Genomic DNA, 144,179 nt, shown 5'->3' with positions numbered 1-144,179 from the left:
CACTGCACGCTATTCCAGACCGGAATGGCGTCTGCAGTGCAGTCACCGTTAGTTTAAATCCCCCTCCTTGGCTGTGATTGGTCCGTCGGTCCGACGGACCAATCACGGCCTTTGGGGGCGGGCGGGGTGAGGTGGGGTGACACCAGTGTCACCCTTACACCCCGCGGTGATTGGTGCTGTACTTTACAGCACCAATCACCTCTGATCCCGTGTCACCGGCGAACGTTATTCGCCGGTGACACAGGAAAACGCTGTGAATGGCTGTTCACACTGAACAGCCAATCACAGCGATCGCCGACGGGGGGGCGGCATCGCAGCCCCCCCTGGGCATGCACGGACATGTCTGCTGTCAGGGACAGCAGACATGTTGAAACTGTCACCGCGTCTATAGACGCGGTGACAGTTTAAATCCATGACGTACATTTACGCCATGTGTCGGGAAGTGCTTCCCGACCATGACGTAAATGTACGTCAAATGTCGGGAAGGGGTTAAAGGACCTGCTACATGAACGCGAGACTGAACCATTAAGTAAGTGTCAGCGTTCCCCTTACACTTGTATGCAGTAGAAGCCGGTAAAAGATACCTTTATGTGCACGCGGGTCAGAACTTATAAGTAAGTGTCTGTCCGCCTGCGAGTTTTGAGAATCACCTTCATTTGATTGATTGCTGACCGACACCCAAGTAGAAAGTCAGAGAACTCCTACATATTTCAGTGTCAAACACAGCGCCAGTGTTTTCCTAATGTTTTGAATTCTTATTCCTGATGGTCTCCCAAATTCATCTATTTTCCTCAGGATTATCGGGATCTCAATTTGGTGATTCGCAAGGTACACCAGCATATCGTCCGCGTAAAGTGATATTAGCTGTTTGTTACTAGCTCCTCCCTCACATAGGCTCTTCAACTCTGCGGTCTGTCTTAGATTCCATGCCAGGGGTTCCATTGCCAGGTTGAAGAGCACCGGGGACAGTGGGCACCCCTGTCTCGTCCCCCTTTCCAACTGGAATACATCCGTGATATATCCATTAGTCTGGACCCTTGCTCTAGGTGAATGGTATAATAACTTTATCCAATCAGTAAATTTATCCCCCACGCCAACTTTTTTAAGGACTCCCCATAAGTATTCCCATTCCAAGCTATCGTATGCTTTAGCAGCGTCCAGGGACAGAATAGCCGACATCTCCCCCCCCCCCCCTGTTGCTCAACCTGGACATTTACCTGGAACCGCCTGATATTCACTGCCGTGCTTTTATTTTTCCGGAATCCAGTCTGGTCCGTGTGGATGATACTTTGAGAGACCCCTTCCAGCCTATTTGCAAGTATCCTAGCTAGGATTTTGGCATCCGTATTCATGAGCGAGATTGGTCTATATGACTCGGGTTTACTGGGGTCTTTCCCCTCCTTTGGGATTACCACTATTATTGCCTCATTCATTGAATCCGGAAGACTGCCTTCCTGTATGCTCCTATTAAAAGTTTCCGTCAGAATTGGGGCAATCATATCAATGAATTTTGTATACAATTCTAGAAGTAATCCATCTCCTCATGGTGCTTTTCCATTTGGGGATAATTTTACAGCTTGTTTTACTTCTTCCAATTTTATAGGTCCTTCCAGGTTCTCTCTTTGCACCTTATTTAATGAGGGCATGTCTATTCCCTTTAAATACTCATTTATTTCTGTGTGTTCTCTCTCTAGTGTAGTAGAGTATAGTTTCTTAAAGTATTGTACAAACACCTGAGCAATTTCTGGCATTGTCCCCACCATGTTTCCCTGTCCATCTTCTATTTGTATTATGTTGTTTGCTTCTCTATCCCCTCTGGCTAAGTTTGCCAGGAAGCTACCTGGTCTATCATACAGTATGTACTTGTTGTGGGACATAAATTCTTCCTGTCTGATGGCATACTTCTGCAGTTCTTCTACCCATGCTTCATTACTTTTTAACCAATCTACCTTGGTTTGCTCAGTTCTTTCTTGCCAGTATTTGGTTTCCAGTTTTTTATTCTCTCTTTCTAACTCCACTTTTCTTCTTCTGGCATACATTTTTATCTGGGCAATTATTTTGATTATCGACCCCCTAATATTTGCTTTTCCTGCGTCCCACACTATATCCTGCGGGGCCAAACCCATATTGTTTTCAAAATATATCTCCCACTCTTTTTGTACATCTAGACCATCCCCCATCTGCTCCAACCACGACGGGTGGCATTTCCACAGCCTACATCCTTTCTCTATATTCTGTCTAATGGATATCATTATGGGGGCATGGTCAGAGATCCCCCGGGGGAGATACTCTACCCCTTCCACATGGAGTACTAGCTTTTCATCCAATAGGGCCATATCAATACGTGACAGGGACTGGTGGTAATGTGAGTAGCACGAATATGTTTGAATCCCAGGGTGGCTATCCCTCCACCAATCCTTCCATCCTATGTCACAAATAAATTTGTCAAATCCTCTATTTTCCACTGGTCTTATATTCTCCCCTCTGGTCCATCTGTCTATACCGGGGTCAAGGACATTGTTGAAATCTCCCATAAACAATACTGCCGCCCTATTAGATCCTGCTACAAACTCAACCGCCTTTTGTAGAACCTCATATTGGAAAGGCGGGGGAATGTACACTGCCATCAGACACATCTGGACATTTTGTATTTGGCAGTGCAAAAAGATATATCTGCCCTTCTCATCTATTTCCTGTCGAGTACAAACAAACGCTAAGCTCTTATGTATTAGTATTGACACACCTCTAGATGAATTTGTGAAACTAGAGTGGAACATCTTCCCGACCCACGCCCTTTTTAGGGCCATCATCCTATCCCCTACCAAATGGGTTTCCCCCAAACACACCACCTGTGCCCCATAGTGCTTGACCTGATTCATTACGGTAGCCCTTTTTATTTTGTCATTTAATCCTCGTGTATTCCAGTATAGTATTTTTACCATGTCTACGTGACTTTAACTTTGCTCTGAGCACTTTCTTCCACTTGTCTACAGAGATAGTACATCCCCATGTTTTACTAGACGATACCCACTTGTTCCCTTCCCTCCCCCTCCCTGTATACCACCCCCATTGTAGCATACCTTGTTCCCCTAAAGTTCCTTACCAGCCTATACCCTTCACCCTGTTCCTACCCAACCCTATCCTCCTACTCCTCCGTGCTTGCTTTTCTAGGGGTGAAAAGACAACAAAACCAAGATTATGCAAAGATCACTTCTCACATTTGATCTCCCTGACTCATTCATGCAGTTATATTTACGTATGATATGCATAGTTTCACAAATAATAAAAAATAATAATAATAATAATAATAAAGTTGACCATATTTAAATTTCTTAAATACTTAAATCACACCGTCCAGACACACTCTCCTCCTTTTCACTGGCCGTACTCCTTTTGGGGCCATGGCAAGCTCTTTTGGCCACATTTAGCTTCTTCACATACATATATACCATGCCCATTTCACGTGTGATCTAGAAAGATGTGTGACATGTGAACCAAAAATGAGAAAAGAAAAAAAAAAAAGAAAAGAAAAGAAAAGAGAAGTTTGAGCGGTACAGTTTGTTAACTGCTTTTAAGTCTCGGGCATCCTTCATTTTCCTGAGTCTCTATATCCATCTAGCCATGCCGACGCTTCCTCAGGGTTGGTAAAGAACTTTGTCTGGCCACTGTCAATGACTTAATTTAGCCGGGAACATCATCGAGTACTGTATGTTTTTTCCCTTAGCCTTTTTTTTTACATTGACAAATTTCAGCCTCTCTCTTTGGACATCCCTAGCATAATCTGGGAATATCATTATGCTTGTCCCATCTTCATCTTCATTTGGCTCTGGCTTCTGGATATCCGAATTATAGTGTCCCGGTCCCTGTAATTTAATATTTTAGCTATCATAGTCCTTGGTGGGGTACCTGGGGCCTGTGGTCTTGCTGGTACTCTATGGGCTCTTTCGACACTAAATTGTGCTGTCAGTGACTCCTTTCCGACCTGATTTATCAGCCATTTCTCTAGCCATGCTTCAGGGTGCTCTCCCTCTGTCTTTTCGGGTATACCTATTAGCCTGATATTATTTCGGCGAAGACGCCCTTCCATTTCTGCAAGCTGGTTTTTAACACTCGTGACAGTTTCAGTTAGCTCTTTAAATCGCTTTACCAGCCGAGTTTGCTCATCCTCTAGTTGCGAGATTCTAGTCTCGGCTTCTGTAACTCTGTCTTGTATATTTTGAACTGCTTGCCTCATTAGCACAATCTCAGTTTGCGTTTGCTCGATTTTTTTCCCCAAGCCTTGCTTCACTGCCACTTATTGCTTCCAAAAGTTTCTGGAGTGTTGCCTCAGGCACTGGGTCGGGTGGCGCATTTTTTGTGCTGATTGACTTGTTTGGTGACATAGATTCACGGGGCTCATCACTTGCAGACCTTGTCTGGCCGGTTGTCCTTGCAAATTTTTCCAGCTTTGCAGCCGTAGCTGCTTGCCCTGTTTTTCCCATCCTGCTTGTGCCTTAGTTTACCCAGTGCACTATCTTAGCCACTATTTCCTTGGCTTTTTATAGGGGGGTTTGGGAAGGTCAAGTACACCCGGTTTATATATCCTTATTTACAGTTTCTAGTGTCATTATACAGTTGTTTGGCTATGTTATGCCCCCTTTGTCCAGCCCCAGGCCCCAGTACCTGTATTCCTCACTGTTTTTCCACCGGCTCCAGCTGTCCTGTCTGGGGGGTCACTGGCTCACAGCACTTTCTTCAGTCTGCCTCCTCACTTTCCTGTTAAGGGTCACGCTGTGCCGCCAGTCTCCTGTGCTTTAGCACCACAAGGCAGCCTCCTCCACCTGGCGCAGTTTAAAGTGACCCTGTCGCTTATGTCCAGTCAGCTGCAAGGGAGGATGGGAAGCCTCAGTACACTGCCTCCAACCTCCAGGCACTGGGCTTTGTCACCGCCGGGCAGCCGCCTCCGCCTAGCACATCATGGGGTGTCCTGCTGCTCCGTCCAGCCTGTGCCCAGTCAGCTGTAGTGGAGATGGGACACCACAGTACACGGCCTCACACACCATGTCTCCGGCGTTCTCTGGCTCCCCGCTTCCGCCCACGTCACAGGGGCACATGCACGCGTCACCAGCACAGGCGCCATCAGTGCCGCTGCGTCTCCTCCGGCTTCCGACCTCTAGCCAGTGGACACTTCCTGGTCTCAGCCCCGTTGCCACCTCCGCACACGGTCCCTGGACCTTGTCACCTCAGGTCTGTTTCTCAGTCTCTTTTCACGGGGGAGTTCAGCAGGGATTCAGCAGGGAAGATGGACTCTTTGCCTTCACCCGTACCGCTTTACATTCATACGCTGTGTTCTCCTGGGTGACTACATGTCAGGGAGATCTCAGACTCCTGGCCTACGTGGAGACGTCCGTGATCCCGCCCCCCCTCTTCATAGCTTACTTACGTTCACAATCAAAATCAGCGATTCTTTAATTGATAACCTGAAAGCTTATCCTTTACTGTATAATCAGTGATTGTCTCCTCACTAGGATTACTGTTGATTAGCTTGGATAGATTATTGTATTAGACTTAAACATATAGGGTGACATTCTATGGAATGAGAGTTGTGTTTTTTTGCGAATTTTACTCCAAAAAACGTCTAATTCGCATTTTTCCGTGAAATTGAATATTTAATCTGATGCGAAAAGGTCCCTTAATCGCATATTTTTTGCGATAAGTCATGCGTACTGAAAGTGCGGTAAAAATTCTCAATTTTAACGCATCCAGATGTTTTCCAATAGAAAAGTATACAATTCGCTTATTTAATGGAATGGGATTTCGCAAATCGCACTCTTAAGGTGTCTAATAATCGACATTTTTTCAGACCAGGTTCTGTTGGGCGATTTGGCCCAGAACTCAATTTGGTCAAGTGCACACATGGTTAATGTCATCACAGGTGTCCTTAATTTCACTCACAAACACCCCTACATAAAACCCAACATCATTAAGGACACCTGTGAGGGTTTGAGACATGGAGATTGTGAGTGGATTTGAGTTGCTCATTTTGGATTTGGCCCATTTGGAGGAGCTGGCCAGGAGGGAGGAAGCTGCGCACCAGAACCAGGTACCACCCCAAATAGTGCATACCCCACGTATGTATCGTGCTAGGCTGTACCTGGACTCCCTCTCGGATCAACAGGTTGTGGGGATGTTTAGGCTAAACCGCAATAACTTGTTGAACTTAAATGAGCAGGTGAGAGATGATTTGGACCCTTTGGGGGGGGGGGGGGGGGGCAACTATGCAGTGTCTGGGCTGCAGAAATTAATGTGTACCCTCTACTATTTGGCCACTGGCTCCACTCAGTCCGTGAACTCATGGTCCTTGGGGGTATCACAAGCCACTTTCTCAAAGCATTTTACTCAAGTGTTACTTGCTTTTAAGAAGTTGTGGTGGACATACATCAGATTCCCCAGTTCAGAGTCAGAGTGGCAGGACCACAAGGTAGCTTTCTATAGACTCTCAGCATTCCCTCACGTGCTGGGGGCTATAGACTGCACACACATTGGGGATACGTCTATGTCAATAGGCGTGGGTGGCACTCCCTGAACGTGCAGGTTGTATGTGATGCTCATCTCAAAATCACCTTGCACCTATGACACCTGACACCTCCATTTGATGGATTTGTGCCTGCATAGCGATCAACGCATTGGTCTGCGCAGTACACGATTGGCTAATTGAATGAATACTTTGTGCAAGGCTGCCAATATGGATATTCTGCTCCCTTACAGCAGAACTAAGTTCAGCAAGACGGGTGTCTATGCTATTTGCCATCCGCACCTGAGTGCCTACACCAACCCGTACACTCCTAGACAATTTTCTCAACTGTAGAAAGGTGTCACGCATGTACCCCTTAATGTTGCCCATTTCCAGACTTTGGGAAGCCATAAATTCTAGTTGTTTGTCCTTGAAATGTACCAAGGAGGTAGCTACTTGGGCAGCAGAAGCAGCTGTAGGGGGAGTATTTCTGGGTGGGGGTGGGTTTGGAGTCACCCCACTTGGTGGAAGATCACTCTGTGATGATGTGTTTATTTCCTCCTCAGCCGCAAACGTGTCCACTGGTTCCAGAATTATCTCTATGTCATTCACCGGCATATCAGAGGATTCTGTAGATTGTTGTCCTAGTTGTACAGTACCTGTGGATACAGAGGAAGAGGTAAGTACAGATGCATATATTGTCCTTTCTGTCGTCAGTAGTGTTTTGGAAAGGGTCTGAGATGGTAGACTCCAATACCTAGGGGTACTATGTACTTACAAATGGACCCCGATCCTGCATGAAACATCGACAATAATCTTCATTGACATGGTTTGGCCACATTCCATTCATGTCTGTTGCAATGTAGCAGCTGGAGATGACTGTAATGTGATTCATTATTTGATGTGACATGGGTGTGTGTACTGTATGTGTAATGGCCTGTGGTTTGAACATTTACCTGCTTCCACAGATGCGGCACCATCGGAGCTTCTTTTCTTGGATGCTTGATTACTTTGGGACGGACAATCTTTGAAAGGAAAGATCAGCAGACTTTATATACCGAGCAATGGAGATGCTTTTGTGCAAAATCATCAAATAAATTACAATAATGGACAAATTTACCTTTGGTTTAGGGCTATATTATTTACTATTCATATTTTTACATTGATGTTTTGCACCTGTAGTCAGGCAAAAAAAATACACCAATGTTTTTGGGCCACATACATATGAAGCTGCTAGAAAAAATGTTACAGTGTGGAACAATAGATGTGCAGTTGTGGAACTACAAGGCCCAGCATTCTGATCATTTTTAAACTAAGTGTAAACTATTGCCATTGACATACCTTGCTGGGCTATGTAGTTCCACAGCAACACTTTAATTAGTATAACAATACAAAATAACTTTGCAGTTTAAATACATTGGCATGTATGTTTCATATTGCATGTGGTGACACTTACCAGCTCGGGGTGGGCTTGCCGGCCTATCGGTATCCGCAATGTGCATCCCAGGCAGGACCTCAGGGGGGATATTTCTTTGAAGCTTCACCTCATATGATGTGTAGGATATTGTGGTGGGGCTTCCTCCGCCAGTCTTGGTGGCCTCCTCCATCTCCAAGGCCATTTTCTTTTTCAGCTGCCGCTTGATGTCGTTAAACCGCTTTTTAACGTTTATGATTAGCCTCTTGCGGTGACTGACAGCGTTGACCGCCTCGGTGATGTCCTTCCACATACCACGTTTACGATGTGAGGTGGTCTTGTGCTGGTTTATCCCCAGTAAGCGGTCATACAGGGGTATGATGGCCCGGACAAGCGCCACATTCTACTCATAACTGAATCGGACCTTTCTCCCACTTTTGGTGCGGCCAGCTTCACCCTCCTCCTCATCCTCTATATCTTCCACATGCATGTCAAAATCCTCCTCCATGCCAGTGTCTACCTCCTCCTCCTCCTCCTCACCTCCATCTTCCTCCATCTCGGACATGTGGCCCTCCTGCAGCTGCTGTGGGGTATGGGCAAGGTCCTGGCTACAGGATGGGGATGCCAGCGGATCCTCCACCTCCTCCTGCTGGGCCTGGTCCGCCAGGGCCTGGTCTGGGGCTGGCCTTGCAGTGGCCATGGTGGCTGCCACACTGTTGCCACTCCCTGTAATGGAGGTCGACCTCACCAGTCCTCTGCTGCCTCTCCCACTGGCTCCTCTTGCCTGGCTGCTGCCACTGCTCCCTCTGCCACTGACCCCTCTTCCTCTGGTCACACTGCCACTGCTCCCTCTGCCACTGGCCCCTCTGCCACTCCTCACTTTCGCCACCAACACCTCTTCCTCTTCTCACACTGCCACTGCTCCTCTCCATGCTCCTTACTTCCTATCAAAGAGTGAAATGGTGCCAATGCCCCTTTATATAGGGGGTGTGATGCATAATGGAGGGGACCTAGGTGGCCCAATAGGTTAGGGGGTTATTTGTCATGTGGAGACAGTCTTGTAAATCGCACTCTGGTTGGTCTAAAATGCGCACATGACCGGCGGAAGAAATCGCACTTTTTAGTGACATAATTTCGCATCAATTCGCCGCAAATCGCACTACATCGCACTTTTTAGCCTCTAATGCGCATCCCATTAAATATGCGAATTATGACTAAAACATGTGATTTCTGAAAGTGCGAAGAGCGGCGATGTGGAGTGCGAAAAATATATGCGCTTTTCTCTCAGCCCATAGAATGTCACCCCTTGAGTTTCTGTTGCAGTGCTCCTTTGTTAAGTTTATACTGCCTATACTTATAAGGATCCCACTTGGGAGCTCCTATTCCCCCCCCCCCTTCCCCGTTCGTCTATTGGTTGTAACCTAACCTGCCGTCCCTTTTACCCGTCATCAAACCCCAGCTGACAACATCAGCTGGAAAATCCCTGGAAGCGATGTCTTCCTCGAGCCACGTCTCCTCGGACTGTCCTATGCAGCCCAATATACTATTTGTTACCCTATTCCTTAATTTGTTAATTTACCCACTCCAGACACCAGATTGGCATCTACATCCCCTCCATAAAACTCCTCCCACATACTCAATTCTGAATCTACGGTACTTCATATGGCCTTATAATAGGTTGGTATATTCTGATCATACTATTTTTGACCCACACTTAGTATGGCCCCCTTAGTTCACCGAAAAGGTTCTCTTAATGTTGGTGGGTTCCACTCACCAACAAAACGACGTAAAGTTCTGCAATACCTACAGGAGCAGAGAATGGACATAGTCTGCCTCCAGGAAACTCACCTAACCCAAACAGAGGTGCTAAAACTAAATATGTTTGGCTGGACTCTCCTTGCTGCCTCACCTTACAATTCCAAATCTAGAGGTGTGGCTATCATAGCGAGGAAATCGCTACAACTGAGGGCCTCTGATATCCAAACAGATCCAGAAGGGAGATATATATTGATATTGATAAAATTATCAGGCCAGGATTTTAAAATTTGCAACGTTTACGCCCCAAACGCATATAAAAAATAATTTTTTAGACAGTTACTTTGCTTACTATTACCCCACGTTATGGATAATCTTATTTTATGTGGGGATTTTAATCTGATTTCCTCTATATTTCTAGACCGATCACAACCTCCTGCAAGGTCTATAACCCTTCCCTCATTCGGTATACCCGCATTATCATCTCAACTCCAGATGATCATTATATGGATAACTCTACACCCCACAGATAGGGAATATACCTGTCTTTCAGCGGCACACTCCACATTATCCAGAATCAATTATATTTTAGTATCTAATCAACTCCTCACAAGAGTTGAGGACGCAGATATTGAAACCATAGCAATATCTGACCACGCATTGATTTGGTTCTCCATTAACACACAATTGACCAACCCAAATTCCACTAAATTGTGGTGTTTTCCCGCCCATTTAGCCTCATCCTCTCATTTTTGCACTCAATTAACTGCGGCTTGGCAAAAATATGAATTAGACAACCAGCACCACACACATTCAGACCCGGTACTATTCTGGCAGGCTACTAAAGCAGTCCTGAGAGGGTTTATAATCTCCTACACATCTTCTTCAAAACGATCTCATGCCCAGTCTTATGTCACTTTACAAAAAGCATTGACTGAAGCATTCATAACCTTTAAACAAGTCCCCTCACCCAATAACAAGACGCAATACCTAGCGGCCAAAACTAAATTTGACGACCTAGTTCAAACGTTAAGCGACAAGCATTTATTTTCAGTGGATTATCGATTTCACAAATTCGGTAATAAAACGGGGAAATTATTGACAATGTTGGTCCACCCTTTAAAATCTTTAGATGGCTCTCTCACAATCGACTCTAAACAAATAGCTAAAATAATGTCATCATTTTATGAGACTTTGTACTCAGTACCGACTCCAAATCTCCGAGAGGATGCTCAATCCCCCACTCTTCCAAATGATTCCTCAACTAGTCCCACATTTACGGAGATCTCCGCCGACCTACCCTACACGCAGATCCCCCAAACATATGCGACCTCCTTACTAGCTCCAATATCACCAGAATAAATCACTTTGGCTATTAGCCATATGCTATCTCTCAAAGCCCCCAGTCCAGATGGATACACAATTGAATGTTTTAAAATTCTACTCCCCCAAATATCCAAGTATTTGGCAGCTACATTTAATCATATGTTAAAGCATAACACAATAGCTCTTTACTTTAACTTGGCTATTATCAAGTTATTCCCCAAACCCGGCAGAGATCTCTCATCCCCTAGCTCATATCGCCCAATTTCTTTACTTAATTTAGACTATAAGATCTTAACTAAAATTCTATCAGAACGTATTAAGAATATCCTCCCAATAATCATCCACTCTGATCAAACAGGTTTTATTTCAGGCCGACACTCAGTAATTAATGTGCGCAGAGTTCTCTCTGTAATTCAACATGTCTCCGCCTCTGCCCCTACAGTTAGCAAGGTTATCTTAGCCTTAGATGCCGAAAAGGCATTTGATATGATATTATGGCCCCATCTTTACCACACTCTGCAACAGTTTGGATTTCCCCCTCAATCATCAAAGCCCTTTACACAGGCTCCGCATCACAGGTTTACTGTAATGGTCATTTATCGGAACCCTTTCCAATTGCAAGAGGCACGAGGCAGGGATGCCCACTCTCCCTGCTTCTGTTTGCCATAGCTATTGAACCCTTGGCCATGGCGATAAGACACCACCCTTCCATCCAGGATATCGCTATTAGAGACACTGTCCTTAAAGTATCTCTCTTCGCGGATGATATGCTGCTCTTTATTTCAGACCCGACCACCAGTGTTCCTGTGATCATGGACCTGATTCATATGTTTGGTAAATTATCAGGCTACAAAATAAATGTTGATAAATCAGAATTATTACCTATGACTCCACTCCCCAACTCCCTTCTCAATTCTCCTATATTATCCTCTTTTAAAATAGTGTTAGATAAAATCGAATACTTAGGCATATATATACCATCCAGCAATGTTCCCTCTAATTTTACGAAGGCTGTGTGCGGCAAAAGTTTTTGGCTGTGCAACTTTGGAAGGAAATTTAAATTTTTGTGCGTCACTTATATATAACTGGAAAATGACGTTCAGCATTTGTGTTAACTTTACTTCAAAATTATATTAAACATTTAAACATTCAAAACACAGCACACAATGTAGTTAATGGGTGAAACACACATTAATTGAGTCCACAACTGCAAAAAGGGACCACTGCTGCTTTGTGCGCTCTGTTGTAATGTCTGTGCGCACGCTCGTCGAGTTGTGTGCGCGCGCACGTGCGCACAGCTTAGAGGGAACACTGCCATCCAGCCTTTCGGACCTTTTTAAGGTCAATTTCTCTCCTGTACTGGCAAAGATAGCTTCATCAGTCAACAATTGGATTAATCTCCCACTCTCTATATTAGGGCGCATAGCCGTAGTTAAGAACATTTTATTTCCCAAAATATTCTACTACATACAAATGCTCACTATTTCCATTTCTAAATCTGATTTTATGCAATTTGATAAAATCATATCCAAATTTATCTGGTCAGGGAAAAAAGCAAGATTTTCTATAGCAAAATTACAACTCCCCAGATCCGTTGGAGGTATGCAGCTACCAAACCATAGAACTTTATTCTACTGTATATCAGTTTTCTTTCACTATATAAATGACTGGCTCTTAGGCTCCACCAAATACACTTGCCCTCAAATTGATCAAGCCCTTCTACATCCTTTTTCCCCAGCTGGCCTTCTTCACTCTAAAATTAAAGATATTCCTCCAGACGTATTTCATAACATCATATTTCATGATACATACATGGCGTGGTTAGCTTTGAATAAAAGATTACATAGAGACCACCAAAGTTCCCCTTACGCTCCGACCTGGGGAAACCCGGCATTCCCTCCCTCTCTAGAAAACTCCCTCTACTCTAACTGGAAAGAAAAAAGCCTTTCATCCATTTTCAAAGTTTTTGACCCTGGTGGTCACCTATGTCCGTTCTCTGCTCAACAGGAAAGATATGTTATACCTTCTTAGCAATTTTTCATGTATTTGCAACTTCGACATTATATTCTATCTTTAAAGAAATCTTACTATACCCCAAACTCACCAGACACTCTTAATACACTACTCCGGCAACTTCTAAATAGGCCTTATCATACTAAGGACTTGTACTGTCAACTGCTTACTTTGAACACCTCAGCCAACTGGTCCTCAATCATTGCTCCATGGAATCCTTTTATACCTACTATTGTCGAAACTACAAATCTACACAAATCCTACTCCGCAGCATTTAAACATCTGAAATCCGCTTATCTCCAGGAGGTTCATTTCCGCTACCTCCACAGAGCGTATATCTCACCTGCGCAAAGAAAACATTGGGTGAGAGAGGAGACCGGCTCTTGTCAAAAATGCCACCATTCCTCAGCTTCGTTCCAACACTGTATCTGGGATTGCGGCAAAATAAAGCGGTTTTGGTACAAGGTTTGCTCGTATATCAACAAACTCTTTTGTATTCATCAAACACCAGACCTTCTAGCGTTTATATTCCTTCATTTCGACTCCTGGACCTCATTACAACATCTCTCGACTTCTATCCCTCTCCTGGTCAAAATCCTAACTGTTTCTAAAAAACTCATCCTCATCCATTGGACTTCCAAAACACCCCCCAACCTAAATGAACTCCAACAAAAACTCCTCCACTTTATATTTCTGGAAAGATCTATTATGGATGCCCACAATGAAGAGAGGTCTCGAAAAAAATTTTGTCATATGGCAACCGTTTATCTCCACTCCCCCCCCCCCAATACTAAAGCGGAGCTTTTAAAACCGTTCATGAACACCACCTGGATAACATCTTCCATCAATTGAATTTCACACATGTTGAATTGTGTACTCCTGTCCACAGCATTGGATACTACATTATATATATATGTATTATTTCATTTATGAAAGGGTGTCTGGAATGAGTTGGGCTATGTCTTATCTTTCCCCTCTGAAAATTCTATATAATACTGGTAGACTATTTTACTATTTTTCACTGTACTCTTCCCTATTTAATAATAAGCAGATATGCCCAGCCTAATTTCTTCGCCTAGTCTTCCTTTCGGTCTTCCTCAGTTAACTTATTTCCTTTACATTGATGCCAATCTCTTCCTCTTCTCCCCCCCCCCCTCTCTCTCTCCCAATAACATTCGACTCCTCCCCCCCCCCTTCCCTGCTTCTTTCCCCTTTATCCTCATGAAATTTTAGAGTAGTTTTAATTACATTACTTGTTATATGCATGTTTCCATTCACTCTGTGTAACATTCCCAGTGTTACTATCTTAATGGGTACTCATAGATTTCAGTTCTTACATTGTATAATCCTGATATATATATATATATATATATATATATATATATATATATATATATATATATATGACTATCTTATGTCAAATGTGAATGGCAATTGTATGTGATCCCATTTATTAAAAATTGTTATGCCTATTGGAAAAACTCAATAAAAATTGTAAAAAAAAAAAAAGCTTGAGGTGACATAAACTACCGAAGGATTCTGAGCTGCCTGCACTTTAGGTTGTGTGTTTTGCTAGGGGCTATGATGATCAGTATTAGCCAATTAGGGAGCAGGGGAGGAGTTCCTATAGTTAGGAAAAGTCAGGAAGTCAGATGATCTTCCTCTCTGGTCCGGATTTCAGCAGGAGAAGGTTGGTCATACACCCCTCCTGCAAAAAATTCCTTGTAGCAACTTCTTCATCGCCATTTCTCTATATTTCTCTGTTTTATAATCTTTCCCTTTCTTCACTTTTCCTCTCTCTCCCTTCTCTCTCTTTTCTGGGGACTGTCAGCCTTTTATTAGTGAGCCTACCTTGCTACTGGACGGCCTAGCCATGCTGCGCCCGTGCAGAGTATCCCACCCCCCAGCCTGTTTTCAACAGCTCTCTCCCGCTACTCCGTCCCCGCCTGTCGCAGTGACTGGCGGTAGGGCGGCGGAGAGAGTGAGCTCACGGCTGCGAGGTGCAAGTGGTGGCGCATCGTCTACTGATGACGCGGCCACCCACGGCCCTAGGCCGCGACTCCCTAGCGAGCGCTCCTGCCGGGGAAGCTGCAGCTTCCCCCGGCACGCACATTCCCTATGGAACGAGTAGCAGGGCGAGAGTAGCACATAGCGTAGGTTTGATGGCACGGCGGGGAGGAAGGGGCACGCGGGGTGGGAGCCTGATAAGGCAAGATGGCCACCGGGTGCCTGCACCGGGTGTCATCCCTCAGGTGCCCGGGGCCACAGGCCGGCGCGGTGCCCACCCTCTTCTATCCCCATTTTGGCCAGTAGGCTGGCCCCAGTGCAGTCAGCGCAGAATGTGCATGCACCTGCTCCTGCATTACAGGTGAAGGGTGGGGGAAGGGGCTCTTTACCCTCAACTCCTCAGTGCTCCTCAGTGGGGTCCACTATGTCTCCCCTGCATAGAGCCAGGCGGAGATGGCTTTTAGCCCAGCGCGTCAGGCCCATCTCAGCTGTGCAGGCATCCATAACCTCGGCTGGGGAACTTGGGTTACCCCCTGCGGCCACTCAGGCAGCAGGCACTGGTATAGACATGGCAGTAGTGCAGCAGTTGGTGGCAATGTTGACACCGCTGGCGGGTTGACCTTTGCCACAGGGCTCTGGGGCAGGGCTAGTGGATCAGTCTTCTGTGGTCCCATCTTCTGTGGCCCCCACTGTCCGGGGTGCCTCATCTCATGTCCTGGCGGCTCTGGGGCTGCCGTACTCCACATCAAGTTCTGCACCAGGTGCCGATGCAGTCCAGGCGATGCCACCGCAGCAAGCCCCACTGGTCACTGGGCCTGTGGCCATGCCGGTGGAGGTGGCCGGTCCTTCCGAGTCCGCAGGAGCTGCAACAGCAGGAGCTGTTTCAGGTGGGTCTACCAATGCACGCAAGAAGCGCAGGCGCAGGTATTCCCGTACCTCTTCTTCAGAGTGACCTTAGTGACCTCCGGGGAGGAGGGGGAACGTAGGTACAGACACAGGCACAGGCGCTCTAGGAGACACCGCAGGCGCTCCCAGTCTTCCAGTGGTGAATCTGGCTCTCCGTTGTTTCCTAGGGGTGAGGTATTTCACTGCGAGAATACGGCGGTGCTGCGGGGCCTTCGGCGTAGCGTTAGGGATAGGATACGGGATGGAAAGTATGTCAGCTTTTTCACTATGACATATATATGTCACTCTGATTATGAGGTCCAACTGTTTCGACTGGCATATGCCATGGCATTCCATGGAGCTTTCAGGGTCGGTGAGCTGGTAGCCTCATCGAGACATCGACCTTCACCTCTGTTGTTGGAGGATGTATTGATACAGGTCAATTTGGTTTGGTGCCGGGTGCGGCGTTCCAAGACAGATCAGGTAGGGAAAGGTCAATGGCTGTCGTTGCAGCCGTGCCCGGTGGAAGGGATTTGCCCAGTGGTGATGGCAAGCGCCTACGCTCTGGTGTGACCCGACCGCCCTGGGGCATGGTTGATGCACTCGGTTGGTTCTTCATTGACAGAATACCAGTTCTGCCATGTTTTGGGACGTGCCTTGGGCTCCCTTGGCCTGGATCTAAAGGAGTTTGGCACAAACTCCTTTCGGATCGGGACGGCCACATCTGCTGCTTCTGCTGAGGGCCACTCCAACGCAGAGATACAGTCTCTGAGTCGATGCCGTTCAGCAGCGTTCCGCAGATACATTCGGCCTGATTTATCTGTCCATCTGTCCATCTGCCTGACCGTAGCTGACTGGACGCATAATACTCGTCTCACTATAGCGGGAGTCTTGAGGTGGTCCACTTTCTCCCAGGGGGCACAATTCGGCTTAATTTCAATGTGACATGGCATCCTGGCTAGTTTACTCTGGGGGTTTTCTGTGCAGTGTGCCTCAAGGTCTGGTCGGCTAAGGTTCCTTCTTCTTCTCCCCTTCTCTAGTGTGCCTGAATTTGAGAGTGGTGAGATGATGGTGTCATGTGTCCTAACCTGTTTGACATCTTGCAGGTCGCCGAGACGCCAAGACGTGTGGGTGATGGGACACTCGTTTGTCCACTGGGCGTCAAAATCATGTGGGAGTTTGGATGTGAGTGTGCGTGCAAAAGCCCAGAGGGTCCAGTTGATTGGAGTGCGCGGCATGGGAAAGTTGCAGGGCCTGTTGCTGAAGTCGGTGCGGGACTTTGGGGTCCCTGAGGTGCTAATTTTGCACCTCGGCGGCAACAATCTAGGCCGGTGCACTGCTTTGGAGCTGAGGTCTATTATTATCAGAGACCTGCACATTGTGGCTCAGACGCTCCCTTCCTGCCAGATGGTTTGGTCCTCGATGATTCCCAGGCGGGTCTGGAGGAATACTAGGTCATGGCCCTTCTTGGATAGCGCATGGAGGAAGGTGAATGCTGCGGTGCAGCTTTACCTGTTGGCGAATGGTAGAGGGGTCATCAGGCATGACTCCATCGTCTATAAGCGGAGCTCCCTGTTTAGGCCCGACAGTGTCCATCTGAGTCCAGAAGGAATGGCCATCTTTCTGGACGACTTGTTTAGTTGGTTTAGTTAGAAGTGCTGAGTATTGTTAGTGGTGGCGGTGCTGCAGCCTAAGGCCTGGCTTGTGGCGGTAAAGAACGGTCCTTGTTCAAATAGAAGTCGTATGAGGATAGTGAGGTGCGCTCTCCTGACATTGATATGTCGCTAGCCCATGCCCCTTGGACAGGGGATGGGCTACACCATCCGCATGGGTGGGTTGCGAGGGAAGAGCTGAACACCAACGATGTAAGAACGGTGTGATGTGATCTTACCCCTCTTTTTCTCTATGACCGTTCTTTAGGGCCGCCACCCTTTTATAGATTAATATATATATAGTTGTCAATCAATAAATTTGACATTCATATTGAAACGCCAGCACTTGTGTCTGTCTCGTTATTGTGTTAAGTTATATAAGTTTAGATACGTTTATTAAAGTGTGGGGCATAAAGATTGCCGATGGTAAGTTTATGCCTCTGGTGATACATAGAGTACTATAGATCAATTTTAATTCCTCAGTGGCACAAACCCAAGTGTGTCTCAGGTGTCTGTATGATATATTTAAACACACAGTACCCAGCCACACAGGGGTGTGTAAAAGAGCAGCCAAAAAATCAGGCGCACTGCAAACCTAGCTGCTATAACCATATATTTTTAAAATACATACATTTATAAATATCCCTCCAATTATCACTTGCTGCTCTCAATTGGGGACTTCTGTGAACCCCCCAAAAAACCAAAGATACTACAAATTATCAGAGAGATAATAAGAGATAATAAAGTCTTTAAAAGGTTACATAAAACCAATAGACAGGTCAATGATATTCTCTCTGGGACAATAATGATTTATAAATTAGCACAAGAGCCTTTTCCTTATATTACTGCTTGCGTTAATTAGCCAGCTCCATGGAGGTTATTCTGGTTGGTGCGGATATGTCCGCGTGCGTTCGTTCCGCCGATGTTTTGTGTCTGCGCATGTGCAGAGGCATATCTGCGCATGTGCGAATGGAACGCACGTCCAAATTCCGCATGAAATGTGTACACTACGAACAGGGGGAGGAGAGGGGCGTGAAGGGCTGTTTGGGCTCATTACCATATGTTTCTACCCCGCGTTTCATGGGCGTTCCCATGAAAACGCTGGGCGTACGTATGGTAATGCCGTCGTGACGCACGTGTAGGGGGCGGACATATGACATTGCCGGATGTCAGCTGCCCGCCCAGATCCCTGCTTTTGCACGGAGAAATGCCCATGTGGTCTGAGGTTGCGGGAGCTGCCTGACCACTCGGTCCTGCATTCGATGGTCTGCGACCATCGAATGATGGGGGAAGTTCCCTGAGATGGAGGAGGTGTATTCATGAGAAATACACGTGCGGTCCGTTCGGACAGCTTCTTACCGCATTGGGACGGAGTGAGCGATCCGTACGGAAGGCGGGGTTTAGGACGCACGGTCCTGGCCGCATTTTCGGCTCCGTCCGCACAGACCAGAATAAGGCCTCATGTGTCCACAACTTTTTATCAGCACAGTTAGATAGTGACACTCCACAAGAAGGTATAAGCCGACTATTCAAGTGTCTTATTTGTAGTGATTACCCGGTTCAGTGTAGCCGGAGGTTCCGCCTGTATGTGTCTAGATGTTAGCGCTTCACATAGAGGGAAAAGCCGTCTGTTTTAACTCCTTACCTAACCTCAGTCGGGAGCTGCGGCATATGAAGTTTGCCGTTTAGATCACAGCTCACAGATGGAAGAAGGCTTATTGCATCCTCAAGCCACTCGCACACACACGGCTGGGGGTTGACTCCTCGCTGGCAGGGAGTTCCATCTGTTTTAGCTGCTTTGGATTAGCCCCCACCATGTCAGCTCCGTGCTGGGTTGCCGTATCACAGGCAAAAACAGGTGGCGTTTATTGTGTCCTTAGAAGCCGTTTTTGTAAAGAAGGCAACTTGTGGATATCAAGATCTAATGTCCCATGGGTGTCAAGAACTGATACCTAGAGTAAACAAAGAGGGGGTATGCAGCGCTCTTTTAATGATACCAACAATATATTGTACAATACATATTTATTAATAATAATGAGTAAAAAAAATAAAAATAAATAAAAGACATTAAATGGCAATTTTGATTAAGAACAATATATGGACCTGCCAATAAAGAAATGATTGTATAACCTGCTCTGGTCACTCAAAAGTCCCAGCACGATTGGAGAGAGATAAAGTGGGAGTCCGGTAGGTATAATCCTTGTGTGCTGCTGGAGGTGTCCCGGTCCTTTGGGAAAGACTGAATTGGCTTGTGGGGATCCTCTCTAAAGTGCGGCTGTGCTTGTTAGGAAATGGTACTCCAATCTGCAATCTCCATAGGATTTCTGGAGGTGTCCCAGTCCGTCAGGACTTCCTTGGTATGGGGATCCTCTCTAAAGTGCATATGTGCTTGGGGTAGAAATTTGTCCCAAATGGAGGTAATAAAGTGCCAGTCCAGATGATTGGGCAGGAAAAAGAGTTTGGCAGGTCTCAGTCAGGTCCCTGGAAAACACCTTACATAGAGTAGCCTGCCTATGAATGGGCTGGTGATGCTTGCTAGATCCTACTGCTGCTGCTGAAGTTGAGTCAACCACCCAGTGGGCTGTCACAGTCATATAATCCTTGGTCTGTCCACTGCCCCTTGTCCACATATCCGTGCTTAAGTAGACACTGGCTACAATGCCACTTTTCAGGCCATGGGTTACTTTTCACCCAATGTCCTGGGTACTTGTTTCCTAGCACAGCGCCCAAATTCCGTACGTACGGTACCGTAGTGAGATCGCATCGCATGTCACGTTATAGTGGCATGCGATGCGTGTGCTGCGATGCGATTTCAGTACCGCCCCCTGTCAGGAGTAGAAGCGTCCCTCAGAGCGGCTGGTGAAGTGTTGCAAGTTTCACAAATGGCTGCATCTATGAATATGTTCAGCTTGCCTCAGACAGAGGAGGAGGCTATCCACTTCTTCTAGCAGCATGATCTCCTTCCGCTGACACAGAATTGTGCTAATGGGTATGCTATGCGCCTATCATGGAAGGAGAGTATGTGGCGGTGCCATGTGAAAGCATGCCGGCTCAAGGTGAGCCTCAGAGAAGCCCACTGGTTTCCAGGGGTCCTTTCTTATCTTGGTACGCTTCATATATTCCTGGGCCCAGGAGCTCACATCCATCGACTACTGTCAGCAACAGCTGGAGATATCGAAGAAGACAGCGGTGCTGTATACCAGGTGGATGCGGTAGGCTTGCACCATGGACCTCATGGAGCAGCCACATCGGCGTATCGGCGGTCCAGCATACATCGTGGAGTTTGATGAAAGCTTGTTTGTCAAGCGTAAAAGTAATGTCGGCCAAATGTTACCAAAGCAGAGAATTTTGGGGGGAATTTGTCACCAAACTGGACAGTGTTTCCTCACCATGGTGCCCAGACGGGATGCCACCACTTTGATGGCGGCTTTAATGAAAATATTGAGCCCGGCACTACCATTTTTTCGGACTGCTGGCGGGCATACAGCACTAAACAGCTGCAAGTGGTTGGTTATCAGCATGCACAGCAGTGGCAGTTTTTACCTATGGGCTGCAGGGCTGCAGCCCCCCCAGGAAAAATCTGCCACTGTATTGAACCCAGATGCAGTCTGTGACTGGCAGTGACTTCCAATTGGAGGTGTTCCCTCCCTCCGGGATGCCTTTGTGCGGGCTGCCATGCAAAAACAGCAGATGTGCATGCGCAGTACCTATATAGGTACTGCGCACGCGTTGGTCCCAGTGCCTGTAACTTACATTGTATAGGCGCCGGGACCAAGATTGCTTCTATGGGCTGTTGCCCACACAGCCCATAGAAGTTGGCTGCATGCGGGGTACACGTGTGTACTGCGCATGCGCCAGTTCCGGCGCCTGTCACTCATTACAGCACAGGCACCAGGACTGGGACGGAAGAGGAGGCAGCAGCAGTGGCGGCGACAGGGGGAGGAGGGTGCCTGAATCGCGGCACCCCTGCTGCGGCCACAGGCAGCCCCCCTTCCCCCAATAAGGTACGAGCCGCTGCTGATGCCCAGGTAAACCACAGATTTCATTTTATTGACCCGGACACAGGGGTTCAAACTCAGAATGTGGAGTGTCTTTGGGGCGCATGCAAATGGCGCAATAAGCGCCAAAGAGGCACAGCACGCCACCATCTACAGTCATATTTAGAAGAGTTTATGTGGCGAAAAACTTTGGGTGGTGATAACCCTTTTGAACGCATCCTTACAGCACTTAAGCTCCTTCCTAAGGCTGATTGACTGGTTTTTCACATCTTTTCTTTCATTGTTTTTCTTCATTAATATTGTGATTTTTTGTTATTGTTATTATTTATTCAATTTCATGTGATTAATTATTAATGCTTTTTTAATCTAATTTATTAAGTAAATGACAGTTATTCGTGAACATGTCGTCATTACTGTGTCAGATGCATGATATTGCAGGTGTGAATGTGTTCCTAATACACCACCACTATCCATGCCACCCCAAAGCGTGGCGAGCGCGAGCCCCGCGAGGGGCGGCGGAATGCGTCCTCCGACCTTTTCATACCTCCCACTATCCACTTAGGCGTGGAGTTGATTCTATAAAGTGTGGCGAGCTCAGCGAGCCACCAAGCCCGAAGCATGGCGAGCGCACGCATATTACTTTACAGTGTGGATAGTGGGGGTAGGAAAAGGTTGGAGTATGTGTTCCGCCACCCCTCGCGGGGCTCGCTGCGCTCACCATGCTTTGGGGTGGCGTGGATAGTGGTGGTGACACAAAATAATGGCATAGCTATTTAAAATAGTAAGCACCCATGACATGTCATAGCATGGGTGCTTCTACAATGAAATATCGAATTGCATCGGATTGCATCCACTGTATGTGCCATGCGATGCGATGCGATATTTCATTGTATAAGTTCTCTTGTGCACTAAATTATCACATAGGATCATATCTCATAGCATGGGTGCTTATACAATGAAATATCACATCGGATCGCACCCTGTCTATGGTGCCGTCCGACCCCATGCGATATTTCCTTCTGTGCACATATTTCATTAAGTGCACTCCTGTGCACTTAATATGGACATCGCATCGCATCACATGCGATGCGATTTCACTACGGAAAATAGCCCAGTAGGCTAAAAGCGTACTGGGCACCGTTCTAGGAAACAAGTACCATGTGATGGTACAGCTCAGGAATGACTTTTCGGCTGAAATGGAACTGATATGGAATCTGGTACCTGGGACATGCAGCCTACATTAACTGTAAAACCCACAGAATTGATGGCAGATATTGGACGCACATCCAACACTATCATGGCTTCATTGATCTGCTGTGCCACTGGGTAAGAACTGATATACTTGTTTTTCTTCGCTAAGCACTGCTGAAAAGTCAGTTGTCTTTTCAGAGTAGTATAATGGGTTTTCTTGGGCCACTTCTGGGTTGAAGAACTACCCCCAGCAGCAGCAGTAACAGAAGACATTGTGATCAAGGATTCTTCTGCAGAATCCTGAAAAGGGGAGGATTCATCTAGCACAATAGTAGTATCAGAAGAACCATCCCTGGTCATTACTGAGGATCCCAAGGTTGAGGGTGAGGGTGTTGGTGGAGGAGATCGCTGGTGCTGGGGTCCACTAACGAGAAGGGACATATTTGATGCTGGACTGCTTCTTGATGTTAATTTTCTAGCACCAATTTTGGAACCCTCCCTATACTTCCCATGCTTTTGCTGCAGATGACATAATAGGGTAGATGGTCTGAGATGCTTAATGTCCGTACCTTGACTTATTTTGTTTCCACAAAGGCTACAGATGGCTTGGCAAATGTTTTCTGAATTAGTGTGAAAATAATTCCACACATAAGACATGCATTTGTTGGTCCTATGACCAGGCCTGACAATGGCAGTCTTATCATGCCCAACAGATGGTTTCACTTGTGCCTCACTTACACACACAACATCCTCATCCTCATCCCCAATATCCAATTCCTCAGTCTGCTACACAAGTATCCCCCTCAACCTCTTGCTGTAACTCGATGGGAGCATCTTCAATGCCTATGTTACCAGCTAATGCTGATCATCCCCAAATATCCCTGCTAAGTCATCAAGAACCGCAAAAAGCTTCTTCCCGATAGCTATTCAACTATTGAACAATGTACTCTAAGATACTGCTAATCTAAACACCTATCTGTTCTTAATTTTAGACAAAAGAGAGCGCAGTTGTCACACTGTAAAAATCAAATATAAAATTTATTAATAACACATAGATATAATCTCTATAAAATGTAGCATATTATTCAACACTGACATCTGTTGGGCACATTGGTTAAAAGACCATTGGATATATTTCATATATATTGCTTTTAGAAGCTTAGTGTCACTAATAGAGCCAATTCTCACCAGCAATGATCAAGGTTTCAGATGTCTCTTGTAAATTTAATGTCCCATTCGAATTGGTGCAAAGCAACACAAATAATCCGATTTGAAATGAATTTGCCTCCAAGGTCTGATGTGCACACACACCAGGAGATTTTCCAATTTGTATATCCACAGTATTATTATACAATGCCGCTGGTGTAATTATAATTCCCCAAGTGTCTTTGAGGCGGCAATGGCCGGGAGGGGATAAAGAGACGGTTGGTGAGGGAGAGGGGCTGTGCAGGGGCCAGAGGCTGGGACCTGCCGTCTGCAGGTAGCCTTACCGCAGCTGGTGTTCCTGGAGCTCCGGCTCGGAATGGTGTAGAGCAGAGCTTGGTGTGCCTCAGCACCCGCTCACATCACCCGGCAGTCTGGAGCAGATGGCTTGCAATCCTGTATGGGCAGCCGACATGAGCCAAGTTATAAGGCGCTATATCACCAGGCTTTTGCTGCGAGCACAAGGAAACTTGTAGCATGTACTCACAGCACCTATGTCGTGCTGCTCACAGACACCTCCGACATCCGACGTTAGATGACCATGCTCGCAGTCTCTGTGTTTCCCGCAGGAGCAATGAGCGTTCGGGGGGGGGTGTCGTGGCATTGGTTTAGACACGGTCAGACCAAGGAGTAGCTGGTGGTGGCTTTAATAGCAATTAGAGAGGTGCCCCATACCTAACTGCTCTGTCTAACCTTGCAAATCATAACATGTTAATTGTAATTTGTATGCGCAACTGATGCAATGTATGTATGTATGTATGTATGTCCTGTCATCCCTCTTGTACCGTGCTTGGAGCTGCACTGTATCCACAAAAAAAATCCTAGTATACGAGAGTATACATGGCCAATAAAGTCCTTCTGATTCTTATTCTGATATGCAGAGTGAGCAGTAACAGTGGAAGGCGGCTTCTTTGAGAAATTAGGCTCACACGTAGGACTCAAGGACACACTTGGACTCCTCTCAGTGGTTTGTGACATTTCTGTTCCTAGACGCACAGTTTGTTTTTCAGACTTAGGCCCTTATTCTAATCTAAGCGGTACGGCCCGCGTGCGGCCGTACCGCCGATGTTTTTAAACTGCACATGCGCAGAGGTCATTCTGCGCATGTGCAGCCCCCTTCGCCGCAGACGGATTTCGTCCGCCGCAAAGGGGGCGTATAGGGGCGTGAGGGGCTTCAGCCCCTCATTTCCCTATGTGTACGCCCCGCGTTTCATGGGCGTTCCCATGCAAACGCGGGGCGTGTGCATGGTAATGAGGGCATGACGCCCTCATTACCATGACATGGGGGCGGAAAGCTGACGTCGCCGGATGTCAGCTTTCAGCCCCCTTTCAAGCTCCCACACGGACGATTGTCCGTGTGGTCTGAGCTTGCGGGAGCTGCCGCGGCGTGCGGTCCTGCCTTCGATGGTCGTCGACCATCGAAGGCAGGGGGCAGCTCCCACCATGGTGGAGGCGTACGCCTCCACCATTTTTGTACGGATCGCCAGCCGTCCGTGTACGGACGGCCGTGGCGATCCGTCGGGTGGGCGGGGACTGGTTTGTGCGGTCAGAGCCCCGTGTGCGGCTCTGACCGCACCAACCAGAATAAGGGCCTTAGTGTTTTGAGCTGCTTTCTCACTAAGGAAACACAATTGACAAGGTCTTTCATTGTCAGACTCATGAGACACATGAGATGCCTCACTGACTGATTCCCAAGTCTGATAGGGCAAGGCTGGAGTCTTTCCTTGCCACTGCATAATGTGAATGGTATTCTGGCAATTTTAAGTCCAGCACTGTGTGGAGGCAGAACAATCACACATGGAACTTCTGACAGTACCTCAATGTGGTGTATTAGGGTGCAGTGCACACAAACAATAAACAAGAGCAAAATATATATTTTTTTTTTTTTTGTGGACGCAGTTTGTCCAACACTTTGTGGAGGCAGAACAATCAAACAAGGAACTTTAATATTATGCGCAATTTTGAGCATTGCTTCTTTTATTGTGGGGGCCCAAACGAACTAGTCATTTCAGTCCCAAACGAACCAGTCATTTCAGTTATGGGACAATTCCATCTTGCATCACCATTCATTATTGCCACTGCTGGGAAGCAGATATGTAACAAACTACCATCTGTTTGTGCCGAGGCTCTGTCACCTAGTATATAATATTAATAACCAGCCAGCTTGCTGCAGACCTTGGCCTAAATTGAATGAAAACATTGCGAGCTGTAAAGTGGTCCGGAAAGAGCTGGAAATTAATGTTATTGGGGTAAATATTACTCTAGGGATAAAAAAAATGCAAAAATTACATGATTTGGGCGTTTTTTGACCATTATTTAAAAAAAAAAATCCAAATCCAAAGCTTTTTACCGCTGCTCCACAAAGACAAATCCAAATCCAGGCAACAAATCCAAATCCAAAACTTCAGATCCGGCGCTCATCTCTACATGCAATAGGTTAACGTGGTCAAAATGTCATAATGGAAAAGGTTGGATTTGGCCTTTCTATTCTCTGTATACACAATGTAAAACTATCAACTGGAACCACTACTAGCATAAAAAATAAACATACTGTACTGTATGTACTAACATGTTTGCTATGTTCATAGAAGAAATGCTTAGATTCTTTACTATTTTAAGAAAGCTGCTGTATTGCATATTTCCAAATACAAATTATTTCTCGTTAAGTCAGTTCTGCGACTTCCCATCAGCAGATCTCCGCCTCAGGCTTGTTATTATATCATACAGTATATAAGGAGGGGACTTTTAGACATTACCTCTATCTCCTATAGAACAGTCACAGCAGCAGCTAATAATGGCGTCCCTGCTGTTACACCTGCTCGTTCTCTCTGCTCTATCAGCGACAGGTAAGCGACATTCTCCACCATTATTATTATTATTATTATTATTATTATTATTATTATTATTATTATTATTATTATTATTATATCAATGCACATTTTGCATGCATATGCTTTATACTACAATGTTACGGGATATGGTCGTTACGACCCCATTTAGGTGCACATACAGTACATTGGGTCAACACCTGATATAGATCAACATGGCTAAGGTCGACAGGGTTGGAATGTCAACACAAGCATTCAGTCGACAATGGGAAGTTTGACAGTGAAAAGATCAACATGTTTTCACTTTTGTTTCTGTCCTGAATGTCAACAGTCGACATGGACACTATGCAAGTCACCTAAACTTGGTCAACCCAATGACCCATAACCAATGTTACAGTATATAATTTAACATCTTCCACTGTTGATGATTTCCACAATTGTGGATTACAAAGTCCCTCGATATCACTGTATATCGCCCGTAGTGGTGCATGAAGCCGCTGTGACTCTGCAGACCACACTTTGGACCACATTTTGGATCAGTGTGATAGAGTGGTGGCAACATGTATTTTTGTAATATTTAGATTTAGATTCATCCGATCCCTGCTCCAATTATTTCCTATTATCAGTCTGTAATTTCTGGTCTTGATTCAGAGATGGACGTGATGGTAATTTTGTATGCATTGGAGCATTTTCCCCACTGATCATGAATTTAGTATCACACCGTTGGGGTCATTCTTATCTGCTCGGTCTCTGGTGAATTTGCACCAGGAACCCATGTTTAGCCTCTGCGCACGCGTAAAGTCGGACAGGACTATGCAAATGAAAGTCAGCCCAGAATGACTTAAATTTGCAAAGATGGTAAAAAACATTCAATGGTCAGCGACCATCAAATGCTTTTGGTGTTGTACGCAACCATGCATGCATGGATGTTTTTTCAAAAACTACGGTGGGGGACAGATATTCATGTGTCAGCTGATCGGTGTGAGACGAGCCCAGCAGCCAGCAACACATTTCCCGGAGCAACTTACCGCAGGTCTCTCAGGCATGGTCCCAGCTGCCAGGTAGTGCTTGACCTAACCAGAGAGAGTGCCCACAGAGGATCGCACCCCGGCAGCCTACAGGACCATTTAAAGAAAAAGTGAAAGCATGTGAAAAGTGGAACAGAGGGGATAGCGCACAAAGAAGGAGAGTATAACTCAATTTTTGAAATATTTCATTTATTACCCTATTCTATTGTCCGTGAAAGGGGCGCCAAGTTTTGAGTAAAACAAACCCTTTTTTCTGTATCTTGTACTGGGAATGTAGGGGAAATATCCCTTTTGTTCCAAATAGGCGACCCATAAACCGTATTAGCCAAGAGATTCATCAATACCTTGTCAGATATTCTACTGTTGAATAGGGCCTGTACTGTATTGTAATTTTACCTTTTGTACTAATACAGTATTTTGGTTAGTATTTACTAGGCCGTTCTTGCTAGCCGTTAAAATCCGGAGGTTTTGTTTTTGCTTTTTTACCTCTGTACTAATTATTACTTACAGTATAATGTATTTTCTATTGTAGGTTCTTCCCTCTCATGTTACAGTTACTATAATTTTTATGGTATTCCCAGCTCCCAAGCTACAGTGACCTGCTCCTCTGGTGATGTCTGTCTGGCTGCATACACTACAGTATCAATCACAGGTATGGCACTAACCAGACTGCATTCCTTCCAACTGTCCTGAATACAGCACAGTCCAAAATTCAAATAGGAGAGCCCCACCCGCTGCCAGTGAGTCAGTTTGGAATGGCAGTTGGTTGCAGTTGCTGTGCCTTCCCTATTATAATGTTGAGCCCCCTGGATATAATATATACATATGGGAGCGAACCGCTTAGGTGAGATTCACACTTCAGGAGTGGCTGGCAGTGGGCTGGGGTAGGGATATGCCCAGAGATTTTTGTATTTGCATACTTAAGCCCTCGCATGTTAGAGGCGGGGGGCGTTCGGGCAGGTGGTGGGCAGATTATACCTGTTTGCTAGTCTGCAAACATACGCAGCCTAGTGAATAGGTCAGAATAAAACCTCTTATCTACACAGACAAAAGGTCGACACAAAAAAATTTCAACATGGTGATAGTCAAGAAAAGATCGACATGTGTTTTTCCACACTGATTCATACTTCACCATCCATGTGGACTACAATTGTGAATGTTAAAGTGAGCCAGCAAGGGTAAGCATAGGCATGCGCACGGGGGGTGCCGGGGGTGCACAGGCACCTCCTAATGACCGGCATCCCCCACATGTTTGCAGCACCTCATTTTCACCGGCAGCAGCAATGACAATGCTGCTCGGCCGGGCTGGCTGCTGATCAGTGCTGCTGCGGCCGCATATTGTAGTAGTCCCCGCTGAAGCCTGCCCACCCATGTCCAGCAGCCTCCTTCATGTCTGCCACGGCCCCCTGTTGATTGGCGTCCCGCCAGAGGCAGAACTCTGGGAGGCAATGGAGTCATCTGCCGCCGGGCTCCTACTCCCAAGAGGGCACCTCTCCTCCCCCTGGAAGTTTAAATCAGTTATTTAAAAGCCAACGATATTTGCTTCTGTGGCTGAGTTCTGAAATATTTGTTCTCTATCTATCTATCTATCTATCTATCTATCTATCTATCTACATTTCTGAACAGAAATATATATTTTCTATAAGGTTATATAGGGTTGTGTGTGTGTGTGGAGGGGGCACCAATATACATCTTGCATCTGGGCAACTGGAACGAACTTACGCCACTGCGTCCCACTACTGTTGATCTGCAGGAAATCAACACCAGCTGGACACCAATCAACAGGGGGCCATGTGCGGACACATGCACTCTGTTCTTATGGGCGTCAGACTCGTCTGCTATGCTGTCCCTCTCCGTGGAGGTGTGCGGAATGCTCCTGTGGCTGCTGGAGGGTGAGTGTGCCGTGGATGGTCACCAGGGAGCCGTCGTGTTTATTAAAGCTGAGTACACTGGAGGTCAGGAGGTGGGGGGAGGGGGTCTCACCCAGATAAAGCTGGCACTAGGCATTAGCAACTGCCTAGGGCTGATTCAGCTCAGGTTTGGATTGTGCCAATAGCAAAAATCTTTCTCAGATATAATCCCTTCACGTCCCGTTTAAATTATCCCCATCTCTTACATATTTCCATGGCTGTGATTGTGTCTGCGAGTACATCTCCCACGTAATCTCCTGCTGGGCAATAAGCATGTAACCCCCCCTGAGCAACAAGCATGTAATCCCCCTTTAGCAACGAGCATTAATTCTCTGGTATCAAGCATGTAACTCCTAGCAATGAACATGTAGGTAAGCTGTACTTATAGGGCATTATATGTGGTGGGCATTACGGTGTGTGGCATAATGTGTAATGGTTATCACGGGTATCAAATTATGTGTAATGGGCATCACAGTGTGTGGCATAATATGTAATGGGCTTCACGGTGTGAGGCGTAATGGGCATCATGGTCTGAGGCATAATGTGTAAGGGCATCAAGGTGTGAGGCGTAATGTGCATCAAAGTGTGATGCGAAATGTGTAATGGGCAACACGTTGTGAGGTGTAATGTGTAATGGTCATTATGGTGTGTGGCATAACGTGTAGTGGGCATTATGGCATGTGGTATACTAGAAATGGGTGTGTGACATGTATTATGCATTACGGTATAAATTTTTGGCGTGGGGGAATGATTCATTCTGAAGCGCATATACATTAGTATGTCACCTTCTATTTAGTTTGCATTGATGCACAATAGGTGTTGATAGAGAAACCCAGTAGGCGTTAATGGACATGCCCAGTAGGTGGTGATAGCTTCCCCCCCCCCCCCCACAATGGTGCACCCCCTAAGAAAATGGGCTGCACACACCAATGAGGGTAAGCATTACACTAATTGGCAGTCCATATTGACAGGTTTTGACATTAACATTTAATCTGATTGGTTGCTCTGGGCAATATCACCTTTTTCATGTTTAAAAGTGTTAGTAAATTTCTGAATCTGAATGATAAATATAAATATACTTTCTGTGCTGTTTTTAAGAATCTGTTAGTTGAGTATATGTAATATGAGTTGAATGTAATATTAATAACCCTGCTCTTATAAATGTATACAGGATCTGCTGCACCCCAGACACAGTACTATAAATGTATATAACAATCTGCATGCTGTGTAGTATAACCGTACATTATATACCTTCTATATGTCATGTATTACATTATGTCTTCTCCCGTATGCTGTATACAGGATCTGCACCCCAGACACAGTACTATAAATTTATATAACAATCTGCATGCCGTGTAGTATAACCGTACATTAATATACCTTCTATATGTCATGTATTACATTATGTCTTCTCCCGTATGCTGTATACAGGATCTGCTGCACCCCAGACACAGTACTATAAATGTATATAACAATCTGCATGCCACGTAGTATAACCGTACATTAATATACCTTCTATATGTCATGTATTACATTATGTCTTCTCTCGTATGCTGTATACAGGATCTGCTGCACCCCAGACACAGTACTACAAATGTATATAACAATCTGCATGCTGTGTAGTATAACCGTACATTATATACCTTCTATATGTCATGTATTACATTATGTCTTCTCCTATATGCTGTATACAGGATCTGCTGCACCCAGACACAGTACTATAAATGTATATAACACTCTGCATGCCGTGTAGTATAACCGTACATTATATACCTTCTATATGTCATGTATTACATTACTAGGTGATTCATCGCGGCCTACGGGCGCTCTTCACACCGTCGTAAGGGGCTGCGCCCCCTTAATTTGTGAACGTTTGTATATGAGAAATATGGTTAGAATTGTATGAAAGATGCCCTGTATTGCAACTTAGGTGTCCGCGAATCGCGGGAGGGGGGGTCGCGGAGGGTGCCGCGAATTGCAGGAGGGGGGGTCGCGGGGGGTGCCGCGAATTGCAGGAGGGGGGGTTGTGGGGGGGTGGATGCTGCGAATCGCGGGAGGGGAGGGATTGCAGAGAATCGCGGGAGGGGGGTCGCGGGGTGGGTTGCCGCAAATCGCGGGACGGGGGTTACGGGGGCGGGGGTTGCGGCGAATCATGGTAGGGGTGGTCGCGGGGGGTGTGCCGTGAATCACGGGAGGGGGGGTCACGGGGTGGGGTGCCGAGAATCGCGGGGGGGTGTGTGTGTGCCGTGAATCGCGGGAGTGGGGGTTGCGGGGGGGGGGTGGGGGTGTGTGACGCGAATCGCCACAAGAAAAAATCAACACAGAAAGGTCAACACATGTAAATGTTGACATAAGTGTGGTACTTCATTGGTGTCCATGTCGACACATGAGAATGAATATGAAAACATTCAAAAAATGAAAAAAAAAACTTCAAAAACTCATGTCAACCTTTTTCATTGTCGACCATAGCCATGTCAGTGTTTTCCATGTGCAATTTAATTCTGGAGCTGCCGCGAATCGCGGGGGGGTGCCGCGAATTGCGGGAGGGGGGGTCGCGGGGGTGGGTGCCGCGAATCGCGGGAGGGGGGGTTACGGGGCGGGGGTTGCGGCGAATCATGGGAGGGGGGGTCGCGGGGGTGTGCCGTGAATCACGGGAGGGGGGGTCATGGGATGGGGTGCCGAGAATCGCGGGGGAGGTGTGTGTGTGTGTGCCGTGAATCGCGGGAGTGGGGGTTGTGGGGGGGGGTGGGGGGGTGTGACGCAAATCGCCACAAGAAAAAATCAACACAGAAAGGTCAACACATGTAAATGTTGACATAAGTGTGGCACTTCATTGGTGTCCATGTCGACACATGAGAATGAATATGAAAATATTCAAAAAATGAAAAAAAACTTCAAAAACTCATGTCAACCTTTTTCATTGTCGACCATAGCCATGTCAGTGTTTTCCATGTGCAATTTAATTCTGGAGCTGCCGCGAATCAGGGGGGGTGCCGCCAATTGCGGGAGGGGGGGGTCGCGGGGTTGGGTGGCGCGAATCGCGGGAGGGCGGGGTTCACAGGGGTTCTGGTGGGGGGTTCCCGCGAATTGCGGGAGGTGGGGGGTCACGGGGGGTGCCGCAAATCGCGGGGGGGAGGGTTGCGGGGGGGTGTGACGCGAATCGCCACAAGAAAAAATCAACACAGAAAGGTCAACACATGTAGATGTTGACATAAGTGTGCCACTTCATTGGTGTCCATGTTGACACATGACAATGAATATGAAAACATTCAAAAAATGAAATAAATCTTCAAAAACTCATGTCAACCTTTTTCATTGTCGACCATAGCCGTGCCAGTGTTTTGCATGTGACATTTAATCCTGGGGCTGCCGCGAATCGCGGGGGGTGCCGCGATTTGCGGGAGGGGGGGGTTGCGGGGGGTGGGTGCCGCGAATCGCGGGAGAGCGGGGTTCATGGGGGTTCCGGTGGGGGGTTGCCGCGAATTGCGGGAGGGGGGTTGCGGGGGGTGTAACGCGAATCGCCACAAGAAAAAAATCAACACAGAAAGGTCAACACATGTAAATGTTGACATAAGTGTGCCACTTCATTGGTGTCCATGTCGACACATGAGAATGAATATGAAAATATTCAAAAAATGACAAAAAAACTTCAAAAACTCATGTCAACCTTTTTCATTGTCGACCATAGCCATGTCAGTGTTTTCCATGTGCAATTTAATTCTGGAGCTGCCGCGAATCACGGGGGGGTGCCGCGAATTGCGGGAGGGGGGGGTCGCGGGGGTGGGTGCCGCGAATCGCGGGAGGGCGGGGTTCACAGGGATTCCGGTGGGGGGTTGCCGCGAATTGCGGGAGGTGGGGGGTCATGGGGGGTGCCGCGAATCGCGGCAGGGGGGGTTGCGGGGGGGTGTGACGCGAATCGCCACAAGAAAAAATCAACACAGAAAGGTCAACACATGTAAATGTTGACATAAGTGTGCCACTTCATTGGTGTCCATGTCGACACATGAAAATGAATATGAAAAAAATAAAAAAATTAAAAATAAATCTTCAAAAACTCATGTCAACCTTTTTCATTGTCGACCATAGCCATGTCAGTGTTTTGCATGTGCCATTTATTCCTGGGGCTGCTGCGAATTGCGGGGGGGGGGTGCCGCGAATCGAGGGAGGGGGGTCGCAGGGGGGGTGCCGCTAATCGTGCAAGGGGGGGTCGCGGGGGGGTCCTTTTTGCCGCGAATCGCGGGAGGGAGGTTGCGAGGGGGGGTGTTTTTTCCGCGAATCGGGGGGGGGGGGGTCACGGGGGAAGGGTTTGGCGCGATTCGCGGGAGGGGGGGGTCGCGGGGTGGTGGTTATGCCGCGAATTGCGGGAGGGGTCGTGGGGGGGTTCTTTTTGCAGCGAATCGCGGGGGTGTTTTTGCTGCGAATCGCGGTAGGGGGGGTCGCGGGGGAGCGGGTGTTTTTGCCGCGAATCGCGGGAGGGGGGGGCGCTCGGGGGGGGGAGGTTTTGCCGCAAATCGCGGGAGGAGGGCGCTCACCTGGTGGCTGTGGAGTAGCAGTGCTGGGCAACATGGGAAGGCAGTGGGTGTCTGGCACTGTCTGTGGGCTCACTGGGCTGGTTTTCTTTCACATACCTCCCAACATGACCCTCTCCAGGAGGGACACAATGCTCTGTTTCTAGACTTCCCCTTAATGTATGATTGCCATCACCTGTTTTAAACAGGTTAATTTCTCAGAAAGGTGTTCAGCACAGATGAAGGCAATCACACATTAAGAGGAAAGTCCAGGAACAGAGCGTTATAGACACAGACACCCACTTTGAGTGACAGATGTAGCCAAATATATAGGAGATGTCTTCTCCCGTATGCTGTATACAGGATCTGCACCCCAGACACAGTACTATAAATTTATATAACAATCTGCATGCCGTGTAGTATAACCGTACATTAATATACCTTCTATATGTCATGTATTATATTATGTCTTCTCCCGTATGCTGTATACAGGATCTGCTGCACCCCAGACACAGTACTATAAATGTATATAACAATCTGCATGCCGTGTAGTATAACCGTACATAAATATACCTTCTATATGTCATGTATTACATTATGTCTTCTCCCGTATGCTGTATACAGGATCTGCTGCACCCCAGACACAGTACTATAAATGTATATAACAATCTGCATGCCGTGTAGTATAACCGTACATTATATACCTTCTATATGTCATGTATTACATTATGTCTTCTCCCGTATGCTGTATACAGGATCTGCTGCACCCCAGACACAGTACTATAAATGTATATAACAATCTGCATGTCGTGTAGTATAACCGTACATTAATATACCTTCTATATGTCATGTATTACATTATGTCTTCTCTCGTATGCTGTATACAGGATCTGCTGCACCCCAGACACAGTACTATAAATGTATATAACACTCTGCATGCCGTGTAGTATAACCGTACATTAATATACCTTCTATATGTCATGTATTACATTATGTCTTCTCCTGTATGCTGTATACAGGATCTGCACCCCAGACACAGTACTATAAATGTATATAACACTCTGCATGCTGTGTAGTATAACCGTACATTATATACCTTCTATATGTCATGTATTACATTATGTCTTCTCCCGTATACTGTATACAGGATCTGCTGCACCCCAGACACAGTACTATAAATGTATAACAATCTACATGTCGTGTAGTATAACCGTACATTATATACCTTCTATATGTCATGTATTACATTATGTCTTCTCCCGTATGCTGTATACAGGATCTGCTGCACCCCAGACACAGTACTATAAATGTATATAACAATCTACATGTCGTGTAGTATAACCGTACATTATATACCTTCTATATGTCATGTATTACATTATGTCTTCTCCCGTATGCTGTATACAGGATCTGCTGCACCCCAGACACAGTACTATAAATGTATATAACACTCTGCATGCCGTGTAGTATAACCGTACACTATATACCTTCTATATGTCATGTATTACATTATGTCTTCTCTCGTATGCTGTATACAGGATCTGATGCACCCCAGACACAGTACTATATATGTATATAACACTCTGCATGCCGTGTAGTATAACCGTACATCATATACCTTCTATATGTCATGTATTACATTATGTCTTCTCCCGTATGCTGTATACAGGATCTGCTGCACCACAGACACAGTACTATAAATGTATATAACAATCTGCATGCCGTGTAGTATAACCGTACATTATATACCTTCTATATGTCATGTATTACATTATGTCTTCTCTCGTATGCTGTATACAGGATCTGCTGTACCCCAGACACAGTACTATAAATGTATATAACACTCTGCATGCCGTGTAGTATAACCGTACATTATATACCTTCTATATGTCATGTATTATATTATGTCTTCTCCCGTATGCTGTATACAGGATCTGCTGCACCCCAGACACAGTACTATAAATGTATATAACGATCTGCATGCCATGTAGTATAACCGTACATTATATACCTTCTATATGTCATGTATTACATTATGTCTTCTCCCGTATGCTGTATACAGGATCTGCTGCACCCAGACACAGTATTATAAATGTATATAACAATCTGCATGCCGTGTAGTATAACCGTACATTAATATACCTTCTATATGTCATGTATTACATTATGGGCCTTATTCTGATCGGTGCGGCCAAACGTGCGTACGTTCACTATTAACGTACGCTAGCCGTACGCGGCCGTTGGGGTTAAGTCCACCCACAAATCAGCCGCATACGTACGGGCATAAACAACGTAGAAGGGGAGTGGCGTACAAATGAGCGTACGCCAACGTACACGGACGGGCCAGCCATTACACTCCGACAACTGGCGTACAACTGAGCGTATGCCGCCGTTTACGGACGTCTCGTCCGTCTTCCCACCGACTTCTTGCGGAGATCTGAGCGTACGCCAGCTTGCACGGACAGGTCCCTATTGTTTTCAATGGAAAACTCAGCTTATGTCACCGCTCGTGAGAGTGAGCGTACGTCCGTGTACGCTGGCATACCCTTCACATATATGGACCTGCAAATCTTGCCTTTCAACTAGAATTCTGACAATTAATTAATTATTCTATTTGTTATTCAATTATTGTTTTCTATTAACTCAATTGTCTACCTTAATAATGACCCTAATAAAACAACATTTTAACCCTCATTACATGTATATTTGTTATGTTCTAACAGAGGCAGAACTCTGGGAGGCAATGGAGTCATCTGCCGCCGGGCTCCTGCTCCCAAGGGGGCACCTCTCCATCCCCTGGAAGTTTAAATTAGTTATTTAAAAGCCAACGATATTGCTTCTGTGGCTGAGTTCTGAAATATATATGTGTTCTCTATCTATCTATCTATCTATCTATCTATCTATCTATCTATCTATCTAAACAGAAATATTTATTTTATATAGGGTTGTGTGTGTGTGTGTGTGTGTGTGTGGGGGGGGGGGGGGCACCAATATATATCTTGCCTCCGGGCAACTGGAATGAACTTACGCCACTGTGTTCTAATGTGGCATTTTAATCACTATCTATGTGTCCCCATATTGCTGTTACTTTTAAATCAAGTTATGTTGGTGTTTCTGTATATGTACTAAATTATGTCCATAATTACTTTGTCCAAAATGTGTAACATGTATACCTACCCTGATGTTATGTGTGATGTTTTAATCGAACAACATTAAACATTCATGCATTTTCACTATGTGTTATTTTACTCAAAAACACACACATTCACACATCAATCATTACCCCTCACCTCAAATTACTTATAACTACATTACACATCTGTATGTACCTACCCTTACAAGCCCTCTAACATATTTATTATTAAAAACACAGGCAATTTATAACACAATATAAACTTTTATTTATAACAAACATAATAAGGGGGGGGGGGATAAAAATAAATTAAATGCGGGCCTCCAGTAGGCCAAAAAGAATTTGCAAATAAAAAAGGGTCAGGAAGATCTCCCGAATAAGGGCTGCCACCTCCTCCTGCTGCTGTTCAGTGTCTGTAGTGAAGGGATAAAAAAAAAAATTAATATATAACATACAGAAATGTTTGTTGTATTTGTACATAATAAAAAGTTGTGAGTTATGTGTGAAGGCCACATACATTTTTAAACTACATTGAAGATGGGTCTGCTGTAAACACAGTACTAAAAAATAATATGTTAACACACACATACTGTACATAGTAAATAACATTAATTCAATTACTCCTTCTTGGATGAATGTATGCTGTATCCCAATTGCTAGTTTGGTTTTGGGGGACTCTCCTCTAACGTCACAATTCGGCTGTGCTATTTAAGGGTTATGACATTGTGGCGGCTTAAGCACTCCTTACTATTTTAAATTTAGGACATTGCTGTACAAATTATAGGCCTACAGCTATGTTTGTAAAGCATGCATCCGCATGGCCTCACACACTATTAACAAAACAATCTCTACATTTATGTTGCACATCATGCTGGGAACTGGAGTTACCCAACACCTGGAGCCACATAACTACAACACCACTAATGTCGGATATCTCATTGGATGTACTGTTATGTCAATTATTCAAGGGGTGAGGCATGGCCACACTCCAAAAAACCACCAAGGGGACCCTTGTTCCTGGAGAAGGACAGGCCACACCTCATGGTCGCCCTGCAGTGATATGTTGCAACTAATGTTGATGTTGGATACACATATGTGGTTGTTGTGATTGTTTATGTGTAGAAATGTGTAGGTAAACATTAGACACATTATTTACTTACGGCTACTTGAGCCATCCTGGTCGCCGCTGGTTGGCTGTGCGGTGGTTGGGGGGGTCAGGAGCAAGGGGGATGGGATTGGAGTTTGGATGCTGGTAGTGGGTGTGAGTGGGGATTGGAGAGGTTTGGGGGTGGGTGGTGGAGAGGTGTAGGGGGGTTGGAAATGGGGTGGGGAGGGGGTGGGGGGAGGGTTGTGGGTGGGGGTAGGGGTGTGGGTGGGGGTAGGGGAGGGGGTGGGGGTGGGTGTTGGGGTGGGGGTTGGGGAGGGGGTGGGGGAAGGGGATGGCGAAATTGTGTGGGCCCCAGCTTGACCCATTGTCTCCTCCTCTTCCTCCTCCTCTTCTTCCTCCTCCTCTTCTTCCTCCTCCTCTTCCTCCTCCTCCTCTTCCTCCTCCTCCTCTTCCTCCTCCTCTTCTTCCTCCTCCTCCTCTTCCTCCTCCTCTTCCTCCTCCTCTTCCGGCTGCTCCTGGGCTGCCTGGTCCCGGGCTGCCTGCTCCCGGGCTTCTATGCGGGCTCTTGCCCGTGCTGAAATGTTCATGTTGATGGCATAGAAATCGAAGATTGGGTTTCATAAAAAAGGGGGAAAGAAAAATTCACATTAGTCATGCTCATAACCTTCCAAATTATCATTGCTGTTATATTTCAGACATTTATCATGCAAACTAATTGATATGCTACAACCAAAAACTGAGCAACTACTTAAACCCCCCCCCCTATACACCCCCTATACACCCCAAATACACCCCCTATACACCCCCTATACACCCCATATACACCCCCTATACACCCCATATACACCCATATACACCCCATATACACCCCCTATACACCCCATATACACCCCATATACACCCCCTATACACCCCATTTACACCCATATACACCCATATACACCCCATATACACCCCCTATACACCCCATATACACCCATATACACCCATATACACCCCATATACACCCCATATACACCCCCTATACACCCCCTATACACCCATATACACCCCATATACACCCCCTATACACCCCATATACACCCATATACACCCATATACACCCATATACACCCCATATACACCCCATATACACCCCCTATACACCCCATATACACCTAATATGCACCCCATATACACCCCCTATACACCCCATATACACCCATATACACCCCATATACACCCCATATACACCCATATACACCCCATATACACCCATATACACCCATATACACCCATATACACCCCATATACACCCATATACACCCCATATACACCCCCTATACACCCCATATACACCCATATACACCCCATATACACCCCATATACACCCATATACACCCCCTATACACCCCATATACACCCCATATACACCCCTATACACCCCATATACACCCCCTATACACCCCATATACACCCATATACACCCCTATACACCCCCATACTCAGGAACATATTTATAAAAAGTACAGAAAACATTGCAAAAAAACGCAGGCATACTAGTAAATAAAAACTTACATCGGGCAATATGGCGGCGAAGTGATGATAGCAACACTGGCTGCCGCCGGCGCAGGTCAGACCAGCGCCGCTCAACTTGGCCCAGGCTCCTGTGAACGCCGGTCCGGGCGAAGATTAGCCGGCGGGCAGCATTATATGCCCGCCGCTTGTCAAGATTTGACACATAAGGGCCCCTGGGCCCCAGGCGGCGGTCCATGACCTCAACCAAGGCCAATAGCTCCTGGGTAGAAAACGCCCTAGCCCTGGTTGAAGTCATGGTGGCAATGGCGCAGTTATTAATTGCAGGTACATATATCACTTTTGGTGCTTGCTGATTGGTGTAAAAAATTGTTTGTTTAGTATTAACTTTATTAATCCTTCTTACATGAACAAACTGGATGCGAATAGAAACTTACGCGGACCGTTCCGATATACACACACCATAACCAACAGCATGCATTCAATGTATAGAGAGGAACTGTATATACAGTGTGCGAAAAAGAATACACACAAGCGTCTACTAATAAATACGCTGCTAAAAGGGGCCCAATGCAACATGTTGGTGTATGACAATTTCAGACTCATTACATATGTAAGGAAAGCATTATAACGTGATGTTTTGAAATGTGACTCACAAAGCATACACAAACTCAAACAGATACCAGCTGACAACACTCATCATTGGAATGACAGGTGCACACATTTCACGATGTAGTACACAATGCTCCACAACCTGTGTATGTGCATATACAGGTGATTGATCAGGTGCGTGGAGACCCGCGTAATTTAAGCGGCAATTATCGGCGGGAAATATCGGCGTAAATTAGCAAGTACATTGCGGGGAAAAATATACGCCCCCTTGTTCATGGCGGGAGATTAACATATAAATATTCAGTCAGATGCAGGCCAGAATTGCTGCAAACATGTCTAACTCAGACGATTCCGCAGCTGAGGACGCTCTGCAGAGAGCACAAGCAGAATCCCTGCTTGAAGCTTTACAGAAGAGGGAACAGGAGCTGAGAAGGAGGGCTCAAGAGAGAGGTAGCCTGCAAGACCAAGCGGGCCCCTCACTAACAGGCCCTGTTCAACCTCCACCAGCTCCACAAGGGCCAAGCAACCAGCCAGAACAAGAGGTTGCATCTCTCCAAACAGGTGTGACCCAGCAGGTGCATGGTGAGAGAACTGGGGCCACCAGAAAACGAGCTGCAACATCTAGGGTGAGGACTGAGCAGGATACCACTACCAAAAAGAGAAACCCTGCATTTGTAGAGGCCGAATTAAGAATTTTAGTGCCCAGAGCACGTGAATGGATAGAATTGCCAACCAGGAAGCCGGGTGCCAGTGCAAGGAGAAACCTTTGGGACAAGATAACAGAGGAAGTGAACCAGGTGTCACCAGTGGTCAGAGATTGGCTATCGGTGAAGAAAAGGCAAGTGTGTTTGTCCCCCTGATAATGTCATATGTGTGTACATATGTTACATGTATGTTTTGAGAATAATAGAAAGGTGTGTTTGTAGATAGTGCTACACTTCAATGTCACATGTGAACACAACCATGTCTAATAACCCACATTGATATATGAAACATGCACCATTGGTGTGATGTGAGGTTATGGGCACAGTTCTGCTCATGTGAAGTATGTGAAGTATGTGATGGGACAAGAGAAAGTGTGTTTTGGAAAGAGTTGTTGTAAAGGTGCCTATACACGTTACAATTATTGTATACAATATTGTATACAATATCGCATCTCATAGCATATCGGTTTAGCGATGAGTACAAAAAGTATGTGCAGCACATACTTTTTGTACTAGATCTCATCTAATCTGATCTCATCGCAAAACCGATATGCTATGAGATGCAATATTGTATACAATAATTGTAACGTGTATGGCCACCTTTACATGTTCCATATGATGCAACTGAAACAAGAATGAGCAAACTGTGCACATGTAGCTGGTGAGAAACTACACATCCCAGTATGCCATCCCATAGTTAAATGACTCCATAATAACCACACTGTCAAGCTATGGTGGAATGTGTAGTTTCACAACAGGTGGAGGTGCCTAATTTGGCCAGGGATGATGTCATTTCTGCATAGTGATCTATGTATGTGCATTTAGTGGCCTAATAAATGAGATGAGACACTGAAATGCCTCCTAATGGAGACATTAATGTGTGTGTGGGAAACATATGGCTAAAAAACATAAGATCACCCACACTAGGAAATGTCACGTAGTCATGATGTTCACTAGCACAGTGGTGCACATATCTCATGGTGATATTTGTATTTTTAAACTTGTAGGTGGACCGACTTTAAAAGTACACTGAAGAGGAAGATGACTGACCGGTACAACCACAGCATGTCCACCGGGAGAGGTCCTATGCCCGATCATTTGGAGTATACCCCCCTGGAGCAGGACGCCTTGGACGTCATTGATGTGGCCGAGGTCAGGGGGATCTCCAATATGGACAGTGAGCTCCCGGCGGAGGTCTTTGATGCTGCTTTTGATGGTAAGTCACAGTAATGCATTGTATTTTGAAAGAGATTTTTTAGTGCGTATGTGATGGTGACATTGTTTTCAATTATTATCCTAGCAGAAGCAGAAACCCAGGATGTACCGGCAGCATCTTCCTCTGCAGAGCCACAGGTGGAGCAAGTGGTCCAGCCTCCACCAAGAAGACACCCCCAGCCCCAGCCACAGGAGACATGGGATGGGAGCATGATGGTGATGCTGGAGAGGATCGAGCAGCAAGGGGTGGATGCTGCGCTCCGTCAGCAGCAGATTGGGGAATTTTTGGATGAGTGGAAGGCCACAAACAGGCAGCAGTGTGAGGCCTTGAACCGCATTAATGACACTCTGGCGGCTGGCATGCAAAGCATTGGCCAACACCTCAGCCGCCTGAATGTCATTCTTGCGGAGCTGCTGCCCACCGCCAGGTCCCTAAGGGACAATCCCCCATCTGCTGGCCCACCCCAAGCTGCTCCCCAACCTTCCACCTCTGCTGACCCTCCTGTGTCCACTAGGGGAAGACGCTGCAAGCCATCTGACCCAAAGGCCCCTGTCCCCAAGGCCCCATCTAAAAGGGGGAAAAAAGGGCCCAAATAATGAGACCTGGTTCACTTCCTCTGTGGTTGGACCCCAAATGTTTAAATTGCACTGGACATCCACTTCCTGAGTTGGCCATCGATCCATTTTCGTGCCATGGGCATTAAAGTTCTTATTTTGACCTCTACAAATGCAGGATAAATTTTTGGTGGTGTGTATCTTGCTTAGTATTCACCCTGGTTGTTGCAGTACGTATTCTGGTGTCCCCATTTCTTTCACCATTGCATTTGCAGGGTAACACATGTTTGGAGATATGCAACCTCTTGTTCTGGCTGGTTTTTTTTTTTTTGTGTCTATTTTATTTGTTTATTTGATTTATGACATTAAAGTGTCAAGGTGTGATGCTGAACAGCAAATAAATTTATTTTACCAATTAAAACAAAATTGTTGTATGTGTAATTTCTTGTGTGAAACAAATACTAGATTTAGGTGTACTTACTGACCAGGGTATTTTTGAACATTTGTTGAAGTGTGGTCGAAGTTTCCCATGTGTAACCCTCTCCATGGCCATTCCCATGTTCCTATCCAACTTTTCCCTGCTAATTAGTTTGTGTCAGCACATGTGCAGAGCAACTTAATAGGTGAGAAAGCAGTTTGTGTGCAGGTGAGGTAGCTCCTACAGTAGTAGGTAAAAGCAGGTCCAGAACAATGCTTTCCTCATGGAGTGGGTGAGGCAGCCAAACAAGGGTCAAAAGGTACATTTGTGTAGGAATGCATATGTGTCCTCCCTAAAAAAAAGATGTGTGAATCGGCCAAACATGATAAAATTGCTTGTGAACAAACATGTATAAGTTTTTAAATATATATGATTTTACAGTGTCATAAGCAGATGTAGGAATCCTTTGTTAGAGAGATGTGAGTGCAATAATGTGATTGGTGGCATCTTACATCCAGAGTGTAGTAAAATCCAATTCCTAGCAGATCAGATAGTGGTACAGTTCTGTATTTTGGGTACTATACAAAGATTGTGTGCAAAATAGTGGGCATGGGCTTAAAACATTGCTGAAACATCCTTTGTAGGTGTTAGATGTGGTTTATGTTATTGTATCATAAATACAAAACCTATGTTTGTATTAGAGTGAAGACGTTGACACATGTCGACTTGTGTAGATTGAGTGTGCTACTGTGTAAAGTGTATGAAAGCACGTAGTGAATGTGTGTAACTGTTTAGCAAATAGCTACCTTAGCATATATAAGCAGGTCTTAAAAAGATTCTTACCTTAAATTAAACAAACCTTTAAATGTCGAGAAGTATAGAAAGATAAGCTTCCAATGTGTTTGAGTGCTGTGTGTGGCTTGCAGGTAGTGAAATCATGGTTTGGACTGAATAGACTGCAGCATTGCTTATTACATTCAGGTGTATGTGTTTGAGTAGTAATCAGCGTTAATTAGCAAACCTAGGCGCACGCTGGAATGCGGTATCTGTAGGGGTGGTTTGAGCTGGCGGCTGGCGGCCGCCTGTTTTGTGTCCGAAATGAACGGTGCCTTAGTCGATCGTGCGGTAGTAGCACCGCTCATTTTTGGTGCACACCCCCGTGTACGCCCATATGTACGCCCATTTTCCCTCATTATTTCGGCCGCTCCCCTCATCACGCCCCTATGCCGCCCCAATGGCCGTACACTCGCGTATAGGTTTTTTCGCACTTAGAGACCCCGTCCGTAAGCGTTGTGGAGTGGTCGCGCCTGCGCATTAGCCAATGTACGCATGCGCAGATCATGAAAAACCCTGGGACGTACGCGTACGGCCCGGTCGCTCCAACCAGAATAATCCCCTATGTCTTCTCCCGTATGCTGTATACAGGATCTGCTGCACCCCAGACACAGTACTATAAATGTATATAACAATCTGCATGCCGTGTAGTATAACCGTACATTATATACCTTCTATATGTCATGTATTACATTATGTCTTCTCTCGTATGCTGCATAGAGGATCTGCAGCCCAGACGCAGTACTATAAATGTATATAACACTCTGCATGCTGTGTAGTATAACCGTACATTAATATACCTTCTATATGTCATGTATTACATTATGTCTTCTCCCGTATGCTGTATACAGGATCTGCACCCCAGACACAGTACTATAAATATATATATAACAATCTGCATGCCGTGTAGTATAACCGTACATTATGAACAACGCAGTGGCTGCATAGACAGGGAGTAGTTTAAACATGATAGGCTGGGTGTGCAGCTCATGGGTCATGTGACTCGGGGATCCTATCAGATCCTAGGTTTGGCTGGTGAGCTGGGAATATTACCTCAGGAATGGGAGGAGTCTGCTACTTTTTCCTGTGAATTCTGAGTGAGTAAGACGTGTCACCGTGCCTGTAGAGGTTTACTGTGGCAAGTTAGTGTAATTTACCTGTGTATTAGAAGAACAAGAGTGCTTGTGTGACTATGCCTAGGGCCAAGCAGTCACCCGCTGTATGCCCCAAGCGTACCATCCGTCCCCCTGCCCGTTTTGACCAGGGCTCTGGTTCGGGCCTAACGGAGGGTGCCTCACCTACTGCCTTGGCTGGCTCTCCGGCCCCCTCCGCGGGCTCCGGTGGTGACCGCGCTGATGCTGCTGCCCCTGACAGGGCTGCAGCGTCGGTGCGCACTGCGGTGACGCGCGAGGCAGGGCGCGGGCGACGGCATGCCCGCGGCGGACGTGCGGCCTCAGGCCGCGGACGTCGCATTGGCGGTGTGGGGACCTCTGCCGGGGCTCCGGTACCCGGTACGCGGACTGGCAGGGGTATGGTAACTGCAGCGGCGGTGCGCGCTGCGCCCGATTCCCCAGACGAAATGGCGGCCGCGAGTGTAATGGTGGCGCCGTCTGGGGGGCGGGGCGGCTCGAGGCTCGCGGCAGCAGGGGCGCAGGAGCATCAGGGGGATGAGGCTGTTTGGTCTGTGGCTCCCTGGAGGGCGCGAGGCGCTGGCAGGCCAGGCACTAGTGTGAGCCCGCAGTACAGGCCATCATGGGAGCGCGCTGATCCTGGGCCTTCACGGAGACAGCCCTCAGGCAGCGAGGGAGGCAGTGTGCGCAGCGGGGGGCGATCCTCTAGGCGCTCACGGTCTGGTGCTGAGGCACACGGGCGCAGCAGCAGGGGGAGATCTCTTCCCCCTGATTTTGACCCTGCCTTCCTCTCTGCAGCACTGTCTTCTGTGGCCGGGGCACTGGCACCCTTGGTGGATGGGGCTACTGGAGAGCCTAGAGCTTCAGGCCATAGCCGGCGCAGGTCCTCTGGGAGAGAGACTATACCTGGGTGCGCCGCATTTGTGCAGGCTTTCAGGGGTTTGGGTGCCTCTGCGGCCAGAGGGGACCGTGCCCACTCTAGCGGCTCGGCATCATGTGTGCTCCCGTACAGACAGGGGGGTAGGCGCAAAGGGCGTAGGACCTCCCCTGGGTCCCCTTCTTATTCCCCTGCAGTTGCTGATGAGGAAGGCGACGGTACAGAGGAGGATAACCGCGGCGATGAGGAAGATGATGACGGGAACGACGACACATGGGCGGCCCAGCCCGATTCGTCTGATGAGGAGGGGAGCAAGGTCTCTGGATCCTCCTCCGGGGGCTCCCATTCTACGCATTACTCTTCTTCCTCCTCGTCCTCTTCTGCGGCAGGCTCAGAGGTGGGCAGCACTGCTAAGGCTCGGAAGCAGGCTGCGAAATATGCTAAAAAGGAGGCCAGCCGGCATGCCCGGCTGGGTAAACGCAAGCGGGTAGCACGTATTTCACGCAGAGAAAGGAAGCGTAGGAATCTCCCGCCGGTAGTGCACTGCGATTACACCGCGGTGCTGCGGGGGCTCAGGGACAGCTGCAGAAAGAAGATTGACAAAGGTGATTTTGTGGATTTGTTCAGTCTGACTGACGAATCTAAAAAAGCGTACAAGGCAGCAAAGTCGAAATCTGGGATTGGGGCGGAGGCTTTTCGCTCATACGATAACTGGCTGGCAGGTTTTTGCGTCTTTGCAGCTTGCTACCTTGAGGACCGCCCGGATGAACACATGAATGTCATTAGGTACATTCATATGATTCATGACATGCACATGCGCTACGGCGGGGTGGCATGGAGGACATACGATGAGCGCTTCAGGCGCAAGCAGGATTGCCTGCACATAATGGACTTCGGTTGCAAGGACGTGGAGGTCTGGATGGAGATAGCCAGAGTTCATTCAGAGGTCGGGGCGGAGGCTCACCCTCTCCCCGCGGTGCCGGCGCAGGGTCATGTGCAACAGCGGGCTGCTGGCGATCCGCCAGCAGCAAAACGTTTTACCCCGGGGGGTAGGTCATTCACCCCCGGGTCCGCAAAGGGCAAATGCTATGCCTTTAACAATTCATTTTGTCAGCAAGGCCAGCGATGCAAATATAAGCACATATGCATTAACTGTGCTGGCAATCACCCGGCATCTACTTGCTTTCGCGGGAGCCGCCCCTCAAGAGGGGCGGGGGCTCAGGCCGGACCAAAGCAGACTACATCTGGCCCCGCTCGCTAGGGCCCCCACTCCGGTTAGGATTGAGCCCATGTTCGCATGGCTCCAGCAGTATCCTGATAAGGCAATAGCAGATTTCTTGTTTAAAGGTTTTTCAGTTGGTTTTGAGTTACCCGTAAAAGGGGATGTTAGAGGCGGGTCATTTAGGAACCTGCAATCCGTACGTGCTCTTTCTGCTATTCTCAGAGAGAAGGTTGATAAGGAAATTTCCTTGGGTCGCATGGCCGGACCTTTTCTGGGCCCCCCGTTGGACAATTTGATTATTTCACCAGTAGGTGTGGTCCCAAAAAAGGTTCCCGGTAAATACAGGCTGATTCAACACCTGTCCTATCCAGATGGTTCATCTGTTAACGATGCCATTCCTCAGGAGTGCTGCACAGTTGTTTATCAGTCCTTCGAAGATGCTCTTGAGATGGTTAGATCCTATGGCCAGGGGGCTCTCATGGCTAAAATCGACATAGAGTCAGCCTTTCGGCTGCTTCCACTACACCCAAATGCATTCAGGTACATGGGCTTCCGCATAGGGGCCGAGTTTTTTGTCGACAAGTGCTTGCCGATGGGATGCTCTGTCTCGTGTGCGTATTTTGAGAGGTTCAGTACCTTTTTGCATTGGTGCGTGGAAAAGTCGGCAGGGGTGAGCGGGATCGCACATATCCTGGATGATTTTTTATGTGTGGGTCCATCACATTCCGTTCAATGCATAGAGCTCCTGCATACCGTCCGTTCTCTCTTTGGCGAGTTTGGCGTGCCAATTGCCGAGGAGAAAACCGAGGGGCCTGTGACTTGTTTGTCTTTTCTGGGCATACAGATTGACACAGAGCGGGGCCTGTGCCTCCTGCCTCTGGATAAGATAGCCAAACTCAAGAGCATAATCGATCTATTTAGCGCATCGCGAAAGGTGACGCTGAAGCAGGCGCAATCCCTGTTGGGGCAGCTCAACTTCGCATGCCAGGTCATCCCGATGGGGAGGCTTTTTGGCCGCAGGTTAGAGTGAGCCACAGCAGGGGTTGCCAGGCGACACCATTTGATACGCCTCTCAGCTGAGATTAAGCGCGACCTCGCAGTTTGGTCCTCCTTCCTGGAGGATTTTAACGGCGTTCGCATATGGTTGTCCCCGGCTGTGGACAATGCTAGGATTCAGCTTTTTACTGATGCAGCTGGCTCTTCAGGCTTCGGCTGCTTCCTCGAGGGTAGCTGGTGCGCACAATCTTGGCCTGCATCCTGGTTAGCGGCTGGCTTGATCAGGGACATGCTGCTTCTCGAGCTCTTCCCCATCATGGTTGCGATGGAATTGTGGGCCCCCCGGTTGGCTAACCGTAGTGTCATCTTCTGGTGCGACAACTTCAGCGCGGTACACGCGATTAATAATCAGAAGGCAAAGTCGCTCCAGGTGCTTAGGGTCCTAGCGCAGCTGTCCTTGCAATGCCTCCGTTTCAACATCCTTTTCAAGGCTAAGCATGTTCCGGGCATCCATAACGAGGTTGTGGACGCGCTGTCGCGATTTCAATGGGAGCGCTTTAGGCAGTTGGCTCCCGATGCTGATTCTGTTGGGGTCTCTTGCCCGCTTTATGTTTGGCAGGTCATCAAGCCGGACTGGAGGGGCTAGCTGAGCTGTCGGTAGCGCCCGCTACCCTTAGGACTTATCGCCAGGCATGGTCTGAATGGGAGTCCTTTGCTGGAGGGTCCGCTCTCCCAGGTAGGCGCGGGCAAAAGCTCCTGCTTTCTTTCGTTTGGAAATTGTACAACGCAGGCAAGTCCAGGGCGGCAGTGTCGCGTCACCTAGCGGGTATATCCTTCTTCGCGCAGCTGAAAGGCTTTCCTGATTTCACAAAATGTTTTTTAGTAAGGAAAGCTATGAAGGGGTGGTCTCGCGCAGCTCCCGTGGCACCAGATAAAAGGCGTCCCATTGATTTCGCCATGCTTAACGCGCTATCTGAGAAAGTGATCATTATTGCGGATTCAGCTTTTGAATGCTTATTATTTCGTTTAGCCTTCTCAATGGCTTTTCATGGGGCTCTTAGAATTATGGAGCTAGTTGCTCCATCTAAGAACAAAGAATCCACTCTCCTGCTGTCGGACATACGCATAGACAAACAGGCTCTCTGGTGTAGGATTAGGCGCTCTAAAACAGACCAGGCCGCCAGAGGGGTTTGGGTGCCAATGCATCCGGTGGTGCCGGCATTAGTTTGCCCCGTGACTTTGGCCAGCCAGTATGCAATGGTAAGGCCTGACGCGGCGGGATCTTGGCTCCTGCACTATGATTGTTCCCCCTTGACGAGGTACCAGTTTAGCTGGATGATGCGTCGCTGTCTGAGCGAGCTGGGTTATCCACCTGGAGACTTTGGCACCCACTCCTTCCGCATAGGTGCGGCCACATCAGCGGCTAGGGCCGGCTGGCAGGTTAGGGACATCAAGAGCCTAGGTAGATGGCGCTCAGCGACCTATAAGAAATACATCAGGCCACACCTCCTGCCCTGATGACTGTGCGTGTTTGGTTTCCGTCTGGAGTGGATGTTCTCCTGTGTTACCCTTCCCTTAGGCCTTCCTACTCGGGGATTAGCTACGCTCTGTTGTTGAGCCAGCGTCCGGAGTTTTCACGCTTTTTTACCTGACTGACGGACTGAATTCGGCATCACTAATTCGGCTAATCAGGCACCAATTAAGAGTCCCTCAGCAGGTCCAGACGTTTTTTCTCCGGCCGAGTAATCCCCCTTTTTTCCTAACCCTATCCAAATCCTTACCCTCCCATGTCTCGTCCTATCCTTTTGTGTCTGGAGTGGCTTCACAGAGTAGTGAAGCAGTGTTACCGCACCAAATTTGTGCACAACCAAATTTTTTCTTTTGGCAGATCCTCCTAATAATTACGTTTACCTGTCCTTGATCAAACAATTCTAACCGCTATTTACATATTTCTCTCCATATAGGTGTGGGCTACGATAACCGCAGGGTTTGGGTGGTAGGTCACTCTTATGTGCATTGGGCTTCTAGGCTTATGGCTTCTGGTGATGGGCCTGTGTTGGAGTGTAGGCATTTGGTGCGCTGGTTGGGAGTGAGGGGGATGTCCTGGCGTGAGCTAAGGGCTTTCCTCCTGCTGAAGGTGAAGCTATTTGGGTTGCCTGAAGTCTTGGTGATCCACCTCGGTGGGAATGACCTCGGGAAAATGTCCCAATTGAGGCTGAGGTCCATGATATTGGATGATCTGGAAGCAATCAGGAATGCCTGGCCCAGGTGCACCCTGATTTGGTCATTTATTGTGCCCCGACTGTGTTGGAGAGGGGCGTTAGATTGCCGAGCAATTGATGAGTCTAGAAAAAAGCTGAATGCAGCTGTGGCTCGGCGGGTGCTGGAGTTTGGTGGTGTTGCGGTCCAGCACGAGAGGATCAGGTTTGGTTATCAACATCTGTATAGGCCTGATGGGATTCACTTAACCAAGGAAGGTCTCTGGATATTTGTGGAGGATCTGTTATTGGCAGTGGTGTCGGTGCTCTAGTTCGGTGGCGGGCGGGGTCTCGGGATCGAGATCCTCGCTTTGGCGGGAAAGAACGGCTTGTTGATAGGTTGTAAGATTTTCATTAAGTTATGTTTGCTGAGTATTGGTTGGTTTCGGTGCGCTCGCCTCTCATTGGCTTAGGCCTTACGCTGTATCACCCGCCCGGGGACAGCGTCCCCATCCGGCTGGGTGGGGTAGTCATGGTAGTAGGAAGAGTGGATACCGTGTTGAGTTAGGCCAACCTACGTATGCTAGTTTGGGGTGGAGTTTAGTTTAGTTTAGTTAAATAGCCGTTCTTTTCTGGGCCACCATAAAATTAATTAAATTAATTAAATTAATTAATTAAATAAAATAAACATCAAAATTAGCTTAAAGATTTACAAATAAATACAGCTAACAGCTTCTGCCAACCTACGTCTCCGAGTCTTTATTTCTATTAGAGTGTTTAAGTTGATTGTCTCAAGGTATGCATGCCAATGAAGGCACACATCTGCCATTACAATGTTTAGAACAACGCAGTGGCTGCATAGACAGGAAGTAGTTTAAACATGATAGGCTGGGTGTGCAGCTCATGGGTCATGTGACTCGGGGATCCTATCAGATCCTAGGTTTGGCTGGTTAGCTGGGAATATTACCTCAGGAATGGGAGGAGTCTGCCTCTTTTTCCTGTGAAATCTCCCGCCCTCCCTCCCTATTTAATTAGGACCTATGGGGTGGGCTTAGAGTTTTCTTTTCTTAATCGCGTTAGCTGTAGGCGGGAAAGAACGGCTTGTTGATAGGTTGTAAGATTTTCATTAAGTTATGTTTGCTGCGTATTGGTTGGTTTCGGTGCGCTCGCCTCTCATTGGCTTAGGCCTTACGCTGTATCACCCGCCCGGGGACAGCGTCCCCATCCGGCTGGGTGGGGTAGTCATGGTAGTAGGAAGAGTGGATACCGTGTTGAGTTAGGCCAACCTACGTATGCTAGTTTGGGGTGGAGTTTAGTTTAGTTTAGTTAAATAGCCGTTCTTTTCTGGGCCACCATAAAATTAATTAAATTAATTAATTAATTAAATAAAATAAACATCAAAATTAGCTTAAAGATTTACAAATAAATACAGCTAACAGCTTCTGCCAACCTACGTCTCCGAGTCTTTATTTCTATTAGAGTGTTTAAGTTGATTGTCTCAAGGTATGCATGCCAATGAAGGCACACATCTGCCATTACAATGTTTAATACCTTCTATATGTCATGTATTACATTATGTCTTCTCCCGTATTCTGTATACAGGATCTGCACCCCAGACACAGTACTATAAATGTATATAACACTCTGCATGCCGTGTAGTATAACCGTACATTATATACCTTCTATATGTCATGTATTACATTATGTCTTCTCCCGTATGCTGTATACAGGATCTGCTGCACCCCAGACACAGTACTATAAATGTATATAACACTCTGCATGCCGTGTAGTATAACCGTACATTATATACCTTCTATATGTCATGTATTACATTATGTCTTCTCCCGTATGCTGTATACAGGATCTGCTGCACCCCAGACACAGTACTATAAATGTATATAACAATCTGCATGCCGTGTAGTATAACCGTACATTATATACCTTCTATATGTCATGTATTACATTATGTCTTCTCCCATATGTTGTATACAGGATCTGCTGCACCCCAGACACAGTACTATAAATGTATATAACACTCTGCATGCCGTGTAGTATAACCGTACATTAATATACCTTCTATATGTCATGTATTACATTCAGGGCCGCCGAGAGGCAGGGGGGGGGGGGCGGTTACATTTTACCTGGGCCCGCGCCTGCCAGGGGGGCCCGGGTCCGGACACACACTTTAAAAAAAATATTTATTGGGCTGCGGGTGCGTCGGGATGACAAGGACCCGCCCGCCCATGTGTCCGGCCACCCGCCCGCCCATGTGTCTGGCCACCAGCCCGTCAGCTGCGGCTACCCCTGTCTGTCCTTCCCCTGCACACTGAGAGACAGACGCTAGAAGTCATAGTTCACCTCTAGCGTCTGACAGGAAGCACAGCTCTGCACTTCCTGGTAACGCTGCCGGGCTGTGCTCCCTGTCAGAGACACTGGAAGTGAAAAATGACTTCTAGCATCTGTCTCTCTGTGCACAGGGGAAGGCAGGATAAGGCAGGGGCAGCAGCAGCTGATGGGTGGGTGGCAGGACACACGGGCACATATTAACCCCTTGGCAACCAGCTAGAACCCCTGGCAACGGAAATCCCCCTTGGCAACGAGAATTAACCCCTGGCAAAAAATATTAACCCCCTGGCAACATCCAATAACCCCTGGCAACGCATATTAACCCCTTGGCAATGAGCAAGAACCCCTGGCAATGGACAATAAACCCCCCTTGGCAACGAGCAAGAACCCCTGGAAACGGACATTAACCCCCCCTTGGTAATGAGCATTAACCCCTGGGAACAAATATAAACCCATTGGCAACAAGCAATAACCCCTGGCAATGCATATTAATCCCTTGGCAACGAGCAAGAACCCCTGGCAACGCACATTAATCCCCCCTTGGCAACAAGCAAGAACCCCTGGCAACGGACATTAACCCCCCTTGGCAACGGACATTAACCACCTTGGCAATGGACATTAACCCCCTTGGCAACAAGCAGGTAATTTATAATTTATTAGAAGCCTTACTGTGGGGGGCATTGTGGTGTGGCATAGTCAGTGTGTATCGACTTTTGTGTCGATTAGACACTGCATGCATCTAATTAGGCAGACATGGAGGCTGAGGGCATGGCCAGCAGTTCACACAGCACTGGCCATGCCCTCACAGCGACAAAACGGCACCCGAAAATTTTTGACGCGTGCCTCTGGCACGCATATATTCCTCTCTCTGCAGCCAAAGTTGGGAGGTATGCATTTGGTATGAGGGGCATTGCAATGTGTGGCATAATGTGTCAGGGGCATTACAGTGTGCAGCATAGTATCATAGGCATTGTGGTGAGCTGCATCTTGTTTCAGAGAAATGGCGGTGTGTGGCATTCCCGACCCGGCGTGCGGCCTGCGTTGCGTGTCTCGATCATAGGTCACGCTGCGCCGGCCGCAGCGCTGACCACCAGCGCCGGAACCTGCTTGCCGCCTGGCCTCCCACATCATACCCGACGCCGGAACCTGCTCGCCGCCGGGCCTCCCACATCCTCCCACATCATACCCTACGCCAGAACCTGCTCGCCGCCGGGCCTCCCACGCGGCACATGTCTACCCGACGCCTGCCTCTGCACTGCGGCCGCCTGCCCCCCTCCACAGCTCAGAAAAAGTAAGTCAGTGTTGGGGCACAGGGGGCAATTTTCTTTTAGGGATGCCAATCCCGGGATCCCGGGATTGAGCATTTTTCAGTCCCAGTGATATTGATGTACCGGCCCCAAGATTTCTGTTGCCATCCCTTACATAGAAATGACCTTCTAGACCTAATTTGTCTCTGTCTCTGTCCCTGCGTCCCCACCATCTCTGTCCCCACCCTCTGACCCTTCGTCACCACCGTCTCTGTCCCTGCATCCCGCCATCCCGCTCTATGCACCTTTGTCCCCGCCATCTCTCTCCCTGCATCCCCACCATTCCTCTCACTGTCCCTGAGTTTTGCCTCAATCTGTGTGGCATAATGTGAATTTTGGCACAATCCATGTGGAATAATTTGAATTTTGTGTCATTCCATGTGGCATAATGTGAATTTTATGACATTCCATGTGAATTTTGGCTCATTCTGTATATGCTGTATACAGGAGCTGCTGCACCCCAGGCACAGTACTATAAATGTATATAACAATCTGCATGCTGTGCAGTATAACCGTACATTATATACCTTCTATATGTCATGTATTACATTATGTCTTCTCTCGTATGCTGTATACAGGATTTGTACCCCAGACACAGTACTATAAATGTATATAACACTCTGCATGCCGTGTAGTATAACCGTACATTATATACCTTCTATATGTCATGTATTACATTAGGTCTTCTCCTGTATGCTGTATACAGGATCTGCTGCACCCCAGACACAGTACTATAAATGTATATAACACTCTGCATGCCGTGTAGTATAACCGTACATTATATACCTTCTATATGTCATGTATTACATTATGTCTTCTCCCGTATGCTGTATACAGGATCTGCTGCACCCCAGACACAGTACTATAAATGTATATAACACTCTGCATGCCGTGTAGTATAACCGTACATTATATACCTTCTATATGTCATGCATTACATTATGTCTTCTCCCGTATGCTGTATACAGGATCTGTACCCCAGACACAGTACTATAAATGTATATAACACTCTGCATGCCGTGTAGTATAACCGTACATTATATACCTTCTATATGTCATGTATTACATTATGTCTTCTCCCGTATGCTGTATACAGGATCTGCTGCACCCCAGACACAGTACTATAAATGTATATAACAATCTGCATGCCGTGTAGTATAACCGTACATAAATATACCTTCTATATGTCATGTATTACATTATGTCTTCTCCCGTATGCTGTATACAGGATCTGCTGCACCCCAGACACAGTACTATAAATGTATATAACAATCTGCATGCCGTGTAGTATAACCGTACATTATATACCTTCTATATGTCATGTATTACATTATGTCTTCTCCCATATGCTGTATACAGGATCTGCTGCACCCCAGACACAGTACTATAAATGTATATAACAATCTGCATGCCGTGTAGTATAACCGTACATTATATACCTTCTATATGTCATATATTACATTATGTCTTCTCCCGTATGCTGTATACAGGATCTGTACCCCAGACACAGTACTATAAATGTATATAACACTCTGCATGCCGTGTAGTATAACCGTACATTATATACCTTCTATATGTCATGTATTACATTATGTCTTCTCCCATATGCTGTATACAGGATCTGCTGCACCCCAGACACAGTACTATAAATGTATATAACAATCTGCATGCCGTGTAGTATAACCGTACATTATATACCTTCTATATGTCATGTATTACATTATGTCTTCTCCCGTATGCTGTATACAGGATCTGTACCCCAGACATAGTACTATAAATGTATATAACAATCTGCATGCTGTGTAGTATAACCGTACATTATATACCTTCTATATGTCATGTATTACATTATGTCTTCTCCCGTATGCTGTATACAGGAGCTGCTGCACCCCAGTCACAGTACTATAAATGTATATAACAATCTGCATGCCGTGTAGTATAACCGTACATTATATACCTTCTATATGTCATGTATTACATTATGTCTTCTCCCGTATGCTGTATACAGGATCTGTACCCCAGACATAGTACTATAAATGTATATAACAATCTGCATGCTGTGTAGTATAACCGTACATTATATACCTTCTATATGTCATGTATTACATTATGTCTTCTCCCGTATGCTGTATACAGGAGCTGCTGCACCCCAGTCACAGTACTATAAATGTATATAACAATCTGCATGCAGTGTAGTATAACTGTACATTATATACCTTCTATATGTCATGTATTACATTATGTCTTCTCCCGTATGCTGTATACAGGATCTGCTGCACCCCAGACACAGTACTATAAATGTATAAAACACTCTGCATGCCGTGTAGTATAACCGTACATTATATACCTTCTATATGTCATGTATTACATTATGTCTTCTCCCGTATGCTGTATACAGGATCTGCTGCACCCCAGACACAGTACTATAAATGTATATAACAATCTGCATGCCGTGTAGTATAACCGTACATTATATACCTTCTATATGTCATGTATTACATTATGTCTTCTCCCGTATGCTGTATACAGGATCTGCTGCACCCCAGACACAGTACTATAAATGTATATAACAATCTGCATGCCGTGTAGTATAACCGTACATTATATACCTTCTATATGTCATGTATTACATTATGTCTTCTCCCGTATGCTGTATACAGGATCTGCTGCACCCCAGACACAGTACTATAAATGTATATAACATTCTGCATGCCGTGTAGTATAACCGTACATTATATACCTTCTATATGTCATGTATTACATTATGTCTTCTCCCGTATGCTGTATACAGGATCTGCTGCACCACAGACACATTTCTATAAATGTATATATCAATCTGCATGCTGTGTAGTATAACCGTACATTATATACCTTCTATATGTCATGTATTACATTATGTCTTCTCCCGTATGCTGTATACAGGATCTGCTGCACCCCAGACACAGTACTATAAATGTATATAACACTCTGCATGCCATGTAGTATAACCGTACATTAATATACCTTCTATATGTCATGTATTACATTATGTCTTCTCCCGTATGCTGTATACAGGAGCTGCTGCACCCCAGACACAGTACTATAAATGTATATAACACTCTGCATGCCGTGTAGTATAACCATACATTAATATACCTTCTATATGTCATGTATTACATTATGTCTTCTCCCGTATGCTGTATACAGGATCTGTACCCCAGACACAGTACTTTCAAACCTGCAAACCAGCAAATCTGTGTAATGTAACTGGAAGTTGGACCTTTGAGAGTGGCACAATCCTAACGGGGACATCATGTTGTAACACCAGTTACTGCTTCCCACCTACTCCTACATGTAAGTGTCTACAGCAGGGGTGGGCAACTATTTTGGCTGGAGGGCAGCTTAACACTTCCAGTAAATATTCGAGGGCCACACTCAAAATATCTTGAATATACAATACAAATCACGAAAAAAAATACTGTCATATTTTTATCAGGCACTCACGGGACTTCACTCTTTAAAAGAAAACGCAGACCATTCCTACTATTGTTGGTATTTTCTGCATTTAAAAAAAAATAAGCCCCGTGAGTACCGCCGCAGTACTTCGTATATATAAATGAATGAAGGTACCGGGGTTGGAGACCCGACAGGGAGAGTGCCAGGCCGCAAGAATATATATATATATATATATATATATATATATATATATACTGTGTGGTGCACGAACAGCGCTATCCCTCACTTAGTGATTAATATAAGTGACAAATTTAACAATAATATATACAAGTGGTATTATCAACACTCCAGAATATATACTGTGTCAGCAAAAGTTTTCAAAATGGCCTAATTCCCTTAGGACCAGAAAAAACGTCTATTTGGTGGTAAAACTTCTGCGCCTTCAGTGTTGACAAGGAATAAAACTGTGACAATCCTTAATAAATTTTATATGTGCGTACCGCAACAAATAAGCAAATTCACGTGTAGTGGTGTCTTTCACTCCCAGATATTCATCCCTTTCTCCTTCCAGAATCCGCTGGAGGCGTAGAGATGTTCATGAGCTTATCTGATTGTTTCCTATGTGCTGGGACTTCCTCAGGGGATCTCTAACCCCTGAGGAAGTCCCAGCACATAGGAAAGGGACGAAACCGGTCGGGCTATACATACCTCTCCACTTCCAATGACTACAATCAGATAAGCTTATGATTTTATGTCAAATGTACGGGTCCATCTACTGTTTCTGTTTTTATTTATTATGCGTATTGTTTTGAAATAAATGTGTTTTATAAAAACAATATTACGCTATCAGCTTTCCCCTTTGTTGGGAGTTTTTTGGTTTTAAGGGCCTTTATACCAAGCCTGATGGGAACTACACCTGGACAAAGCTAACCCCAGTGTGAGTCCATCTCTTTTTAAAAAACCTTTTTTTATCACAGGGTGATTACACGTGTGATAACAATAACAGCCACAAGGTGGCGTTGCTTCACCTTTTTAAGTATTTCTCATGCACTAAGCACTTTAGAGAAAAACAGCACTTTTTTGCACAGTTTTATATATATTCTTTCACTGAAACCCTGATATCATCCTTTTATACAAACGCATGAACATCTCTACGCCTCCAGCGGATTCTGGAAGGAGAAAGGGATGAATATCTGAGAGTGAAAGACACCACTACACGTGAATTTGCTTATTTGTTGCGGTACGCACATATAAAATTTATTAAGGATTGTCACAGTTTTATTCCTTGTCAACACTGAAGGCGCAGAAGTTTTACCACCAAATAGATATATATATATATATATATATATTTACATATATATATATATAGATATATATATATATATATATATATATATAGATATATATATATATATATATATATATATATATATATATATATATATATCGGAAGTGAAAAGGGGCACTCACCATTTTAAAAGCAATTTTTAGAATTTATTCTATCACAATAGTAAAAGCTGACGTACCATCGACGTAACGTGACGTTTCGGTCTTGCAAAAGACCATCATCAGGATTCCATACAGCTTATATACAGCAACTGTCAGACAAGCAACCTGGCATCCATCCCTGGGGAGGACATACAGGGATGGATGCCAGGTTGCTAGTCTGACAGTTGCTGTATATAAGCTGTATGGAATCCTGATGATGGTCTTTTGCAAGTCCGAAACGTCACGTCACGTCGATGGTACATCAGCTTTTGCTATTGTGATGGAATAAATTCTAAAAATTGCTTTTAAAATGGTGAGTGCCCTTTTTCACTTCTGATATGCCTTGATGTTCAGTCATCTGTAGGAGCACCCCCCTCATCTTTGATGAAATATACGAGTGCGGACTTTACCGAAAATTATATATATATTTATATATATATATATATTTCTAAAAGAAAAAGGGTGAGAAGGGTGCCTACTAGTGTAGTATTTTAGTGTAATGTGGCTCCCACCACCACTATAGGACGGAACGGCACCCCACAGATATAGTAGTACCGTATGCAGTGGTATCCCACCACTGTTATTTCAGCTTGTCACAGCATATGTTCCAAAAGACCAGGTTTAACATATATTCCTTCTCCTCACGTGTATTGACACAATGTTTTTAAAAAAATCAGTGCTTATCCTATACTGGCTCTACATCCGCTCAGTCAGGTAAGTATCCCCATATGGCATAGGAGAGTCCCTCAACGCGTTTCGTCCTCGTTTTCTCAACCTGGACTTCTTCAGGAGTGTGTCTACTATAGGCTTCCTATCCCCTATATATAGTAATGACAATTAATGCTAATCTGACATGGTTTCCTGCTTTTCGTGGTCACCATTTCCTGAAAACGGCACTTGGAACGCATCCAGTTTCACTTCCGGTGCCCCGTGATACGCACGGGGCTTCCGGTTTTCCTACAGAGATAGGACCAACAGTACTTTAACTACAAATATTCTATCTAACAAACATACTAAAGCTTCCGGAGCCCCGTGGCCAATGTGGGGCTAACGCTGATCCTCAATACAGCATGACAGAGATATTTCCTCTCTCCGGGAGTCCGTGAACCGCACGGAACTTCCGGTGAGGCTCAAATCCGTCAGTATTACTACTGCGTCTCTTCCGGAGTCACGTGTTCATCACGTGATGTCCTCCGGCTTCTGCTCTCTGCCGTACATCGTGTACTGGTGTAACTATGGTTACCGCTCTCACCGGTTCCCATATCCACGCAAAATAGCAAGGATTTGCATCCAGTGTTGGGTTACCCCATCTGTAGATATGTCGGTCACAATGCCACTCCACAGAAGGGGATTCCCCCACCACCTGTCTGCCCCTCCCCACTTTGAACAGTATTATTTTGGGGATTGTATTCCCATATTTAAAGTGCTATGTGCTGTTTAATATACCCAAAAATTTTGCAGCAAGAAATATTCATAAATAAGGAAAACAGTAAGTGCAGAGAAAGTGACTAATTTTAAAGTGCTAATGCTAAATGTATAAAACCACATAACTGCTAAAATACATAGTAAAAACCAGTAAAAACCAGTAATACACAGTAAAAAATAACTCTCATAGAAATGGGGCTAATTCATAATTATCATTCAGCCCATTTGGCGTCAATGTACTCAGTTCATGTATCCAAAACATTTCACGTCTTGACAACAGGTTCTCTCTGTCGCCTCCTCTCGGGCCCAGGACTACATGCTCTAATACTTTAAATTTTAAACCCCCTATATTGCTCTCATGGCATCTTTTAAAATGTCTGGGGATTGTATGGCTTTCTACTTTGTTCTTGATACCTCGGATATGTTCCTGAATTCTTATAGGTTTTCCCTATATATTTCAAATGGCAGGGACACTCTAACATATAGATCACCCAGGGCATATTACAATTCACCAGACTCTTCAGTTTATATTCCTTTGAACCATCCGAGTTGGTGAAGGTTCTAAACTCCATATGCGAGAACCTACAAATATTACACTTGTTGCACTTGTAGAAGCCCTTTGCCTTGTCCCAAGGGGTTTTACTTTTCATTTTTATTCTTTGTGGTAGCATGCTTGGCGCTAAAGAGTCTTAAAGATTCTTTCTTAAAATCGGGTCTGTTTGGAGTATATCCCAGTGCTTTGTTAAAATTCTACTAATACCTGATTCCTGAGAGCTAAAAGTTGTTATAAAATTGATCCGATCTTTATTTTCATTTTTCTTCTTGTACTGTAAAAGATCTTTTCGTTCCAGATTCTTAGTTTTCTCTATCGCTGTTCTTAGAATCTCCTCTGGATATTTTCTCTCTAGGAATCTGTTCTTATATACCTCCATTTGTTATTCACAGTCCATAGTTTTAGAGCAATTCCTTTTAATCCTTAGGAATTGGGACAAGGGGGCATTCTCTTTCCACTGTTTTTTATGGTTGCTCCGGAAATGTAGTTCTCATCCACTGTCTTCATGAAATTCTTGGTGACTACCTTCTCACCATTATTCGTTATTACCAAATCCAAATATTCCACCTCTTTCTTGCTGGTTTTGTACGTAAAAGATAGATTATATTCGTTACTTTCCAAGGTTTCCATAAAAAGTTTAAAATCTTCCTCCGAACCATCCCATACTATTAAAATATCATCTATGTATCTTTTAAAAAGTTCGATTTTATCTAAAAAGGGGTTGTTTCCATAAATTACTTTCTTTTCCCAGCTTTCCATATGCAGATTGGCGAAGCTGGGTGCAAACACTGTCCCCATTGCTGTTCCACAGATCTGCAAGTAGAACAGCTCTAAAAATGTAAAATAGTTATGTGTTAAAATAAACTCTATTAACGTGCAGATGAATTCTCTGTGTCCACTTTCCAAATCTTGGTCAGCACCCAAGAACTCCATACATGACTCTATTCCTTTTTTGTGGTCAATGGACGTGTATAGGGCCTGGATGTCTATAGTTGCCCATAAATAATTCTCTTTCCACGCCATGCCATCCAGGGTCTGTAGGATTAATGTTGTATCTTTCATTTATGATGTTAATTCAGGTACATATTTCTTTAGGAAGATTTCTACATATTCCGATAACCCAGATGTTAATGATTCTATCCCCGAGACTATTGGTCGTCCCGGGGGGGGGGTTCCAACCGCTTGTGAATCTTCCGAAGCTGCTGCCCTGAAGAAGAGGGCCTGTGTTAATAAGAACCTAGGAACACAAAAACGGTGTTTATGTGGACAGTAGTGTGGGACTACTAATATCAGGGCTTTCAGCGCTAGTACCACCCCCTGTATTTGTATATATATATATATATATATATATATATATATATATATATATATGTTTCATTCCCACGAGAAGTAGAAAAGTGGTCTACACACCAGTTTAGTAAAGATGAAAAAAGCTTTTATAAGCATAAAAAGTCAATGGCACATGGCAACATACTAAGAAAAACAAGTTTTGTAACAAGTGGGAAGGTTACTTATCATCGGTCCAATGCATCAGTGTACTGCATACTCTATAGGACACCCATCACCACTTCCAAGCAGGATACCCGACAGCCTGTTTCGGTGGTGCTACCACCTTCTTCAAGTTTTCATCCTCCCTCGCTTAAAAGAGGGATGCCGTATTCTCAGCTTTTACGTGTTTTCAGAATCACCTCCAATGCAGTAGAACTGCCCAAGGCCTTACAAGCTATGGGCAAGGACTTTATTGACAGAGGCTATGATAAAAAGGAGGTAGAAGAGGCCATCCAGAGACGCTCTACTTTCCCAACCCGCACGAGACAAAACAGTACAACGTATGATTTTTCCCACCACTTTTTCTATAGCTTCGGCTAAATTGAGGGAAGTGATAAACTGGTGTGCAGACCACTTTTCTACTTCTCGTGAGAATGAAACATATGTTATTGAATACGTGATCTGGCACCCACCATTGGAATTGAGATTCTTTGTGTGTGGTTCTTCTACCTGTATATATGCAATTACCTTATGTGGAGCCAGCACCGATCCTTGTATATAATTTTTTTTTGATTGATATTTTTTCAAATTGTTTTGAGTTTTTCAGGTTTTTTTTCATTTGGCCTTTTTTAGGTTAATTTGAAAAAAGAATTTTGGGGGGGTAACACTGTGGAATATTATTTACAACATGGATCTTGATGCAAGTGATCTAGCTGGCACTAAACAGTTCTTGGAGGCACCCTTAAATTTGATGTTGATAGTCCTCAAGAAGTATACAATGATCTATTTAAGATGAAGAAGAGATTAGTTGAATTGAACCTTCATGGACTGACCTTATCTCAATATCACCGGGAAAAACTGATCCCTAGGGGATTTAGGATCAGAAATCAACCTACCCTAGGCAGAAATAACAAAGAATTTTGTAAACAATGGTGCCATATATTGAATCAGGGCAGTTTGGACCTCATGGTACTGGTGATCCAACAGGTGAATAGTGATATAGCCACGCTTGAGCATGAGATCAGTGAATGCGAGAGTCATGGTCTTGATATACTTAAAACAGATAGTGGGACAGACTGGCTGAGCAAAATTGAGGAGGGTATCAATACCTTCAGAGATGAATTGTTGGCTTTTAAAAAAAATAAATACAAAAAAGTCAGAGAAGATTACAAAGAGGTAAGAGTTTACCCTTGGATCTTCTCGCAGAACAATGCAAGAACTTGGAAACCCCACATGGGGGGGGAGGAAAAGGTTCAATAAACTTTATACTGACATAGAGTCTCAAACATCAGATTCTGACCAATCCAGCACTAACCCTGGTAGCCTTTTTTAAAAGAGGGTGGCAACCCCCGAGGGCGGAACCGAGGAAGAAATGCCGGCGGAGCAAACGCAGGGGCAGGAAAAAGGGAGCAGCCACCAAGGGGTACCAAAAGATGACAGTCTACAATATCTCTGACTATAATTTGACCCCTGTTGAGCAACAGGTATTGGAGAAGGGGCTTTTGTTTGTCCAAACCTTTAAACAGAAGGTATTCGATTGTGAGGTGGAGCTTCATAAGTTCCACCGACAACACAAACTTAAGGATTATTTTTCCAAACAGCCCGCCTCTAATACCCCAGCTCAACAATTTAAAAAGAAAAGTTCCTTCGACCCCCCTTGTCTTAATGCTTCCATTGCCACGTTCATTAGGTTGGTCCGTCGAGATCTGATACCCTTTATAAAAAAACAACGAGTATCGTACTCGAATGTCTCTCCCGATGAAAAACAGGCCATCTTGAATCTAAACTCCAACAAAAACATTGTAATACGGGCCGCCGATAAAGGCGGTGGCGTGGTTGTCAAGAACGACCTGCGATTATGTCGCTGAAATCAGACGACAACTGGCCAATACGCAATGCTACAAAGCATTGCGTTATGACCCCACGTCTATGTACTCGAAGGAATTGGACAGTATATTATCAATGGAGGTGACCAATGGTTGGATTAATGATGCCACTTGTTAGTTTTTGACTCAGCCGTATCCAGTCACCCCATTGATATATGTACTGCCCAAAATTCATAAGAGCCTCCATAGACCACCAGGGAGGCCAATTATATCCTCAAAAAACTCATTGTGCCAGAATCTGTCCCAGTTTGTCGACTTTTTTCTTCAAGCTGTGGTATTAGAAGTTGACATTATTTTGAAGGATACTACAGACTTTTTGACCCGCATTGATAAAATCAGTTTAGTACCGCCTAACAGCCTGCTAGTTACTTGTGACATTATAAGTTTATATATGAATATAAGTCACATATCAGGGATAGATGCCATTAAGCGCATCATTACACAGAGTCCAGCCTATAAGGGTCCTCCGGTCGACTACTTCATGTTATTGATTGATTTCATACTGCACAAAAATTATTTTCTGTTCGATAATTCTTTTTTTCTGCAACTACAGGGCACGGCCATGGGCTCTAACATGGCCCCGGCCTACGTCAACCTTTTTATGCATGATTACGAGACAACTCATGTTTTAAATAATGGTATTTTTTCAAGATTTATATCATCTTATGTTAGGTTTATCGACGACATTTTATTTTTGTGGACCTGGGGCCCCGATAGGCTGGAGCTCTTTATTCAGCACCTTAATGGATTACCAGGTACCATTCGGTTCTCACATGTGAGTAGTCCCACCAAAATAAGTTTTCTTGATGTAGAAGTGAGGATTGAGGGCAATAAGTTGGGCACTTCGATTTATAAGAAAACCACGGATACCAACTCTGTTCTTCGAGCAGATAGTTTTCATCCTCCCTCGCTTAAAAGAGGGATGCCGTATTCTCAGCTTTTACGTGTTGTCAGAATCACCTCCGATGCAGTAGAACTGCCCAAGGCCTTACAAGCTATGGGCAAGGACTTTATTGACAGAGGCTATGATAAAAAGGAGGTAGAAGAGGCCATCCAGAGATGTCTACAATTGGACAAAAACGCTCTACTTTCCCAACCCGCACGAGACAAAACAGTACAACGTATGATTTTTCCCACCACTTTTTCTATAGCTTCGGCTAAATTGAGGGAAGTCATATTCGAGCACTGGCACATACTTGAGTCAGACCCTACCATGGGCCCTTTTTGCATGGAGAAGCCGTTATTTGCTTATAAACGGAGTAGTAATTTTAAAGATCAAATTACCTCCTCAGATGTGGGACCGGCAGTCAACAGAAGCACCTGGTTGGGTGGCAAAAATGGGGCCTACAAATGTAGCGGATGTATCAACTGTCAATTTATGATCACTGGTGACACTTTTCACAACATAAAAGATGGTACTGACTACAAGCTCAAACACCGCATGAACTGCGATAGCAAATTTATTGTCTACGCCGTTGTTTGCCCATGTCATTATATCTACGTGGGCAAAAGGATTCGAATGCTTAAAGAGCGGATTGCGATGCATCGCTCTTCAATTAAAAAAGCAATGCTGGTGCGCGACAACACCACCCCACCGGTGGCCAAACATTACTTCGAGGCTGGACATACGTTGCGGGACTTTAAATTTATGCCTCTTTTACAAATTAAGCCCCCTAAAAGGGGTGGTGACAGGCATCTTTCCCTTCTACGAAAGGAGTGTGAATATAATTTTAACTCCCTAGCCCCAAATGGATTGAATGAGGAGTTAAATTTGAATGTCTTTATATAGTGGGACTACTCACGTGTTAATGATTTTGTATCTGTGTATATTCATATGTACTCCCCCTTTTTTTATAGTGGGGTTATTATTAGTATATATTGTTTTATTGACTTGTATATATGACACTTGGTGTCACCTGGTGTTTGTGATATACACCTTTCTTATTTATTCATGGCATACATTGGTTGTCCGAGCCGGGTAGGACATACATGCTGTTACATGCTGTGTATAAGTTCACATGGTGTTGATCCCTTCCTAGGGGCAGTACTGTGGTGGCCATCATCTTTTATAGACAGTAAACCCTCACTGTAATTCACACCTGCTGTATAGTTGGGATATACCTTTAAATACCTGCCGTTATGTCATGGCTGTGCGTTTCACAGCCGCTGTTTATGTGCCTGAAAAAAGAGGTTAATGACAGCGGTGGAGCCAGAGCAATGGCCGTGCGTTCCATAGCCTTGCTTTGTGCGTTCCACTTAACAGGAAGTAACGCTGCGCTCGCCGTTCTACCTGCTTGATGGTGAGAGGCATACCGAAGGTGTGCTGAACATCACATAGTGGTAGTGGGTGATGTAAGCAGCACTACCCTGCAGCTATGTTTATACCAGACTCCGGGCATTGTGAAGTTATATTTACTTTTTCTTGGTGCTATTAGTGAATGGAACCGGAAGCGGATATGCGTTCCATAGCATGCTTCCTGCGTTCCAGGGCCTTGGTAACGCTTCCCAGCACAGGTGTTTGAACGAACAGGTGAGGTTTGTTTGTATGATTTTGGCACCACTACCTGTCCTATTTAATGGCAACAGTCTCAGTATGCTTTGTACCCTTGAAGAAGGTGGTAGCACCACCGAAACAGGCTGTCGGGTATCCTGCTTGGAAGTGGTGATGGGTGTCCTATAGAGTATGCAGTACACTGATGCATTGGACCGATGATAAGTAACCTTCCCACTTGTTACAAAACTTGTTTTTCTCAGTATGTTGCCATGTGCCATTGACTTTTTATGCTTATAAAAGCTTTTTTCATCTTTACTAAACTGGTGTGCAGACCACTTTTCTACTTCTCGTGGGAATGAAACATATGTTATTGAATACGTGATCTGGCACCTACCATTGGAATTGAGATTCTTTGTGTGCGGTTCTTCTACCCGTATATATATATATATATATATATATATATATATATATATATATATATATAGAATACAAGCAAACCCAAACCGCGCACACGAAGTGGAAAGCAGCACCTCTGGGGATCCCCTGTTAGGCGGGACCCAAATGTGTTTAGGAATGAGAATAGGGGGTTCAGAGTGCGCTAACAATGATTTTACACAATTAAAAGTAAAAAATACATTTAATAAAAAGATGCCACATGGGCAACATATGAATTACAATAATACATTGGTTACAATAACAATGAAAGATTTTCCAGCAGAACGGTTGGCCCAACGCGTTTCATCAAAACGTTGACTTCCTCAGGGGCTGAGAATGTATTGAGTATAGCAAACCAATTTGGCACTTCATACATTAAAAATATTAACACTGCACTAGTAAGATCACAGTTCTTAGGAAGTATGAAGCAGAATTGATCGCCATCAAATTTGGGCTTAAAAAATGGACCACTGCCCGAATAAACACACTCTGTCTCTGGGGTATGGAGAATAGGGGAGAAATTCGCCCCCGCAAGCAGTATACCGTCAGCAATTAGAACAACTGCCCATATATAGCTGGGCCAACGGATGTAGACTCCTGGGGATCCACAAAGTTTGTGTCGGGTGGCGGGGGATGGCGGCTGGCGTCGCCATCACCATCCCCTGCAAGGAAGAGACCCGCTCAATCTGTGTATATATATATATATATATATATATATATATATATATATATACACATACACAGTTACATGTGTGTGTATATATAATATATATAAAACTAATGCACATAAATTGCCCTGCTCCTTACTTTGCTTTACTATTATTTTTCAGGGCTGTGTGGCGCCTGAAAGAGGAGGGAAGCCAGGAGAGACATAGAAACATAGAAACATAGAATTTGAAGGCAGATAAGAACCACTTGGCCCATCTAGTCTGCCCCTTTTTTTAAACATGTTACCTCAAACCATATTTGATCCTTATTTTTTTGTAAGGATAGCAATATGCTTATCCCAAGCATGTTTAAATTGTACTACTGTATTTGTGTCTACCACCTCTGATGGTAGGCTATTCCACTTATCTACTACTCTTTCTGTGAAAAAAATCTTCCTCACATTTCCCCTGAATCTTCCTCCCTAGTTTCAGTGCATGTCCTTGTGTTCTGTTGCTCCTCTTCCTGGGCCTTATTTTGGTTCATTCTTTCTGACAAAATCCTTCTTAGATGGACAAAACCATGTGCACTGCAGGGGGGGCAGATGTAACATGTGCAGAGAGAAATAGATTTGGGTGAGTAATTTTGTTTCTGTGCAGGAAAAATACTGACTGCTTTATTTTTACACTGCAATATAGATCTCACTTTGAAATAAAACCCCACCCAAATCTAATTCTCTCTGCACAAGTTACACCTGCCCCACCTGCAGTGCACATGGTTTTGCCCATCTAAGAAGGATTTTGTCAGAAAGAATGAACCAAAATAAGGCCCCCTGTGAAGAATGTCTCCCACCTGTACCTTGTTAAAACCCTTGATATATTTGAAAGTTTCTATCATGTCCCCCCTTTCCCTTCTCTGCTCTAAAGTATACATATTAAGATCTTTTAGTCTTTCCTGCAGTGGCAAACGCAGGATTTTCAGAAGGGGGTTTCCAGAGGGGCGGAGCAAAGCACGGAGATGGACCACTTAGGTGACCCAGTATATGCCGGGTCAGTTAAAGTAGTATTATAGATAGACCAAATGTATATAAATAATAATAATAATAATAATAATAATAATAATAATAATAATAAAAAATATATATACACACACACACATATATATATATATACATACAGGGGCGTCAACAGCAGTGTAGACCCCTGGGTATAGCATTGTATTGGGGCACCTACCGATCCTCCAGTGGTAGGGCTGGGGGAAGCTTTGATGTCCCCCGGGTGGTAGGGGTATCATATCAACCGCTCAGCACGTAGGGCCTGGATCAGTAATTTCCACTAATTACCCCTTTACTGCACAGATGGTGGGAGATGGGGTGGGAGAAGGGGGCATTGAGCTGAATGAAGGGGCCCTGATACATAACTTCCAGGGTGGTAGAGGATGTTTAATATGCAGAGGAGGGGTGTATAGTGGAGTGGGCTTATTATTCATAATTTTCTGGTGGGAGGACAGCTTGCTTGACTGCAGATATCTCCTGTTCCCAGAAATAGATTTCTTAGATTTTAATGGAATTAAACACTAGTGGATCCCACCTACCAAATGGTATTGGGGACTAGGGTATCAGAGTGCAGGAGGCAGAGCAATCTGCCAACGAGGATATAAAACTACATACCAGGTGTGAGGAGCTGGAGCAGTAACCAGCTGCTGGAAGGCTGATATCTCTGGTTCTGGGAACAGAAGAGACAAGCTTATAATGACCATTAAAGGGGGAGAGTCCCAGCTTTTGGAATATACCCTCAGAAAAACTCTAAGTCAGACAGAACCTGTAATATCTGACTGGGAAGAGCAATTAACAGACTTGGATGGGGACCACTGCTTTGAAGTCCGATATCTCCGGTTCCCAAGGGCCGATTTGAAAAATTCTTGTACCCATGGAAAGAGGGGACCCTCAGCTTTCAGCCTAGGGCCCTTAGACTCCTGGGGGGGTTTCTGGGTACTCAGAAACCCCCCCTGCGTGCGCTACTGTCCTGGTACGTTTTGTGATGTAGGTCATGCACCATTTTAGTTGCTCTTCTTTGTACAGTCTCTAATGTATTTATATCCTTCTGGAGATATGGCCTCCAGAACTGAACACAATACTCTAGGTGAGGTCGTACCAATGACCTATACAGTGGCATTATTACTTCTTTCTTTCTACTGCTGATCCCTCTCCCTATGCAACCAAGCATCTGACTTGCCTTCTTCATTGCTTTGTTGCATTGCCTACCTGCATTTAAGTCCCCTGAAATAGTGACACCTAGATCCCTCTCTTCCTCAGTAGTTTCCATTATAGTGCCATTTATACTATATTGAGTCTTTGGATTTCTGAGACCCAAGTGCATGATTTTGCATTTTTTGGCATTAAACTGTAGTTGCCATTCTCTTGACCATTTCTCTAATCTACATAGATCCTCAATCATTTGTTGGGTAGACACACCCTCCTGGTGTGTCTACCCTGTTGCATAAAGGCACATTTTACCCCCAATTCCATTTGCAATATCACCAATAAAGATATTAAAAAGCACCGGTCCAAGTACAGGTCCCTGGGGTACTCCACTTGTAACCTTTCCCTCCTTTGACTGTACTCCGTTTACTACAACTCTCTGTTTTCTGTCCTACAACCACGCTCTTATCCATTCAACTATCTTAGAATCCAATCCCAAGCTTTCAAGTTTATTTAACAGTCTGCGATGTGGGACAGTGTCAAAAGCTTTACTAAAGTCTAGATAAGCTACATCTATAGCCCCACCTTGATCTATTACTTTAGTCACCCAGTCAAAAAAGTCAATAAGATTTGTTTGACATGATCTTCCCCCAGTAAACCCATGCTGTTTTGGATCCTGTAAATTACTGGTTTTGAGATATTCTACAACTCTTTGTTTTAAGAGTGTTTCCATCAATTTCCCTACTACTGATGTAAGGCTCACTGGTCGATAGTTGCTTACCTCTTCCTTGCTTCCACTTTTGTGCAGTGGGACTACATTCGCTGTTTTCCAGTCCTCTGGGATTACTCCAGTAGCTAGTGACTGGTTGAATAATTATGTTATTGGTTTTACCAGCTCCCCTTTAAGCTCTTTTAGTATCCTGCGATGTATCCCATCTGGCCCCATTGATTTATCCTTAAAGACAACTGCAGAGTAGCTGACTTTGCTGCCTCAGATGTGCAGCCCGACATCATTACTGGGGTGTGGGAGGGGACGCGGTCACACGAAGGCTGCACCAACACCAACCAATGTCGCCAAAGCTGCTGCCGCATCACCGTGTCCCCTCCCACGCTCCCAGTAATGCTGTGCGCGGCAGGCACAGTCGGGCATCGACGCTGGCGGCATCTTGTGGTCATCTCTGCAAGTGACAAGCGGCTATTGATAGTCGGGCCGCTTGTCATAATGCTGGGGGTCAGTGCGGTGGGCCAGACCTAAGCGTCTCGCGGGCCGCATCCGGCTCGCAGGCCATCTGTTGCCCACCTCTGATCTACAGGGTATTCTGGGGTACATGTAGTAGCCTGCCACCTAAGGGCATCAATAAACCCCGCCCCTCGCATGGTACAAGGGGATTCGGGTGTTGCGGTAGGGCGGGTCATTCGGCGGGGCGTGGGGGGCATTTACCCACTCGTTAAGCAGTCTGAATCAGGCTCTACATGCATTGGATTATAAGCATGGGATACACATGGATGACCAGCAGCCAGGATGCCAGCAGTCAGAATACCAGTGCTGCAATCCCGAAGGAGGGAAACCCGACAAGTCTACTTACTTCCTTAAAACAATCACATACAGTAAACAGACTGAGCAGGGGCACAATAATAGAGGTGGGGACCCACGTGCAGTCTCTGTATGGGACCAGAGGTGTAATTCTCAGAGACAATGGAGGTTCCAGCCTCCGGGCTCCAAGAACTGAAGGGGCACCTGCATTTACAGCAGCATCTGTGTGGTTTACAGCAGTATCCAACTGTGACCACTGCTCTTACATTACAGCTCTGTGGAGCACCTAAGGCTGTTGCAGAGTTGGTTGGCTCTGTTCCAGGAGCCCTGCTAACACCTGGAACAAGGGAAAGGATGGCTCCTGCCTACTACCACTCAGCCTGTGCTGCCACAAGTGGCGGTGCCTGCACCACTGTTGGTGGACTGTGAGATGGGACACACAGGGGAACACTGATTCTGCACAATGCAGACAGCTGGGTCTCTGTAAGTGTTATATACAGTACTTGTTTGTTTTCCATTTAATGGGGGGCACCAAACTTCAACTTGTCCCCAGGCAATAAGAATGAACTTACGCCTCTGCAGGTCCCCTCCTCAAAAGCCACAAGCTCAGTAGACCCTGAGCACTAGGGTCATTAGGAGGCCCTATCGCTGTTCTAGAGTCTAGTGTGCATGGGACGGTCTCTGGGGACTGACCATTATCCCAGTGATCTGTGCAACTGGATTTAATGAACACACAATGATCTATTATAGCTATAGAACAAGATGAGACCATGTATATAATATACTGTATGTGTGCTCTTATGTGCCTCAAGTTGGAAAAGGTTGAAACTTACTGCTCTAGTGGATACACTATAACAATGCTTATTGTAAGGGGATACAGTCACTAGGTCTATAGCATGATGTCGACATGCATTTAGGTTGACATGCAGGAATGTTGACATGACTGTAGGTTGAAATGAGTTGGGTCGACAGGGTCATTAGGTTGACACAAGTAGTCATGTCGACCTTAATGCATGTAGACCTAAATGCATGTCGACCTACTGGTGTCAACCTAATGCTTGTCGACCACCCAATGATCCATACTCATTGTTAGGTAATATTTTAATGATAACAATGTACATTTATTTATTACAACTTATAATATTTTTTTAAAGTGCCAACACAGAGCTCACAGCCGAATAACGTGACATGCAGCACTTGTTCATCATACACGTCCTCTTGCTCCGCCACACAAACTATTGCATGTACCGGAGCAGAGACTCGGTGCGGTATTGTGACACAAGTAATAACAGGTAAGATTGCTAGTACCCTATTGAGTATTTTTGCTGCATATTAAGTTGAGAACCTGGAAGACCACTATCATCAGCAGTATCTTGCTTCCAGAGGTCATCATTCCTACTCTACTATTGGTCAATTCCACACACAACAGCCATCCAATCACCTTTTATTAAGACACTTAACTGAGTGGTCTTTAGTCACTTTTCCAGTGTCAGTCATGGGACTGTGACAGGTTCTGGTAGAACTGATATCTCTGGGACTATGGTTTTTTCTATTCTGGCACCTTGTTTAGCAGTAAAAATGGAAGAACTGGGGTTGGATGTAATGATGTCCGAGCTTACCAGCCGTGCGGGGAGCAAGATGAACCAAACGTTTTTTTAACTGAACACTCATCTGCAAGGCATGGTTTTGTCCAGTAAGTGATTGCCCTGTTAAAATAAATGTCTGAGTTCTGCCTGCATCTCACACGGCCCACGAACTCGAGCGTCATTACATCCGGCCCCTGGTCTCATTTAATTAGCAACAGTGTAAAACCTGAAAAGTCTTAATTTGTTTAAATATTTTGTGGGATGGAGAGACAATTAATAAATTATTAAATACAATTATTCAGAGTTGTTTCTTTACTGAGATCAAATGACAGGAGCTGTGGAAATAACAGCGCTCTCTCTTCCCCACAGGAGCAGTAATACAAACTACTACCACCCGCGGCTGCACCACCCCAAGCTTCTGCAACTCAATTGGGAGCATAAGTACTTCTGTAAGTGGACTGAATACTGCTATGACCACTTACTGCACTGGGACCGGAGTTCTTTCTACAAGTGGACTACATATTCTGACCACACTGGCTTTGCTGTTGACCAAATTACTAGTTTAGATGAATGGCAAGAAGAAGACACTAACACAAAATGCCATCATACAAAAACACACAATGTGCCCCAGTATATCATGTATGTACATGTTAGTGCTTATAACACAATGTTACAGTTGAGTCCTCCATAACCATCATCATCATTCTGGGTATTGTAATGGTCGCCCCAAAACAGCTATTGTCAGAACTAAATTATAACAGGCTGGATGGATAATTCTGCAGCAATGAAACCCACAACATGGGATCAACCTTCCGTTGTATCCACCAGCCCCAGCCTGTTTTCTACTGGGAGGAGTTTCCTAGGAAAATAGGGCATTAAAAAAATAGTGGAGGCCAAAGCAGAAGCACTTGGTCTGCCCTTAACTGGAGCAACTGTTCTCCTCCATACAGCACTTAGGATCCCCTGAGCAGGAGCACTTGGTCTTCCTCAAACAGGAGCACTTGGTCTTCCTGAGCAGAAGCACATTGTTGCCTCCAAGAAGGATCACTCGGTCACCCCCCCCCCCCCCCCCCCCAGCAAGAGCGCTTGGTCTCCCCCATGCAGGAGCACTTAGTCTGCCCTGAGCAGGAGCACTTTGTCTCCTACGTACAGCACTTAGCTCCTAGCTCCTTCGTAGCGTCTTAGCTCCTCTTTGCAGAAGCACTTGGTCTTCCTGAGCAGGAGGACATGGTCTTCCCAGCAGGTGCACTTGGTCGCCCCCAAGCAAGAGCACTTGGTCTCCCTCAAGGAGGATCTCTTGGTCAACCCCCAGCAAGGGCACTTGGATTTCTCCAAGCAAGAGCAGGACATCCTCATCCCCAGTAATACATATCCAGTGAAATCCAAGGGAAACGGTAACTAGATAGATTGACACCATTAAGATTGACATACATTGGGTTGACCACTGACATGTCAAAAGGTTTACACAAGTATTAGGTCAACATTGGGAAGGTCGACAGTGAAAAGGTCAACATGGGTTTTTCAAAAAAATTTGAACCGACATGTGCCGACAGGCGGAATTTTATACCATATCATCCATTAGGGCATGGAGGGAGAATATAATAGTGTGCTGAGTGCAGCGAGACACCGTACCCGAGGCATGGTGAGTGCAGCGAGCCATGCGAGGGGACACGGTGCACCGGTATAGTGTCCATGTCAACTATGTCAACATTTGGGACAAATGACTGAAAAACCCATGATTACCTTTTCACTGTCAACCTTCCTAATGTCGACCTAATGCTTGAGTCAATTTTTTGACCCTTCGACCTTAGGCATGTCGAGCATTTGTTGGTCGACCCAATGACCCATGACCATACCTGAAATCCAGCCCCTCATACCTTACTATAAGACGCACACAGTCATACCCAGTTTATTTCCCATCATGCTACTTCGAGCCCTTGTGTACCTAAATACTGTAGAATAGAACCATAAATCAGAAAGGGCGGGATGTATTAACATACATCACCGCCCTTCGCCGGCTGTCTGCCGCGATGCCAGCGCATATGTACTAACATATGCGGCTGGCATCGTGATGCGGTCACCTCCCTGCCCCCTCCCGCATCCCTCACGCCGGGGACAGCTAAGCAGGCTGTCCCCGGCGCCTCCTCCTCCCCCCTGCAGCCGGAAGGACGTCCGGCTGCGTCACTAGGGGGAGGAAGGTGTTATCTTCCGGGTCCAGGAGGACCTGGACCAGGTAAGCCAGACGGAGGGGGAGAGGGGGGTCGGCGGGTTTTTCGGCGGAGGCGTCGGGCGGCGAAAAGAAGCCCATAGGCTTCTATAGGGTATCGCCACCCAAAGGTGACGTGGCGGCCGGGTAATAGTACATACAGTAGTAAAGTGAGGTAAAACAGGGGTTTTACCGCATTTTCCTGTTAGTACATCTCGCCCAAAGTAATCACAGGACCTCCCTGACCTGGTTTATCCACAAATACAGCTTGTTGGAAAGTGGGGGTCACCTCTTCTCCTATTTTTCAATTTCAATTCACCCCCAAATCCCTTTTTCCTGATCGCAATTTGAAGATTGTGTTTTTGCTACATATTAATACAACATAATCATTATGTGATTTACACTTAAAATATAATGACATGAATATGACAAAATTGAAATTATAAATATAATAAAATGAATAATCAATAAAGAATGATAAAGAATATATATAGATAGATAGATAGATAGATAGATAGATAGATAGCGAGAGAGAGAGAGAGAGAGAGAGAGAGAGAGAGAGAGAGAGAGAGAGAGAGAGAGAGAGAGATAATATGGCAAGCTAGAAAAAATTCTAATGAGATGCAATGTCATACAGCCAGTAGTATAAAGCCAGATAGATGAAGTACTGAATGTCAGGCAGGGCAGACTTGCCTACCCTCCCTGAATGTCTGGGAGGGTCCCGCAAATCTGGTCCCCCTCCCGGCCCCCCAGTAAGGTGAGAAAGTCTCCCGCATTTTACCTGCAGCCCCGGCTTGGGCTCCTCCCTTTAAAGCGTTTAAAGCTCCGCATTTTGCGGGGAGGGTGCGGGGCTAAAATGACGCGATTTGCGTCATTTCACATCATTTTAGCCCCATCCACCATCCACGGACCTGCAAATTAATGCTGTTGCCAGTCATGGGGGCGGGACTTAGTGACATCAGCCTCGCCCCGCCCCCACAACGTAGCCTCTTCCCGCCCCCCTTTCATTCCTTTCCGGGCTTCTCCTGGAGAGGAGTTTTAATAAATCGGCAAGTATGGGCAGGGGGCGTTCCAACAGGCCCATCTAGCCTTTCATAAATATGCCCATAAAAACAGTGGACTCGGCCATACATACGCTGGATGGGCCTGTCGTAACACAGGCGTTCCCCTGCCTGCTCTGGGTAGCCGGCTGATGTCACATGACGCCCCCAATTCGAAAAGTAAGTCCTGGCTCACTACGAACATAGGAAAAATCATTTGATGTTGAGCAACCATCAAATGATCTTTCATCTGTGCGTCCACATGCGCTCACATGGTAGCGCAGGGATTCAGCGGGGGGCGTGCGTTTGGCAGGGTAAAGTACTAATATACCCAGCCTAGCAAGCAGGTCCGAACTTCACCCTTCATGCATGTCTATGGTAGCGAAGGCACAAATGCACTCAAGTACTTGAATTATTACATGCTAACTATCTATCTGTGTATATATATATATATATATATATATATATATATATATATATATATATATATATAGAGAGAGAGAGAGAGAGAGAGAGAGAGAGACAGACAGAGAGAACGCAAATGAGATCTGTTATGGATGTGGGACCATTTGTAGACAACAAGTAGATAGACAGCCATTAGGTCGACACCATTAGTTCGACAACTCAATAGGTCGACATGCTTTTAGGTCGACATACCATTAGGTCGGCATGTCATTAGGTCGACATACCATTAGGTCGGCATGTCATTAGGTCGACATGTCATTAGGTCGACACTGCCATTAGGTCGACAGTGTCTAGGTCGACAGTGTCTAGGTCGACATGTTTTTTTTTCACTGTTTTTTTTTTGGCCGAAATGTCGACACAGTCGACATGGACACAGTTTGAAGTGAACCGCAGCCCCTCGCATCGCTCGCTTCGCTCGCAATGCTTCGGGCACACTATTTTATTCTCCCACCACGCCCTAGTGGATAGTAGGGCATGAAATACCGCCTGTCGGCACAAAAACAGTGAAAAAAACATGTCGACCTTTTGACTGTCGACCTAGACACTGTCGACATAATGACAGTGTCGACCTAATGACATGTCGACCTAATGACATGTCGACCTAATGGTATGTCGACCTAATGACATGTCGACCTAATGGTATGTCGACCTAAAAGCATGTCGACCTATTGAGTTGTCGAACTAATGGTGTCGACCTAATGGCTGTCTATCTTCTTGTTGTCTACAAATAGTCCGGATACCATCTGTTATGATTATGTTATTTTCTATAAATCTATGTCTATAAAGAAATCTAATGACACATAAATGACGGTAACATAACTCATCTGAAAAATAAAATGTCTTTGTTAAGTAAACAAACTATTTGTCTCTCAATTTCCTTTGACCGTATTAATGGACTTAAAAGATGGAAGATTTTTTTTTTTTTCAATGCGATCTCAGTTTTCTCCACCAATACTTTGGAGGGTATTTAAAATAAAATAAAAACTGTAATAATAAAATTAAGAAATTTCCTAGCAATTAACAATTTTTTGCATGTGCCTTACTCAATTAGTTCAATGATAAAGAAAGATGGTTAAGTAAAAATGTTTCAACCATTTTTTGAATAATCATGATGCCACATACTGCAAGAGCCCTATCTTTTGGGACAGTTAGAAGCAAGGGCAAGGCAACTGCAGTTTCAGTTTCAGGTGAGTTGTTAATGGGATAGTCTTGTGATAAGGTAGCGTCCTATGAGGATACCTCCAAGCTGTCCCATTATCCATGGGAACGTCCTGTTTTTGGGGGATGTTCCCATGTCCTGGGGCCAGCAGTGTCCTGTGGCGGGGGCAGTTTGGATGCGCACAGCGTCTATTATACACAGGCAGAGGGGCAGCGGTGGCAAAATGGGGCATGGCCTCGCACAAGGGATGTGATTTGAAGGCCACACCCCCTCGCTGCGAGGCCACGCCACAAAGATTTCGGGCACACAGCTTTGCGCAAGGGTCCCTCTTTGCCACCACTGACAGTTGGGAGGTATGTATGAGGAGTCTAAGGAGCGGTTACATCCTAGTGGATATATATTACTTGCCTTTTTGGAAGTTGCTGAGTGATCTGTAGTGAAGACGCTTAAGTCCATATCATCCATGTTGTGTTAGCTTTACTCAGTGTTAGGATTAGGCTTGTCCCCAGTGTTTTCTGCACTTTCCCATTGCATACATCTATTTAATGCCCCCCACACTGGTGCCATGCCCTGTCTGAGAAGGTCTGCCTCTCCCCCCGTCGCCTGGCCGATACGGCTAGGCCCATTGCGGCCGTGGGGTGCAGGCATCCTTGAGTGAGGGTGCTAGGCTGCAAGTTGCTGTGTCCCCCTCCCTGCCTGCCATGATCCTGGTACCAGCCCACGTGCTTGCATCCTTACCGCCGGACTGCGATTGCAGCCTACTCCTGGCACCTGCCCCTTCCACTCCCCCTGCGGGTAGTGCGGTGCGGCTGGGCGGAGCGTCAACCCTGATCTGGGTGAGGGCGCCTCATATCGACTATGTTTTCCCATGTATCGCTGTGGAGTCAAAGGTGTGTCATTCGCAGATCTAATTAGCAGCGTTTCGGCAGCAAAGTCATGTGGTTTCTAGTGGCTGATGCGAGTGGTGTGTTTCTTACTTCGCAACATCGAGTGGCGGGAAAATGTATCAACTCACTGGTGCAGGTAACAAAACTCGATATAAAGCAGTCAGTTAACAAGTGCAGGGTCAATGCTCCTTTATTTTTTGGCTGATCCCGACTTTGCTCATGTCTAGAAATGGATTCTGATGCCTCTGCGATCTCCTTCTTCTCTGATGCGGGTGAAGAGTTAGGAGTGTAACTAGATGTTTGTAGACCCCATAGCAAAAATTTGTGAAGGCCAGGGGCTGGCTGGCAACTTGTAGCCTAGGGGGCAAGTCCAGAGCACTGGCCCATACCCCACATCCTTCTGGAACCCTGAATGCTTGGCGTGTGGCCTATCATAAGGGGGCGTGGCCTGTACCTTGATTGTATTGTGTACCTGCAGATTGCACATTGTGATGCTAATTACACATTATGCAGCACACCTTGATGCCCATTGCACCCCATACTGTGATGGCAATTACCCAGTGCTACCCACACCGTAATGCCCATTATGCCCCATAACATGATGCCCATTACACCGCACAATGTGATGTCCACAGTGCCAGATTTGCCCCCACAGTGCCAGATATTCTGCCACAGTGTCAAATACACATATGCCCCCACAGTGCCAGATATGCCTCCACAGTGCCAGAGACACATAATATGCCCCCATAGTGCCAGAGACACATATGCCCCACAGTGCCAGATATGCCCCCACAGCGCCAGAGACACATATGCCCCACAGTGCCAGATATGCCCCTACAGTGGCAGATATTCAGCCACAATGCCAAATACACATATGCCCCCACAGTGCCAGATATGCCCCCACAGTGCCAGAGACACATATGCCCCCACAGTGCCAGAGACACATAATATGCCCCCACAGTGCCAGATATGCCCCCACAGTGGCAGAGACACATATGCCCCACAGTGCCAGATATGCCCCCACAATGACAGATACACATATGCCCCCACAGTGCCAGATATGCCCCCACAATGACAGATACACATATGCCCCCACAGTGCCAGATATTCCCCCACAGTGCCAAATACACATATGCCCCCACAGTCCCAGAAATGCCCCCACAGTGCCAGAAACACATATGCCCCACAGTGCCAGAATTTCCCACCAGAAACTCACCATTGTTGCTGTCTCTCCATCTGCTGCTGCTGCTGCTGGTTGAGGAGTCCGGGTCCGACAGCCCTCCTGCTCCCCCGGGCCACTTATCCAGTCACTGGCTCCAGCAAACGCCACCATTAGGACTACAAGATCCAAAAGCATTACGTGGGACGCACACTTCCGGTTGCGGCAATGCGGACGCCGGGGACAGGACTACAATATCCAGAATAACCTTGCGTTTAGACGCGTACTTCCGGGTTTGGCAATATGGGCGGCCGGGACAGGACTACACATACCTTGTTAAGGTTAGGACATGCCTTATGGGTTTCTATGTCTATACAGATACATGGTGCTGTTAAGATGGACCTGTCTTCCCCCATTAGAGAGGATAATGCCCCTGTGAGGTTAGCCTTGTGTGTTTTTTATAGGAAGTAATAGATATTTTATTTTCAGTAATAGTAATAGGCGTTCTTGCTTATTTTTTTTAGTGTGCCTTCTGGAACTAGGAAAAAGTCTGTTAAGAAGAAGCATACCAATATAAATTGTATGGCCTGTGACAGGATAATTGATTCAACTATTGGCAAAACTATATGTGAGGGCTCTGAGCCTCAATCTAAAACTAGTGACAATCAGTGTACGATATTGAAGGATCTTATGGATTGGACAATGCAAACTTTTGTATCCAAGGAAGAGTTTTTTGAACTGCAAGGGTCTAAAAGATCTAGAGACCAAGCAGGATTACCTTATGAAGAGAATAATTCTTCTGACGATGTGGATGAATTAAATTATTCCTCTGATGAGCCTGGAGAAATTGAAGAGGACGTGAGAGCGTTTAATTTTGAGACAGTGGAATACATATTAATTAAAACATATATATAAGTCAATGAATCTCTTATATATTTGGCTACATCTGTCACTCAAAGTGTGTCTGACCCTCTAACGCTGGGTGGAGCCTCTGACTCACATGACAGAGAACCAGCCCAGTGAGCCCACAGTCATAGGAGGGACACATTGCTCTGCTCCTGCACTTTCCTTTTAATGTATGATTGCCATCACCTGTGTTGAAGCACCTTTCCTATCAATTAACCTGTTCAACACAGATGGAGGTAATCATACATTAGGAAGAAAGTCCAGCGGCAGAGCATTGTGTCCCTCCTGGCATGGGTCATGTTGGGAGGTATGCACAGTGCCAGACACCCTCTGCCTCCCCATGTTACCCAGCAAAGACACAGCTACTCACCGGACACACCAGGTGAGCGCCCCCCGCCGCCCCCCCCCCCTCCCGCGATTCGCGGGGCCCCTCCCGCGATTCGCGCACTCCCCCGCGAACCCCCCCCTACCGCAATTCGCGGCACCCCCCATGATTTGCGGCAACCCCAGCCCCCACGACCCCCCCTTTCCGGCGATTCGGGGCACCCCACCCCCCGCGTCCCCCCTTTCTGCGATTCGCTGCAACCCCCCGCGCCCATCCCCCCTGCACCCCCCGCGACCCTCCCGTGATTCGCGGCACCCCCCCCTGACCCCCCCCTTCCGTGATTCGCGGCAAACCCCCCGGCCCCGCGACCCCCCCTCCCGCGATTCGCTGCAACCAATGTTCCTTCTAATTTTACAAAGGCTGCGTGCGGCAAAAGATTTTGGCTGTGCAACTTTGGAAGGAAATTTTTATTTTTGTGCGTAACTTCTATATATAAATGGAAAACGACGTTCAGCATTTGTGTTAACTTTTCTTCAAAATGATATTAAACAATCAAAACATTTAAACACTCGAAACACAGCACATGATGTAGTTAATGGGTGAAACACATTCATTTAGTCGACAGCTGCAAAAAGGGGGCCACTGCTGCTTTGTGCGCGCTGTTGTAATGTCTGTGCGCATGCACGGCGAGTTGTGTGTGCGCGCACACGCGCACAGCTTAGAGGGAACACTGGCTGCAACCCCCGCGCCCACCCCTCCCGCAATTCGCAGCACCCACCCCCGCGACCCCCCTCCCCCAATTCATGGCACACACCGCCCACCCGCCACCCCCCCTCCCGTGGACAGCCCCCACCACCCCCACCCCCCCAGCCGCCGCGATTCACAGCAACCCCAGGATCAAATGGCACATGCAAAACACTTACACAGCTATGGTCGACGATGAAAAAGGTTGACATGAGTTTTTGAAAATTTATTTTTCATTTTAAGAATGTTTTCATATTCATTCTCATGTGTCGACATGGTCACCAATGAAGTGCCACACTTATGTCAACATTTAATGTGTTGACCTTTCTGTGTTGATTTTTTCTTGTGGTGATTTGCGGCACCCCAGCGACCCCCTCCCGTGATTCACGGTACCCCCCCCACGCGACGGCCCTCCCGCAATTCTTGTCACCCTCCCCCCACGACCCCCCCTCCCGCGTGGCGATTTGCGGCACCCTCCCGCGATTCGCAGCACACCCCCCACAATTCGCGGCACCCTGTGACACCCCCCTCCTGCGATTCGCCGCACCCTGGGACCCCCCCTCCCACGATTCACGCCAACCCCCCGGGCCCCCCCTCCCGCGGTTCGTGGTACCCCCTACCGCGATTCCCCCCCGACCCCCCCTCCTGTCATTGCGGCAACCCCCCGCCCCCGCGACCCACCCTCCCATGATTCACTGCAACCCCCCCTCCTGTCATTGCGGCAACCCCCCGCCCCCGCGACCCACCCTCCCATGATTCACTGCAACCCCCCGCGCCCCCCCGATTCGCGGCACCCACACACCCCCCCGCGACCCCCCCTCCCGCAATTCACGGCATCCTCCCGTGATTCGCGGACACCCCTCTCCTCCTCCCTCCCCCCCCCCGCGCGTGATTCACGGCAACACCAGGATTAAATGGCACATACAAAACACTGACACGGCTATGGTCGACAATGAAAAAGGTTGATATGAGTTTTTGAAGATTTATTTTTCTTTTTTTTTATGTTTTCATATTCATTCTCATGTGTCGACATGGACACCAATGAGGTGTCACACTTATGTCAACATTTACATGTGTTGACCTTTCTGTGTTGATTTTTTCTTGTGGCAATTTTTTTCCAGTGACAACTATGTGCACGTCAACCTAGACATCATCAACCAATTCTTTGTATAATATACCTGTTACTGTTTTACTGTAGGTGCTTTAAGTCAGATCTTTTACTGCTACTATTACTGTTTATGTAAATGCATTCTGAATGACAGCAACATCCTAACATCCTGCTACAAGAATGTATAACCAACTAGGTTGATTCATCGTGCCCCGTGCCCCCCCTCCCTCAAATCGCGGACCCCCCGCGCACCCCCCTCCCGCGATTCACACCCCATCCCACGATTCACGTCACCCCCCCGCAACCCCCCCTCGCGCGATTCAAGCCCCCTCCCGCGCTTTGCGGACCCCCGCCCTCTCCCGCGATTTGCGGACACCTGCGCCCCCTCCCTCCCTTGATTCACGGCACCCCCCGTGCCCCTCCCGCAATTCACGGCACCCCTAAGCCCCTCTTTAGTCCCCCATATACTCACACACCCCTATCACTACCCAGCTTCCTGCTCTCCTGAACCGTAACTTCCATCACTGGGGAGTCGCTGACGCTGTTTTGCCCACATGCCCCTATCATGCCTCATAGCCCAGCCTCCTGCTCTCATGCACCCTAACTCCCACCCAGTAGGAGGAGACACTGACTCAGGGCCACCTTCCTGTACTGCCACGCTGGACCCTCACCCACTGGCAGAAGCTGCACAGTATCTCCCACCCTCCTCTTTAGTCCCCCTTATTCCCACACACACCTAAACAACATGCACACACAGCCCCCCCACCCACAAATGTCACTGTACCATCCACACTATCAATGTACATCTTTCTCTGTAACCGCTTTTTAATTAAACAAAACAATACACACCCCCTTCCACATCATATGCTCTCTATTTAACACATTTCACCTATAACTCAAGTTGCAATACAGGCATCTTTCATACAAATCTGACCATATTTCTCACAATACAAACGTTCACAAATTAAGGGGGCGCAGCCCCTTACGACGGTGTGAAGAGCGCCCGTAGGGCGCGATGAATCACCTAGTTATAAAGAGGCAGTTACACCAATAGAAGGTGCAGAATTATTATTTGAGGATAGATCCAAAAACGGTCGATTATTGCCCGTTCATCGTTTAATGAAGGATATTTTTGTTAAAGAATTGTCAAACTTGGAAAAGAAGCAAGGGAAATTATTCAGGGTAGACATAATGTATCCTATAAAGGATGAGGAATTCCTTAAATGGTGCAGTATACCAAAGATAGATGCTGCTGTGGCAGAAGTGACATCTCGCAGGACACTACCCCTAGAAGATGGGGCCTCATTCAAGGATCCAATGGATCGAAGGATGGATGGTTCATTGAAAAAAATGCATCTTTCTACAGCAGTATCTTTAAAAACTGGAGTCTCCATGGCTTCAGTAGCCAGAGCGTTAAGAATTTGGTGTACCACACTTCACATGGACATTGGGGAAAAGATTTCAAGGCAATATACAGTATATTCAAGTCAGTTGAATTTCTGTATGAAGCATCCTTAGATGTGACATCTTTTGCTGCTAGGGCCATGTCAACAGGTGTGGCTACAAGAAGAGCACTGTGGTTGCAGACCTGGTCGGTGGACTCTCATTTCAAGAATCGCCTAGTCTCATTGCCGTTTGAGGGGTCCTTCTTATTTGGTACTAAGTCTGATGCTCTTATTCACAGGCTTACTGGGGGAAAATCCCTAAAGCTTCCTCAAGATAAAAATAATACATTTCCGTATCCAGGGTATTCTAAACAAATGTTTAAAGAAGCCAAGTCGTACAGGCCTGGTAGGCCATACAGTCAAAGAGGTTCGTTTGCTACTTCCAGACAGTCCTTTCGACAGAATTATAGAAGAAGTGGAAGACAATGACAATCAATTTTACCCCCGGTGGGAGCCCGTCTATTACCGTTTCCAGACGAATGGGATACCTCAATTCAAGACGGATAGGTACATCTGGTTATCTGCTGGAGTTCAGTCAAACTCCAAGCAACGATTTCTTCATAGTATCGAGGAAACCAAGATCTACACTATAAGGAAAGGAGTTGATGAAGATTTTATTCAACCTTCTGTCTATCAAAGCAATAGAGCCAGTACCGACAAACCAGATAAAATAGGGATTCTATTCCAATATCTTTCTGTGGGAAAAAAAGCACAGGTGGTTTCAGAACTATTATAGACCTAAGACGTTTGAATCAGTTTTTATAGGTAAAAAAGTTTCGGATGGAAACCATGAGAACCATTATGGCAGGCATAAGAAGAGGGGACTTCATGGTGTCACTGGATTTAAAGGATGCTTATTACCATATACCTATTCATCCTCAACATCGAAAGTTCCTCAGATTCTCCATAAAAGGGAGACATTACCAATTCACATGCCTACTCTTTGGACTCACTTCCTCTCCAAGGGTATTTACGAAGGTGCTAGTGACTTAAGTGGCAGTTTTAAGGAGAAGAGGGATTCTTCTATGCCCTTATTTTGGCGATATCCTCATAGCAGCCTCATCCAAACAAGTGCTGCTGGAACATCTGCAGACGGGGATCGACTTTCTGCAAGCACATTGTTGGTTAATAAATTTACAAAAAAGTAAATTGAATCCCACCCAAAGAATCAAATTTCTGGGGGTAATGATAGATTCAGTGAGATTCAATATTTCCCTATCAGAAGAGAGATGCACGAAGATCAGAGACCTGTCCCTCTCATTAACAAGAACAAAGTTAATATCTTTGAAAGAATGTTTAAGACTGCTGGGAATGATGTCTTCCACTATCAGGATCTTTCCATGGACCCAGTGGAGGATGAGAACCTTACAATGAACAAATCTACCACTTTTAAAAAGAAATGTCAAAACAAGGAAGATAAACCTTTCCATACAAGTAAGAAAGTCTTTATCCTGGTGGACAAAGACAGCATTAAAAAACAGAGCAACGCCTTTACAGTCTCCACGGTTTCTGGTAATCACAACCGACTCGAGTCAATTAGGTTGGGGAGCTCATTGCGAAGGAGAAGCAGTCCAAGGTATTTGGTCAAGGGAAGAGAGTTTAAACTTATCGAATTGGAGAGAAGCCGAAGCTGTGTGGAGGGCGGTGATGGCATTTTCTCAGAGAATGAAAGGGTCACATTTAAGAATATTTTTCGACAATTCGTCAGTAGTGGCATATATAAATCACCATGGAGGCACCAGGAGCAAGTCATTCATGATGGTGGTCTCAAAGATCCTGACCTGGGCAGAAGAAAACTTGAATTCATTGACAGCCATATATGTGCCAGGAAAACAGACTATTATAGCAGACGTTCTCAGTCGGAACGAAGTTCTTCCCGGAGAATGGGAACTAAATGGAAGAATTTTCAAGGAATTGACCATCCGATTTGGGACACCAGAGGTAGATCTTATGGCAACTCACTTGAACAAAAGGTGAAGACATTGTTCTCCAGATACTATATTCCCCAGACCTCAGCTGTAGACGCTTTCTCCATTCAATGGACATGCCAATTGGGGTATGTGTTTCCCCCATTTCCGCTAATTCACAAAGTCCTAAAGAAAGTCATGGACGACAAAATAGAAGTAATAATAATCCTTCCATTTTGGCCTCAAAAGGCTTGGTTTGCGATCGTATTGAGACTGGCAGTACAAGAGCTCTGGACCCTGCCGATAGTTCCAGATCTTCTATTGCAAGAGCAGATGTTGCATCCAGATCCAGCAGCCTTAGCTTTAACGGCATGGAAATTGAGAGGCGCTACCTAAAACAGAAGGGTCTTTCAGATCCAGTGGTCTCACTGTTACTTCAAGCAAGGAAGAAAGTATCATCTATAGCATACTACAGAGTTTGGCGTGCCTTCATCAATTGGAGAGGGTCACAAGAGTCGATACAAGAAGTTCCAACATCTGATGTTTTACAATTCCTATGCAAGGGGTTTGTTGACGGGTTGGCCAATTCAACCTTTAAAGTCCAAATTTCAGCCTTAAGTGTTTTGCTAGAGAGAAAGTTGGCGGAAGAGCAACTTATTATCAGATTTTGCAACGCAATTAAAAGAATGAGGCCCCCAATAAGATCTCTAGTGGCCTCTTGGGACTTGAATTTGTTATTGAAGGCTCTGATGAAACCACCATTGAAGCCATTATCAGATATTTCACTAAAGTATTTAACCGGGAAAACTGTATTTCTTGTTGCCATAACCTCCGCTAGAAGAGTTAGCGAGCTGCAAGCTCTTTGGGCAGAAGAACCATACTTGAAGGTATTATCAGATTGGATTGTCCTAAGAACCAATCCCCACTTTCTTCCCAGAGTCATCTCCGAATTCCATCTGAATCAGGAAATTTCATTGCCTACATTTTATCCCGAACCTAAAGAGGAGGAGGAGGAGGAGTCTTTACATAAGTTGGATATAGTAAGAAGCATTACATCTTATTTACAAAGGACGGAAGTAGTCAGAAAAGCGAGAAGTTTGTTTATAATCCCAGAAGGGGCTTGAAAAGGATTGACTCCTACCAAACAAACCATTTGGTATTTGTGTAATATCTGGGAGCCCGATTTCTCCCTTGAAATGATCTTTTAGTGCTAATTAAGGCAAAATCGCATCGCATCGTATACAATTGTAACGTGATACGATGTGATGCGATGCGATTTTAACCCATCCCACCCAATTGTAATCCCGCCGTCTGTCACATCTGGCAGAATGTCACTCTGCAGGTGTTTTGTGAGGAGAGAAGGAGTGTGTTGGTGAGCTGCTGTTATCGTGACATATTCTGAGGTGAATTTGACTGAATTTCTATCTGATTACTGTCGATATTGGTCTATATATTTGGATATTACTCCATTGATTGGATATTGGTCCATTTCGCTGGATATTTATCGTTTGGAGTATGGCTTCTTGTTCAGCCTTCCCCAGACAGAGGAGGAAGCTGTGGCGTTCCTACAGGAACATTCGTTGCTGCCAGCGACAGCCATCTGTCCAAATGGGCACGTGATGCGGCTGTCGATAAATGAGCAGAAGTGGCGCTGCTACATTAAAAGCTGCTGAAAGAAGGTGAGTCTGCGGGCCTCACTATTTCATCCAGGATGCAGGCTCCCATTTGTCAGAATAATCAGATTAATTTATTGTTGGAGCCAGGAATTGACCTCCATAGAATTCTGTGACAAGGAGCTGAACCTGTCAAACAAGACAGCTGTCTTGTTGAACGCGTTGATGAGGGAGGCGTGCGAGCGTGACCTCCTGTCCCAGCCGCAACGGCGCATAGGTGGAAGCGGCAGAATTGTGGAGGTCGATGAGACATTATTTGTGAAGAGGCAGGCGAATGTCGGAAGAATCCTCCCACAACAGTGGGTCTTTGGAGGAGTATGCCGGGAAACCGGCGAATGTTTCATGCTGCCTGTCAAGCAGCGTGATGCCGCGACCCTCATGGCGGCAATAACCAACAACATAGAGCCTGGGACAACGATTGTCAGCGACTGCTGGCGAGGATACAACTCCACTGAACTTGAGCGGGCTGGTTATTCCCACGCAAAGGTCAACCACCGATATAATTTCATCGACCCCCACACTGGTGCACATACGCAAACCATCGGAAGACTGTGGGGATGTGCCAAGTGGCAAAATAAACGCCAGCGTGGCACTGCCCGCAAAAACCTGGACTCCTACATGCAGGAATTTGTGTGGCGCAAGTGCCTGGCGGGTGATAGCCCATTCATGAGGATTTTGCACGCACTAACTTTGCAGGACTAATCATGCGTATTTCTGATTGTTACATTTCTTACTGTTATTTAATTATTGTTATATTTAATCATTATGTTTGCATCTTATGTATTTATTGGTAATCTTCGTTAATTTTTTTCTTGCTATTAATACAGTTATTAGTTAAATCCTGTTGTCATTAATGTGTCAGATATGAATGATATGATATGAATGATTTTGCATGTTCTGAATGTGTGTACAAGGCCCACAACCAGGCCACTATCAACGTGAACCCGAAGCGTGGCGAGTGCAGCGAGCCCGCGAGGGGCGGCGGTACGCGTCCTCTGACCTTTTCATACCCCCACTATCCATGATGGCGTGGAGTTTATTTTATAAGCTGTGGCGAGCGCAGCGTGCCACCGAGCTCGAAGCGAGGCGAGTGTAGCGAGCCCCGCGAGGGGGCATGGATTTGGAGGCCCGAAGCATGGTGAGCGCATCGATCCCAGCGAGGGGCCGCGGATTAATTTACGTGTACTCCACGTCCCCTCGCGGGGCTCGCTGTGCTCGCCATGGTTCGGGCCTCGTCATCCGCGGGCGCTCGCGAAGCTTCGGGCTCGGTGGCTCGCTGCGCTCGCCACACTTTATACAATCAACTCCACGCCGACGTGGATAGTGGGGGTATGAAAAGGTCGGATGACGCATACCGCCGCCCCTCCACATTTGGGTGAATTTACAATGTAAAAATGTGGTATGTATAGTAAAAATTGGGTACCATCGCATCTCATAGACATGCGATGCGATGCGATGCTAAATCAGGCGCCCAGATATTACACAAGTACCAACCATTTTGAGGTGAATAAGAGAAGTCATCTCATTCGTGTATAAAATGGAAGGCGGAGAAGTTCCGGCTATCGTCACGGCACACTCTACAAGGGCTACTGCAATGTCATTGGCTTAGAAGGCGAAGGCTTCAATCAAGGATTTGTGTGACGCTCAGAGGCGTAACTAGATATTTGTAGGCCCCATAGCAAAAGTTTGTAAGGGCCCCCTATTTATCAACAGATGGTGATAAATGTATGTAAAACATATTACTTAGACAGTAAAGATGGGCCCCCTTCAGCTCTGGGCCCCATAGCAGCTGCACCCCTTGCACCTATGGTAGTTACGCCTTTGGTGACGCTGCTACATGGTACTCAATACATACGTTTTCAAGGCACTATGAATTAAACGTGTCTGTACCTCAGTTCGAAGGTCGAGTCTTGCATAGTGTATTGGATGATTAAATCCATGTAAGAACCTGAAAATTGGCCCTCCCTTGTTTTTTTAGCTTTGGTATTTCCCAATGTGAAGGCTGCCATGGAATTGTAGAAGAAAACATCGGATTATAGTCACCGATAATTCCTTTTCTTCTTAGAGACCATGGCAGCCATTATTTGCCCTCCCTTGTGTTCTTTTTTCCCAGGAACGTGGAAGGAGACACTCGAAAAGACACCAGGAAATGGGAGGAGCAGGGATTTATATCAGAGGGGGAGGTCCCTGGGGAAAAAAGGAACCTGTCTAACTACAAGGAATGGGATTTCAGTGTTTTCAAAATCAGAAGCGCTTCCCGCGCTGCTGTGCGCATAGCGCTAGTTATTTTCTATTCACTGCAGGGACCCACCGCCACCGCCAGCTTTATACACAGCGCCGCAGGTACCCCCGCTGCACGGACACCCCTGCCCGCTCCAGCACCTTAATCACTGCAGGGATGCCGACACCGCCAGCTTTATAACACAGTGCCACAGGTACCCCCTGCGCGCTCCTGTCAGATGCCGGCACGGACCCCCCTGCCCGCTCCCCAGATGGAGCAGCAGGTACCCCCCCCCCCCCGGGCACCGGGTGCCCCCACCCCGACTCGCCTGGGGCGCTACAGTGCCTTGCACCGGCCCTGTATCTACAGTAACTACATACATGCTACATGTCAATGCCCATGTGATAATCAAACAGAGAATAGATGACAGGGAACATGCTGGCGAGGAGGAGCTGACACAGATGAGGGACAGCTGGCAGCTGGGATCAGTGTATAGTTCTGTACTACAAATCATTCCATTCCCCACTACCATGCTGCTAGAGACTACAAATCCCAGCATGCTGTGCGGTAAAGGGTGGCCTCTGATTGGCCGGATCTCAGCTTTCCTATGGACTATGCATGTAAGAGAGGAAGCTCAGCAGCAGCACTGTCCCCTGGTATGCAGCAGCAGCAGCTATGAAGAGGGCTGAGCATTATCCCAAGTGATGGCCAATACTGAGCAGTGCAGCCTCCCCCTGCTCTGTGCCTCCTCTTCTGCTGCCTGTAATGTACCCTAGCACTACTGATATATATATATATATATATATATACACCTGAGCACTACTGATTTATATAAATATATATTCTAGTGCTACTGAGTCATAGAGTGACAGATTGGGTAGCCTATCAAATAGCTGTGATGAGCGAGAGAAGGTGTATCCCCAGCTCCGCCCCCCCCTTGTTCCCCCAGCTGTATCCCAACTTTTCACCGCGCTCCCCCCAGCTGCATCCCCTGCCATTTCTCAGCTCCATTTATCCACAGCTATCCGTCCATGAGAGGTCCTAGAGCCGGCACGTATCATGGGCGGCATGCTGCCTGTGACCATGTCTGAGTGGCCAGAAGCAAGTGACAGGCGACGCCGCTCCCCGCTCGGCCATAAGTGCATGGAGGGGAAGCAGAGCACAGTGGCGTACAATACGTAATAGTGCCTCATACCCTGCCTACACCACCCACAGTAACCCCTATTATCTTTTCTATAACCTCTTCAGGGCACTCTCATTAGAGCCTCTGTGTGGGACTTTCCTGCAATGACCTAGTGTTAACCAGGTGGTCTCACACACTGAGCTCCAACAGCAGAACCCCTCTTACTCCCCTCCAATAGGCAAAACAAATCTGCATGAACTCGCTCACTTGCTATATTGGTCTAGGTGCATTCCCTTGCAAGCAGCAGCAGTAGCAGCAGATTTCAAGGAGACTTTTTCTCTCTTCTCTCTTTCTTCTGCAAACATAATTAATGCTTCTATGGATCATTTATTATAATTGAGCCAATCCAAATTATGTGCTAAACAAGGGTGTAATATATGGCACATAGCCAACAATAATTTGAACACAAGAGGGAGTTTTACCACGTTTCCAACAGGAAAACTGGTTAACAGCCATTTATTGTACTAGTGCTAATATCATCAAAATTTCTCTTGCATATCTTGTGATATTTAATTAATCAGCAAGAGGGATTACCTCATTAAGAGACCCACAGTTAATAAGTGTTTCCAATTAAGTGTCTTGGTGCTAATGTAATTTATAAATTCTTCCTACACACCTTGCCTATTGTTATCTGTAAATCAATTAGGAAGTGAGATGATCTAATACTGGGGCAGATGTATTAAGCCTTAACAAGAGATAAATGCAAGGGTGATAAAGAGAGATAAACATCCAGCCAATCACCTGCTAACTGCCATGTTACAGGCTGTGTTTGAAAAAAAGTCAGTAAGGAGCTGATTGGCTGGACGTTTATCTCTCCTTATTACCCTTGCATTTATCTCTTGTTAAGGCTTAATACATCTGCCACTAAGTGTCTTGTATATGCAATCATTGGCTTACAATAATGTCGTCCGGGGAGGAACAGAAAGACACTGCACTGTTGGCTAAATTGCAACATTGACACAATTAACTGATATAATTGTTGCAAAAGATAACATACACAACAGTACTTTCTTCAACTCACGTTACATATTATAAGTGAGGTATAACTGCATTACAGCATGCATGACACTAGCAAGGAGATATTCTCACTAGCTCGCTATCACTCCGATTAAGCCCCTCTGCTCCAGACTGTACTTGAAGCAAGGCAATCCTATTTTATCTTGTCCTGTCAAAAAACAAACTTTTTTTGACATCTTTTGCATGTTTAATGTTATGTATGTAGAAATGTCCATGTCCAGATAGTTGGTTCCTTAATATTTTAATAAGCAATTTAAATAAAAGTTATATTTTAAAATTTACAAGTTGTACTCCCTCCCCCCCCCCCCCCCCAAAAAAAAAGAGAGAGTTCTTTTCTTTGTTTCCTATTACACTACATCTCTCTCTAGGGAGCACCTCCACCCTCAAAAAAACAGATACGGTAGTACAGATGGGGCAGGTCTTGGCAGGGGATGGCGATGGCGACGCCAGCCGCCATCCCCCGCCAGCGCCATCTGCATAGCGAGAATGCGCGTCTCAGTCAGATGGTGAGGCAGGCTGCTGGCGGATCGCCAGCGCTGATGTTCTGGCGATTCGCCAGCAAGGAAGAGGCCTGCCCCATCTGTATCAATCACTTGAAATGTATTTATCTAAAATGACAGTGAGACTTGTACATAGGCAAAATTTCCCTTCCCCCCTTCCCTCATACTAGTCTCACATACAGGGTGACATTTATTAGAGGTTGATGTTGGGTTTTGGGCGATTTTTCCGAATTCGCATAATTAATGAGATGCGAAAATCGGCAAAAATGCGGTATTTGCCGCAAAATTGCACTTTCTGAAAGTGCTTTTTTTTTTATCTCCGGAACTCGCATCCAGATGTTTTCCCATTGAAAAATATACAATTTGCATATTTAATGAGATGCGAATTTGGAAATCGCCAAAAAAATGGTCTAAACATCACAAAAAAAATAGACCTTATCCTGACTGGCGATTTTGTCAGAACCATGCACAGATCTTGGCGATCTGTGTATGGTTCTTTGGTAAAATATGTGTAAAAGTAAAAAAAAAAAAAAAAAACGCCATGGGGTCCCCCCTCCTGTACATAACCAGCCCCGGCCTCATTGAGCCGGACCTGGTTCCAAAAATATGGGGGAAAAAAAGCGTAGGGGTCCCCCGTATTTCTGAAACCAGCCACAGACTCTTGGACTGGTCCTGGTTCCAAAAATACAGGGGACAAAAAATCTGGGGGTCCCCCGTATTTTGAAACCAGCACCGGGCTCCAACAGCCCACAGTGTCATGCCACAGCCGGGGGCAGGGGCGTAACTACCGCCGGTGCAGACGGTGCAGTGCAGTGCACCGGGGCCCGAGAGGTTAAAGGGGCCCGATGCCGCCGTCTGCCCGGCATGACATGATGTGAACTTTTTTTTTTTTTACATGTGCTCCGTCATCGTGTGTGGGGGAAGGAGGGTGAGCGGGCGGTGCGGGGTTGTCGATGGCGTGGTACAGTGAACTGTCTGGACACCGGGGCATACATGGAATGGATGCAGCTGCAGCAGCACCCTGTCTGCACGTGTGCATCCATTCCTGCCCGGGATTGGTCTACTCCGGGCGCTCACCCCAGTACACGGACACAGCCGACCGCCGCCTCCCTCCACCCCGCCCCCGAACTGGCTGCTGCTGCGTGTAACATAGCCATTGTTTAGCAGCACGCAGCAGGAAGAGGCATCGGACAGTGGCACTGCTGAGGAGGATAACTGAACGCACGGCCACAGCAGGTAACCCACGGGTCACTTGCTGCCGCCAGCCCACGGGCCCCCGTCACACAGGGCACAACCGCGTCCCCTGCTGCCCGCTCCCACTCCCCAAGTCACTGCCGCTATTCCCCACGATGCCCACTGCCGCACCACCCCACCTCAAGTCACAGCCACAAGTCCCTAGCTACCCCCCACACACGGTAAGCAGTAATATGAGAGGGGGCACAGGAATATAGTTATATATTTTTATAGTAAATAAAGTCATTATTACTGTACAGTGATGTGATGTGGTGTGTGTGTGTATGTATATATGTATGTATGTATGTATGTATATATATATATATATATATATATATATATATATATTGCATTTTTGTGTGTTTGGGGAGGGGGGGCAAAGCATTTTTTTGCACCTGGGCCCACGACTCGCTAGTTCCGCCACTGGCCGGGGGACACTTTTTACATAAGGTCCCCCGGCCGTACCATGAGCACCGTGGTTGGTCAGCCTTGGACGGGGTACCTGGAGGAGTGGGGACCCCCCCCAATAAAGGGGTCCCCCCCCCAGGCTGAAGCCCGGGGCTGTCACCGGCATCCCTGGCCATTGGACGCCGGCCTGATAGGGTTAAAGTGACATTCCTATCATTGCTTAATACAGGAGAACTACAAGTGCCAGCAGACCTCCCCCGCATGCTGGGACTTGGAGAACCACAAGTCCCAGCATGCGGGGCATTAATGGGCCCGCTGGGATCTGTAGTCCACCTGTAAAAAGAATGTAAAAGAAAACACACACACACAGAAAAGTAAAACTTTATTACATACACATACACACACACCTCACTTTTACACTAATATACTTACCAATCCAGGATCCAGCACTGGTCTCTCTGCAGCTGAGCTGGCTCAGCCCGCACTATCAGAGGGGGGACCTCACGCCATTTATTTTTTTTATCACAAAATCACACATTTCACCAAAATCGCACTTTTTCATGCCTAAAATCGCCCTTTCTCGCACTTTTCATGCCGGAATACACACCTCATTAAATATGCGAATTCGCGGCAAAAATGTGATTTAAAAAAAACGGCGATATAGGGCGATTTGCGAAAAAATCGCATTTTCTCAAAAACGGTCAACCCACTAAATCTCGCCCACTTTGTCTAAAGAAAATATAGACACAAACAATTCCACAGTCTGACCACAAGATGTCACTATTAAATAGTCTGTGAAATTGTTATTGTAATATTGTATTATGCTTAAGTAAGTCTAATTATATTTTATGTTGTATATTAAGTTTATAAGCTATGTATATTAATATCGGGTTTTAAATTATGACCTTTGTATAAAAATAACATCTGTTGAAATATTGCAATATTTAGAAGTTTTCTAGATGATATGAAATACCAGCTGCAATAGGAAAATCCAAAAAGATGCTACTCTAGAAACACTAACCTCAAAAGAAGTAAGGGCAAAATATATTGGGATATCTCTTTACACTTGAGTGGACGCCCTCCAAGTACCCGCCCAGCGCCTATTTTCATCAAACCATGTGACCGAAGCTCCGTTCATGTGCTCTCTACCATCCAATATTGGAAGCAAAGGAAAGAGAGGCTTGGAGCCCAAGCACAGCCGAAAGCAAGGCATGAGATGCGAAAGCAGAGCGGGAATTACTCAGCCTATTTAAGGCTTTTCTGCAGCGCATATAATCCACATTTCTCTGAGGAAGCCGCTAAGAGCTAAAAGGTGGAGAAACCCGTAAGCAGAGGCGTAACTCTGGGAGGCAATGGAGTCATCTGTCACTGGGCTCCTTCTCCCAAGGGGACAAGTTTGTACCATGCGGGCTCCTGCTCCCCTGCAAGTTTGAATCAGTTGATCAGCCATCAATACCGCTTCTGTGGCTGAATCCTGATTATGGATGTCACACGCTATTTGTTTTAAACATTATTTCCATAACATACATACATACATAGATGCATATATATATATATATATATATATATATATATATATATATATATATATATATATATATATAGATGCACAGAGAAAAACCGCACTCCACTTTCATATTCATTGGCTGGGTGCCAGATCTCATAATAAATTAAATATTCATAGTATTCCCTTTTCAGAGAAACGACATCTGCACACCAATCGATAAGATTTCAAGATATATTTAAAAAAAAAGTCCTGTTTCAGACAGATCTTAAAACACATGGCAACATAATTTGAAAAAATGAGTTAAGCAGTGGATCACTTATCCTTAACGGGACGACAGCATGCTACCCTGGAAACTCCACGCTGGTCTCATAACCAACTGGCTCGACAGCCTGTTTCGGTGTGTTACCACCTTTTTCAAGAGCACAACAAACTATGAATGTTGACCATATATATAGGGCACAGAGACCCGCCAAAATCACAATAACCAGTCTTACCTGCGGCCAATTAGTGTAGAAAACTCCGCTGACAGCTCCATCTTACACCAAACAGCAGTGGAACGCATAGCGGCGCGTGACACGCACGCACTTCCGCTTCCGGGTACCGCGTGTGACAGAACACAATGTAGCCCATCACCGTGACAACATATTCTGGCTCAATGTTGCGGAGAGCTACGGAGCGTGAGCCGCACACGTGCAGCACAAATCCCGTGCTCAATCCTCTGGATTTAAGCCAAAGCACAGTGTAAATCGGTTGAAGCACAGATCAAGAGACCGTGGAACGCACGGCCATCTTGTCTGTGTCCACCAATGAGCAATCCGCGCTGTACGTCACCTGGTGTCCGGCCCTGTATTCACACAACTTTATCGGTCACCCTGGATTGCGAACAAGCTAGAATATGCGGAGATGAATGTATATACTATGCGCTGGCCCCAAATCCGGCAAGCTGGTATATAACGTGATATGGCAGATCTCAGGTCCATGACTTTAAACAATTATAATAACAATCAGCCTTCACCAAGCAAAAATAATAACCAAATAGTGAAAACATATTTTTGTACATACATAATAATGACATATTGACTGTATGATATATCGCAATAACATGAAGAAAGTCAATAAGAGAATAATGAGCTACTATACAATATTAAAGAAATGCAACCATTGTCAATCATAACAACAAATAGTATTACAGCTCACCCATGCAAGCTTCCCCTATCAGAGAAATACATTTAGGTTAAGTTCCTCATTAAGGCCTGACGGACTGAGTGAGTTTAAATCATAGATAAACTCACTCTCCTTTCTTAGTAGAGTTAGGTGACGATCACCCCCTCTTTTTTTGCTTGGTGAAGGCTGATTGTTATTATAATTGTTTAAAGTCTTGGACCTGAGATCTGCCATATCACGTTATATACCAGCTTGCCGGATTTGGGGCCAGCGCATAGTATATGCATTCATCTCCGCATATTCTAGCTTGTTCGCAATCCAGGGTGACCGATAAAGTTGTGTGAATACAGGGCCGGACACCAGGTGACGTACAGCGCGGATTGCTCATTGGTGGACACAGACAAGATGGCCGTGCGTTCCACGGTCTCTTGATCTGTGCTTCAACCGATTTACACTGTGCTTTGGCTTAAATCCAGAGGATTGAGCACGGGATTTGTGCTGCACGTGTGCGGCTCACGCTCCGTAGCTCTCTGCAACATTGAGCCAGAATATGTTGTCACGGTGATGGGCTACATTGTGTTCTGTCACACGCGGTACCCGGAAGCGGAAGTGCGTGCGTGTCACGCGCCGCTATGCGTTCCACTGCTGTTTGGTGTAAGATGGAGCTGTCAGCGGAGTTTTCTACACTAATTGGCCGCAGGTAAGACTGGTTATTGTGATTTTGGCGGGTCTCTGTGCCCTATATATATGGTCAACATTCATAGTTTGTTGTGCTCTTGAAAAAGGTGGTAACACACCGAAACAGGCTGTCGAGCCAGTTGGTTATGAGACCAGCGTGGAGTTTCCCGGGTAGCATGCTGTCGTCCCGTTAAGGATAAGTGATCCACTGCTTAACTCATTTTTTCAAATTATGTTGCCATGTGTTTTAAAATCTGTCTGAAACAGGACTTTTTTTTTAAATATATCTTGAAATCTTATCGATTGGTGTGCAGATGTCGTTTCTCTGAAAAGGGAATACTATGAATATATATATATATATATATATATATATTTATTTAAGGTGGTGTGTGAGTGTAGGCGCATGCTTGGGGGCACCAATATTCAGAGGCGGAGCCGCAGGGCGCCAACATGTCACCTGGCGCCGGAGCTCTGCCGCCGGCTCGCCCGCTGTGCCCGGCATCAGTCTAGTGTTCCCACTAGGCCTGCTAAAACAGCCAGTCAGCCAGTGTGCGTGCGTGAATGCAAGGGAGACTTTGGGGGACGGAAGGAAGCACAGGATCACCGCAGTTGGGGAACGCCCCTAACAGTGACAGCAGCAGACGGGCCCGCCCCTGACACTGACATTGGCGGCCTGCACACTTTTAAATGATGTACCCAAATTGCGTACATTGCCCCGGCTCCCCCGGTACATAGACATGTGTCGGCCAGAAGTCCACCTCCGGAGCTTCGACTTCCGTGTAGGTTGGAGTAGTGGCAGGTGTCCCGGACTTAGATATACAAAGAATGGGGATTTCCAACCACGGGCGCAAGATGGATTGTAGTCTCTGGGTCTTCCTAGGTTCTCCTCAACGGTTTCTCGACCATATGGGGAAAACCTTGAAGGCATTTGAGTGTTGAATGGCTGCTAAGACTCTGCGGACATTCATGACAGAGTGGCATCCAGATATAAAACCTGTTTGGTCTTTGTGTATTATTAAAGGCAGGATAGTTTTCAATCTCTCTGCTAAGATTTTTGTATATATTTTATAATCTACATTTAGCAGAGATATTGGTCGGTAGGATCCTGCCAAACCCAAATTTCTACCCGCCTTAGGAAGAAATCTTATTATAGCATCTGAACAATACAGATGAAGGGCCCCATGTTCTTTGATATAGTTAAAACAAGCCGTCAGAGGCGTGACAATATGAGGTTTCATATGTTTGTAGAACTCATTTGAGTATCCTTCTGGGCCTGGAGCCTTAGCCAATTTTAACAGTTTAATGGCCCACGAGGCTTCTTCAGTAGTTATTGGAGCGATAAGGGAAGCATGTAAATGTTCTGGTACTTGCGGTAAAGGTAATGATTGCCATAAAGTTATATTAGGCGTGGTGGAGGAGGTGTAGATGAGGGAAAAAGGTCCATTGATTCATCCCGAGAGGCCCGAGTAGTCGAGTATAACCGTATATAAAAGTCTCTCAGAACAGCTGCAATCTTCTCATTGGAGTCAGTAACAGTGCCGTCATCCTTAAGCAGTGGGTGTACCACTGTTTTCTGTCTTGAGCCCTGCAATAAATTAGTAAGCATAGATCCTACTTTATTGCCAAATCTAAAAAAATTGGAATTAACGTTAAAAAGGTATTTATCACCCAATACACAAGTGTAATTTAGCTTAGTCTCTTGGGAAGAATACATCTTAAAAGCCTGGAAAGTCTCAGAGAGTCATGTTTTGAGATCTATATAATTAGACTTCTGCTGTCTTCTAATCCTGGAAACAAAGTTATCAATTCGCCCCTAATTACACTTTGGCTGCTTGCCAAAAATTTGCTGGGTTTGGGGTGTCATCGTTCTTATTTTCAATACAATATCTCTGCCATGTGGATAACAATTTTTCGTGTGATCCTTCAGTTTGGGAAAGATGAGATGGGAATCTCCAGTTAAAATGAATAGGGGATGAATTGGGTTATTCTATACTTATAGATATTTGGCCATGGTCAGAAAGCACTGGTGGGAATATATTAGCTGATTTAATATTAGGAAATAAAGGCTCTGCTATCAAGATGTAGTCTAATCTTGACCATGTATTATGGGTCAGTGATACACAAGTGAACTCCTTTTCCGTTGTGTGTAAAGATTGCCATGTATCTATAAGGTTAAGCCTTTTTGATATATATGGGACACCAAGTTTAGGTAATGGAATAAGATGTTTGGGAGGAGGGGACCTATCTAGAAAGCTTGAGGACATTAAATTTAAATACCCGCACAGTACTAAAGTGGTGGGGTCAAGAGTATAAAGTTTGGCCAACAGTTCGACAAAAAATGTTTTCTTATGTTGGGTTGAGGCATAAATATTACATATATTAAAAACGCAACCATCAATATCAATATTAGAACATATATCTACCCTTGGGGTCTACGGTTGTTAGTTTAACCTGAGCTCCTAAAGACCGTTTGGCTAATGTAGTCACCCCACACAACTTCGAATTGAAAGAGGCAGAACCAATCACAACCCAATTCCACATCTGTAACTTTTTACCTTCATCAGGCATTAGATGTGTTTGGTGCAAACATATCAAGTCTATATTTTGCTTATTGAGATATGTCAGTAAATTGTGTCTCTTTGCTGGTGTGTGTTATATTCATTAATATTAAGAGAGCCTATGGTCACCAGCATCTGTCAGTGGTTAGGTTTACAAAGAATGCATTCCATAAAGAAGAGAGGAAGGGAAATATAAATACTGTAGGAAACATATAGCACACCAATACAAAGAAAAAGACGGAGACAAGGACAGTGGAAAAGGAAACTTAAAAATGGAAACAGCTAAACGTATAATAATATAATATTTTGGGACTTCCGTGACATTCCCAGAGGATGCAGCACAAACTGCATTGAACATAGAAAATGAATTACGCGAACTGAAAACAGACGGCAAGGCCATGTCACCTCACCAGCTCCTGATACACTAAATCATTTCAAATACCGGCAAAACTCCTAAAAAGGAACATAGTTAAACAGAAAAAAGTTCGTTATTCAAAAGATAAGCTTTTAGAAACCCCTCCACAACCTTATTATTATAGCATACGGTCAACACCGTAATGGTCAGTAACTAGGGTTAGCCAACCTTGCCACCCTGGACATCTGAGATGTACATCCTGAGGACAATCTGCTGATTGAAATGTTGATGTTATCAAGCCTTGCTTCCTGTCGTTATTCCGTGTGATGAGTGCTGCAGTTCTGTACATATATATATATATATATATATATATATATATATATATATATATATATATATACAAATGCATGGGAGCCAGCACTCAGCTCTCGAAGATAAATGGCCCTATGCCCTCGTATAAGTCCAGCTTGACGCTTGACCGGACCAGTGTTATATGGGAAGAGAGACGCGGCACTCGAGACTTGGAAATAACAACAACGGACAGCCGGTGTTTGTTGAAATTTCAGCCCTTTAATCTGGCTATTCTCAAAACAGCTTGCATGCATTTTTCCTATGCCAGCCCCCTGCCTTTTCCAGCATGCACACACACACACACACCAGGAAAGACTAAAAGATCTTAATATGAAAACTTTGGAGCAGAGGAGAGAAAGGGAGACATGATAGAAACTTTCAAATATATCCAGGGTGTTAACAAGGTACAGGTGGGAGACATTCTTCACAGGAAGAGGAGCAACAGAACACAAGGACATGCACTGAAACTAGAGGGAGGAAGATTCAGGGGAAATCTGAGGAAGAATTATTTCAAAGAAAGAGTAGTAGATAAGTGGAACAGCCTCCCATCAGAGGTGGTAGAGGCAAATACATAGAGGCAAATGCAGTAGTACAATTTAAACATGCTTGGGATAGGCATATTGACATCCCTACAAAAAAATAAGGATCAAATATGGCTTGAGGTAACATGTTTAAAAAAGGGGCAGACTAGATGAGCCAAGTGGTTCTTATCTGCCGTCAAATTCTATGTTTCACACACAAACACACACACACATTATATACAAATACACAAATAGAGACACACCTATGTGCAGACCACCCAAACAGAACACTGGTCATGCCCTTGATAATTTTCAGCTCCAGGCCCATTTAGACCTTAATCTGTCACTGAGCTGCCATTATATTTTCAGAGTGCTGCTATCTTGTGCTGCTATATTGTCCGTCTCATATACCTAAAGGTGCCCAAACACGCTGCGATTATCGCATGCGTTTTGTACTTTTAAAGTACAAAACGCATGTGCAGTGGCGTAGCTTCAGGGGTCGCAGCGGTCGCAGATGCGACCGGGCCCCTGAGCCAGGGGGGCCCAACCCCCGCCACTGGCCTGGGAACGGATGCGAACAGGACGCACCCGTTCCCAGTGCTGCTTTGCGGGCCCGCGTGCGTCGCGCTGACGTCACGCGGCAAGGGGTCCCCTTCCTATTGGCTGCCTGCGGCTGGGGACGGGACACGGTGGCCGTATCTCAGCTGTGATTGGCTGCAGCGTCCCCAGCCGCAGGCAGCCAATAGGAAGGGGACCCCTTGCCGCGTGACGTCAGCGCGACGCACGCGGGCTCCAACCTCCCCCTCCCTCTCCCACCGCTTCCGCGCCAATGCCATCACACAGTACGTGTAGGCTGTGCTAGGACAGGACTCAGGAGCAGGACCGCCCGGCGCCCTATATCGGACAGAGTCACAGACTACAGTGAGTCCAGTCTGTCAGGCTTTTAAGATTATGGGGAAAATAGCTAAAACTGCTGGGATGTGTAGTTCCACTGTTACAGTGGAACTACACGTCCCAGCATGCCCTGTCACAGTTTTAGAAATCCATTATCTAAAATCTGTGGCAGGGCATGCTGGGACGTGTAGTTCCACAACAGCACTGACTCCAGTCCTGTCAGGCTTTTAAGATTATGGGGAAAATAGCTAAAACTGCTGGGATGTGTAGTTCCACTGTTACAGTGGAACTACACGTCCCAGCATGCCCTGTCACAGTTTTAGAAATCCATTATCTAAAATCTGTGGCAGGGCATGCTGGGACGTGTAGTTCCACAACAGCACTGACTCCAGACCAAGATTTTAATTTAGTTGTATGTAGGGGGGCCCCAAGCTGACCTTTCGCACCAGGGCCCATGAACCCTTAGCTACGCCCCTGCGCATGTGTGATAATCGCACCGTGCAATGCGCGTTCCCGCAGGTACAATATTGTAAAGCACAAAAAGTATCTGCAGGCAGTACTTTTTGTGCTTCATTGCATCGCATCATATCAGTACAGGAATACATGCGATGCGATGTCCATTAGTAACTATTAACTTTAAAAAAAAAAATAGGCTAAAATCGCATCTCATCGCATTGCACCTGCAAAGTACAGTACATCGTATTGCATCCACTTCAAGTTACAAAAAGCACAGCACACAAAATCGGTGCGTGTATGGGCACCTTTAGTGGGACACAATTGTAGCCACCCAATTAGTGCTGCATCACACTATTGTTCTATATATGTTGGGCGGTCTGTGCACATATCTGCAGGAGATCTTATGAGTAAAGGAGAGAGTTTATGGCTGAACATTTTAGTGGATGATTGGCAGATTTCTGATGTCACTAATATATCAACCACAGTGTTACTGGCAGTGTTAATGGTACTTATAAGCAGTATTCCCTGCCTTATGGGTCATTGCAATCCCGAGTATGACGTTTATGACGTTTATGCACAAAACACAGGCGCCTCTTATACTGTATATGGGCGTTTTAAATCAGCTGCTCTTATGTCTGCAGATTGCTGCTGTTTAATATATTCTGTGCCGCTATCTGAGTCATTTGCAAGTGAGACTCAGATCTAGTGGCTGCTACACATAGCTGTAGTTTTAAGGTGGCCATACTGTACATCAGAAAGTCCTGCGTACAATCAGGATTGTGTCCAACTTGCCCTTCAACTCCCCGGCAGTCCTTGGTGGTTTTTGGACACACAATGTACTCACAATTTGTCATACAATCAGTCAAACAATCCATCTGCTGCATGATTGTATGAGTGAAGCTTCATCTAAATAGAGGCTGTCCTAAGAGGATCAAAAGGATAGGCGTACCAAAAATCCAGATTTTCTTTTTCTTTTCTTTTTTTTTAATTTACAGGTTGCCAATAACTACCAATCTGCTCACATCTGCTGTTTTATGCCATTATTAAATAGCCCTAATGCAGCAATCCTAGGAAAACTGTTTTCAGAGTAGTGACAGAATTGAGCAAAAGGACGCCCACCGCTCTCTTCACTTGCCCGCCCGTCTGCCACTTGGAAACTTCTGAGGCTCCCAGCATCTTCACTGCCATGGGTTGCCCAGAAGCTGCACCTCTCTTCTCTGCTAGTCAGGGAGTGAGTGTCACATTACTCTGGTTGTATGAGCCATCTAAAGACAGATTGAATGTGCATAAAAGCACATGCAATCTACTCCCAATCCCAATTTATTGGACGTGCAGCACATCAGATCAGAGGACCAATCTTCCAACACCCTGGTGCCAGCATTGCATGATTGTGTGCACACTATGTGCACACAATCTGCATACAATCCATGGAGTTTGTATGATCGGGTACAATGTCTTTCAGGTATATGGGGGCCAAACACTTAAATAGCCCATATGTCTGCAAGGTACTGATATCTACTGTTCCTATGTCACAGTTTGTGTAACTCTCATAGAAACGGGTGCGGTATAACATTAATTGCTGCCCTTATATTTTCAGAGTGCTGCTATATGTGCTGCTGCGATGTCACTCTCATATCTCTGGGTGGAAAACAGTTGTAACCACCCCCGCACATTATGGCTGCTGGTGTTCGCTTGACCAATTATACACGCTGTCCATATACTGTATCTGCAGGTTACTACTACTGTATTTCCTCCTATGCTGCTGCTCTTTTGTGCTATCAGAGGCACTAATGAAGCCTGATTTCAGCTGTTACTGCACACATTTACAATTCCGGACAATAGGACACATCATTGTTGATTACACATAGATTTTAGAATTTAGAATTACACATAGAAGAGCACACACTGCATACCTCCCAACTTTAGCGAAGGCGGGACGGTGTGCGCGCCTAAGGTGCGCAGCGCTTTTTTGGGGCGTGGCCTGACGAAAAGGGGCGTGGTCTATACTTGTGACGCTACCGCGAGGCCACGCCCCCAGCCCCTCTGCCTGCAAGAATAGACGCTGTGCACATGCGCACAGCGTCTATTCACGGACTACAGGGGGGAATCCCAACTGCCCCCCCCCCCCCCGCCGCGGGACACTGCCGGCGGCGGGAGGGACGCGGGAATGTCCCAAAATATCGGGACGTTCCCGCGATAAGCGGGACAGTTGGGAGGTATGCACACTGTGCCATTGCCGACGCGCGTTTCACGTATGTTTTATCAAGGCAGAACCTGATTGTTAATCCCGGAAGGGATTTCTCGTGACTCTGAGCCAATCATCAGCTCTGGATTAGTCACATGTCTCGTTCTCAGTTGGCTGGGAATCTGTATAGTCCTATTTTGCAGGTAGAGGCAGACTCTATTGTTTTCCTATATTCAGTTGCTGTATATCTTGATAATTAAATCCATCATTTACAATGTCTGTATTTATTTAAACTATGTTTTTATTATTTACAATTTAGTTTTTTTTTTTATTGTCTTGTATCTACAAATAAATAGATGAATCCCTTATATTAGTTGTTATGTTAGATAGGATTGTAATTAATTATAAAATGGTATTATTAGATATTACCCACATTGTGTATTATTATACTATATTTGTTTTAAAAATAAATAAATAAATGTTACATGATATAATGAGAAAGAGTAGGACAAGCAGCTTGATAAGGAAAAAAATATATAATAAAAAGAAGATGAGGATTTTTGTGCATTTGATAAGAATGATTATTAATCATATTTTGTTAAGAATAATTGTGTATTATTTCTGTAAATAATTTGTTGAACTGATGTTCGATGGTTTGGAAAGAAAAATCACCTTGTAGAACCCAAACATAAAAACAATTTTTTTAAACAAATTAAAAAGATATGTAAATTAAAAAGTGAATGAATTAATGAATTAATTAAAATATATAAAATAAGGACAAAAAAAAGAAACCCCAAAAAAAGGGGAAGAAAAAGATATAGTTGTTATATATAAAGATGTTGTGATTCAAGTGATATTGTTTGGTTTAAGGTTCATATTTCTGTCTCTTGGGCTCTATATATAATTAGGAACAGGGAAGGGAAGGAAGAAAAAGTTATATAAAAAGTGTGTACTGTATTTCTGTGTGAAGTGACAGAAAAAGGGGGGGTGGAGTAAAAGATGAAAAATATAAATATAAATTAATTTTATCTGAAGGGATATGTTATTACGTGTTAGTTTTTTTTAGTTAGTTATATACTTTTGCTCTATCATGAAACTTTTTTAATAGTTATATAGGTTTATTTTCTATTTCCTCTATAATATTGATTTCAGCATTTTGAAATGGAAGAAGCAGATGGAGATAGAATAAGATCTCATTACTGTCTCTGTACTTTTAGTACCTTTAATAGGATGTATTGTATTTTATCCATGTGCTCGTTGCCTAGGTGTTATCCTTGACTCAGAACTTTCCATTGTTCTCATCATTCAAGCTGTCTCAAAATCATGCCACATGCACCTAAAAACATATTCAAAATTTGCCCTTACCTTACACAACACACTGCTAAATCTCTAATCCATGCTCTTATCATCTCACACATTGATTATTTTAATAGTCTCCTTATTGTCCCTACCCAGTACAGACTCTTACCACTACAGTCCATCATGAATGCAGCTGCGAGGCAAATCTTCCTAGCCAGATGAGCATCATCGACTCTGTCAGTCACTTCATTGGCTACCTGTATTCTACCGTATTCAATATAAAATGATTTTACTTACACACAAAGCCATAAACCAAACTACACCAACATACATCTCTTTTATTATCTCAAAATATTTTCCAACCAGTGGCGTAACAATAGCCCCACATACCCCATGGTAAGCTGAGTAAGTGTGAACACCGGTCTGCCGCCTGATGCGTCTGTGAACGGGCCTTGCCGATTACTTGTCTGTGCGGTACCGGATCTCTGTCTCCTCCTGGCTCCTGCTGCAGTGCTAATGAAAACCGACCCTCCCAAAATGCCTGCCCCCATACAGCAGACTGTTTTTCAGGATGCTAGAGGAGGCGGCAGCCTCCTCTAGCATCCTGAAAATGGTCTGCTATTAGGGGAAGCCATTTAGGGTGGAAGGGCGCTCCCGAAATCGGCAGGTGGGCGCATATTTACTAGTTAAACCACTGCTTCCAACCTGACCTCTACGCTCCTCACAAGATCTGCATCTCTCATCCACACTCATTATTCGCTCCCATTCCCGACTGCAGGACTTTCTTCGGGCTCTATGCCACTCTGTGAAATGCCCTCCCAAGCACATTAAGACTCTCCTCCAATCTCCAAACCTATAAGTGTTCCCTGAAAACTCACCTCTTTAGGCAAGCTTTTCAAATTCCAGGACCAGCCACTTAACCTTCATATACCATTCCTATTTAATGACATCCCCACTGTACAGTCCACACATATCCACTCTCTTTCTTTTTTACATTTTTCATCCTCCTGACCCCTGGCCAAATTGCTGGGTCACCATATCATACAGCACACCAGGAACCTTTACATTCTGGTGGAATGAATGCAATAAAGAATACAGTATCTATCCTTATGTCTTATGTATCAATGCCTATTTCCCTATAGATTGTAAGCTTGTGAGCAGGGCCCTCCTACCTTTTGACTGTCAGTTTGTTGTATCACTGTCTCCTTTTGTAAAGCTCAACTGAATATGCTGCGCTATTTAAGAAACTGTTAATAAATAAATAATTGTTGGTAGTGTCTGTGAGTACAAGTCTGGAGAGTAATCTCATAAATGCTATAAAACTGTTGCTCTGACTGTCCAATAAAAAATCATCTTTGTTTTGAACCTCAAAAGGCTTTATTGTCATCTCCTCCTCTTTTGTCCAATTTCATATGTTTTAAGCCGAAAGCCTGAAGTCCATTGACTTCACTGTTATAATAACGTAAAAAGTGGTTGGCAACCGGGGTCAGACTTTTGAAATGGCTTTTGTCTTGTCTTGCATTTTCAATGCTTCCAACATGTTCCAAAATTCTTGTTTTGAGATTGGCTTTGTAGCAATCTATCTTTGGTCAGTGCTGCAAACAGACATTGATTTGCAATGGACCCTACCAGACAGAGTACAAACAAGTTGGAGGAGTTCAAAGAACCTCAAAGATAGAAACAAACAAAAAAGGCTCTTCCTGCTGTCACCTATGTAAGGCCTGTAAATAAATGATACCAAGAACCAGTTATTATGACAAATACCAAAAAAAGTTTGTATATAGACAGTTATTTATTTATTTGATTTATTTATTTATTAACAGTTTCTTATATAGCGCACACAGATTACTCAGCGCTTTACAGAGATAATTTTTTGAACATTTACATCAGTCCCTGCCCCAGTGGAGCTTACAATCTATATTCCTTACCACATGTACATGCACACGCAGACATTCTAGGGTTAATTTTTGTTGGGAGCCAATTAACCTACCTGTATATTTTTGGAATGTGGGAGGAAACCGGAGTACCCGGAGGAAACCCACGCAAGTACGGGGAGAATATACAAACTCCGCACAGTTAGAGCTATGGTGGGGATTGAACCCATGACCTCAGCGATGTGAAGCAGTAATGCTAACCATTACACCATCCGTGCTGCCCATATATATAACTGCCCAGTTATATTGATTGCACAACAGTAGAGGTGATCTACCAACTGATTTGTCCATGTAATAAGATTTATATTGGCCAAACCAAAAGACAACTCAAAACAAGAATTTTGGAACATGTTGGAAGCATTAAAAATGCAAGACAAGTCAAAAGCCATTTCAAAACTCTGACGCCGGTTGCCAACCTCTTTTTATGTCATCATAATGGTGAAGTCAAAGGACTACAGGCTTTCGGCATGAAGCATATGAAATTGGACAACATAGGAGGAGAGGTCAATAAAGGCTTATTGAGGTTCGAAACAAAGATGATTTTTTTATTGGACGGTCAGTATCCAAATGGATTGAATGAGAATAACAGTTTTATACCATTTTTATGAGATAACACTCCAGACTCACAGACACTGCCAACAATTAATCAATACACATGGATAAAATACAATGCTCCATCCTATTAAAGGTACTAGAGGTACAGAGACAGTAATGAGTTCTTATTCCCTTGATGGCTAACCTTGACACTCCAGCTGTTGTTGAACTAGACATCCCAGCATGCTCTGCATAAGATTTAGCATGGCCAAATAGACAAACTGAAGCAGAGCATGCTGGGATGTGTAGTTCAACAACAGCTGGAGTGTCAAGGTTAGGCATCAATGTCTTATTCTATCTCCATCTGTTTCTTCCATTTCAAAATTCTGAACTCAATATTATAGAGGAAATAGACAATAACCCAATATAACTATTAAAAAAAGTTTCATGATAGAGCAAAAGTATATAATTAAGAAACGTACACATAATAACATATCTCTTCAGGTAAAATTTAATTTATAATTTTCATATTTTTCTCCTTCTTCCTCCCCCCCCCCCCTTTTTCTGTTACTTACATCACACAGAAATACACACTTTTAAAATAACTTTCTCTTCATTCCCTTCCCCAATCCTAATCAGATATAGAGCCCAAGAGACAGAACTATGAAAAGTGAAACAACCGCTTCCTCTTTTGTAACACACAATATCACTTGCATCATGGCATCTTTATATAGAACAATTCTGTCTTTTTCTTCCCCTTTTATTCTTTTGGTGTCTATTTTTGTCCTTATTGTATTTATTTTAATTAATTAATTCTTTCACTTTTTAATATCACAAAAAAAATGTTTTTATGTTTGGATCCTACAAGGTGATTTTTCTTCCCAAACCACAAACCTTATTTCACTTCAGTTCATCAAATTATTTACACAAATAATACACAATTATTATTTACTAAATATAATTAATAATCATTCTTATCAAATGCACACAACCCCCCCTTCTTTTATTATATTGTTTCTTATCAAGTTAATTGTCCTACTCTTTCTCATTCTATCATGTAACATTTATTTATTTATTTGTTTATTTATTTAAACCAAATATAGTATAATAATTCAATTTCGGGTAATATCTAATTTATAGCTAATTACCATTCTATCTAACATAACAATTAATATAAGGGATTCATTTATTTATTTGTAGATACAAGACAATAAAAAAAAAAAAACTAAATTGTAAATAATAAAGACATAAATAAAAACAGAAATTGTAAAGGATGTATTTAATTATCCAGATATATGACAACTGAATATAGGAAAACAATAGTGTCCACATCGACCTGCAAAATAGGACTATACAGATTCCCAGCCAACACATGACAAATCCAGAGCTGATGATTGGCTCAGAGTCACGAAAAATCCCTACCGGGATTAACAATCATTTTCTGTCTTGATAAAACATACGTGGAACGCACGTTGGCAATGGCGTTGTTTGTGTTATATGTAAAATCTATGTGTAATTAACAATGATGTGTCCTACTGTCTGGAATCATAAATGTGTACAGTAATAACAGCTGAAATCAGGCTTCATTAGTGCCTCTGGTAGCATATAAGAGCAGCGGCATAGGACGAAATACAGTAGCAATAACCTGCAGATGTTATGGTTTAAGGTGTGAACCCACAGCCATGACTGCTGTTTAGGATGGCCACAACGAGTCCTACTCTGTCTCTGTTGTTTAATCACAAAGATGGCTGGCACCTGTGTGGCTAGATGTTCACCTTTAGTAGCCACGCCTAGGTGGGCGAATTAAGTCAGCCCCAACTCCGGTGCCACCAGGTCTTGCGTGGAACAAAGTATCAGAGGAACAAAAAGTGAACTAACTAGGGAGCCTAACTGAATAGAAGAACTAAACTAAATGGCGGCTTGCTGAAAATAACTAATGGTGCTAAAGTGCCAGCGACCTAGTCGCAACACAACCAGCGACTGAGTCACATACATAAAAATAATAACAACACACAAAAAAACCCCACCACATAACGGTAGAAACAACACAGAAAAACACTGGGAACGTCGTAAAGGGTTAACCACCTAAAACAGCACAAGTCAAAGCAAAGCACTGAACAGCAGCCCTCTCTGGAAGCTCCAGAGGGGTTACATTCAAATGACTGAGCCAAATATGGTAGAAATGATAGCACAAAATATATACAGAAAGTAACCAGGTCCCCAAATGGGGGACTTACGGCACCGGAACAAGTATAGCTGGGCTAGAAGGGAATTCCAGGAACAGACAGGAGCTGAGGAATGGCAGAGAGCAGGTAGGCAGACAGCTAAAATGGAAGCTATCTCTGGCAGGGTGGTCCCAGAGCAGCTCCTATAAAAAGGCCCAGGTGACCAATCCTGCCGGGGGCACAGGACCAGCCCACCGCCTAACTATAATCAGTTGGCTTGCGGCTTGCCCTTTGCCTGGCAACCACCAGCCTGGGAAAGGGCCCTTTCCTGCCATCACCTGTCAGCTTCCCCCATTGCTGAGCAACCACAGGAGCTTCTGCAGGAATCGGCGCCCAACCGCGTCATCCACCGGTGTTCCTGATTGCTGAGCAACTGGCAGTGGCGTAACTATAAATTTTGTTCCCCCCTGCCAAAAAGTTTGTGGCGCCTTACAGTAGTTACACCACTGGATATGATTGCTGGTGATATATTGCTAGCAATATATCGCCAGCAATCATATTGCTCAGTGTCTTCTTTTCATCAGCGGTGAAAAGGAGACACTGCTGCAGTCACGGGGCGGGGGTTGGGGGGGTGGGAGAGAGACCCGAAGGGAAGAGCAGCGTCACAGGGTGGGGGGAGCAGCAGTACTTGGAAGGGAGGGATCAGCGTCACAGGGCGAGGGGAGCAGCAGCGTCTGAAAGGGGGGAGCAGCAGCAGAAGGGAATCCTTCTGCAGCTGTCCTCCCTGGTGCTGATGGGAGAAACCGCTGCCAATTTATCGCCCATTAGGGAGTACACACGGGAGCGCGCAGCTGCCGATTTATCGCCAGAAGCACTCCAAATCACTGGCAATATGGTCGCTCAGCGACCATATTCTCAGCGATTTCAGCCAATATCGCCCCCGTGTGTACACATCTTAAGGGTTTTGGACATATTCGCATGACTGCAAGTTGATGTGTACGTATCCATACTCACAGCGCGCACATTGATTCTCAAGGCAGAATCTCACTCTAGCAGGACAGTGGCGTAACTGAATGCTGTCTGCAGCCATTCGGCCCTGATTATCCTTTCTCCTTGGGCCCTTTGTATTTATGGCTTATTAGATCTACAGTGTCTAGGTCTACATCACAAGGTCGAAAGCTATTCATCAACAGTCAACAGGTCGACAGGGTCAAAAGATCGAAATGGGCAGGGGCGTAACTATAGTACCTCAGCCCCCGCCACCGCGGGGGGGGGGGGGCTGTGCATGTGGGGGCGCCGGGGGCTGCGGTGCTATAGTTACCCCCCCCCAATCCCCCGCAGACTTACGTATCTCGCTGGTCCCGGCTCCGTTCTTCTGTTGAGGACCACCACAAAATGGCCGCCCCCATATAGCACACAGTTCTCTGAAACTGTCTGCTGTATGGGGGCGGCCATATTGTGGTGGTCCTCAGCAGAAGAACGGAGCCGCCGGGACCAGCGCGATAGGTAAGACTTCGGGGGAGGGGGTTAGCATGGGCGACGGGGCGGCGGCGGGGGGTGGGTATGGATGCCCCCCCCCTAACGGCGGGGGGGGCGACCAAAACGTAGCTACGCCACTGGAAATGGGAAATGTTGACAAATGTTGACATGAGTTTTCCAAGTATTTGGGTGTCTGTTGACATTGGTTGACATGGACATGGTATAAGTGTACCGCATCGTCTCGTACAATGCTTCACCGCGCTCTGAACACTACTATCATCTAACACTGCCCGTGTGGATGGAAAATTATGAAAAAGTCATTTAACTGTAGACCTTTTGTCCATGTCGACCTTTTACCTGTTGACCTTTAGACCCTGTCAACCTTTTGACCTTGTCGACCTTGTGACTGTCAACCGCTAGTGGTTAACCATATGACCGTCTATCATGAGTCAGTCTATGTTTTATACCATAACCGTATTAGGGACCCAGAGTGACACAGAGACGCCTTGACATACGGCCTGGGGCTTATCCCTACAGTATATCTGCAGATACTGTATATGGAACCAAGATCTCTGTATTTTCTGATTATTATATGGGAGATGTGCTAAGCCTTGAAAAGTGATAAAATGGAGAGTGAAAAACCATCAACCAATCAGCTCCTATCTATCATTTTTCAAACACAGACTGTGACATGGCATGTAGGAGCCGATTGGTTGGTGGTTTATCGCTCTCCATTTCAGTGGCGGAACTCCGGAAGACAAAGGAGGCTCCTGCCACCAGGCGCCAAGCCCTAAAGGGGGCATTTCTGCTATGCTCCTTTGTCTGAATCTAGCCTTGGCTGTCTTAGTAGGGCCCCACATCACCTGCCGTGGATCGGATCTTTATTTCTGATCCGCAGTGCTGCTGACTGGAACAAAGGCAGTGACTGGTCTGACAGCAACCGCAGCGCAGTTCTGTCTTCCTGAAGCTGTCCAAAGGAATTTGAACATGCAGCCTGTGTCTCCATGACATTGATGGCACACAGCCTGCAGGGAGGGATTGGGCGAGAGGCAGTGGCGGAACAATGTGTCTGCAGACCCTGCAGTGGGATTTGCATGGAGCGCCGGTCCGACAGGCAGGGAGCAGCAGCTGTATGCGTGCGCTTCCTTCCCTCTTGACGTGGACATTTCTCCCTCCACCCTTAATACATGCAGGTGGGGTGGGGGGTGCTCCGTACCCCCAGGGACAGCTGATCGGCCTCACCTGTGCATCACCCTGACAATAATTAATTGCCAGATCAGTAAAGGGTGTCTGCATGCACCACATACTGTAGCCCAATTACAACACCCCAGCTGCCCGGTCTCCCCCTTGTTACAGGCCATCAATGAAGAGGAGCATTACATCGCTTCTCTTAGGAGGACATTATTGACAGATAGCAGCATCAATGAGCATTCACAACAGTGAGTAATCACTTCTTGAGTATACTGATACTGCTGGGGAGGGGAGGTGGAAGTGTGTGGGGGTGGGGGGGAGCCGGGTGCATTTGTTCTGTAATGTTTCAGGGACCAATCCCTTTCCTGATGGGCTCTGTAAGTAACACAATTCTCTTCCCCTACCCACCTAAATGTAACCCTCCCCTCTAGCAGCCTAACCCTCCTCACCTCACAGCCAAACCTAGTGCCTAACCCTAACCCCTGTACCCTGCCACATAAATCTAACCCCTGCTCCACAGCCTAACCCTAATCCCTCTCCTACATGCCATACCCTCCCACCCCGCAGCCTGAGCCTAACCCCGCCACCTGAATATAGCCCCCTGCCCCACAACCTAACCATAACCCCCTCTTGTGGAAGAGAGGGATGTGAGGACCTGCGCTCAGGGTGTGCAATAAGTAAATGACAGTTTGTGATGGATTAAATGAAAGTTTTATTTTACTAACAATGTATCCAATATGCTGCTGTGTGCAGCTGGGGCAAAGTGGGTGAGAAGGGGGGGTTATGTGCTGCTGGGGCAAGCACACAAGGAGTGGTGGGGTAGTGGCAGTCAATAGGAGAGAAGAAAAGTCACAAAAACACAGGTAAGTGGTGCGGGGGGCTGGCGTCCCGTCCCGCCCGCAGTGCACTTTACCTGTTCTCACCGGACGGGTGATGCTTGTCCTCTGTCCTGCTTCCGATTACTGGCGCCGGGGTCCGTCTGTAGCGAGTGCCGTGCGCTCGACTCCCAGCCGGGGGGAGACTTAGGGTGTCTGTGGTGATGGCAATGTACCTGGCTATTATACCCAGACATATTTGTTACTGTTTATTGGATGGGTTTGGGGGTGCAGTGCCCCCTGTGTTGGTATGGCTGGGCTGCTACAGGTTAGCACACCCTAACACTTTATTAACACTTCTGTTTTCCCTATCATATTGTATATATGTTGTATGATTTCAATCACGCCTTTTACTTCCTTACATAACACTTATGTGATTCTTAAGCTGTGTACACACGGTGCAATATTGCTAACAATATGGTTACTGAGTGACCGTATTGCCAGTGATTTGTTTGTGCTGCAGCGATAGATTGCCGGGTGCACACTCCCATGTTCAGCCTCCTAATGGTCACTGGTCGCATCAGCTGTTTCCCTCAGAGGCTCCCCCGGCAGAGTCTCCTGTTCATCTGCAACCATCTCTGGTCGCTGATGAAAGCTGGACACTGAACAATATATTGCACCGTGTGTACACAGCTTTATTAACCCCTACTAATTTTCATTTGTGTACTGCCTTGGAGTGGTCGGTCCGTGCCGACATGATAGGGGCCCACACCCCAGACCCATACCCAGTATTAGGGACCCCCAGTGACACTGAGACGCCTTGATGTACGGACTGGGGGACTTAGCCCTACTGTATATCTTCAGATATATGCAACCAAGATCTCTGTATTATCTGATTATTATGTAGTCATTTCCAGTGGCGTTTTTTTTACCTAGAGGATGCAGCCCCCCAGGTAAAATCCGCCACTGTAGTGAAGCCAGATGCAGTCTGTGAGACTGCACTGGCTTCACTTTGACTGGCAGTGACTTCCTATTGGAAGTCCGACCTGCCAGTCACCAAGGCAGTCCCATTGGGAGGTGTTCCCTCCCTCCGGGACCAAGATTACTTCTATGGGCTGTTGCCGAAGCAGCCCATAGAAGCTGGCCGCATGCGCAGTACATGTTTGTACTGCTCATGCACCAGTCCCGGCGCCTGTCATCATAGGACAGGCACCGGGGATGGGAGGAGAGCAGCGGCGGCGGTGGCGACAGGGAGGGGGTGCCTGCGGCCAGAGGCAGCCCACTCCCCCAAGAAGGTAGGAGCCGCCATTGGTCATTTCTCACTCAGTGCGCATTTGGGATACAAAATGTTTTTTCCTAACACTTGGTTTTGCTTGTGCAGTGGAATTTCTACCATCGGGTGTGGATTATTAGATAGCGAATGTCTAAGCAGTCAACACTGTAGGCCGACACCAAAAGGTCAACATGCAAGATGTCGACATGGACAAAAGGTTGATGTGAAAAAAGGTCTACAGGCAATGGCCCGCATTGGTCAAAAGGTTGACATGTAAAATGTTGACGGGCAATCGGTTGACATAGTCAAACGGTCGACATGCAATAGGTCAACGTGGTCAAAATGTCAACATGGAAAAGGTCGTTTTTGACCTTTTGATTCTCTGTGTAGACAAAGTAGATTGTAATAGGCTCTCAAGCCCCCCTTCTTCATTAAATCTCACCATTTCTCATCCTAACCCTATGTTTATGCTCACGTCTATCCCTGCTGTGTCACCCCAGTCTGTCTGCCCCTTCACTTTAGATTGTAAGCTCTAACGAGCAGGGCCCTCTGTCCTCATGTGCTTTTCTAAGAATATATCTCTGCCACTGTTATAATAGCCCCAGTGTCCGCTGCTGCAACTGTCTTTTAGTTACCATACTGTATTTGTACTGTAAATCACTATTTTCTTGTTTTGTTCTTTTGCTCATCTATGTATTGTCAGGCGCTGCGGAACCCTTGTGGCGCCATATAAATAAACAATAATATTAATAAAGAGAGAGCTAGCAACCGGAACCACTGAAAGGGAAAAGGAATAGAGCGCTTGAATATGTGTTAAGTATCTAAAATAATTATGTGCGTGCCGTTTTTTATAAAAAACATTAAAACATAGATTTATGTTTAAAAACTTTTTGCCATATTTGCAAAGGAATACATTGTTTACAGCCCTTTTTGCGAGGTTAGTGGTGGCTGCTGTGGTGCTGTGACTTGCAGCGTTCTGCCGGAGAGGACGGTCAACAGCTGAGAGACGCGAAAGGAAGGTAAAGTTAGGGTAAGTTAGAAGGAAATACCTCCTAGTGTACCGATAACGGACCACCCGCAGACCCAAGTCACGGCACCACAGCACCCACCTGAAACCCCGCAAAAAGCGCTGTAAACAATGTATTTCTTTGCAAATATGGCAAAAAGTTTTTAAACATAAATCTATGTTTTAATGTTTTTTTTATAAAAAACGGCACGCACATAATTATTTTAGATAATTAACACATATTCAAGCGCTCTATTCCTTTTCCCTTTCAGATAGATTTATTTATATTGAGCAGCTATGCGCAGTACGCATCCTTTTTTCCCTTTTAACCGGTACCACTACCAGCATAAAAAATAATCATACTGTACCGTATGTACTAACATGTTTGTTATATTCATAGAAGCAAATTATTTAGTTATTTATTTATTACCAGTTTCTTATATAGCGCACACATATTCCGCAGCGCTTTACAGAGAATATTTGAACATTCACATCAGTCCCTGCCCCAGTAGAGGTTACAATCTATATTCCCTACCACATGTACACGCACACACAGACATTCTAGGGTTAATTTTGTTAGGAGCCAAATAACCTTCCAGTATATTTTTGGAGTGTGGGAGGAAACCGAAGTGCCCGGAGGAAACCCACGCAAGCACGGGGAGAATATACAAACTCCGCACAGTTAGGGCCATGATGGGAATCGAACCAATGAATCAGCGCTGTAAGGCAGTAATGCTGACCATTACACCATCCGTACTGCCCCGTATATATAACACATGGTGGGATAGAACCCATGACCTTAGTGCTGTGAGTCAGTAATGCTGACCATTACACCATCCGTACTGCCCCATATATATAACACATGGTGGGGATAGAACCCATGACCTCAGTGCTGTGAGGCAGTAATGCTGACCATTACACCATCCGTACTGCCCCGTATATATAACACATGGTGGGATAGAACCCATGACCTTAGTGCTGTGAGTCAGTAATGCTAACCATTACACCATCCCTACTGCCCCTTATATATAACACATGGTGGGATAGAACCCATGACCTTAGTGCTGTGAGTCAGTAATGCTAACATTACACAGAAGCAGAACAGAAGCTTACATACTGTACTATTTTGAGAAAGCTGCTGTATCGTATATTTCCAAATACAAACAATTTCCCAGCAAGTCATTTCTGTGACTTCCCATCAGCAGGTGTCCGCCTCAGACTCCTTATAGTATAAATAAGGAGGTGACTTTGAGATTTTACCTCCTATAGAACAGTCACAGCAGCAGCTAATAATGGCGTCCCTGCTGTTACACCTGCTCATTCTCTCTGCTCTATCAGCGACAGGTAAGCGACATTCTCCACCATTATTATTATTATTATTATTATTATTATTATTATTATTATTATTATTGTTTTGCATTTAATTAATGAACTGTTGCATTGGTTATTAATGTTTTATAGATCACGGCAATTTTATATATTCTTTGTATCTGCACATTTTGCATGCATGTACTTTATACCAATATAAGTTACAGTACGTTATTTGCCATCTTCCACTGTTGATGATTTTCACAATTTTGGATTACAAAGTCCCTCGGTGTCACTGTATATCGCCCTGTTCCAAATAATCCTATTATTTCCTGTTATCAATTTGTAATTTCTGGTCTCGATTCAGAGATGGACGTGATGGTAATTTTGCATGCATTGGAGCATTTTCCCAATGATCATGCATTTAGTATCACACTGTGGGGGTCATTCTTATCTGCTTGGTCTCCAGCAAATTGGCACTGGGGACCGATGTTTAGCCTCTGCGCATGCACATAATTGGACCAGACTGCGCAAGTCAAAGTCAGCCTAGAATGGTTTGCGTAGAGGATAAAAATCATTCAATGTTCAGTGGTCATTGATTGAATTTGGTGTTCTACGCAACCATGAAAATGGATGTTTATGCAAAGCGGCTGGGATGTGCGAACGGTGGGGGAGGGGGGAGGGTATTTACATGGCTGGTGGGTGGAGTTAGTTGGCTCGCTAAGCAGGGAAATTACGCTGCTTAGCAAATCAATAAGACCCCTGTGAGTGTTCCCAATGGTCTCATGATGACAGTTGCAGTTATGGATATATTGGGAAAGTCATGAACACCCGGCACTGTTGAGCAGTAACGGAGGGTGGCTACTAAAACACAAATGTGTCGTGATTCTTTGGGGCTCCATCATCTCCGTTCCATTGGCCAGTCTACAAAGCCATAAGCCTCATACACACTAAAGGATATAGTAAAAGATATGGCTCAGAAAGGACTTTCATCTAGGGTACCCCGAATATTGATAATGATGCGAGCTGCCATGCATTGTTAATGACCCCTCCCTCATCCTGCATTTACTAACGAGTCAGGTCCTTGTTAACGACATACACCCCCGATCCTCCCATTGTCCCCGCACCATGCTGTCACTCTGTTTCCCTCACTGGCATGTGTGTAGGCACTTGGTGATGCCGGCACCCCGCCAGGTCCCCATGGCTACCATTTTTGGTGTAGGTGAGGATCAGGTAGCGTGTATGCATCTACTGATGGTGGCACCCTGCCAGGTCCCCATGGCCACCATTTTTGGTGTAGGTGAGGATCAGGTAGCGTGTATGCATCTACTGATGGTGGCACCCTGCCAGGTCCCCATGGCCACCATTTTTGGTGTAGGTGAGGATCAGGTAGCGTGTATGCATCTACTGATGGTGGCACCCTGCCAGGTCCCCATGGCCACCATTTTTGGTGTAGGTGAGGATCAGGTAGCGTGTATGCATCTACTGATGGTGGCACCCTGCCAGGTCCCCATGGCCACCATTTTTGGTGTAGGTGAGGATCAGGTAGCGTGTATGCATCTACTGATGGTGGCACCCTGCTAGGTCCCCATGGCCACCATTTTTGGTGTTGGTGAGGATCAGGTAGTATGTAAGGGGTTATATGGTTAATCTAAAGCTCGATATTTGGCCAATGTGCATCCAGTGGTTGGGACTTTGTGCACATGTGGTGGTCTACAGATGTCTCCAGGGAGCATCTCAATACATATCCCAGCAACTGGAACATTTACACATTTTCACACAGCCATTGCATTCAAAGCTTCGTAGCTTTGCGGGTCATCTAAACACTGCCTGCCCTAAGGTCCCCTTAGGGCGGGTGGTGTTTAGATGACCCTCAAAGCTACGAATTTCACAGCTTTGGGGGTCAATCAGAATGAGGGCCATTGAGAGGAAAACATGATTTGTTTTTAAATTTTGAAATAAGGCTGTAACAAAATGTGGAAAAAGTGAAGCGCTGTGATTCATTAACATATGCACTGTATAGTGTGGGGCCACATTAACCCAAGGGCCACACTAATGGCCAAGACCATCCACATCAGAATCCGTCAGAAAACTAAAAATGTATGATACTGTTTTTTTTTTTTGGTGTTTTTTGTTCACCGAAGGCCTGAATCGGGTCCATACTGTATTGCACTTTTATTTTTTGTACTAATATTTTGGTTTGCATTTACCACACCTTTCTTGTTCACCTTTAAAATTTGAAGTTTTTCTTTTTACCTCACTATGTAGTCATTAATACTTACTGTATAATGTATTTTCTATTGTAGGATCTTCTCTCTCATGTTACAATTGCTATCAATTTGGTGGTACTTCCTGCACCGAAACTGTGTCAGTGGCCTGCCCCTCTGGTAATGTCTGTCTGGCTGCATACGTGAAAATATCAACCAAAGGTATGTCAATAACTGGACTGTATTCCTCCAAACTGTCTTGAACACAGCGCAGTCCAAAATTAAAATAGGAGAGCCTCGCCCACTGCCAGTGAGTCAGTTTGGAATGGCAGTTCATGGGCAAACACAGTGGGGGTTTCTGGTTGCCGGGAAACCCCCCTCCTCTTGGCAAGTGCCTTAAATTCTGACAAAAGTAGCACTGGTATATATATAATATGATCATGCCCAGTGAGAGCAGCTTCTTCTACCAAGGTTGTTGTGTGTGAGTGTGTGTGTGTGTGTGTGTGTGTGTGTGTGTGTGGATCTGAGCCCTCAAACATCACAATACACCAGAGAGTAGTTGCTAGGAGGAGGAGACAGGAGCCTTAACATGAGGTGGGAGAATGTGAGCTTAGAAATGTCAGTACTATACAACAGAAGGATGTCCGTTGTTGGCACACTGGATAGAAATTACGGTACTCTTTACCTAGAACGGCGCCTGCGATTGGCATCGCGGGCAAAAAATCGCGGGCATCGCGGTCATTGTATGCACATAAAAAAACGGGTGCGACGTGATGCCCGCGATGCCCGCGATTTTCCCATAGGGATCAATGTTAAAAGTCAGATTGGACGCGATTTTAGTGTTAAATGCCTCAATGGCCGCGATTTTTACATAGGAAACAATGTTAAATGGGCCACAGAGCCCTAATAGTCCACCTGAAGTCTTAAATGGCCCCCACAATTTTTAACGCCACCCCACGATCAACGTGAACCCGAAGCGTGGCGAGCGCAACGAGCCCGCGAGGGGCGGCGGATACCTGTGAAGCCCACGAAGGGACGCGTTTACCTGTGAAGGTATCCGCTGCGCTCGCCACGCTTTGGGCTCGGTGGCTCGCTGCGCTCGCCACACTATTCTATTCTCAACTCCACGCCGACGTGGATAGTGGGGGTATGAAAAGGTCGGAGGACGCGTACCGCCGCCCCTCGCGGGCTCGCTGCGCTCGCCACGCTTCGGGTTCACGTTGATCGTGGGGTGGCGTTAACAATTGTGGGGGCCATTTCAGACTTTAGGGTGACTATTTGGGCTCTGTGGCCCATTTAACATGGTTTCCTATGGAAAAATCGCGGGCATTGAGGCATTGAACACTAAAATCGCGTCCAATCTGACTTTTAACATTGATCCCTATGGGAAATCGCGGCCATCGCATCGCACCCGTTTTTTAGTGCATACGATGGTCGCGATGGTCGCGATGGTCGCGATGGGCGCCGTTCTAGGTAAAGAGTACCGAAATTACTATAAAATGTAACTTTTAACTTTCAATAGATTTTAATAAAATGCTTTTTTCACTTCAGTGAAATATGTTAAAGTAAAGAATTGTGCAAGAAAAATAGAGTCTGATTCAATAAAAATTGGGTTGTGTGTAGTTCTCTTGTGTGTGTTATTTTACTTCTACTTTGTTCAATGAATTACGTGTTGATTTAGGTACTATATAGACCTGTAAGACTGTCATCAGTACATCGGGACCAATGTTACCTATGGAGTCGCTGTTGGTCGTCAGGGACCCAGTTTATTATAAATTAATTTGTTAATAAATCCTTTGAATATAGGGATTTTATACTTAAAGGGTGAATCCCAGGCCTTTGTACATTAGACCTACAGTATATTGGGCCCTACCTATGTCGAGTTGGTCTGGCTATAATTATTTTTTATTAATTTTACTGTCTCACAAAGTTCATGTATTCATTGTATCCCTTTCAATAGATACATTGTAGCTTTGTTTTAAAAATTTTTTAACTGTTTGCTCTGTGCCCAGAGTCAGTTCAGTGTACAGGTATTTCAGTGGGATAAGGTCATTGGGTCACCAGCAAGTTGTTAGACAGTTGACACCATTAGGTCGGCATGCATTTAGGTCGATATGCTAGACACATTCAATTACATCCACATATAGTATATGATTCCCTATATTGGATTCATTTAGTTCCAAAAATAGAGGGAGATAGTGCAAGTTTTTCCTATTCAGCATATATAGCATGGCGCCCGTCGCAGGTGATCGCATACCTTAACTTAAGGTATGCGATGGACGCGACCAACGCGATTTCAGGCCTATTTTTAGCCTTTTCCCCGACAATTAAAAAATCGCGTCCATCGCATGCCTTAAGTTAAGGCATGCGAATACGACCGTTGCGATCGACACGATTTTACATAGGGAACAATGTTAAATGGGCCAATGGACCCAATGTTTCATTGTATACCCACTCTTATTGGTATTTTACATGTGAAATGCCCACCGCCATTGTTAACGCCACCCCACGATGAACGCCAACCCGAAGTGTGGCGAGCGCAGCAAGCCCGCGAGGGGCGGCGGTACGCGTCCTCCGACCTTTTCATACCCCCACTATCCACGTCGGCGTTGGAGTTGATTTTATATAGTGAGGCGAGCGCAGCGAGCCACCGAGCCCGAAGTGTGGCGAGCGCAGCGAGCCCCGTGTAGGGACGCATAATACCTGTAAAGTAATGTGCGTCCCCTCGCGGGGCTCGCTGCGCTCGCCACACTATCTAAAATCAACTCCACGCTGATTTGGATAGGGGGGTATGAAAAGGTCGGAGGACGCATACCGCCGCCCCTCGCGGGCTCGCTGCGCTTGCCATGCTTCGGGTTGGCGTTCATCGTGGGGTGGCGTTAACAATGGGTGGGCATTTGACCCATCAGGGTGGGTATACAATGAAAATTGGGGTCTGGGGGGGCGTTTAACATTGGGCCCAATGTAAAATCGGGTCTCAGGGAGCATTTTACATTGGTTCCGATGTAAATATTGCATCGATCGCATTGCATGCGATTTGGTTGCATGCGATGCGATCGACGCAATTTTTTTGGACCCGATGGATACAATCAAAATCTCAGGCGCCGTGCTAGGAAATAAGTACTGTAATGCATTATTAAATCTGTATTGTTGTGACCTGTTTTGGTGCTGTTTTACAGGATGTTAAAGCTGTTTAGGTAATTATTTTGTTAGGTTGAGCTTTAAGCAGATGTATCACACACAGGGCAATTTGCCAATGTTGAGATCCTATGTGCGGTAAATAACGTATTGCAGATATTGTAACTGCTGGTCCACCGTACAATGTTGTGGACAAGACGCCTTGTCTATATGCCAAATAGAGTGCAGCTTTGAACTGTAGCACTCTGCTCTAAACACATGGTCAGTGCCACCTGATAAGTTAGAAGAGGGCTGATTTATTGAAAGTCTCTGATCACTCTTATATTGGGTTCATTCACTCCAAGGGGTGGAAGTGGTTAATGCAAATTTTACCTAATTAGCATGTACAGGTGGGTTGATAATGTCATATCTTTCTATCTATCTATCTATCTATCTATCTATATATATATATATATATATATATATATATATATATACTAGGTGATTCATCGCGCCCTACGGGCGCTCTTCACACCGTCGTAAGGGGCTGCGCCCCCTTAATTTGTGAACATTTGTATATGAGAAAGATGGTTAGAATTGTATGAAAGATGCCTGTATTGCAACTTGAGTTATAGGTGAAATGTGTTAAATAGAGAGCATATGATTTGAAAGGGGGTGTGTATTGTTTTGTTTAATTAAAAAGCGGTTACAGAGTAAGATGTACATTGATAGTGTGGATGGTACAGTGACATTTGTGGGTGTGGGGGGGGCTGTGTGTGCATGTTGTTTAGGTGTGTGTGTGTGTGCAATAGTATAGTAGGGTGTTTCTGAGTCAGTGGCTCCCCACTGGCGGAGGTCTCGACACAGGAAAACAGGAGGCTGGGTAGTGATAGGGGTGTGTGGGCATAAGGGGGACTAAAGAGGAGGGTGGGAGATACTGTGCAGCTTCTGCCAGTGGGTGAGGGTCCAGCGTGGCAGTACAGGAGTACAGGATGATGGCCCTTAGTCAGTGTCTCCTCCTACTGGGTGGGAGTTCGGGTGCATGAGAGCAGGAGGCTGGGCTATGAGGCATGATAGGGGCATGTGGGCAAAACAGTGGTGGAAGTTACGGTTCAGGAGAGCAGGAAGCTGGGTAGTGATAGGGGTGTGTGAGTATACGGGGGACTAAAGAGGGGCTTAGGGGTGCCGTGAATTGCGGGAGGGGCGCAGGGGGTGCCGTGAATCAAGGGAGGGAGGGGGCGCAGGTGTCGGCGAATCGCGGGAGAGGGCGGGGGACCGCAAAGTGTGGGAGGGGGTGTTAATTGCGTGAGGGGGGGTTGCGAATCGCGGGAGGGGGGTGCGCGGGGGGTCCGTGAATTGCGGGAGGGGGGCCACGGGGCGCGATGAATCACCTAGTTGGTTATATATTCTTGTAGAAGGATGGTAGGGTGTTGCTGTCATTCAGAATGCATTTACATAAACAGTAGTAGTAGCAGTAAAAGGTCTGACTTAAAACACCTACAGTAAAACAGAACAGGTGTTATATATTATACAAAGAATTGGTTGATGATGTGTAGGTTGACGTGCACATAGTTCATAGTTGTCACTGGAAAAAAATTGCTACAAGAAAAAATCAACACAGAAAGTTCAACACATGTAAATGTTGACATAAGTGTGGCACTTCATTGGTGTCCATGTCGACACATGAGAATGAATATGAAAACATTGAAAAAGTGAAAAATAAATCTTGTCAACCTTTTTCATTGTCGACCATAGCGATGTCAGTGTTTTGCATGTGCCATTTAATCGTGGGGATGCCGTGAATGGGGGGGGGGGGGAGGGAGAGAGGTGCATACCCAACATGACCCTCTCCAGGAGGGACACATTGCTCTGTTTCTGGACTTTCTTCTTAATTTATGGATTACCATCACCTGTGCTTAAACACCTTTCTTATCAATTACCCTGTTTAAAATGACAGGTGATAACAATCATAAATTAAGATGGAAGTCCACAAACAGAGCATTCTGTCCCTCCTGGAGAGGGCCATGTTGGGAGGTATGGCGGTGTATGGTGATCACCTGGTGTGTCTGGTGAGTAGCTGTGTCTTTGCTGTGTAACATGGAGAGGCAGAGGGTGTCTGGCACTGTCTGTGGGCTCACTGGGCTGGTTCTCTGTCATGTGAGTCAGTCATGTGAGTCAGAGGCTCCACCCAGCGTTATAGCTCCAGACACACTTTGAGTGACAGATGTAGCCATATATATATATATATATCTATCTATATATATATATATAGATAGATATATATATATACTGTATATATATAGGTAGTTAGTTCTCATACACAAGTTTATATATACTGTATGTAATGCTTTCATACAGTAATCTGCGTCATTGCAACGTGTGTTCATACAAGTTTAGTGCTTTATCTTATGTTGCTAGAGTTGTTTAGATAGCTCTGATATCAACTTTAAGCAGCCATATCACACATACAGGGTGCTTTTGCCAGTTTTGAGATCCTATGGGAGATATATTGTGTATTGCAGAAATTATAACTACTCCTCTATAGAGCACTAATATAGACAGGTTCCCTTATCTGTATGCCTAATAGATTAAGTGCATTTTAGGGTTACTGCACTGTGCTCTGAATACGCGGTCAATGTCGTCTGATATGTTTGGAGAGGGCTGATTTAGTGACAGCCTTTACTCCTTATTGCCAACTCGACACATAAGGTTAGCACCGGGTCTCTTAAATGGTTAAATACAGTATTATTCATTGACAAAATTATCAAAGTGCACACAAAACAATTATACAAGCACACAGCAGAAGCCGACGCGTGCTTCGCTGTGAAGCTTTAAAAGGCTAAAGATATAAATATACTGTATGCGTTATTATTTATCTTCCTTTATATGCTGAATAGGATAAACCTGCACTAATTCCGCCCATTTCTGGAAGCGAATGAACCCAATATAGGGAATCATATAACATAAGTGAATGTAATTTAATGCATCATCAATTATATACTGCAACTGTGAACATAGCTCTAACATGTTAATATTGGCACAGCTAACTAAAATACCTGTAAACAGAAGTGACTCTGGGCACAGAGCCAACAGTTAACATCATTCTAAACAAAAGCTACAATGTATAACCCTCATCTAGTGAGAGGGATACACTGAATACATGTAACTTAATCTGAACTTTGAGAGACAGTAAAATTCATTAAAAAGTTATAGGCAGACCATCTCGACATAGGAAAGGCCCAATATAGGTCTATTATACAAAGCGCTGCTCTTACCATGGATGGGGTCACATGGGGACATATACTATGTCACACATTGGGAGGATACCCCCTGCCCTCTTTTCTTACTGAAATATTAACTTCTATAACCAAAACTAACTGTTGATCTATGGAGGTGGGTGAGCTGTAACAAATGGTGATATAAGCTGTACAGCCTCCTGATAACTGCCCGTCACTCCCCTCACTGGCCTTCTATGCGCTATGTTACAATGTAGGGATAAAGTAATGTCTGCATACATATGGTGCCCATTTATTAAGGATCGCATATATAATGCGATATGGGCGGAATATTATCGCCCAGGATCGCATTGTAATATACGATTCTATCGCGTGGATGTATCACCCTGCACACGCTCAGCCAGGGGTCTGCACATGTGTGGTCAGCACTGACCCATTGCCGACCCTGCCCTGGCAGTAGTGTAGCCTGGGGACCCGAAGCGATGGTATGTGCGTTATTTATAAGCAGCGCTTCTACTTTCAGCAACTGGTGCGGGCATTATATATAAACAGTGCTACTACTGTTGCCAACTGTTGACATTTTATATATATATATATATATATATATATATATATATATATATATATATATATATATATATTATATATTTGGCTACATCTGTCACTCAAAGTGTGTCTGAAGCTGTAACGCTGGGTGCAGCCTCTGACTTACATGACAGAGAACCAGCCCCGTGAGCCCACAATCATAGGAGGGACACAATGCTCTGCTCCGGCACTTTCCTTTTAATGTGTGATTGCCATCTCCTGTGTTGAAGCACCTTTCCTATCAATTAACCTGTTCAACACAGATGGAGGTAATCATACATTAGGAAGAAAGTCCGGGGGCAGAGCATTGTGTCCCTCCTGGCATAGGTCATGTTGGGAGGTATGCACAGTGCCAGACACCCTCTGCCTCCCCATGTTACCCAGCAAAGACACAGCTACTCACCAGACACACCAGGTGAGGGCCCCCCGCCATCCCCCCTCCCGCGATTCGTGGGGCCCCGTATATGAAATACATGCAGACAAATTAAGTCAGCAGTTTATTCATAAGGGTTATGGTACTGAGATGGTCGCCAAGGCAAGAGAAAGAGGTTCCCAACTCATAGAACAAAGGGAACAAGGGGTCAGTATGACCCGGGAGACACAGAAAGATCTTGGGGTGTGTTTCGTCACCAAATTTACTGGCCAGTCCAAAGAAATAGAAAGAATTTTTAAAAAACACTGGCCGGTATTGAGAAATTACCCTATAATCAGTAAACACGTCAGAGAAAGGCCGACATTTATATACCCATTTTTGGACTTTTTATCGTATTTTATTGGAGTGTTGGTGTATGCAATAAAGTGTATAACTTTACCAACTGGATTGGATATCGGTGATTCCTGGTGTGCACGGAACCTATTCCAAAAGAAACCTTTTGATGAACATAGGGCTTTGACCCTTGGATGAGTCCTATCCTATTAGTAGTCACAAGTGTGGGAGTGTGGAATTGATGCCCTGCAGATATCTTGTGAAAATCAAAGAAACCCTGATGTGCATATAGGGCACTGATTACAGGTCAGTTGACAGTGTCCTATCCTGAACATCAGGACGCAGAGATTGAATATACTGCGAAAAGAAAGAAAACAGGAAGATACAGCGCCTAAGATTGCCCATTGTGTTTGCTATATTTTGTTCAAGATCTTAGGAGTCTTGGGGTGAATCTGGGGCTGCAGTATCTGGAGCGCGGTCATTATTCTATAATTTTGTTGTACAGTACTATAAATGTATATAACAATCTGCATGCTGTGTAGTATAACTGTACATTAATATACCTTCTATAAGTCATGTATTACATTATGTCTTCTCCCGTATGCTGTATACAGGATCTGCTGCACCCCAGACACAGTACTATAAATGTATATAACACTCTGCATGCCATGTAGTATAACCGTACATTAATATACCTTCTATATGTCATGAATTACATTATGTCTTCTCTCATATGCTGTATACAGGATCTGCTATATCCGAACAGTACTTTAGAACCTGCGAACCAGCAAATCTGTGTGATGTAACTGGAAGTTGGACCTATAACGGTGGCACAATCCTAACGGGAACTTCATGTTGTAAAACCGATAACTGCAACCAAACTCTTCCTTCATGTAAGTGTCTACAGGGTATTCTGGGGTACATGTAGTAGCCTGCAACCTGAGGGCATCAATGAACTCAACCCCTCGCATGCTACGAGGGGATTCGGTTGTCACGGTAGGGCGGTTCGATTGGTGTGGCGGCAATTGGCATTTACATACTCGCTATGCGGTCTGAATCAGGCCCGTAATGAATTGGATTATAAGAGTAGCATGGGATACATATGGTTGACCAGCAGCCAGGATGCCATCGGTCAAAATTCCGGGGCTGGCATCCCGAAGGTGTGAAACCCGACAAGCCTACTTACTTCCTTACAACAGTCACATACAGTAAACAGACTGGGCTGGGGCACAATAATAGAGGAGGGGACCCACGTGTTGTCTCTGTATGGGACCAGAGGTGTAATTACCAGAGACAATGGAGGTTCCAGCCTCCGGGCTCCATGCACTAAAAGGGCACCTGCAATTACAGCAGCATCTGTGTGGTTTACAGCAGTATCCAACTGTGACCACTGCTCTTACATTACAGCTCTGTGGAGCACCTAAGGCTGTTGCAGAGTTGGTTGGCTCTGTTCCAGGAGCCCTGCTAACACCTGGAATAAGGGATTGGATGGCTCCTGCCTACTACCACTCAGCCTGTACTGCCACAAGTGGCGGTGTCTGCACCACTGTTGGTGGACTGTGAGATGGGACCCACAGGTGAATGCTGATTCTGCACAATGCAGACAGCTGAGTCTCTGTACGTGGTGTGCGTTTTATATACAGTACTTATTTGTTTTCCATTATTGGGGGGCACCAAACTTCAAATTGTCCCCAGGCAACTCAAATGAACTTATGCCTCTGCGGGCCCCCTCCTCAAAAGCCACCAGCTTAGTAGACCAATAGCACTAGGGTCACTAGGAGCAGGGCTGCCATCAGAATCCGTGGGGCCCGGGACTGACAAAATAGTCAGGGCCCCCCAGTGTTAAGGGCCATACACACTACAGCGATCCCGCTGTCGGCGGCATCGGCAAGTGAATACACCATTGCCAATGCCGCACATGAGTGGGGAGACAGCGGAAGGGGTATACCAGTGATGCATGTATCTAGACTACAAGCCACAAAGCATTTATAATTAGCCTAGTTATCTATGTCTTCATTCATGGTGAATAAAGAACTGCAGTCAGAACAGTTCCGTAATAATCCATTAAGCGAAATCAAATGTACATAATAGACAGTGTCACTTGAGTTGTTACAGAAAACTCGCAAGCTGGTTCCCAAAATATATTGAACTATTTCAGCTTAGTGTACAGAGGCAATATATACTAGCCCAACTCCTATACATGGCAAGTGACATGTTCTCCCCCCCCTCCCCCCCATACTGGGCTCAGCAGTGGCATCTATGGGCGCAGCACCACAGAAGGCTGGAAGGAGACACTGCTGTATCTCACGCAGCTGCCACATGTACACATGGGATCCCCCCAGCCAGGGCGGTGACAGTGCGGGGACCGGCAGCAGCGGCTCTGTGTGCCCAGGCTCGGCCCAACACTATGAAATAACCATAGGCCGAAACGAGCGGGGACATGTGGGAGATGTGAGCAGCAGCCTAATAGCGGCCCGGGACCCCTCTCACCTCCTCCGTTGCCTGAAACTCATCCATCTCCTCTGCAGCGTCCACACAGCCTGTTCCCCGGGCGCCGGCTACTCATCCTCATCCGACTGGCTACGCGCTCAGTACATCACTTTGCAGCGCCTGTCCCAAGGTGGGGGGGATGGGGCTTTCCCCAGACAGATGCTGCAGGCTCTTACTGTCTAGATAGCAGGACAGCCACGGCCCGCTGCAGGTGCCGGCGGCCGGGCTCAGCAGTTTGTAAAGGGGGTGCTGCCTGGTGGCCATGCATGCTGCGGTGACAGAGGTGCCCAGGCCCTACCCTCTGTCAGAGTGGTGTGGTCCGGGACTCAAGTACCCCCAGACCCCCCCTGTCGGCGGCCGTGACTAGGAGACCCTATCGCTTTACTAGAGTCTAGTGTGCATTCTACGGTCTCGGGGGACTGACCATTGTCCCAGTGATCTGTGCAACTGGTTTTAGTGAACACACAATAATCTATTATAGCTACAAAATAAGGCGAGACCATGTATTTACCGTGTTTCCCCGATAATAAGACCTACATTGACAATAAGCCATACCCTTGGTTCTGCGAACTAGTCCAAAATTAGCCCTACCCCGAAAATAAGCCTTATTGGAATCCCCATTACCTGAGTCTGTGCATTAAATTCAATGCCCCCAGGTCCACCCCCACTATCCCCCTCACCACCGCACTGCATGAGGGATGCTGCTGCAGTACTGTATCAGCCCTGGTACCGCTGAAGCCTCCCGCTCCCAGTACCAGGGATGGGGGCATGGTGGCTATAAAAGCAGGACTGGGGGCATGGTGGCTATAAAAGCAGGACTGGGGGCATGGTGGCTATAAAAGAAGGACTGGGGGCATGGTGGCTATAAAAGCAGGACTGGGGGCATGGTGGCTATAAAAGCAGGACTGGGGGCATGGTGGCTATAAAAGCAGGACTGGGGGCATGGTGGCTATAAAGGCAGGACTGGGGGCATGGTGGCTATAAAAGCAGATGGAGGCATGGTGGCTATAAAAGCAGGACTGGGGGCATGGTGGCTATAAATGCAGGACTGTAGGCATGGTGGCTATAAAAGCAGGACTGTGGGCATGGTGGCTATAAAAGCAGGACTGGGGGCATGGTGGCTATATAAGCAGGACTGGGGGCATGGTGGCTATAAAAGCAGGACTGGGGGCATGGTGGCTATATAAGCAGGACTGTGGGCATGGTGGCTATATAAGCAGGACTGTGGGCATTTTGGCTATAAAAGCAGGACTGGGCGTGGTTAATTAAAATAAGCCCTACCCCAAAAATAAGCCCTGTGGTGTTTTTTTCTCTACAAAAAAAATAATACAGTGTTATTATCGGGGAAACACGGTAATATACTGTGTGTATGCTCTTGTGTGTTTCTCAACCACTGTGCCGTGGTACACTTGTGTGCCTTGAGCTGTTCTCAAGTCTAGCACCAGATCTAGAGATGTCCACACCAGTTCACAGACACCACCAGTTCAACTGTTATTTACTGGTCTCTTGCTTTCCTGTGAGGGCCAATGTATTTTATGTTTGTTAATGGTGGGCAGGGGTGAATCCAGGAGAAAATAACAGGGGAGCACCATGACAGGAGTAGGTTTGGGATTGGGGGTGTTAGCGGTGCCAGTGTACATGCTAAGAGAGTGGTGAGAGAGGAGGAGAGCAGAGAGAGGGCGAGAATGGGATAAAAAATAGGTTCTGGTGTTTAAAGTACACATACCCACCTTGGCATCAAAGAGAAGAATGTAGTTGTGTGTGCGCTTAAGCTGCGCTCTGGGAAAGGGGGTGTGGCCACTCAAAAGGGGTGTGTGTGGTGTACCATGCCATATACCACTTCTACACATTATGCAACAAAATACTAGACCCCATTATACTTGCCCCTTACACATGATGCCAAATGGAATGAGCTGAAATTCATATAATGCCACACGGATTGAGCCAAATTTCCCATAATGCCACACGGATTGTGCCAAAATTCACATAATGCCACACGTATTAAGCCAAAATTCACAATATGCTTCATAAACAGGGAAATGTGCGCCAAAAGCACACATTAAAAATTTACACCATATAATGCCTATTAAAAATGATGCTACATAAGTGCTGCTTACCTACATGCTCATTGCCAGGGGCTCCATGCTCGTTGCTATGTGGGATTATATGCTCATTTCCAAGAGGGAACAGTGGTCGAAGTGGGGCGGTATACGGGGGTATGCCATACCGCCACTTTAATCTTAAGATAAAAAAAAAAACTTTTTTTCCCCCTCAGGATGCTCTCTGATCACTCAGCAGCACATATTGTGCTTTTGTAATACTCCTGTACAACGGGGCAGTCTGGCAGGGGACGTTGATGGACAGGGGGGTGTCCGAAGGTGCGCACTATATTCACTCTTTAATTTTCCATACCCCCACTTCAAAATTTCCATACCCCCACTTCAAAATTTCCACTTCGACCACTGAGAGGGAATACATGTTCGCGGAAACTGGTGGACAGCCACCGCCGGGCAGAAGTGACAGCCATTGACAGCCAGGCAGAGAGCGGGGAGCTGCCTGGCTGTATTCAGGGCACTGCATGTCGTGGCTATTTGAAGTAATACCCCTTTCAACAGAAAATGCAGGGTCATTCCCGGGGGAATACAGTCATTCGGTCTACCGTATGTTGGTGGACAATCATTTGGTCGACACCATTAGGTCAACATGGTTCTAGGTTGACATGGTTCTAGGTTGACATGGTTCTAGGTTGACATGGGTTTAGGTCGTCCGGTCATTAGTTCGACACAAGCATTAGGTCTACAGTGTCTAGGTCAACAGTCAAAAGATCGACCTGGGTTTTTGACTGTTTTTTGAGCCGACATGTGCCTACAGGCGGTATTTCATGCCCTACCATCCACTAGGGCATGGTGGGAGAATAAAATAGTGTGCCAAATGCAGCGAGTCACCGTACCCGAAGCATCGTGAGCGAAGCGAGGGGATGCGTTGCACTTCAAACTGTGTCCTTCCCAGGTTGGCCCCTTTTACACCACCCTAGTCCCTACATTTTCTTCTGGTGTAAGGGGGAGAGAAAACCACCCCCCTCTCTCCCACCTTTAACCGGCCATATAATTTAACCTTCTATATCTTCAGAACCAACTGATCCATTTACATGAGACCAGTATCATATTGAAGAACTTTTGAGTGAGCTTCAAATTATTTTGGTTCTGTGAAACTGGGCTGTTTGGTTCCAGAGAAATCTGTCTTCAAAGAACATGAACAGCCATGAAATTACATTTCAGAAATTAAAAAAATGGTTTATTCGCAATACAGTATCTCCGGAATCAATTGACCCATATGGACCAGCCTGGTATCAGATTGAAGGCCCAGTGATTTAGGTTCTAATGTGATAAACCCTGAGCTTCTGTGATGTTGGGGGGGGGGGGACTTGCAGCCACCGGAACCGGCAGGGGGTTGGAATTACGGGGTCCCATGTTATCCTATGGGAAAAATGTTCCAGCTGTGCCGGAGGTATCTCCGGTTCCCAGGGGCAAACAATGCGGGGCCAGGCTTGTTGGAAAGCCCCGGTCCTCAGCTACAAAATTAGTTATGTCAGAAAGGACAGGGGGGGGGGGGGAGGCACATGCCCATATGCCCCCCACCCCTGAATCTCTCACAGCCTGATTGTTTTTCTTTCATATGGGGACTAATATTTTCTTATGGTGTGCCTTGGCAAGTTTAAAATTGTGTTTGGTGTGCCGCAAGTTGTAAAAGGTTACAAGTGGATACAATATAACAATCCTTATTGTTAGGTAATATTTTTTATGATAACAATGTACATTCATTCATTACAATTTATAATATTTTTTTAAAGTGCCAACCCAGAACTCACAGCCGAATAACGTGGTATGTAACACATGTACATCGGACACGACCACTTGCTCCTCCGGAGAAACTATTGCCTGTACCGGAGCAGAGACTCAGTGCGGTATTTTGACACAAGTATTCACAGGTAAGATTGCTAGTACTATTTTGAGTATTTTTGCTGCATATTAAGTTGAGAACCTGGAAGACCACTATCATCAGCAGTATCTTGGCTCCAGAGGTCCTCATTCCTACTCTACTATTGGTCAATTCCACACACAACAGCCATCCAATCACCTTTTATTAAGACACTTAACTGAGTGGTCTTTAGTCACTTTTCCAGTGTCAGTCATGGGACTGTGACAGGTTCTGGTAGAACTGATATCTCTGGGACTATGTTTTTTTTTTTTATTCTGGCACCTTGTTTAGAAGTAAAAATAGAAGAACTGGGGTAGGATATAATGATGTCCGAGCTTACCAGCCGTGCGAGGAGCCAGATGAACTCAAACGTTTTTTCATTGAACACTCATCTGCAAGGCATGGTTTTGCCATGCAAGTGATTGCCCTTTTAAAAGAAAGGTCTGAGTTCTGCCAGCATCTAACACGGCCCACGAACTCGAGCGTCATTACATCCAGCCAGTGGCGTCAGTTCACCCCAGTTGCCCGGAGGCAAGACACATGTTGGTGCTACGCCCGACCATATATCTATCTATATATACACACACACACACATATATCCCATATACAGTATGTGTATGTATGTGTGTGTGTGTGTGTGTGTATATATATATATATATATATATATATATATATATATATATATATATATATATATATATATATATGGAACAATGATGCAGCACTCCAGCCTTGTGAAAATGGTGGTTTTTAATAAGATTAGCTCTCAGCTACGTTTCAACATTTACATGTTGTCTTCAGGCTAACATACAGGTAAGTGAATCAGGTTTAAATAGCAATATGTGCTGTGTGAGGCGGGAGTCAAGCCCACGCCCAGCCCCACAGTCTCCACGAAGTGATGTCATCACCCCTCAACGCCGTATCACGGTACAGTGCTAGGGGATACCAGTTAAACAAACTGACCAAAAATGGCGCTCTGCATAGCGCAATGCACAATACGGTGATACAAAAAATACATGTTATAGAAAAATACATCAAAAAAGTCACACGAACAAACAAACATACATCAAGCTTGAGGCATAATGATACTGTAAGCATAGCTAACTAAGTACGGCAATGACAACTAGAATCGGCAATCTTATTCAATCTAGCTCATATAGTTTCAAATAATATGGCCGCTCCTATAGTGCAGCCGCTACACCACTGAATATCATGTCATATCAAATACCTATAATAACGCATTGAGTCCTATAGATTCATTTAGGCCCTTCGGGCTGACAGTATTCAATTTCATAATCCAGAAGGTTTCTTGTTGTAAAAGTCGTTTTCCCCGATCCCCGCCCCTCATGGACGCCGGTACATGGTCAATCATCCTATAGCGAATGGATGACACCCCATGTCGGGCATCCAAGAAGTGGCGGGCACTTTTTTAGAAGATAATGCATTTTTAATTGCCGACCTGTGGGCTGCCATACGTTCTTTGAACTCTCGTTCGGTTTTACCGATGTATGACAGCCCACAGGGGCATTCAATTTTATATACAGTGAATCTTGTGTTGCAATTTAACGAGTGCCTGATAGAAAACGGGCGGCCCGTTATCTATCAGGCACTCGTTAAATTGCAACACAAGATTCACTGTATATCAAATTGTATGTGGAGACTGTGGGACTGGGCGTGGGCTTGACTCCCGCCTCACACAGCACATATTGCTATTTAAACCTGATTCACTTACCTGTATGTTAGCCTGAAGACAACATGTAAATGTTGAAACGTAGCTGAGAGCTAATCTTATTAAAAACCACCATTTTCACAAGGCTGGAGTGCTGCATCATTGTTCCATGTATATGCTGTTCCAGTAGTGGATGCGGGCACCCGCCGAGGTTTTGTTCACACAGCGTCGGAGTGCCGGACATAAGTGTTTGATATATATATATATATATATATATATATATATATATATATATATATATATATATATATATATATATATATATATATATATATATATATATATATATATATATATATATATATAAGAATAGAGGTGCGCTGTATTATAGTACCACTTAGTAGCTATGTATATACAACGAACCAAGATAATAGGTAAAAACAAATTAACATTTTATTGAGGGTTTTCCAGCATGTAAGAATTCATCCACACGTTCAAGTTCTTTAAAAGTGCCACATATAGTGTAAATCCACGGCCCTGCGTGTTTCGTCCTTTAGGACTTCATCAGGGGCAATGAATAAATCCAATGGTAGTGTGTCTTCTACACAGTACATGAATGGAGGTGTATCATCTAGTTTAATATAGGGATGAACTGGTGGTAATTAGTGCAATAATTGTAGATAATTATTTGTAAATATAAATATTCTAGCCTCTCACTGGCTCTCTGAGAACCTGTGATTCCCAGTTTGTCTCTCATTGGGGGTTATTTTAGTCCATTCTTTCTGACAAAATCCTTCTTAGATGGACAAAACCATGTGCACTGCAGGGGGGGGCAGGTGTTACTTGTGCAGAGAGAATTAGATTTGGGTGGGGTTTTACTTCAAAGTGAGATCTACAGTATATTGCAGTGTAAAATCATGCACTCAGTATTTTCCCTGCACAGAAACAAAATTACTCACCCAAATCTAATTCTCTCTGCACATGTTACATCTGCCCCCCTGCAGTGCACATGGTTTTGTCCATCTAAGAAGGATTTTGTCAGAAAGAATGGACCAAAATAAGGCCCATTGAGAGGATACATTATTTATATTGTGGATAGAAGAGTGTTACACCCAGCACTGTTACTATCCTGATATTCATCTGTCATTTGAGTATACCTGCCGGAGCTTTGATTGATCATTTGTTAAATAGGAGGTCCAAATAATTATCTACAATTATAGCAGTAGATTACTGCACTAATTACCACCAGTCCATCAATAAAAACCCTCAATAAAATGTTCATTTGTTTTTACTATTATCTTGGTTCGTTGTATATACATAGCTACTAAGTGGTACTATAATACAGCGCACATCTATTCCTTTTAGTCTATTTTTTTCTGTTTGTGCCTTTATTAACAACAAGGCACTATACAGGTGCAGCTCTCTGAAGCGCATTATTAGGGCCACAATACCTCTCTCTCTCTCTATGTATGTATGTATGTATGTATGTATGTATGTAAATATATATATAGATATATAGATAGATAGATAGATAGATAGATAGATAGATAGATAGATAGATTAGACACACATAGTTAGAGCCATGTAACTGTCCCGCAAAAGGTTGGTGTCCTACTTACACCACCACCACCCTGCTGGTCACTCATCTCCTGCCCGGCTCCTTGCTGACTGTTGACACTACTGGCCTCACACTGCAGCGTCTCCAGCCCAGCTCCCGGCTCCTCGCACTGCCGCAGCAGCATGAATGTCACTCAGTCCTCCCGCACTGGCTGCAGAGTCTCCCACCGGCCGGCCGCCCCAACTCGTCACTGTTGGCTGGCTCACTCAGAGCAGTGAGTACAGCGCACGTCAGCGGGACAGAGGGAGCAGCGGCGGGGGTGGCGGGGGGGGGGGGAGGCTGGCTCTCATACACGCCACTGCTGGAGTCCACTGGGAGCCCCATGCTGCATACAATGAAGGCCAGCACCAGGCTCTAAATGCAGGAGTGTGAGTGGAATGGAGCCAGTGCCCCCTTTAAGGCTGGAGCCCGGCGGCAGATGACTCCATTGCCTCTGGGAGTTCTGCTACTGCATCCGGCCCCTGGTCTCATTAATTTGGCAACAGTGTAAAACCTGAAAAGTCTTCATTTGTTTAAATATCTGTGTGATTTACTGTAAGAGACAATGTATTAAATAATAGGGATATGGTCATTTGGTCACTAGCAAGTTAGACAGTCATTAGGTCAACAACATTAAGTCGACATGCATTTAGGTCGACATGTGTCTATGTCGACATGCAAGAACGTCGACATGAGTCTTGGTCAACAGGGTTATTATTTCGACATGGTCAATAGGTCGACATGGGTTAGGTCGACAGTCAAAAGGTCGACATGGTGTTTTTCACAATTTTAAAATAGTGTACCAATCGAAGTGAGGCACCGAGCCCGAAGCATGGCGCGCGGACACGGTGCACTTTAACCTGTGTCCATGTCGACATTTTGGACAAAAACAATGAAAAAAAAAACATGTCGACCTAATGACCACTGTCAACCTACCCATGTCAAACTAGACTCATGTTGACCTTCCTGCACGTTGACCTAGACACATGTCGACCTAAATGTATGTCGACCTAATGACTGTCTAACAACTTCGCTGGTGACCAACTGATCCGCACACAAATACAATTATCAATGAAAGGAGCTGTGGAAATAACAGCACTCTCTCTTTTCCAAACAGGAGCAATAACACATACTGCTACCACCCGCGGCTGCACCACCCCAAGCTTCTGCAACTCAATTGGGACCAAAAATGCTTCTATAAATGGACTGAATACTGCTATGACCACTTACTGCACTGGGACCGGAGTTTCTTTTACAAGTGGACCACATATTCTGACCACACTGGCTTTCCTGTTGACCAAATTACTATTTTAGATGAACTGCAAAAAGAAGACAAAACACAAAATGCCATCATACAAAAACACACAATGTCCCCCAGTATATCATCTATGTACATGTAATTACATGTTAGTGCTTATAACAATGTTACAGGTGAGTCCTCCATAACCATCATCATCATCTTGGCTACTGTACTGATCGCTCCTAGACAGCTATTATCAGAACTAAATTATAACAGGCTGGATGGGTAATACTGCAGCAATGAAACCCACAGCATGGGGTCAACATACCTTCCATAGTATCCATCCGCCTGTTCAGCACTGGGAGGAGTTTCCTAGGTAAATAGGGCATTCAAAAAAAATTTGGAGCCCCAATCAGAACTTGGTCTGCCCTTAACTGGAGCACTTGTTCTCCTCCATACAGCACTTAGGATCCCCTGAGCAGGAGCACTTGGTCTCTTCCATACAGCACTTAGGATCCCCTGAGCAGAAGCACTTGGTCTCTTCCATACAGCACTTAGGATCCCCTGAGCAGAAGCACTTGGTCTCTTCCATACAGCACTTAGGATCCCCTGAGCAGAAGCACTTGGTCTCTTCCATACAGCACTTAGGATCCCCTGAGCAGGAGCACTTGGTCTTCCCCGAGCAGGCACATTTGGTCTTCCCCAAACAGGAGCACTTGCTCTTCCCGAGCAGAAGCACTTTGTTGCCCCCAAGAAGGATCACTTGCTCACCCCCCCAGCAAGAGCACTTGGTCTCCCCCATGCAGGAGCACTATGTCTGCCCTGAGCAGGAGCACTTTGTCTCCTTCATACAGCACTTAGGCTTCCCATCTTAGCTCCTCTAAGCAGGAGCACTTGGTCTTCCGGTACAGGAGGATGCAGTCTTCACAGCAGGAGCACTTGGTCACCCCCAAGCAGGAGCACTTGGTCTCCCCTGAGCAGGATCCCTTTGTCACTCCACCAGGAAGGGCACTTGGTCTCCCCCAAGCAGGATCCCTTGGTCAACCCCCCAGCAAGGGCACTTGGTCTCCCCCGAGCACTAGACGCAGGACCTCCTGCTCCCCAGTAATACATATCCAGGGAAATCCAAGGAATACAGTCACTAGAGAGATACAACATTAAGGTTGACATACATTGGGTTGACCACTGAAGGTAGACAGGTCTTAGGTCAACACAGACCAAATGTCAACATGCTTAAGGTCAACAGATCAAAAGGTTGACTCAAGTATTAGGTTGACATTGGGAAGGTCGACAGCCAAAACCTCAACATGGGTTTTTCATGCTTTTTTTGAGCCGACAGGTGCTGACAGGTGGTATTTCATGCTCTACCATCCATTAGGGTGTGGAGGGAAAATATAATAGTGTGCTGAGGGTAGTGAGACACCGTGCCTGAATCATGGTGAGTGCAGCGAGCAATGCCAGGGGACACGGTGCACTGAAATAGTGTCCATGTCGACTACTGTATGTCAACATTTTGGACAGAAAAGTGAAAAACCCATGTTGACCTTAAGGGATGCGGTCAATTTCCCGGCGGTCGGAATCCCGGTGGTCAAAATCCTGACGCCGAAATCCCGACCGCCGAAATCCCAAAACTTTCTCCCTCCGTGGGTGTCCACGACACCCATAGAGGGAAAATAAATTAGCGTGACGAGCACAGCGAGCCCGCAAAGGGGGGGGGGGGGGGGGGGTGTGATCCACGTCCCCCTCTTGTTGGGATTTTGGCGGTCGGGATTCCGGCGTCTGACTTTTGACCGCCGGGATTCCAACCGCTGGGATTCCATACTGAGTCCGACCTTAAGACTGTCGACCTTCCCAATTTCAACCTTATTCTTGTGTACATTTTTTGACCCTGTTGACCTTAGGCATGTTCACCTTTTGTCTGTGCCAACCTAAAGTCTGTCGACCCAATGTATGTCGTCTTTAATTTGGTCGACCCAATGACCCAGACCTGAAATCCAGCCGCTCATACCTTATTACAAGCCACACACAGTTATACCCAGTTTATTTACCATCATCCTAATTCACTCCCATTCACTACCTAAATACTGTAGAATGGAACCATAAATCACAATGTAAGCACAGGACTTACCTGACCTGGTTTATCCACAAATACAGCTTGTTGGAAAGTGGGGGTCACCTCTTCTCTTATTTTGCATCAATTCACCCCCAAATCCCTTTTTCCTGATCACAGTTGGGTTCAGTAATAATGACGATCAGTAATCTTTGTAGAGGGAGCGATTTAAAAATTGTGTTTTTGCTACATATTAATACAACATAATCATTATGTGATTGACTTTTAATATATAATTAAATGAACACTGTATGACAAAACTATGAAATTCTAAATATAATAAAATGACTAACAATAAAGAATGATAGAGAGAGAGAGAGAGAGAGAGGGGGAGAGAGAGAGAGGGGGGTGGGAGAGGGGGAGAGAGAGAGGGAGGGGGGAGGGAGAGGGAGAGAATATGGCAAGAAGCCATACAGCTAGATAGAAAAAAATAATTAGGAGCAATGTCCGTACAGCCAGTAGTATAAGGCCAGATAGATGAAGTACTGAGTGTGAGGCAGGGGGCATTCCAATGGGCCCACCCAGCCTTTCATTAGAATACCCCTAAAAACAGTGGCGCGGCCATACAAACGCTGGACGGGCCCGTTACAACAAAGGTGTTCCCCTGCCTGCTCTGGGCAGGCTGCTGATGTCACATGACGCCCCCAATTCAAAAAGTACCTCCTGGCTCACTTTTTTCATCTGTGTCCACATGCAAATGGATGTGTAAGCGTGCACACCCGCTCACATGGCAGCGCAGGGATTTGGGCAGCGTAGGAGGAGGGGCGTGCGTTTACCTGCGAATATATGCATCTTTATGAGAGAACGCAAATGAGATCTGTTACGATTTGTTTCTTACCTGTTACTTTCTATAAATCTAGGGCTATAAAGAAATCTAATCACACATAAATGACGGTAACATAACTCATGTGACAAATAAAATGTCTTTGTTAAGTTAACAAACTATTTGTCTTTCTTTTTCCTTTGACCGTATTAATGGACTTAAAAGAAGGAAGATTTTTTTCCAATGCGATCTCAGGTTTCTCCATCAATACATTGGAGGGTATAAAAAAAACAGTGTTTTAATTGTAAAATAAAGAAATTTCCTCGTTTACCAGTTTTTTGCATGTGACTTTAAACCATCTTTCTTCATCATTGAAATGATTGAGTAAGTAAAAATGTTTCGACCATTTATTGAGCCAGTTTATATGTTTATAACAATTCACACACTTCCAACTGAAGAACATTTACTACATTTTGAATATTTTGGTGGCTTTTACTGCAAACAATGAACCTTAGGCACCCTACACACTGTACAATTTTTTTGACCAATTTGGTTGAAAGACATTTCCATTGAACACAGTGTCCTGGACTAAAGATGTTGACTAAAGATATTGACGACAGACGAAAGAAGAAAGATCTAGCTACAGTTTATAGGCTCTTTTTGAAAGATATTCAAATTGAGCTGCATGCACAGTTGACGAACAATCTTGATGAACAACTGGCGGGTATGCGCAGCATCATTCATTGTTTGTTTGTTGACAATATCTTTTGTCAACATCTTTCGTCCAGGACACTGGATTCAATGGAAATGTCTTTCAACCAAATTGGTCAAAAAAATTGTACAGTGTGTATGCACCTTTAGATGTAATACCTTTAGTTTCCAGAATTTGATTTAAAAAAACAAAAAAAAACTTTGCCGCAAGTTAAATAATTTCTTCAATATATACTGTAATTTAAATAGTGGCTAAAAGAGTCAGATTGGTCCTGCGAAACAACACAGCTGCCAGACTGTTACTCAACTGGCCCCGTTCGAGCCACATAACTCCCATTCTCTACTCCCTTCAATGGCTGCCTATAAAATGACAAATCATCTTCAAGATTAACTTACTGAGTTTCAAAGCCCTCAATTTCAGCATAGGGATGGCCGATGTTCAATACTTTTGCCATCGATGGGGAGAACCAGATGGTTTCCCTACACCGATAGCATAGTAGAAACAATGTTTCTTTTTTTTTCTTCAAGGTGCCAGGACACGGAGCATAGCTCCACCTCCCAACAATCTGTAAGCCCCGCTCCCACTTTCTGATTGGCCTGTGGGCCAGTCAGCCAAAGAGAATGAATAGCCATCGATAGCTAAAACTATCAATGGATGTCCATCACATCGATGTCTTGATGCAGAATCGCCATCAATGGCAACCATCGATGGTGACTGCACCGATGTCCATCCCTTCTTCAGCAGCACGCAGCAGCCTGGGCAGGGAGAGTGTAGAGTGGGGAGCCCCAGGCATATGAGTCAAGCGCCGAACACATCTATCCCTCTGTAAAAAAATGGTGGGATTCGCAAGGCAAAATCAGAAATCCAACATTTATACCACGTGAACTGGAGATCTTGGTTCCTCAAGCACAGGACCTGTTTGAGTTCGGGGCACAAAATTTTACAAATTCGTATTTTCAG

General features: G+C 45.4%; 1 protein-coding gene across 2 annotated transcripts; it reads left to right on the top strand.

Moving 5' to 3' along the window:
• The first annotated feature begins 26,725 nt into the window (after window positions 1-26,725).
• Window positions 26,726-141,340, top strand: LOC146041713 (uncharacterized). 2 transcript variants are annotated; one of them, XM_083161626.1, is made up of 5 exons: window positions 26,726-26,783; window positions 121,116-121,238; window positions 129,407-129,553; window positions 135,001-135,138; window positions 139,512-141,340. In XM_083161626.1, the coding sequence occupies exons 1-5, from the start codon at window positions 26,732-26,734 to the stop codon at window positions 139,706-139,708; spliced, it is 657 nt and encodes a 218-aa protein (XP_083017752.1). In that variant the 5' UTR covers window positions 26,726-26,731; the 3' UTR covers window positions 139,709-141,340. The 2 variants fall into 2 exon arrangements, with proteins under 2 accessions (XP_083017752.1, XP_083017751.1); XM_083161625.1 differs by lacking the exon at window positions 26,726-26,783 and adding an exon at window positions 118,765-118,845.
• Window positions 141,341-144,179: the final 2,839 nt, after the last annotated feature.

Source organism: Crinia signifera, chromosome 19 (genome assembly GCF_055691185.1).
Source record: "Crinia signifera chromosome 19, ASM5569118v1, whole genome shotgun sequence".
In the NCBI taxonomy this organism is placed as follows: domain Eukaryota; kingdom Metazoa; phylum Chordata; class Amphibia; order Anura; family Myobatrachidae; genus Crinia; species Crinia signifera.
The sequence above is the reverse complement of the archived record's forward strand: the minus strand, read 5'-3'. Positions and strand labels throughout refer to the sequence as shown.

Coding starts and splice junctions, on each gene's coding strand:
- LOC146041713 (XM_083161626.1), top strand. CDS start 26,732: ATGGCGTCCCTGCTGTTACACCTGCTCGTTCTCTCTGCTCTATCAGCG. Junction 129,554..135,000: donor CAACCAAACTCTTCCTTCAT/GTAAGTGTCTAC, acceptor ATTTTTTTAAAG/TGCCAACCCAGAACTCACAG. Junction 135,139..139,511: donor TTTGACACAAGTATTCACAG/GTAAGATTGCTA, acceptor TTTTCCAAACAG/GAGCAATAACACATACTGCT.